The sequence below is a fragment of the Amphiprion ocellaris genome, chromosome 22, assembly GCF_022539595.1.
Source record: "Amphiprion ocellaris isolate individual 3 ecotype Okinawa chromosome 22, ASM2253959v1, whole genome shotgun sequence".
Taxonomy (NCBI): Eukaryota; Metazoa; Chordata; class Actinopteri; family Pomacentridae; genus Amphiprion; species Amphiprion ocellaris.
The window spans coordinates 4,745,536-4,867,431 of NC_072787.1; the positions used below are offsets into that span (position 1 = coordinate 4,745,536).

A 121,896-nucleotide genomic window follows, 5' to 3' on the forward strand; every position below is an offset into this window, starting at 1 on the left:
TGCATATATTTCATGTGTGAGTGGAAATTAATGTGCGCATTGTGAACTTTTGGCAAGCAGGTGACCTCAGGCTGCCCTCTATCTAGTTGCTTCAAATTGGAATCTCTTTGTGTTCCAGACACTACTTCTGATATAGACTACTACTGTGGTATATTTTTCATTATTATTTTTTTTTCCTGATTTGGCTGAATAATTGTTGTTGCTGCATGTCTCCTCCTCACCCACTGTGATTCTTGCTCCATTCAGTAGCTTTTTAGTTTACTGGTCCTGCAGGACATTGCTGTTTTTGAACTGGAATTGCAATGAAAAAAAATTGGGAACAGCCAACACACAGTCTCACAAAAGACGTGACACTGATCCACAGCACAAAATGATTTATTGTCACAATAGGGGCTATAAAATTGTGACATTTTCTGTATTCTTATTGCAGGACTTGTCTCTATAGCAGTGTATGAACAATGTTTCCTAAACCAAACCAAATAATTTTGTAGCATAAAGAAAATCAAACAACTGAACAGTGAATGAAAAGGCACAAAATCGCAAGACCACATGCAACTCAAACTCCAATCTCCAGATTTTTTTTATTGATCATAAGCAGGTCTGTTTATTAACATATCAATAATCAGCTGTGTAAATGTAACTAGCCCTAGTTATCTGGAGAAAATGTGCATATTTGAAGCTGGTAAAACACTCTGAAAACACACATAAATGGAAGTAGGCCAAAAATGCATACACATCTGGTACTTAGAGGTGCCTGTAGGCTCCTTACAATCACTTGGACTGCTTTTTGTGTGACATTTTTGATTTAGTCTTTTGTCTTCCTTTTGCCTTATGCCATAATTTCTTTGCCTTCAATCACTCAAGCAACATTATAGTTTGTATTTGATTGTTGACTTTAAACATGTGCTGTGACAGTGGTGAAAAAATCCTGGCAGCCGCATCACGTCTGCCATATGTGCCCAGAAATAATCATGCTGTCACTTGGAAGCTCACATGGCTAGTCATTACCTTTCATTTCTGGTCATCTTCCAGGTGAAATAACCCAGAAATAGGCAAATCAGTCATCTGTGCGTTGATGGAAAATTGAAGACAATAACATCTTGTTTTTATGCAAATGCAGTGGTGCTAAAAAAAAACATCATGAACTCTTCGGATCACTGGGTTTTGGCAGTACATGTTACTGCAATTTGAACGGAACAATTGAAGCAAGTCTTGTGTGATAAAGGCTGAAAATGCACTGTACAGCATTTGTTACAACATATGAACCATACAGTGTGTTTATGTGAGTGTGTGTTCTCCCCGAGTGGCTGTGCAGCATTAATCAGAGGAATGCTGATAATTGTCAGGATGCATGGCTGTCCAGTTTGGGAGAGGAAGCTGAAACAGGAGAAGGGTGCTGAGCAGTGCGCCAGCATCCGGCCACTACAGCCACCTCTCCTGCCGTCTGTGCAATGCCAGCCATGGCATCCAGTGCTCAGCCTGCGGAAGACAAAGCTGGATGCTCACAGCTGAACCGCAACCAACCTCCGTTTTTCATTAGTCTTCATCTCATTACAATGTAGATCAATGGAAGTGGAGACATTCGTGCTGGCTTTCCCACTCCGACATTCATCTAAATCCTCTGCACAAATATGGAAAGCAGAAGTGGAGATGAGGGAGTGAGATGGGGAGAGAGAGCGAAGGATTCAGGATCACAGAAGTGTTTACAACTGCAAAATGCTGGAGACTAATCTTCACAGCATTGTTTGCACAGGCCCATGTGTTCAGTCATTGTATGTAAATGCACTCAGCAGAGCACACAGTCTGCACAGAGCTTTATTTTTTTGTCATCCAGGTTCTTCCTCTTCATGTCTAGAGATCTTATTGGAAATGAAATTAATCTGGAAGGTGTGCAGTTCTTCTCTTCTTATCTCCTATTGCTGCAGCACGTACTGTAAGAGCAGCCTCGCTGTTAATGTGATTACCAGCACTTTCTTCTTAGAGGTTTGCATTCATTTTCACATATTGGATATCTCACATTCCTGTCTCTGTCATGCAATCCACACATTTCTACATTAAAGGTAGAGCTCTCTATTTTATCACACCATCCTGCAGCAGTATATTGTTCTGCTATTAATTTTTTCATGTGTTTATTCTCCTCAAACAATATTTTTGCAGCTTGTTGCTTTTTGTTCTAACAGCACAACAGGGATCAATAAAAGCTTGTATCAGTCTAATTGGTTTTGCAGGTGCTCTCTGCTGCTTCACATTCATCCCTGGATGCTGCTTACTTTACTCTTATTTCGTAGCTCCAGTGTGTCAGTTTAATTGCCTTGCTCAAGAGCAACTTAACAATGACAGAGTATTACACATTCACAGCAAGATTCTGTGTTTATAGGCACAAGCTACGGGGCTATGTGATAATCTAGCATGTGGTAACGATGAAAAGGCTGCTTACACATTCTGTAATACCCCACATCATTTCCATTTCCATTACCGAGCAATTTAAAACATTTAATTTGATGCCTATAAGTCAAACCAGAGCAGTCAGCACACAGCACAATCTAAGGACACTTTCTTCATTTTAGTCACACAGGCAATAAAAGATAAAGCCAGCTTCAGTTAGACCATATATTGGCTCAGTCATGCCAATCATGCTCTCGGGGGTGTGATAAGCAGGTTCATGCATTTGCAAAATGAATGTGCAAGAAATGTTAGTGCTTCCCATTTATAAGAAATAGTATGTCTTAGCACATGTTTGACTCTTTCTTGAGGCGGTGTGAAAAAAACATTTACCTCATATCATAAAAGCAGATTTGTTTACTGTTATTACATCATGAATAATTGGCTTTATTCACTTTTTTGTTGGACTTCTTCTAGACAAAATTCTAAATGTCCATCCATCCATCCATCCATCCATCCATCCATCCATCCATCCATCCATCCATTATCTCTACACCGCTTAATCCTCATTAGGGTCGTGGGGGGCTGGAGTCTATCCCAGCTGACTTAGGGTGAAGGCAGGAGACCCACTGTACAAGTTCACACCTACAGACAATTTAGAATCATATACTAACCTCAGCATGTTTTTGGACTGTGGGAGGAAACAGGAGATCCCGGAGAAAACCCACGCATGCACAGGGAGAAGATGCAAAGTCCATACAGAAAGATCCCGGGAAGGTCGGGATCTTAACCAGGGATCTTCTAGCTGCAAGGTGACATTGTTAACCACCGATCTACTGTGCAGCCATACTCTAAATGTCACATTTGTATTTCTGTATGTCTATGATGCCATGTTAGTATGGAAGCACTAACAACAGAAGTAGTTATGCTTCCATTTTCCAAAACAGGAAACAGTGCAGTTAGTGGATTGAAACTGAAAATTATTTTAATAGACACACTATCAAATCAAATCAGCAAATCAGAAGAAATGACTTTAAAACAATCAGAATGCACAGCAGGAACAGAATTACAACTGCCATTTAGTGATTACATTTTTAACCTGCTTTATATAGCTACACATAAAGCATTGTTACAGTGCCTCTGTGTTGGTTTCACCTTGTGGATTAAACTCCTAAAAACTAATCTTTACTTATTAAAATTACGTATTTTAAAGTAGTCTTTTAACTTTATTTTTACTACAAACATGGTTAAATGTACATAGCAAACAACAAGGTCAGTGGGTCACAACTTAGATAGGAAAACAAAATAAAAATAAATATAATACATTCACTCATCCTCGTCTGTCTACCTATATGCATTTTCACACAGTATAGATGTGTCTGTATTTACACCTGCTTAAGCAGGTTTAAGCAGATAGCCTTTTTGAAGTTACTGGGCTAAGAAAAGGGTCCAGTTTTCCCAATATCCTACTGCTACGTCCTTTTGTAGCCTCAGATTATAAGGGATATGCTCCATATGATGTAACTGATTCACAATATTTATAAAGGTATCCAGAGAAGGGACATGTTCTTGAAGCCAGCATCTTGTGATAGTTTTCTTGCTGGCTGCCATAAAGATCTTTAGTAAGTATATGTCATTCTTGTTTAGATCCCCTGGGGGAAGTCCGAGGTACAGTGTGGGGAAGGACCTATTAACCTCAAAGCCTGGTGCCTTGGAGACTGGTTTGGACACTTCCTCCCAAAACAGCTTGATAAGGGGAGAAGACCAGAATATATGGGCGTGGTCCAGCATTATTCTACTGCACCTCCAGCATGGCAGTGGGGTCCTCATTTTTGTACATTTTTGTTTAAGGGTTATGAGATAGCGGGGAATGTTTTTCCAGCAGAAATCCCTCCAAGTTAGTGAGTTTGTGGAGGAGATTTGCATTTCTCATATTGTATTCCACATTTCCGCTGTTATTTCTAGTTTCATCTCTATTTTAAAATATTTTTTTTTAAATGAAAATCACCCCCTTGTCCTTAAAATGGTTTAGGCCTTGATTACACTCCCTTGTGGACGCACACAAACAGCTGCAGACGCCCACAGACATGTAGTTGTTGCTGTTACACTGCTTCTGTAGTCTGCAGGAGTTTACTTGGAAGAAAGTCTAACACCAAGCTTAGATGTAGCTCTACACTGCTGCTTCCTCTAGAACGTATGGATTCATGAACTACCTACTCCTCTCCAAGCACCTCTCCACACTGCTGCACCTCGAGCACACCAGCTCCTCTACAAGTCTGCTCAAACACTGTAAAACCACTCTACGCTGCACAATGGCAAGATGTAATACTGGAGTAAATACATGTTCGAACGGGAAACCAGACCTGAGGATGGATAATGAAACAGAAAGGTCCATCCTGCAACCTGGCAAGACTAGTTCTTTAGGTTATATGAAACCCCAGAAGTCTGAATTACTGTTTTTGACACTGTCATCAGGTTCAAGGTGGAATTGCCCAACCGTAGCAGTGACTGTCTATTTAGCTCACGCGGTGTCTTACAGCATATTAAAAAAAAAAACAAAAAACACCATATGGTCATGTTAACAAGGTAAAACATTTGATTTACACCGGAGGGAGTCTTTAACTCCAACATACCTCTTGGGGATGAAGTGTGTCTTTAGCATATTAAACATAAGTTGACAGTTTTGCAGGAGAGACACTGTTTCCTCCCCAAACTGACAATTCGCTCATGAAACTGAAAATGTTATGATCTCTGTGTAAAATGTACTTCATGCATCACTGAATAAGCAAGTTGCGGTTATATAAAATACAAAGCAACTATACACAAATGTAAGGTGTTAGTTTAATGAGTGTAGTTACATTTTATTATGTAATATATTAACAGAGAGGCATTGGTCAGAGGGTCTTCAACTCACTTTATGATATGAAATGAGGGTGCAATAAGAGATTCAGAAGCTTTATGAGTCATAAACCACGACCACAGCCAGCTTAAACATCATTATATTTAACAGAAAGAGACATGTAATAGTGTTTAAACGGATGAAAGAGGGTCTGTTTATCAGAGAGATAAACTCATGTGGCTTGTTTAATCATTTCTAGACCTGTCTTATCATTATAGCTGCTTTCTGTCCAAGCAGCAGGATTTGCATAGTTACTGGCTGCAAGAGTTAAATAAGATGTTAATTTCATTACAGTCCATGTTGCTTTCTGTTTCACTGAGTGTAAAGTGAGGTTATTCTGTGTACTGTCATTTCATACACTAGTATTGGAGGCAAGCGGAAGAGGTGAGGAACTGGGTGAGGGGGAGGGAAGAGAGACAGAGAGAGAGAGAGAGAGAGAGAGAGAGAGAGAGAGAGAGAGAGGAAGAGTGCAGGGTGCGCTCCATCCACAGCCTCACTACACCGGACTGTCATCCTCTGAGCGGCCGCCTGCATCTCCAGCTGCTCTCCGCAGAGCTCCACTGCCGTTTCACCGGGTTTTACGCTTCACGGATGTAGCATGGATCCTGTTTAAGGGCCAAACCGAACCGACAGCAATTTCGTTTCTTAAATTCTCTTAAAGCTCGTTCGGCTCAAGTCAGAATAATGATGGAGTACTGGAGGCAGTGCGCGCTGTGGCTGATCAACTGCAAGGTGCTCCCAGCGAGCCACCGGGTTACATGGGAGTCCGCTCAGGTGTTCGACTTGGCGCAGACCCTCCGGGATGGAGTCCTGCTTTGCCACCTGCTCAACAACCTGCGGCCCCAGTCCATCAACCTGAAGGAGATCAACCTCCGACCTCAAATGTCACAGGTAAGAAACGGTCTCTCCAGCTTCTGTTCCTCGCTGCGTCGCCAAACTTAGAGCCCCGATGGAGAGAGCGCAGCCAGACTCGGTGAGAGTTACGCTGGTTTAAAGCGTCACTCGTCCTAGGCAGAAATGGCACTTCTGGCAGAATACAACTGAATTGTATCTTAATCGAAGCCTCTTAATATAAGATTCGGCTTAATATAATCCACATATTGTGTAATATTTTCAGGAAAAATTCTACTTTTTAAATCTTGCTAACGGCGCTGTACTAGTCGGTGGCAGAAACAGTCCAAACACGAAGTCAACGAATCATATTAGCTGAAACTGTATTCATTCCAGTCTTTACTTGTCTGCGAAATGTACGCCGAAGGAAACGTGGGCTCTTTTTCATTGTGGGGAACTCAGAATTATTGTGTCATTACACAAATACTGTGACAATTAGCTACAGGACACAAAATTACAGAAAAAATAAACAGAGTTTGGTGGGCATTTACTAGGGGCGGATTTAGCGCTGTATAAAAGTTAATCTCTGAGAGAAAATGACAAAATTCGGACTTTTTCTGATTCTTTTACTTGAATTAGTTGCAAAAGTTACTTATAGTGACTATTAGACTGTGTTGGTAAACAGTAAATAGTGTGTGCAGACCTCTGGCTATCTGCCCTCTGTGGGTGATGTATATACTGGTGGATAAGCCTTAAGTGGTGACTGGGCTTTGTTGTGGACTGTACTAATGACATAAATCGGTTTACTTTAAAATATTTGCCAAACAGACAAATGATAAGGTGTTTCTTAAATTCAGAAATTGAGCAAATAAGGCATTTGTTTGTATTGTTTGGCAATCGGAGGAAACAAAGGCAATTATTATGATCCTTTGCGGTTTATGGTTTGTCCTTTAATAGATAGATAGATAGATAGATAGATAGACAGAGATCTGTGGCCACGTGGCTCCTGTTTGTCAGATACCATCTGTCTCAGTAACAGGACAGCCTGAGCCAGCACCAGATTAATATTCGCCTTCATAACACAGTGAATCTGGCTGTCTGGCCTGCTGACAGCACACAGTGAGGTAGACACTCACCTACAGAGTCTGCAGATCTACCATTGGAGTATTAGACTGTACCACACACAGACTACAGTATATTACCTGTAATGGATGCCCATCTAATGCAAACTAGGGGATTAGGTATGAATATGAGCACTATGATGTACTGACCATATAATGGAGAGCAGGATTATGCCTGTTTCCTGGAAAAAAAAAAGCACTCATGGTGACACAGTCAATATAATATGCATTTACTGTTCGTTCACAATCGAATTGGATGTCCGCTGTTCGATTTGAGCGCACAGGTCAAGTGGACAATTTGAAAAAGCATATAGGGTTTTAATGTCATCAGGGGGAATGAAAATCAGCCATGTAAGGATCCGTTTACCCGGAGATTTCAGTGAAAACTAGATTGGGCCTGTAAGAGGAGAATGTTGGTCCATTTGCTGCTAGAACCAATATCATTGCTAATACGGAGACAGTGATAGTTCAGAGTTTTCTGCCCACCGTGGCATATTGACATACAACAGAATCCCATGCGTAGAGGGTTGATGAACCATACTTACGTTCAGCACCTGGCCTAGCCTGGTCTGGCCCAGACTGGGTTATTTATAGGCAGACTTTGTTTTATGCATGGCTGAGTGGCTTACTCACACCATGCCAGTGATGAAGCTGCATTTAGAGGCATATTAGCATCAGTAGTAGGCAGGATCCCACACATTTACAAAATGCATTTGTAAGTTTGTGTGTATGTGACCACAGACTGCACTCAAGTACTGCTTTTGCTGCTGATGGCTTGTTACTGTCGTGTTTTAAAACAGTTTTTTGGAGCTGAAGGTTTTGAGGTGGTGTCTGATCAACCAGCGTGACTGTATCGGTCATTTGTTTATTGCAAAGAAGCAAAATGCATAAATTCTTGTCGGCCAAACGATCTCTAAAGATAAAAACCCACCAAACAATGCATATTACAGCAATTATGACCTGCTTAATTGTTAATTTCCTGTTAAAATAAGTGGTAAAATGTTGTTAGAATGCGAGGATCACTCTGAATATTGTACATTTGTTCTGAAACTTAACTCGTACTTTAGATGTGTGTCAGTAGATCATGACTCGCAGCTTTCCCTTTCACACACATTCACACTCTGTGCTGCTGGATACAAGCTCCTCGATGTGCACATCACTACTAAAGAAATGGGCGTCGGGACCCCCCCAGCAACTTTGCTCCCTCTGTCTCCTCCAAGTTAAATTTACATAACTGAGGGTGGAGTTGCTTCCCTTTCTTCCTGCATAATTCATGAGGACCGTGGCAGCTACTTTATCATTGGCCAATAATAACACATGGGACGCCGCTGTGGCCTCACCCGTGGGACCTATGAGATGGAGAGACAAAGGCGCTGAAAGGACAGAGCTACAAAGAGTCTGTTTTGCCTCCATAGAGGCATCTCAGAGGACATAAAGGGACCTGCAGGGATAACCCGCTGTGCTGGGGTTGGCTGCTTAATTAAAGTACAATGCATCAGAAGCTCTGGAGAGTTCACATGTGTGATGTTGGCATGAGGACGGGCTGCTTCTCGTTCTGCAACATTAATTGTATTTGGATGATTCGTATGGGCTGGAGGGAGCCAGTTATGTTGAGAAATGGATCATGCGAGGGCAGCAAAGAGAGTGAAAACTACTTACATGCTGTAAAATGATGAGGTGAAGTAGGTGGGATCCATCTATTTACTGATGAAATGACCTGATCTGTGCTGTAGCCTTTTCTCAAGCAGAAGATAAAGAATGATGTCAGTGCTATGAGCAAATATTGGATGATTGGACTGTGTGTGTTTGCAAGGTTTGCTATGACAATTAAAACAAAGAACTTAAATTTCTAGTTATGGCCTTAGGATCAGTGTCTAGCAAAATTTTCACCCTCTTTGATCGGAGATTTACAGGGCGGTAATGAACTAATTACACAGTCTAGACACAGCCCGACCACAGCAAATGCAGCATTTTGCTTTCCTACCAGAGAAAACACCACATAATCAGCAGTTGTTTTTGGTCTTGCACAGTGGAAATCAGGGGTTTAACTTGAAGAGGAACTATGGATCGCTTGTCATGGTGCAATGAGCAGACCGTGCGGTCAAACATGCAGTCTTTTTATCCATCTGTGTCTTGAAATGTTTGGGTTGGTGTTCTGCTGAATCCGTTTCTGCCAATAAAACTGAAAATGTCTTCCAAACCATGCTTGGGTAAGTTGGTGGTTGCGGCATTCGGATGCTTGTACGGGTACTTTTTCTGTTCAAATGCGGCTATAAAATGTGCTAAAAACAAACTAATGTGACAGGATGCCTATTGGGGCAAAGGGCAGCCAGCGAGTCACATAAACAGCTCCATAAATGCATAAAAACAAACTTGTTGGGGGGGTTTCAAAGTATATAATTATATAATTTGATTGAAATTGAAATCTTAAAGTCTGCCCCAGCGCCCCTAACTTGTTAAGCCTACTGTTGCCTTGTTTTCCGTGACACAGGATTATGGGCTGCGGATTGAGAGTGAGAACATAGCTGTGAACCGACCAGCTGCCGAGAGCCTCTCGCACAGACCAGCCGAGAGCCTCGACATGCACAGGAAATCAGGAAACGGAATAGAGGAAGGAAGTGAAACTAAACATGCCCTCGATCGAGCTCAGACCAAAGCTGTGTAGATGTCAGACGCAATGAACAGAAAAGCCGCTTCTCTCTTTGCACAGCCAAAAAAAATGCCCCACTTTGCTCTTCACAGAGTCGACTTCAAAGATTTCGAGGCCTGTTCTTCATTTGTGAAAAATGAAAGTGCAAGAAAGACGTGCTGTGAGTAAGTCGGGTCTAATTTTAACGAGGATCAAACGGCAACACATCAGTACACAGAAAATCAAGATTCCCAACCAACAAATAGGTGCCATGAAGGCTTTATTGACTCATTTATGAATTAGTTATCCCTTTATATCATGGTGATGCAAAACACCGTAGTGTCAGGCTACATATAACAAGCCGTAGAAGTGAAAATCTGTCAAAAGATTCAACATTTTTTGATACCCAATAAATTAAAGTCCACTTTTTGACAGGTAAGCAGCCAGCGTGACATTCCAGATGACCTGACTCTAGAAGACCTTGACAGCTGTATTACATTTGTACTCACAATATACTTAGAGAATACTATTATACATTATACATGGTACATATGTATATTTTATCAAACTGAGACCAAAGTTCTGTGATGTTAAACAAAGGAGAGAAAAGCCGGTTTCACACAGTGAGCACTCCATGCAGCAGCCTTCAAAGACTCGCTCGTCACTCGCTGAGACTAAAGTTAGATAGAGGTAGTGTGGAAGAATGAGGCAGACAGAACGTCTTAATTTTATTTTTGGTAAAGCAGTTCATATAGTTTGAGGAAACGGGAGCCTGTGAGTCTGTTTAAAAATGTAAAATAAAATGTCCCAAATATGAGCATGTAAAGTAAGTTTGAGAACTTTGGGGTTCATATCAGGTTTTACAGTGTAATTATAGAGGAATAAAGCTTAGTGGGGGATTGTTACTGAAATGGAAATACAAGGTAGTTGATAATAGACTAGAGGGGTGAACCACATAAAGCAAAGCGGTTAAAGTGAATACTAATACTTGTTCATCACAGATTCATATCACAGACTTTTTGTTTCTATTTCTTCCTAATCTACAGTTAGACTCTTGAACATGAGTGGACTCTATAACTTTTTCAGACATCGACAAAGAGACACACATTTCCATTTGGTTGGACCAAGTAACATCTATATATCACACACTTTTAATAATCTATGTATCACACACTATTAATAATTAGTGATTTGGCAAAACCCTTTTCCACATTACAGCACCAATAATGCTCCAAAAACTTTCCCCTACAGTTATAGACTCATCAAAATAAGAATGTTGACAAAAATGCGACCTTATTGTGATGAAGACAGCGATTGTAATGAGTCAGATAAAAGAGACTCACCAACAATATAATCTGCATTTTGACAAACATTAACAGGAGGTGAAGTTCTGTTTGTTGCTTCCAGTTGTTTGTAGGAGTTTTTTAAACTTATTAAATACCTGCAGCATCAGACACCAGCAGGAACAACTGAAGTAACTTAATAAATTGCCTATGATTATAAATTGTCCTTAACACGGAGGCAGAATCTATCAGATCTAACAGACGTTCACACTGCACACTTTCTTCACCACAGCCGCAAGTTGATTCCTGAACTCCATCACAGTGGCCGGAATAGTATCCATCCATTATCTATACACCACTAAAGCCTCATTAGGATTGTGGTGGGGTTAGAGTCTATCCCAGCTGACTTAGGGTGAGTGCAGGGGACACTCTGGACAGGTCACCAGTCTATCACAGAGCTATAATTACAGAGAAACAAGCACACTCATATTCACACCTACGGACAATTTAGAGTCACCAATTAACCCCAACATGTTTTTGGACTGTGGGAGGAAGCCGGAGTACCCAGAGAAACCCCACGCATGCACAGGGAGAACACGCAAACTCCATGCAGACAGATCCCAGACCCAGGCCGGGATCTGTCTAGCTGCAAGGCGACAGTGCTAACCACCGAGCCACCGTGCAGCCTGAATAGTACTGTAATAGTTACAGCAGACCTGGGCATCCTACGGCCCGCAGGCCACATCCTGCCCGCCGGACGACCCTGACTGGCCCGTATGAGGTCATTGGAAAATATTAAAAGTCAGTGCAAATATATATCATCACAATACATGCAAGCAATATGCCTGCACTGCTTTTATTTTGAAAGGTCTGCTAAGTTAACGTTTTTTCGCGCGTGCTTTCCGTACTTAACATAAGGTTTATGCGCTGATTGGTTTGTTGGTCAGCTTCAGCCCGGGAAGATGTCAGCTAACGGCAAAGAAAGAAAGATTGATTCCGAATGCAGAGTTTTTAACAAGGCATGGACTTCCAAGTATTTCTTCACTGAAGTCAGAGGTAAAGCTTTGTGTCTAGTTTGTGGCGAACAGATCGCGGTGCTCAAGGATTATAATCTGAATCGACATTACGAGACCAAACATGGCGGAGAAGTACAAACATTTGACTGATGCAGAGCGGGGAGGATGTCTGAAGGTTTGCTAGCTAAACTGCTAAAGCAGCAATGACTTTGTTTTACCAAAGCTCATATCAAGGGATGCAGCAGTCAAGACGAGTTTTCTAATATCCTACAAAATCGCCAAAAGCAGTAAACCATTCTCTGATGGAGAGTTTATAAAAGAAAGTCTGGTGGACTCTGCAGCGTTTATATGCCCGGAGAAGAAAGGAGCGTTCGTTAATGTGCCCCTTTGGAGGCGAACCGTAACGAGGCGGGTGGAGAGCAGCGCCGAAAATCTGGAGCTTCAGCTGCACAACAAAGTGGACGATTTTGACGTTTTCTCCTTGGCTCTGGACGAGAGCTGTGATGTCCGTGACACAGCCCAGTTACCCATCTTTGTACGTGGACTAACAAAAAAACCTTTGAGATGACGGAGGAGCTGGCAGCTGTGCAGCCAATGAAGGAACCACGACGGTGAGTGATTTGTTCACTGAGGTAAATACACGCATGAACAAGCTGGGACTAAAATGGGAGAATTTGGTTGGTGTTACAACTGATGGCTGTCCAAATTTGACAGGGAAAAATGTTGGACTTTTGAAACGGATGCAAGATAAAGTGACTGAAATAAACCCAGAACAGAAACTGATATTTTTGCATTGTATTATACATCAGGAGGTGCTGTGTAAGTCAGTGCTAAAAATCAACCACGTGACTGATGTTGTAGCTAAAGTAGTTAACTTCATCAGGGCAAGAGCATTGAATTACAGACAGTTTGTTGTCTTTGTGGAGGAGATGATAGTGAACATGGTGACCTTGGTTACCAGACAGCTGTCAGATGGATCAGCCTGGACAAGGTGCTTAAATGGGCTTGGAATCTGAGAGCAGAGATTCAAGAGTTTGGCATTGTACATCATTGTGTTGTGTAATTTACTGTTTATATTGATATATATTGAACATTGCTGTAAGTGTAGTGGGGAGCTGTTCTTTCTTTATGCTTCACAGTCATCTTAATGTAGATTTAGAAAAACTGACAACACCTCATAGCGTTCATGATGAACAAAAACTGACATGATAAGGCGAGTTTCAAATCTCTGCCAGCTGATGGTCATATTGTTTCAGAATAAATTCTGAGTGGTGGCTTACTTACTTCGTTTGTAATAACAGTGACTGCTGAAAAGTAATTAAAGCACTTGGAAAATCAGTTTCACATTTTAAGTACGTCTTTATGACAGTAAATATCTACAACTCAATAGGCAGCAATCATAGTTTGAATGAAAAAACAAAATCTTTCATTAAATAGTTGTGTTCTGTGTTCCACATTTTCATTATATCATTGTATTGTTTCATTTATTGTTTTTATTGAGATATATATTGAGCAGAGCTTTTAAGTGTACTGGTCCGGCCCTTAACAACCGTCAAAGTTTTTCATGTGGCCCCGTATGAAAATTAATTGCCCACCCCTGAGTTACAAAATCATCACACATTGACAAAACTACACTTAGTTTTTTGGACACTTTGATAAACTGCTTTCAGATTAGAGTTAGTCTTTTGTTTATCAGTGGAATATTATGAATCACACATCACTTGATGTACTGTCCAGTCTTGAATGTTTGACAGACATCGTGGATGTGCTGAGGCTTTCTCTGTCACTGTGGTGGTTTTGTCTACACAAAGCCATGACTGACATTAATCTAGGAGTGACATATGTATACGTTACTTTAGCATATTGATGTAGCCCACAATGTTATGTATCCAATGTCTGAAAAGGGCTCATTTTTACCTTATAAATATGTTTTTAATGGATGTAATGCTGCAAGACGGTTTACATTGTAGGTGTCAAAAGAAATGCTTTGATTACATCACAGTGCAAAAAACAGATCTGTTCTAACTCCAACTTTTAGATGCATACCACCAACTTCTGAAAAGATTTATGCAGTAGTTGCTCTGTGTGTTTATTTTCAGTGCTGAATTGTTGATGTTACACCACATGCGATGCAAGTTGTCATTGTTGATTTACTATTCATCGGCTTGGAATGGCCTCTTGTCCACTTACTCATTCAGCCTCTATAGGGTGTTTACAGAACACTCACTAGGGGACAAGGCCATGCTGTAGATACTTGAATGTAACACTGCTACGTAGTTATGTATCATATATTCATAATTCTATCATTTACACAGGAGACACCAGCACATCTGCACCACATTTGATGATACAGACAATACAAAGTTGCTACTTCTGGCTATGTTATAATTGACACATTAAAATACAACTTTAAACACACAAATCTGTGCACATATAACTTCAAATACAACATATGTTTCCTTTGTTGTATTATGTACACAAGCATGTAGAGGACAGCAGCTGTTAATTATGGCATTATTGATAATCTTCAATGTAATAATTGTGAATTGCTACCCATTTAAAGCATTCAAGTACATTAAAATAACAATTTCAAGCGGCAGTAGTCCCACAGTTGCTACAGCAGATATTTCAAAGTGAGCTACTTAACAGCATCTCGCTAACATATTTACAGTTCAGACTGAGCAACTAAAGTCTCAAGTATGGTTCCTGTAGATGTTTTAATGATAACTGCTGCTGCTGAGGAGGAAGAGGAGACAAGCTACTGCACGGTTTAGACATCTGAGGAGTGTTGTGCTCACCCCAACGGGTAGAAAAATTACACTAGCAATCAGCTAACGTTTCTTCTTCTTGCAACAGAGAGACAGGCTGCGGTGTGTGATGCTGATGTGGTGTACAGCTTCTGTTGCTGCACTACAGTTTGGTAGGCCTTGTGATGGTTTTTTAGTTAAACATATAGTGCATGAAACAGAGTAGATATTACAGTGGGTCCTTATTTTGATTACTTGGTGGAGTTATGTGACGATTGGCGTTGGCTTGTCTGTCTGTCTGTCTGTCTGTTAGCAACATTATTCAAAAACAGACTAACGGATTTGGATGAAATTTTCAGGGAAGGTCAGAAATGACACAAGGACCAAGTGATTAGATTTTAGCAGTGATGCAGCTTATAGTCTGGATCCACAGATTTGTTAAAGATTTCTCTATCGTTGTGAGATAGTGGCATGGCGTCACTGTAACTATGACAACAAGTGAACACTACATCAGCTGCCTGCTGATGATCACATGATTGCGATCCTACTACAAATCCACTGCTGTGGACTTATTGGGAAAAGATACAAGGAACAATTGATTAAATTGTAGGTTGTAGGTCACATGATTCAGTATCCGTACATAATGTACACATGCATAACACATGCCTGTGCTCAGCGCAAGGTCATTTTGTTTGTGGGTACATCTATATTAGATGGCCACATTCTATGTTGCTGTGATTTCTGATCATCAAATATTATTTTAAAAAATGCTGCATTTCTAAAAAAAAAAAAATGCTGCATTTCTGAAGATGCCATATGGGGGAATGAACAGCCTTGGCAGAGTACTGCGCTCTCTGAGTGCTTTTCTTGTTTCTAATATGTACATTGGCTGCTGTCATTTTTTATTTCCTGAGATTAGATATGATGAATTCTAAGTGCAGTGAGAATGGACCTTTAGTCCTTGATATCAGTAGTTAGTTTTTTATAATAGCAGCTGTAGGTAGAACTTCCAGCCCACTTCAGCTCTTTAACTGCACTAATTTTATTGCTATTATCTGTGCTTTTCCTGGCCTGACAAGCCACAAGGTTGCCAATACAAGAGATAGTATTAGCTATACAGTGCATAGTCATGCACGTAATTCTTGTGTAGCCTAGCTATTATGTCACAGAGCTGATATGTGAAATCTTCTTAATTTGTTCTACTGTACAGCTTTTAACTCTTTGCCACATATCTAAGTGAAGTCTATGGAGCATTCTTTGTACAATGAGACATTTTGATTTCCTTTGTAAGTGGATGTGACCCTCTTAGCCCAAAAGAAGCTTTCTAATTTAGCCATTTTCCTTTAAGAAATCACATTTCATAAAATTGTTAAACATTTGCACTACAACATACATTTGATGCTGCTCAGCCTCCCTTCTAGTCCCTAATCTTGTGTAGAAACTGTCTTAAGATTTGTTTGTATGGGAACAATAAGGCATAATAACAATTATTGGTGCGATTTCATTGACTTAACACAATTCTCATCTATATTTAATACATGCTCACACCTTTAACCTACTAAATCTGCATACTAATATTGCACATGCTACAAATTGCGTGCCATTAGTATGCAGTATGCTTGTGAGTCCCATGATGACTACCCCTGAGTTGCTGGAGCTTGGCTGCCCTTGTTGATTCATTTTGAAGGAAAGATTGCACCTGTCACAGTGTAAACACCACATTACTGCAGCCATGCATGCCACGTCAGAGCAAGACTCCGCAGCCTCGCGTTTACGATTCCAGTGCAGCGTAATGCAGTCGCTCTGGTTTGTTCTGCCGTGTCTACACGATACGAGCATGTTCATATGTGGCTTTATGTCCACTGACATGGACGCAGATATTTGCAAAGACAACACTGTGCTGCACGTGCACAGAGCTGACTGACCTTTCATTCCATCACCAAGGTAACAAGCCTGAACCACAGCCAACCAGTAAAGACAGCTCCACTACACATTAAAGTATAGATAATGTATATCCTGATTTTATTAGGAGATATTCAGTGGTGGAGAATGTACTTGCAATCAATGTTTATTCTGTTATTCAGTCCTGGCATTGGATACTTCGGTTAATCACTGTTGAGTGCTCTGAAAGCCTTGAGAAAGTCAATACTGTCTTTTGTCTTTACCGGCAAACAATCATCATTATCATAAGTGACATTTGGTTGTCAGGAGCTTCCTCACATCAGAGGAGACCCTCGGCGTACACTGTAATTTTGAGCATTCAAAGAGCAACATTAATAAATGATAAATGCACTCGTGCCCTCTTTTTTAGCTTGATGGAAATGTCAAGATGCAATCAGAAAGACAGAGAGCAGTCAGGAGTTTTATATTTATATATAGATGATACTAAGCTACAACCACCAACCTCAGTTATAGCCAGCAGCAGTGTGTCTGCAGCCTTTTACCATCAGGATTCACTGTAGTGGAAACCTGGAGCCAGGAGAGATGTGTAGTACTGTATCAAGCTCTGCAGAAAGCTAATATTAGGACTCACTGCAACCTGCACAGAATACCGACTAAATACAAATGAGTGGAGCTGCATATTTCTTTTTTGTAGATGACATATACATGTTTGTACAAGAATGTGGATGCAAAATGGATATAGATAACGTCTGCTGCAGTTCAGGAGACTATTGAGCCCGTGTCTTTTCCAGCAGTGACAGGTCTGTAGAAGACGTCCTGAGCTGGAAGTGATGGATGGCTGCTGTCTGTTGGAAAGTCCGTATTTGTGTAATGGAGACAGAGAAGGAAATAGCAAAAACCCCTGCAGAAGGTATAGCTGTGACTCCATATTGGACCGAACAGTATGCATAAAAAAAAACAAAAAACAAAAAACAGTGCGATTATTTTGATTGACAGACATGTTTCCTTATGTCTGGAGAATATAATGTGTAGGCTGGGATATCTCAGTAGCACCAGAGTGCTTCATTTATAATGGTAAGCTGTGACACATTTTACTTTAATTGCAGCTCCTGTGATTTGGAGAATATTTTGATGAATTGCTCAGCTCCAGCTACATACATGTCTGTTGCAGTACATTCACTGGATGAGGACAAAGGATAGGATCATATATAAGCTTATATGTTGTATATAGAATTTTACAGTTTCTTGGAAAAGCTCTAACTTATCAAGCATGAACATTTTTTAGAAAGATTGAATATGTTTTCGTGAAAAAACATTCAGTTCCATCAAAAATGTGTGTTTTTAATTTTTTTTTACAGTGTACATATAAAAATAGCACCTTCACAAACCCACATCACTCTAACTACACACCTGAATGGGCATCGACACACACACACACACACACACACACACACACACACACACACACACACACACACACACACACACACACACACACGGGTCGGACAGCTGTTGACCGGGCAACACAGCAGAGCGTTGTTCACACTTTCTTAACACAATCTTCCAAGAAGTAACAAATCAGGTAGTGGAGGAGGAGGAGGAGGAGGAGGAGGAGGAGGAGGAGGAGAAGCAGGAGGAGGAGGAGGAGGAGGAGGAGGAGGAGGAGGAGGAGGAGGAGGAGGGATGCTGTCTGCTCACCATTCACGCTTCAGTGTTTGCTCATTCAGGGTGTACATGTTATTTAGTGCTCGGCACAGTTTATAGGACATTCAGCTTCCCGCTCTCCACAACCCTTTGCTCCTTTTAATCCTTCTTTTGAGTCATTCACACACTGTTGAGCTGAATCTACTTGACCTGTGTTGCCGTCGCCAAGAGGGTTCATATCTCACGCAGTAGCCCTAATTCAATTCCCTTATCTAGTGGGGGATGGAGTAAACGTCGTGTATATGTAGGGGTCACTGGGGTTAAAACCAGGATTTAATGGAAAATGGTTTCTGAGACACGTTCTGGTGTTGTGGGGGAGGTACAGGGTTTCCCCTGATTGCCTTATTGTCATTATATGAACAAAACAGAAAAGCATTTTTGGTGTTTGTCAGACGTCTTCAGAATGAAAATCAGGTCTCGTAGCGTGGACGGGGAAATCAAAGCTTGCCAAAATGATGTGCAGCTGAAATGTCAAGAGGAAGAGGACAGCTTTCTGTCACTGTCAGTTCTTCCTGTGATTCATTTTAAACGACAGTAGAGCTGATCATGCAGTTTGGGTGTTATTAACCTTTAGGTATGGTAATGCGGTGAGATGACTTTGTGAACAAAACCTGCTGTTGGGTTTCAATGTCAACAGAGATTCTTTCAGAAGTGTGCTTGGAGAACATGACAAACAACTTTTGAGGTATTTTCAGTAATTCTGGCATTTGTAAGAAGATCGAGCATCTAGTCTGCTGTAACAGAAAGAATAACTTTTTGAAAATTACCTTTGTGGACATTCAGCCATAATTATTTATCTGGAATTTAAAAACATACTTTGGTATGTAGAGAAATGGGCTTATTTGCTTTCTGGCAGAGATTTAGATGACAGAAATAACACCACTCTCATATCTGAACGATAAACATAATCCTTCAGCTGGCATGGCTGTAAGCAGCACCTCTAAACTTCATGAATTAACACAATACATTTTTTCATGCATGTCGCCCAACATTCCCAACATGAAAGCAGCTCTTCTTTTTTTGGACCTCCTGGAGTCTCTGTTGATTGTGTCGCCTCAAGTCCACAAACTTAGGAAATAACAGTTTATTGTCTCATCCAATGATTGAATCTAATATTCAATATTTTTCCAAATATCGGTATTATTTTTTTAAACTAGTTCTCAATAAAGCTGTCTCTCTCTACCTGTAGTCACTCTGTGATCTTCAGCATTGTCCCGCCCACAATGCCATCTGATTGGTTACACATCATGAGTAATAGCCTATCAACACTAGAGTTTAAAATGCTGAAATAGTATCTATTAATTAAAAACACAAACATGCTTCAACAAAATTTTAATTTTGAATTTGAAATTAAATTTTTTAAAATCAAGTTCTAAGTCTCCTTGATTAATAGTAATCAATACCATTATTGACCCTGAAAAGACATCTAGGGCCAACCTCTACCAGAAAGTCAGGTGACTCTTGTTTGGGGATTTGGTTCAGTGACATCATTTCCTTTACAATTGGGATTACAATTGGGATTTGACCATCCAGCAGTTTTAAACCAATATTAACTTCTTTTTTTCCCCACTAACTCCTGAGACAAACATCTCACTATTTAGCTGCTAGAGGCTCCAGTATGTTCAGCAGCTAGTTACTTGCTTTGTACACAGTGGTCTTCTCAGAGCATCTGTGCCAAAAACAGCCTCCTGCTGCATCTGGAATTTAGGTTGATGAGAGAAGTGAACCAAACAGGAATACTGCAGACCGTAAAACCAAAACAACTAGCTGCAAGACGCTAAAATGCTCCATAAAGCTTTGAGGAGCTGCAGAGTAAGGACACAACTCTCCGTGGGTTCGCCACCACGAGTTACCCCTTTCACATTACACGCAGTAATGTTTTCCATTGCTAATATGAAATGAGAAGTGAAGCTGTAACTTGTTCTGGGGGGGGGGGGGGGGGGGGGGATCTCATTTTGTCTCTCTCTGATACCACAATGCTTGTCGCCCACACTTACCGCACATGCTGAATGGAAGGAGGATTAGCAGGAGCCCCAAACACAGCTGCAGTATCTCCTGGACACACAGATGACTTCCATGCCAATCCCCTCCTCACCTAAAACGGGTGGTGACCAATGAGCCGAACTCCTGAAAAAACAAAACAGTCACTTACCGGAAATGTGATCAGATAAAGAGGTGACAAAGAGGTTGTCACTAACTAGCAGAGGATATTCACAGTCATGAGTGACTGGAAAAAGTGACTGGAAAGACCATCTGCATGCAACATAGAGTCTGTGGGTTTTTACTTAACACTTTAGCACACTGTAAACCGGAGAGGAGGAACTATAAAATCTGTTACCACAGTGTATTACTGGAATGAAAAGCTGCTGATGGCGTCTTTTTAACAATATTCTATAAAGATAAGTGAGATAATGAGCGTGTGGCCACTGTCTACACAGTCTGGACGGGGAGGGAGCAGCACTTTCGTCAGCGTCAGCAGACCTTCGCCTCCCTTTCCACCTCCCATTTCCTGGTTACACAGCTGCCGAAAGCTCCAACATGACATGGATGTGACCTGATGGCTCGGATTGTGATATGCCACCCACGGGTTATAACTTAAGAGTCTTCACAGAAGAGCCCCACAGATGACATCACGTCATTCACACCGGATACACTATCTCAGTGATGTAAAACAAGTGGTTGACCATGACAGACATTAATATATCACCTATACATTTCACATTTCACAGTTCCCTCTTAGTAATTTCTTTCTTTTTGTTCTCACGCTGCTGTCAGTGAGGACACAAAATAGACAAGCTGATGGAGAACTTTTAACCAGATTTAATTCTTTGCACACAGGCCTTGATGCCCTCTGCTCAAAATGCATCCGTTTTATTGCCATTAATTGATGCTCAACAAGGTTTAAGCAGTGAGATGGCCACACTCTGTCTGGCTGCGTACTTCTAGAATAGGATTTCATTAAGCACCACAATACACACAGGGGCCATAAAAGGCTCCAGCTTGTTGCTATGGAGCTTTGACTCGTATCAAGGAATACATAAGCAGAGGCTGGATACTTGTTTAGGATACAGAGCATGACCTGGTTCATATCAAAACCACAGCAGTGAGATAGCTTGTCTTACAGGAATTTTTTATATTCCAATTGGTTGGCCTTCGAAATGAAGCACACTGGTGGGATTTGTATAAACTATGCATTTTCATCCAAACTGAGTGTGTTTGGAGCCTCCTGCGGAGATGTCACAGCTTAATCTGTCCTTAATTCCTTATTCTGTACAATGAAGTTGTTTGCTGAATTCATTGGATGACAGAAATAGGTGCACTCATGCGCTGTTGGTTGTATTCGCCTCGGATGTGGAACAGTTCAGAACATTTTTGAATAACAGGTTTATAAATAGAACCCAATAGATAGTGTTTTTTTTGAGACAGATGCTATTTTTTGCCATCAACACAGAACATAAGCAAGTTTGATAAGGACTGCAATAATGTGTTTTTCTAAAGAGTTATGATCAAGATATGCACTGAGCAGGGCAATGTTCGTCAAGGGTGTCGTATATTTAGGAGACACAGTTCATCATTGTATTATCATTAAAAGTTTGCATTCATTATACAAATTTATTTACGAGACTAGATCTGTAGGCGTGAATATTTCCATTCCATTTATAGAATCTGATTTAATCTAGATGTAATGGATAAAAAAGTTTAAAAGGTTCCAAAAACCCCATAAACACTGTGTCAAGACTTATTTCAGAGCTGTAGTGTTTTTCTTTTCATACTGTTTTCATGGCATGATCCAAGATAGTGTTACTTAACCTAACATTGAAGTAATGCATTAAACACATAAGCTTGATTTAACATATAAACATGACCTGCCAATCACAAGATAGCCACACCCCAAATCAGTCCCCAGCTTTGTTGTAATTTTCACTCTTAATGGGACCTTCACTTAGAAACTGAACATCATGCTGTACTGACTTGAATCTAGTGATGAAGACCATAAACACACAAAGAAAATGTTCACAAATCACATGAGAAGTGAAGTAATTTTCTTACAGATTTCTACACAATCTGACATCATTTTGCAACTAGAGGAGTCGCCTCCTGCTGGGCATTAGAAACAATGCAGGTTTAGTTCAGTTCTGCATTAATCTGACTTACCGGATGCCGACTTTGGGTAAAAACTTGCTATTTCTGCTTTCCCTCTTCCATTCTCTGGGTGTTCCCGTTTTCAAAATCCCTTTTGGTACGGGAAAGACAACACCCTTTGAGTTAGCAGCGTACATGCTGAAAAGTTTTGCTGAGCCTTTGGATCATGCGATAATGCAGGTTGGTTTATGTGTATCAGTAAGAAAAGAAAAAGTATGAACATACAGAAAAGTACCTTATTTTGGCTTAATCTTATTAGTGAGGCTAATTAATGTAGCTATAAATGTGAAGACGTGTGGACAAACTAGCCACATGGTTTGTTAATTACTTAAAGCATATTTTTGTCATTTCAGGACCTCTTCGTCATATGTTAAATTAACTTGCTATGCTAAATGCTAAAAATGCTATTGGCTGCACCCTGCTAGCTTAGCTTACTGTAAAAACAACATTTTGTCGATGAAGGGTAGTTTTCAGTTGGGCTATTTCTTGGCCAACTGTGTTCATTTGGATTTGGTTCATTTGTGAACTTTAAAGTAGCAGCTAGCTAAATTTTAGCTCCTTACAGTTCTCATGCTAAGCTAACTGGCTGCTTGTTGCCTCTTTTAACTCTCAAGAAGGCGATTAAGCATATTATGCTAAATGACACATTATTCCACGATAATATAAACGCTATTAATCGCGGAATAATTTCAAAGCTGAGGAGTCAACATAATATATTCACATGGATTATGTGACAATTTACATACATCTCCACATTAATCTTAGTTCACCATATTGACTTGGTTTGGACACAGTGCATACAAATGTCGCACACACACACACACACACACACACACACACACACACACACACATACACATATTAGGCCATCCGCTTCCAGAGCCCCAGAGAGTCACCAATGCTGAAGAAAAGCTGCCAGTGGAACAGTTAGCAGTTGCTTCATGCTGCTACACTCTTGTTAATACAATTCCCCCTCTACTGTCTTCGACTCAGTGCAGCAGAGACACAGTCTTTCATATGTGCTCTGTGAAGCTGCTTCCCTCAGATAATATACCGAGGTCCTCTGGGACTCTCCAGAGACTCCAGGCAGACAAGATGTGCTTGTCTGATAAAAGAAAGTGATGTGTACAAGTGTAAACATTCAATATTATTCACTCAGTGTTCGCTGGCTGCTTTACTCTTATCTGGAGCTGGCTGGCTGGGGGCTCGCTCTCTCTGTGAAGCCATCTGTAAAGCCTAATTCAATTGGACTGGAGAGGCATTTTATATTTGATGCATGGACATGCGCCGTGCAGACAAATCTGATTTTTGCTCTGTACTGCGAGGCCGAAGGTGTGTAATGCATAACAGAATGAGCTCGGTTGTTTTGCTTGTTCTCCTGAGCTCTTTGTTTTCTGAGATGACACTGAGTGAATTATTTTCTCACAAGGTGTCAAACATGATTATGGTTCTGAGTGCAGACACACATTAACAGCACGGTGTAGCACGTGCTCACTTTAAGAAACGGGAAATGGTTAATGAAATCCGTTTCCTGTGAACCGGTTACCCAAGAAGAGAAAGAAGAAAAAGAAGAAGACGAGAATGACGAGTCATTGTGATATGGAAACTCATCTCTGGAGAATTTTAAATAATGGTTAAATAGGAAGCTTAAGAAGCACTTATTGCCATTTTGAGTATTAGAGAGTGGGCAAAATGACAAAAAACACATAACTACAGACAGAATTTTACCTTTCCAATTCATGCCTGCAACTAAACCTTACATAATTGGTGTTTTCCAAGAGTCAAATAATTTTCATATTTTTCATACATTTTTCAAAGCTGACACTAATACCTGATGGGCGTTCTAATTAGTGAATCTTCCTTCTGTAGCTGCCAATTTCTCCTGATTTCTTAGTTTTTTCTTTTACTTTACACAGTTATTTTGTCCTCCTCTGTATGAATAACAATGCGGCATTTTCAGTTGTCTTTCTTCATTTTTAATGCTGGTTTCACATACTGGTGCAGCCATAATGCCTCACTGCTTAAATGTGCAAGCCATGACCACACAGTTGCTCTTGCAGTGTGTGTATGTGTCTCTGTACCCTTCATGTCAATACTGATATGCTGATAAATCCATCGCGAAAACGTCATTTTGCCACATTATGATCTGCCTGTGACAGATGCACGGCTTCTAATGCTCTACACTTCCGAGACATCACATGATACCAAAAATTTATTTGTTGTTACCAGTACCACTGAAATTTTACAATTCTCCACATCATTTCCAGTACTGCAGCAAAAAATAGTCCAATTAAATGAATACATTTCATCATCAACATAATTTTTTCATGGGGGCCGCAAATAATAAATAGTCTATGTCTTAAAAAGAATCTGAAAAAAATATGATAATGACAAAAAACTGTGGAATACAGCCTTGAAGTGTTTAAAACAAACAGTATTTTGTTATATAATTCACTCCAGTTTCCTTGTGAGGACTTAATGTTTTGTCATATTTTTTGTGCCTCTGAAAAGCTTCAGATATGGTTCTGTGTGTCTATTGCTCGACTTAACATCCTCTCCGTGCTGTGAAAAAACCATTAGGAAAACCACAGAAGCTGCTACACACGCACACGCACACGCACACGCACACACACACACACACACACACACACACACACACACACACACACACACACACACACACGCTCACATGCACACACACACTCACACGCACACTCACACACAAACGTTTTGACACTAAGAGTTTTATTTTTACTGCAAATATATATTGGTTTTCACATATCAGCTATCGACGTCATTGCTGTTAGCCTTAATTACTGATAATTGGTTATCGGTATTACCCTAGTATGTAAATCACATCATGATCTCGTGTTATAAACTAGTTCTACATTCACCTCAGCAAGCTAAATTAGTCTTCGTGAACTGTGTGCAGCATTGCTACAACAGATGCAACTGTCACACTTGTTAATATAAAGTAACAACTGAGTCTCGGTTGGAAATAAGTGAGCAGACCTGGGTGTCTGTCTTAGAGCTGCTGAGACTAGTTTTTTTCTGTTGAATGACTTGGTGACACTGTTTACTGTCTGACTTTTAGTTATTTGTAATAGACGCCAATGCTAAATGGTTCTATACGGGACTTTTGAAATGCCTTTTTTTTTGGCTTTTTTTTAAAATTAGGCTCACCAAACCTATGGACACCATGAATTCGTAGAATTTACATCTCCAGCTGCTTACCTATGACAGCTGGGGTACGTTCGGTACCTCTGGCAGTAGGGAAGCAAATTTTGGACTATTTTTTAAATTAATAATCGGCAGCATTATCAATCAGTAATTAATTGATGAAATCAATTGAGTACAGTAGACTTTATTCCAATTGATGGTATCGCTGACATGTCAATGGACAGGTGACTGCAAAAGTGGGTTGTCATATATACACTACCATTTGAAAGTTTGGGGTCACTTAAAAATGTCCATTTTTTTTTAAAGAAGAGCAGTTTTTTTTAAAAGTGAAGATAACATTAAATTAATTAGAAATACAGTCTAGACATTGTTAATGTGGTAAATGACTATTCTAGGTGGAAACGGCTGATTTTTAATGGAATATCTCCATAGGGGTACAGAGGAACATTTCCAGCAACCATCACTCCTGTGTTCTAATGCTACATTGTGTTAGCTAATGGTGTTGAAAGGCTCATTGATGATTAGAAAACCCTTGTGCAGTTATGTTAGCACATGAATAAAAGTGTGAATTTTCATGGAAAACATAAAATTGTCTGGCTGACCCCAAACTTTTGAATGGTAGTGTATATGCCACCAGCACTAGATCTCAGCTCATCTTAGATACATGAGCTCTGGCTGGAATCTATTAAGTGTCACAGAAGTCTTTGTCATGGTGCCCGTTGCTAGCTAAATCCTGACTACGCTCTCTGGTTGGTAACATGGAACTGCCAGTAGTCGGATAATCATTAACATCCCTATTTGATACCATTGAAAATATGTACCATCACGTTTTCATAGTTTTGGTATTGACTAGTGCTATAACAGTTAATTGTTGTAAATGCTATAATCAGTTAGTTGTAAACTATTAAATTAATTTTCAACTGTTTTGATATTCGGTTAACTGTATGATTATTTTTGAGAAAAAGTTATTCTCTTTTACTCCAGTGTCTTAAATGTTCAGTAAACTAAATGTCTTTGGGTTTAGGACAAAGTAAGACATTTGAGGACATTCTGTTTGTTTTTTGGGAAACACTGATCGACAGTTTTAACCATTTTCTGACATTTTATAGACAAAACAACTAATAGCGCCAGTTAGCACTATTAACTGACAGATTCATTAAGAATGAAAATAACCATTAGTCGCAGTATTAACTTGGTGCCAAAGTATGGGCTCATGTCATCTCTATTTCAAACCACTGTAGAAAAACTAAAAATCCAAACAAAGACAGTTTATAGTGAAACATTAATGCAGTCAAAAGCACTCTTCCAGATTAGATCATTGGTTAAACCCAGTTGCAGCACTGTGGTGCACAGTGATGTGGCCAAAAGCATTACTTCATCAAACACCTCTTTCATCAGCCTCCTGTCTTTTGCTCCATCTTGTCTCAGCTACAGGAAGGCTCAGTCACAGAGGCTTCATGTTGGCTAACTACACTATGTTGACACCTTCCCCTTCACTCTCCTCCTGCAGTTCTGCACTCTTCACGAAGAGCGTTAACCACCTCAGAAAGCCTTACTAAACACTATGGCTTTACTGTCTCTTTCGCTCGGTTTCATTGATGTTCCTGAGCTGCATTCAGTGGTGCCGCATAATTTAGATAAATAGTTTCTGGGTTGGGCCCCATTAGGATCATTAGTGCAAGATTTAGGTTGCAGATGAGGCAAAAACACTTGCATCCTGAGTAAATGACCTTGTTTATTATTAGTAGAGTTACTTATTGATCGTTTGATTCAACTTTCACGTCTCAAGGTGCACCTTCAGCTATAATTAAGCACACAGGGTATAGAAATTAGCTTAGAAAGAACCTCCAGGCCCCTTTGCGTCATGTTCCTCAGTGCACCTGCATTATACAACTTAATTACTACCACTAGTAGCATTGTTAACACCTATGGAAGATATACCACAACTCAGTATTTTAGTGGGATATCGTGGGAATAAATATTTCTTTCATTAAGTGAGGGGTACCAACAATTTTGTCCACGTGTGTGTGTGTGTGTGTGTGTGTGTGTGTGTGTGTGTGTGTGTTGTGTGTGTGTATATATATATATATATATATATATATATATATATAAAAAATATATAAAATGTATATATATTCATTCACAGAACGATAAAGATAATTTCTTTTCTAAAGCAGTCAGATATTTGCTTTTTGATTATGGTATTTTAATAGTGACATCTACTCTATCAATAGGAGTAAAAACATCTCTGCCTTTCTCTCCCAGCTGCTCAATTATCTTTCCCTAATTTCCTTCCACTCCACTGCCCTATTTCAGCAGGAACATCATAATAATGAAACAAGATGCCCTCGTGGTGCCTATAAACACTGATTCATGTATCTTTTAGAGCTGTGGTCCTCCAGTGTTCTCCACTGCATGGCCTAATTAGACAGCCAGAGTGAACACAGAATAGAAAAGCAGCCGTATGCGAATCCATTCATACGTCAGTAAAGACACACGGGTATTTCTTTAGAGAGGAAAATGAAGGATAATAACAGGTCATATCATTCGTGTATGTAATGCATTTATTGGTGGCTCACTCACACATGAACCCTCTCTGTCTTTCTCAATGCAGTTCCTTTGCCTGAAGAATATCAGGACTTTCCTGACGGCGTGCAGCGAGATGTTCGGCATGAAGAAAAGCGAGCTGTTCGAGGCCTTTGACCTTTTTGACGTCAGGGACTTTGGAAAGGTAAGGCAGGATTAGTCAGTGGCATAGAAAGAGATAGAGGTTTGGTTATTGGGAATGACAGCCTGCATCCACCCTCGCTGTGTAGGCCAGCTGTCCCCAAAGACTCCAATACTGTACTGAATTAGTCAAATGCACTTTTAAGCCCACTATTGCCTTTGTGTGGAAGTTATGGAACTTTGTCAAAATTATTTATAAGTCAAAGACCTCTTTTTTATTCAACTTGGATGTTAAATTATAATGAGTCTTGCTACAGATTCCAATGTTTGTGCTTTCTTCTCATACAAGCCGTGGCTTTTGATATTGGCAGCCACATTTTGGATTATCTTAGATGTTCAGACAGGACAGTTGCCTCTGGGTGTTATCTGCAGTATCATTAGCTGATGTGCATCCTGTCATTACAGGTGCTAATAAACACAGTCTGAGGCCTCGTTGCAGCTTTCTTTACACATCAGAACTCTTAAGCTGAAGCTGAAGTCAGCAACGTGACCCTGCAGTTTAATCGCTTCCTCTCATTAAAGTGAAAATGCCTCAGTGTGCAGAGTTTATGACGGGTTAAAAGTCTGGCCTCGGGTTCATTACTTTGATAGGGCTCTCAGTCTTTGCTTGCAGGGCTGTGAAAGTGTCTGCGGCTCTCTGACAGCCCTGCTGCTGCTCTCAAGAAGTCCCCAGGAGGTTTAATTAGAAATCGCAGCCTTGAGCAGAGAGAGGGTGCTGCTGGGTGCTGATGCACATGATGGGCTTATGAGATGACATGGTCATCTGTCCATGGATTAAAATGTGTCTGTGTGTGGCAGAGAGAGAAACACAGACAGACAAAGACACAAACTAATGGGAATGGGAAAAAAAACCCACTCTGTCTTAAAACTTCCCTCTTTAAAGTTAACCCACGTGTCAGGTGACAGCAATCTTCCAAAAAAAAAGTTTATGAAAGACAGCAGCTTGTGAAATGAAGGCCTGTGAAACTGTAGCGTTGTCCTGCGACAATCACAACACTGAGAGACTAAGTTTTGTTGAAACAGCTTCCTTTTCCTTCCAAGTAGAACTGTCTATTTGTTGAAACTGAACTTTTCAGCTGATCTGTTTTGGTTTTGATTTGAACATAATTACAAAAATTATCTCAACTCAGTAATGGTTGACTGTACACTGTAAAAAAAAACAAAAACACTATTAAACTGTTTACTGTGAACTAATTTTTTTTAAACAACTTACCATTATTTTATAGATTTCCCTGTTTTTGTAAATTACAAGTAATAGGGATTAAAACCATGGAAAGAAGATATTGATTTTCATGTTAACCGTAAAAAAAAAAGATCAAAACTGTAAAACATTTTTGTAATAATTTGTTCCTTTAACACATCTGGCTGTAAAATTACACTATTTTAAAAATTCAAAATATATCAAAAATATTAATAAATGTAAAATCATTATTTGACAGAAAAAAAAATATTTTCAGGATTTAAGAATTGTAGATTTTAAAAAAAATATGTATGAAAAAAATCCTTGTTTTGTTCAATTAAAGTTAATATCTATTAAAATCACAGAAAAAAGTATTAATTTACATAGACTGTGGACTGTTAAACCACAGGTCAAAATTTTAAAAATGTTTAAAGAAAACTGCACTTTTACAAGTGATAATTTGTTCTTTTTTATTGTGTGACCATAAAGTTTACTATATTGATATCTGCTGAAATGTAATTATTTTACAGATAGTTGCTGTTATTTTCATCGGTTTTGTAGTTTTTTTTATGTTTTAAAAGTATTTTTTGGCATCTTAGCTGCAAAATGTTCACTCTTTGTTTGTTTTTCAATTACAGAATTAGTTTTTATAGTGTAAGATGACTAACTGGGTGACATCAAACAAAAACATTTTTTAAATGGAGTCTTGGATTTACAAAAGATGTACTAATACCGTAACCTCTGTATGAACTGTTAATGATGCAGCATGTAGAGATCTTTAAAAAAATCCCCAAGAATGGAGAAAGAAAAATGAGAAAAGGCTTTAGATATAATCAGCAGCACTTTTTTCTCTTTATCTCTGCCTGAATGTTCATTTTTACTTGTGTGGAGCTGCATTAAGTAGGTGAGAGAATTAAGTCATCTAGTCATTAAGTCACTTATAATTAAAACACACTTGGACCGCTGGCAAGTTTCTTTCTTTATGCTGGGAGGGAAATATTTTCACAGAAAATCTGCAGTGACTTGGCGAATGAGGCTATGCAAATACAAATCCTTGCTTCTGAGCAACAGAGAAAGTGGTACAGTTGAGGGCTTTATGGATTTACTCATGCTTGTGATCTTGCATTCTTATGCTTTTGAAGTTTCAACCCCCATATGCTGCTTTCTTATTGTGAAGATCAATACCAATCTCATGGTTTGGAGATTATTTAGAAAAGGGTTATTGGAGACCCTTTGTTTGCCGGACTGTTTTGTTTGGAATAATTAAATTAGATTCAATGTATTATGCAGAAGCGCTGGCAGGTCGATTTTGTGACAGAATTCATGCTATATTAGCTAACTAGCTGTAGCAGACAGAGACGAAGGTCATCCATGTCAAACCTTTTGGATGCCCACCTGTGTGACCCAAAGGAAAAATCCATCAAATCCATAGAAAATCACTTGCAATTCTGTACTGAAATTTGTCAGTTCCACCTCTTTCAGTGCTTGTTATTTTTAAATTCAGATTAGAGTGCTACATAGGGTTTAAAAACCAAACCATCCCAGATGCATCCCAAGGTTCCCATCTTTATAACAAATGCCAAAGTGCTAAAGCCTCCCTTATTCATATCTAAAAGTAATGTCTCAGTCTTTCACACTTAATCTCATTCAGATTGGTTCCAAATCCTGTTTTTGTTCTGTTTGGGTTTGGATTTTTAATTTTTTTTTAGAATATGTAGCGTCTATAAATGGAAGAAAAATGTATCAGTTGTTAAGCGTTCATTAAAAAATCTGCAAAAAAATGATTAAATGTGGTATTGTACTGGCAAAACAAACCCTGTGTGTGAGACTTTAGGATAGCAGCATTCAGTTTGTAGGAAAAGGAACATTTAAAATCCAAACTGCACCAGAAGACCATACTGTATATCAAAGGGAGAATCGGCGACAGATGGGCAACTTCATAGACCAACACAGTCTGCTAACGGCTGTCGTGAAGCTCTTGACTGAACTGAAAATGTGCTGTTTTCTTGAAATTAATTCATATGATTTCATGTGTACATCCGTATTAATTTAGGTATGGGAAATGGACATTCCATTTAAGTTCAGAAGTAAGCTCATATAACTCACCAGCTTTGTATAATGTCCATCAGCTACTTCAGTATATTACGTTATGTCCAAGTTTTTAAGCACAAAATTGAATTAGGAGCTGAAGCAACAAATGCTCAGTCCTCTTTTCAGTAGCTCTGCTCACTATTTGTCACTAAATGACCGAATGTTGCACTGTTGCCACTTGGGAAATGTTAAATACTACCAGATAGCAGAGGCTTAACATGATCATATTGTGAGGAAAATTATTGCACACAATTCATAACCAAGAGAAGAAATAGGTGTAAATAATTCATTTGAGAAAACACGTATTGGAGATGAACAACTTTGTGAAAATACCACCTACAGATATGGCTGCATTGCTACAAACCGAAATAAAGACATGCTGACAGTTATATTGTTGCAACCCAAGTGGGACTGAAAGTGAATATTTGTAGAGGCAAAACCATTTGACTAACATGTTATGCATGTTCTGTCATGCTGCATTGTTTTTTGTTTGTTCTATCATGTTTACTTGACCATGTTGTGCTTTATTTACCTTTGTGATTATTGAGGATGAGTGCAGTGAGTGATGATGATCACTGTGTTCGTACAGATACAGTTCTCTCTGTTCAGATTGATGCTCAGGCTGTGGTTAAAAAATAGAGAACTGTGACAAGACTATCATTGTGTCACTTATACTAATCAGAAGCCCGTCACTGTTAGCCAAAGTATAAAGGAACACTGGGGCGTATTCACATGGAAATATCTAAACATTGAAATCTGAAGCACAGCTGTTCAATCAACTAATGGTTAAAATGGGAAAAACATGAAGACATGTGTTGGAGCTTATTCAGATTTAATGGTAATCAAATAGCTTAGAGTGATTAGAACTGCTAAGTACTTGTATGTGTAACAAAATGATTAAATTATCATACATTATAGGGTTTTCGGCGTCATTGATTCTGCATCATACAAAGAAGGGGACTGTCATACATCTGGCGATGCGGATATTAGATGGACCGGAGTGAATTTCTCAGTCCAGCTTTCCCTGACCAGCTTCAGAAGAGACCATAAACTCTTTCCAGGCACAGATTAATTCTCAGCATTTGTGATGCCTGGTTTCACTTGGCTCAGGTGGAAGACTTTGATGGCTCTTGAGTGACTCTAACATCTCTGAAATTAGACTGCAAGCCGGGTTGGTAATCCTCGCTCGGCTGGCTCTGTAGAGGCTAATGGAGTGAGGAGGGGAGGGAACGGGCAGAGCTGCCATTCGCCTGCCCTCCCAACACTTTTTGTTCTCTGTGTGTTTCAAAAATAGCTGCTGGACTCCTCCTGAATAAAATATCAGCCGTCCCTGTTTATTTTAGAGTTTGTGTGATCGCGCCTGTGTGAAGAAACAAATCTCTCTCAGGGCTTCAGGAGTTGTGCTGTGTAATCTTAAGGTATTAAAGTCCTTGACTGCTCCACCTTCCAAGCTGGGAAAGAGCAAGAAAACTGAGTGCTTAGAAGGCAGACTCAGAACTTTAAAGAAAACTTGATTTAGAATTTATACCAGAAATGCATCTGACTGACAGCTTTTGGATTGCTGGTAATTCACACTGTGGCTGCAGAGCACTAGTACTAGGAAAACAGAGAGCAGTGCAACAGGTCTGTCTCCTCAGTGCAAGAACATCTGGTTTGCACATCTGTCTTGTAGACACATGAGGGGATGTGGGCTCTGTAGGGAGAAGAGAAATTTGGCTGCACAGGTCATGCACACACATTGATACACACCTGGCAGAGAGAGGGGAAGGGCGAGCGAGCACCAGAGCTAATGGTGTCAAATATTTAGAGAACAGAGAGCCACAGCATCCACGTGTTTCATTTTATTTGTAAGTTTTTAATCTGTGAAAGTATCTGGTATCAAAGACAAGTAAGCTGGAAACTGTATTTTCACCATTGCATTATGTTTTAGAAGTGTTTTTCAAAACTAGACTTTCCCCTTTTCGTTCTCAAAAAAATCTCTTGTGAAAATGCAAAAACACAATTTGAAGCTCTGTCAAAAGCATGCCAAACCAACAGCCAGTGACATAACCCTAACCCAGAAGCCATGTTGGCTAATAGAAGCTTTAAAAAAAAAAAAAAGGATATATGTGGTGTTGGTAGGCCACCAACAATGTCACATCGAAGAAGGAGGAAATTATGTGTGAACTGATTCTGTTTTTTATGCTCCTCAATGCAGTGGAAGAGCAGCTGTATATTTATGTGTAAACATGTGTCCAGTCCTGTTATCAAGGTTACCACTAGCACTATATTGGCCTCATCTTCTGTTGCACAAAATCGCTTCATGTAAACAGAGGAGATAATGGAGTTTATTATCACAAGAAGGAAATTCACTTTGCTCTGTCTGCACATCTACCCTGCAAACAGAGTTTCTGAATATCTTCAGTCTAAAATTAGTTTCCCAAAAGTTCTTTTTTCAGTCACCTAATACTGTGTTTGTGTGCGGATGAAAGGCCAGAATGCAGAGATAAAGCTACATTTTAAGTAGCTGCACTGTCACTCAACATGACTTGACACAAGTGACTCAACAGTGAAACAGTAAAAATTTTCTGTGACCTGTTTGGTAACTACAAACATGGCTGCCATGACCCCACAGAGAATTAAAGAGCCCATTGTATGTATGTCTACAAGTTCATCACTTTTTTGACAGGGGTCTAGTGGAATATCTCTACATACTTGAATGTCCAAAATATATTAATTTTGTCATGTCTGAGGCACTCTGTTTTAGCTCTGTCACGTCTTTCTGAGGACCCCTCCTGAAAAACACAATCTGCTCTGATTGGTCAGCTGGCCCAATTAAAGGGAGGCAACGCTGGTTACTGCCAGGACCCATAATCTCTGAATATAGGGGTGTGGACCTATCAGAAGAGGCTCCGGTGAGGCAATAATGGCTGACTGCAAGGACGCTGCACATTTTTTGTTTGAGGGCAAAATGAGGCAGGCGTTTTACAGAAGTGTGACATAGTGATGTAGATAAGTAGCCGAAGAATGTCCTGGACTTCAAACAAGGCAGTTCAGGCAGGCAAGGAGCAGTGTTTTGTGATTTTGTAGACCTCTTCCATGCACAAAAAGCTACAACATACTAAAGTTAAAGGAAAAACACCCCAAAAGGCATAATGTGGACTCTTTTAATTCTTTTAATTTTTTTCTCTCAAAGATTGTGTTAAAAATACCACGATGTACTTACAGTGTGCTGCAGAGACCATATTGAAATGCAACATGCAACTAGTAGTGGTTGAAAAGCTGCCCCCTAGTGATTTCATGTAAAAAGCCTGACATATCCGTGGTTGTGACATGAATGCAGAGAGATGCTGCCATCATCATCCCTGACAGTGAATGACTAACTGTCCCACTTCTATTTTACTGCTAATTCCAGCAGGTTTCAAAATAGAATCAAAGTGCTGACGGGAGCTTTCCATACTCAGTCACATGATGGACAGTTTCTTAGTACTTGGGGAAAAAATGAGTTATCCTTTCTTCAATCCAGTATTTACAGATCAAGCAAGAAAGATACAAAATGTAAATAAGTGAGCTTAAGACGTGCTTTTGACAAAGTCATCATTTCCAGTAATTCTATCCTCTACACAGAACAAAGCTAATCATGTATTGTCTGTAGTTTCATCTAGTACTGACATTTTGTAACTGGCAAGAATGCATGTAAGCATTTTTTATCACATTCAGTTGTTCTATGAGGATATGTGTAGAGACACAACACCCATCTGGATGATTGATGAATGCCGTGGTTTTTATGTGGACCAGTTCCTGTATTGTAAAGTAACCTCACATCATCTGTATATTCCATTCTGTAGAAAATGCAAATTCGTGCTGCGCTGTGGCTTCCTTCAGATGAACCAGAAGATGCCACATCTGCATGTGTTTAGCCGTATAAAATGTAAATAATCTGGTATTAAGAGAGTAATGTTGCATGCCGTTGCCTTTGCAGCTGCATCCAAGTCATCCATCTGCAACGAAATCACCACACGTGTAATGTAGATATGAGACAGTTTCAATAATCAGACGAGAGTTTCTGGGGCTCCATCCACACTAATGTTTTCATTTAAAAAGTTTTAACCTGAACATGGTCTCTGTCTAGATTAGGTCTGAATTAACTTGAAATCAAACTTCTATTTAATATTTACTATGAAACAGATTGAAATTCACCATCAAAACACCATCAAAAGTGTGAAAGTTTGAATTTGCTTGAATTAAAAACAGTTGAACTACAACATTCATTTCATTATATATCCTAAATTGCAGCTTTTGCGATTTACTAATAATTTTGGTTTGAAATCGATTATTTGCTCTGATTTAGTCCACAAGAGTGTTTCAGAAATAATGTCTGTTCATACCAACACGCATAAAACCAGGTATTACATAAACATGTGTTGGTATAAACAGGGAGCTGACGGTTGGTTGCTTAGTTTTAAGGATGAAGTTGCTCAAATAACAGGTTTCCTCCTGCATGTGTAGGCAGTAGTAGCATGGGAAAATGCAGAATTCAGCTGCACAACAGCTGTTAGCAAAGACAACAAGACCAACAACATCTGTAGTTTGTCATCCATGTTGAATTGAGGACTGGTAGTCGAGACTGATGTCATTTTTTTCTTCCAAAAAAGGAGTCATGTGATAGGAGCGGAAGGAAACAGAGAAGGACATGTAGTGACTAAAAAGATCCAATCAAGAAGCGAACGTGGGTGTCTGTGTTTGTCTCACTTTCTGCCCAACCAGACTAAAATATAATCCTGCAGTTTCCAGACTAAAACAGGGTCAGCAGCTTTTCCAAAAGTCTCCGTTTCAAGGCAGAGTAGTGTGGACATGCACTTGTAAATGGAGCAGAAGTTATGCGTCTTACAACCAAAATGTATCACTGTGGATCTAGGTTTCTAGAGTCCCACCACCGCTTTATTTATTCATTCGTCCTCGCACAGTAAAATCTTTCTTTAAACACTAAATCAGTGTATGAGCAAGACATGTTTGAAAGCCTCTCACGTGATTTGAAGAGGTTAAATCGGAACAATCCAGTCTGATCTCATTGCCGGTTGTATCTACAAGACTTCTATCTCTTCCACTGACTCTCCAGCATTTATAGCTTGATGAAGAGGATGATTACATGTATTTTTTGTTTGTGTTTGGACTTTTTTTTCAGATAAGGTGTGGAAACTGATAGACGGGGAAAGCAAAGATAGGAATGAGGAGGGAGACAGACAGAGAGGGGTTATTGATCGGTTTCTTCCTCCTCAGTTGACTGTGATAAATTTAACTGTGGAAACCCACTAAAGGCTGATGCATCTCCTGACCAGCCCCCCTCATCATTTTTCCCCCTCTGTCTCTTTCCTTTGTCCTTCAGCTGTGCTCTCTCCAGCAGATCTGTGTGGTCAGATATCAGATGTCTGCTATGTGCTAATGGATACTTGGAGTGTATCTCTGTATCGCAAGGCTAAGCTGCTGGAACGGTGGACCACAACTGCTTTGGAGACACGTTCCAATGACTGACATTAGGGTCAGATCAGTGCACCAGCTCGCCAATGTATTTTACTGATATTTGTCTCTTATTTTAAAAAATAATCAGTGCCCACCCCACCTTCAAGAGGATAGAGGTTCGTCCCAGAGTGGAGTAATCTCCACAGCCCGATGTAGGAGGTTTTACTTTAGAGCTTTGTAGGTGTCAGTCGGTTAAACCTGCAATTAAACTGTCAGCCTTATGGAGCTGTGAACCCACCTACAACAGATTAATTAGTCTGGCTTTTAAAGCGTAGCCTTACTTTCCTGTCATGGTGTAAAGGCTTTTCTATCCTGAGACAACACAACAAAAGAATGCGAAAATGTTTTAAAAAGACCTGACATTATGTAAGTGTGCAGTGTTTTCATCACTAAAATGTGTCCGTGAGAAAGCCAAGTCAGTCTAAATCTCTGCAGAAGCAATTAGTTCGATTTTATTGGAGGACAGCTATAGACTTGTCAAATGCAGGTGGAAGCATTAACTTTAAAAATGACTACATTCCAGTTGCATTGTGCATGCAGGTTCTCTGACATTTAATGGCGCGATAAGGATCATTGTTTGACATGAGAAAGGTCTGTGTAGGTGGTCTCAGAAATACAAAAGTGTGATCTACAAACATGTCCACCTTGACTGAGGGCACGACAATATGCATGTGAATCGTTCGGGATTTTTATCATCCCACTGGTTGTCTAGTGTCCACCCTAGCTTGTAATAACATAAAACAAGAGGTAAAAACGTTAGAAAAAGTAAAATTAAAAGACCATTATGATTTTGGCGTCTCACAATTAAATACACATAATTGACAGCGATGCTGCTATTTAAAATGTGTTCTCTGCTCTTAAAAATCTTTTTCCATGTAGATATAATCACTTCGTTTAAGCTTTGGTAAATCTGACATTAGAATGTCTTATGTTCTACACCTGACTGAGTTTCTCTATAGCAGTAACTGAATGGAGACTAGAGGCTTCCTTGTGCACAGCTGCCTAGCTAGCTTCTATTGTAGCCTGCATGTGAGGCATTTAGAGAAATACCAGTGTCTATTGATAAGCAGATATTCAGCAAGTTAGATATTTTGGGTCGAATTTTATTCATTTTTTTCCCTCTAGGAGATGCATTAAATACACGTGAAGAAGATTTCAAAGCAAACATTTGTACATTAGCAGGAATGTATCGAAACATGGAAGTGAAATCAATGATCTGTTTATTTAAATGTGAAAGTGCACAAGATTGTCCTTAAAATCAAAAATAATGATCTTTACATTGATCAAAATAATCATGATTAGCCATAGGTTGGCCATAGTCATGTATAAGTCAAAGCTTGAGATCAAATCTGTGTCCTTCTTGTTATATTTCCACATGATTTCATACAGCACTTGAGTTCTGTTGGTACTGTAGTGAAATCGCCACGGTCTGGTTACTGTAGAAATGTTTGCACTTATATCACGCTGTTCAGGGGTGGTCATTTACTGAAGCTGAGTGTGAAAACGCGATGATGCTTCACTTGCAATGCATTTGGACTGAAAGTCATTTCCAAAACAGTTTGACAGAACCTACTGTAAAGATGCTTTTGCTGAAAGCTCTGTGGATAATTCATGGACTCCCAGTGTCTGACTGCATGGCAGCTGCTTCCACTGGAATCACACTTCTCATGTCATACTGGCTTTCTTCAGGCACGAATGCCTGCACATATGCAAACACACACACACGCACACGCACACACACACACACACACACACACACACACACACACACACACACACACACACACACACGCACACACGCACACAAACACCCAGCAGGCCCAATCATGGCTTGCTGAAGATCACTCGACCACAGAGCTCCCTGCTTCTCTGCTTGCCAGCTGCAGAAAATGGATCATCTCTCTTTGATTGTTTCAGAGTGTCAGAGAAAAAACTCCTTTGATGATTGCGGACATCTGTTTGATCCCTGTGCGAACTCATTGGATGTCTTAGCAGTGGCAACCATCACCTTGCTCTGTGTACATGCACACACATTAAAAGCAGAAAGTAGGCTTGTCATAGGGAGCAGTTGAGCAGTTTGAGTATGAATATAAAAGCTGCCGATAAAATGTGTTTTGAAGGCTTTTGACAGACATCTGCACTGCTCACCATGAGTCTAAACTCTCCCGACAATCTTTTTTAACTTTCTTACAGCACGCAGGTTATACAGCAAAGGTTGTATCCATCAAGGTTTCTCTGATCTGCATTTCACCTTCTTGTGGAGCCAAAACAACAGATTCACCTTTTTTTTCACCTTTGTTGCTCTGTTGTGTTGGTACTGAAGGACCTAAAGCTTTTATTTCTACATAAACAGAATCAGAATCTTTGTCAGTCATCAGAAAACTAAACATTTAAGTAACACTTCTATGTTTAGTTCTGAAAAATTGGCAGTTTAACCCTTTAAACCCTACAACAAGCCAGTAGGTTTAAAAGGCATGTTGCCTTTTTGAAAAATCGCCAAAATGACACAATTTATGAGAGCCAGAAACTGAAAGATGGAAATAATTGGCAGATTTTCAACATTCTGACTTTCTTAAGCTACTCAGCTGTGATGTGCGGTTCCATCAGGAAACTTGACGAAATCTCAGCTTAAAATTGTAATATTTCATCAAATTTACTTCATTCTACATATTGTTTAAAATATTGTCAAAAATATATATGTGGGCTGCTCTTACCAGATTCTCTAAAAGACTAAAATCTGTGTGCTTGCCAGTACAGCTAGGATGTCATAAAGGACTCAGCTGCTTTCAACAGGTATTTGACGAAAATTCTGGGACTTTTTGGTTGAACTGGGCTGAACTGCAGGTTTTACTTCCATAGAGCAAATAGGAGGCAACTTTGGAAACAAATGAAAAATGTACGTGGTAAAATATCTGTGATATGTCGAGTCATCATTTCTTTTCTTCCAGTATTTGTAACACTTATGAACACTTAGAAAAATGTACATACTAATACCTGGTTTTAAAGATTTTTGTCAAAGAAGAAATGAAAGAAAAACAGCAATGTTTTTTTCCTTTTTTTAAAGCAATATATGGCATTATAACTGTCTCATTGTTCTCTCTACTTCTAGCCTTAGTTGTGCTGTTTCTATAGAGGTGCAGGACTTTATGTCATAGAGAAAAATTAGTTAATTAGTACATTACATTTATAAAATTAGAACACTGTTACCAAGTAATATTCAGTTATATTGTAGCGTTTGAATCTAACCTAGCTTTACAATCTGACAGCACATGTGAATGTTTTTCCAGTACGTCTCTCTGTCCACAGACTGACCTCAAGTGATTTCAGATCACCTGGATAATTTCTTTGTTACACTCAGGTTTGTGAATGTTCATATTACTGGCATTTAAACAAATCGTGCAGATCCAAACCAGTATGAAAGCACTTGTTTTTGTGATGCCACATAGATGACAGAAAGATGGGAAAACCGATTAAGATAAGAATGGAAGCATTTGGAAGCCACTTCTTGGTGACCTACTGTAATAGTATTTATGGAACATTAGCTGAAATCGGAGGAACGCTGGCACCAGCATGGCTGGACTGTGACAGAGGCCACTGACTCTCGTCTCCATCAGGTTTTTCAAGTCTTCATACAAAGGTAATTCTTGTGACAACGATTCTCTGACATTTAAAATGCCACACGGACCTTTTAAATGCGAATGATGGGATAAGATGGTTGCATATGAGAGTGTGTGTGTGTGTGTGTGTGTGTGTGTGTGTGTGTGTGTGTGTGTGTGTGTGTGTGTGTGTGTGTGTGTGTGTGTGTGTGTGTGTGTGTGTGTGTGTGTGTGTGTGTGTGTGTGCTAGTGCTAGTGTTTGCTTACTAGTGTGTGTGTGCATGCTGAAGTGGCTCCCCTGAGGACTGACTCATCTCAAGTCTCCGCTAGCAGCAGGAAACAGGACGAGGAAGCGGTCACCACAGAACCCCCTCTGGAGTTGTTTCTTTTTGTGTGTGTGGATATATTCAAATTCTACTTGAGGTGTAACGGTGCATTTGCACAGTGTGTGCTGCGTTCTGCTCATGCTGTCAACATCACAACTATTGACTGCTCTGGTGTGTTGTATTTTTCCCAATGGCCTCATAGGGACAACAAGACTGTCAAGACCTATATTTTGTATGTGTGTGTGTGTGCGTGTGCATGACTGAGACAATTGGACTTCCCCTAAATTTCTCTGTCAGAGGCTCTAAAAAGTAGACACTCTTCCTGTGCCCGGGCTTCTGGAAGTGGAAGCGTGGTTGTGAATGTGAGAGAGTTTATGGCACATGGAGTAAAAAAAATTAAGAGGCCAAAGCATGCTCCGACTGGAAAAATTACATTTTATATGCCTGCCACTTTTGACCTGCTGTGGTGAGTGTGTGCATGAAGGGAGTGTGTTGTACATCTTTGCTCCAGACCAGTTCAAAGGGAGCCTCCCATTGAGTGAGCAACACATAAACCCTGCAGGTAGTCCTGCAGTGGAAAGACTAAAAAGGGTCTTAGTTATTCTAAAATCTTAAAATCCATTTTCCAAATGCAACAAATGTTCTATTGTAGTTACTCAGCATAATATTTGATAGGAATACAGTAAATAGGTGTATTTAATCTAACTCTTTGTATTTGCTTCCTGACATTACTTAGTATGAAGTTAACAGTCACTCAGCTTACAGTGATATTAGTATGAGGGCTTTGCGTCTCAGAGTGCTGCTGAGTATTGAGGTTACCTGGCTGCGCAGACATGCCATGTATTTATAGGCCACCGCTGAGTGTGGGCCAGCTACAGAGCATGTGAAGCTAAGTCACCGTGGTCAGGATCAAAGATGACAAAGACTGAAGTGCAGGTCTACAAACCAGCCCTCCTCCCCTCGCTGTCCTACATTCTGACAGCTTTTTTCCCCCCTTAGCTGCAATACTGATGGTCTCTCTACCTGGAAACACAGCAGAGAGACCTACATCTCACTGTGGCTGAATGCTACAGAATAAGGTTGGACTGATAGATTTGCTTGCAAGGTCTGTTGTCAAAATCTGGTGTAGCTGTTGTTTGACAGATATGCTGTGACTGTACAGTACAGCTACAAATATTTGAGTTTCTTTCTTATGGAATGCTGGTTTACATCAATATAGTGTAGGTTTACTGTCAATGTTATTTTTAGTGGTATTGTATTGTAGGGGTGTATTGTCTTCTGTGGTTCACATTGCTTTAGAATCTTTTCCACCCTGACAAGAAAATAACATTGTGGCTTTCCAAAGCTTCAGACTAGCAGCTAAATATTTGTTTCCAGCAGCTTCAATCAAAGCCCTGATGTCGAACCAAACACGTATCACAGTCCTGTATGGATGCTTCTTAGATGTTATAGTTGGAGATGCACTCTTAATGTCCATCTTAGGGCATTGATTTTACCCCTAAAAACTCATCTTCATGGATCAAAATTACACATTTAGATTTTTTTTCTCCATACAATGCCATCTTCCTGCCTTAAAATTGCTTAGATGTAATGCTATGGTATTTCCTAAACCAAAATGGCCACCCATCCTGTCACTGCTTGCTGCAGCTCAAGCACACCAGCTCACCTATGACCGCTGAACCACGGTTAAACTACTCTACACTACACAATGGCACACTGTAAAACTGGACTAATACAGCCATATTTGAGTCGAAAATTACCTCTGAAGGAGAACAATGATACAGAAAACCCTAAAATGTCACAGGATTAGTTCCTTAGATTTGTTACATATCAGATCCTGCTTGTCTGAATCTGTGTTTTTGAGACTGTCTTTGGTACATTGTTGTTTCAAGATGTATATAGCCAGCCAAGGCGTTTACTGTTTATTTCACTAGTCTATTAAAAAGACCATATGGACAAGTTGATGAGGTAAAAAACTTGATTTTCGGGGTCTTTCAGGAGATGATTGTGCATACACACTCGATAGTGGGAAATTGTCTGTAACTGGCTGTAGAGACAGCAATAGAAAAGTCTCTGACATAAAAGTCAGTACACGTGTGTAAAAATAACACGTTGTGCTGTTTGTGGAATTAAATGCTTGAGTGACTATTTCTTGGCCTGGGGCAGGGATTTCTTGAAATCTCACTGTTGTCATGCTGCAGTTGTCAGGCAACCAGTGGAGACTCCAGTAGACTACACCTGGCCAAGGAAAAGCTTGGGAAAACACCTCAGACCACTGCAATGTGCCATTTTTGCAGTTTGTTTTTTGTACAAGCTATAAAAAAGCAAGATGCATCATAGCAGTTAGTGAGCCTTAGAGGTGGTGCTTTACAGATGTTGTTACTTTTGGACAGAACCAGGCTGTAGCTGTTTCCCTGTTTCCAGTCTATGTGCAAAACTACACATATTGCACAATCAAACTTAGCAAGCAACAAACTTTCAAACTATTTCATTTCTCTAGTGGAAAAAATAATGTTTGTTATGTCAGGGTCACTTAATGTTGGTGTTTCCCAGTTCTAGTGAGTCACTAAGAAGAGGTGTGGTGAGTTTGTATGTTCAACCTTTGTCTAGTAAAATGTTTTATGAGCAGATCTGTGATATGTAGGACTGGATTGGGGCTACTTCAATCCAGAAGCAACAGCTTCTAAAATGTCACTAAAGTTCATTTTTTCAACCTGCTGACAATAATAAATCAGATATCTCCACACAGACTTCAGTCACAACTATTGGATTTCAAAACCACAGCGTTCAGCCTCCACTGTGAGGTTCAGACATCAGAGTCGAGCTGTAAAACTTTGATCCTGCTCACAGATGACTGTATGAGGGGAGTTTATTCAGAACATGAATTGCCCGTGGTCAGCATTCTCTTCCAGATGGGCAACCATGCGCTGAAGTAATGTGTAGATTCTGCATGTTTATCTCACTCGAGTCAATCCACTTTCTTCCACCGTGCAACCGGTTTCCCTGGGGCACCTGCTGGCTTCATCTGAAAGAAGACGAAATGAGGGAGATTTATATTTTCAACAAGTGCAATCCCTGTCAAACACATCTTGAAAAACTTACTCCTAAAATCTTTCATGAGGCGCCGGAGGCAACATCTATCATCTCTGTATCTGAGCTAACGGCAACGAATGAGATTTCACAGAGACGTTTATGGTTTTCTGATCTATCTGAGATGTTCTTCTGCAATGTAAAGATTCTGCAGAAACCATGCAGAGGACTGTGTGTGTATGTCAACGAGGCTTTTTCCAGATGCTCAAGGCTCTGGCTTTGAGGGGGGTTGGGGTCTTTCACTCTCTGTATTGCTTCCCAGAGGTGGAGGTGGAGTGGGCGGATGCGCTGTCATTCAAAGTGAGGGCGATTCTAAAAGCTAATCTCCATCCTCCACACTCTTCAAATGTTATCTCGCTCCACAATATAGCAACTGTTCCGATGTTATATAATACCCAAAAAGAGGCAGTTTTACTGAAATAACATGGGGAGAAAAAAAAAGTTAGAATTCATGCAGTAGATGAAATAATGCATGGAGGCAGCCTTGTGATTCATCTTACATGAAAAGCTGTGGATTGGTTTCTTGTTCTCTGGGCGAATACAGGAAACATTCTGATGGGGATTACAGCAATACAGTATTCATCACTGTGTAGTTATTTGATGGGAATTAATCCACAAGTGGTCGCTGTATATTCAAATGAGAGAAAAAATGAGAGCAGTCTGTTTCCTATCCAAGTGTTGACATGGATATGTGAGGAATAAAATAAGATTCATTTCAGCGGCAGGGGAGAGCATTCTTCTGAGAAACCTGGTCAATGACAAAATATATCCTGTGTAGCATTATCACCAAACAATAATATTAATGCCATTGATGGACACTGCTAATTGAACCATTAATAACAGCACAGGGCAGAAAGCTTAGTGAACCTTATGAAATGACTCCTGATGTCTCTCTTAAGACACAATCTATAATTGAAGGTAATGTGTATGATCCATTATGGCTCATGTCCACAGGGAGCTGATAATCAATAAAAATCTCTTCAGTCAGTGTGACGTGTGAACCAGTTAAAAGCACCGCTCCTTGCTGCTACACAGGTATGCTCATGTTTATGCTCACCTTTTATGGAAAGTTTTAAATGAACAAGAAAAGCACTCAGAGACCACAGTACTCCTCCAAGGCTGTCGTTGTATCATTCCCGACGAATGAAACTGTCTATTAAGTAGTTTAAACTCTCTCCACTTGCAGCTACTACAGAAACATGCTGCTGACACACTGATGCTTCGCTATTAATATCTAATGGTGTCCTATATATAGTATCAGTCTTAAGAACTAAGCTAACTTCATGTATTATTATTTATCCAACCAATTACAATATCTCACCAAATGGATACATCCTCATGAAGAATATAACTCCTGGCTGGAACAGTTAGATTGTAACCAGATCAAAATCTCTGACCTTCCCTTTATCACTTCTGCCCTTAAACATCACTCCTGCTTCAAGAACCCTATGATCGCTTCCACCTTGTCTGCTTGGTGGAAAGCACTGGAAACCACAGGCTCCCAATTAAAACCCAGTATACTCTCCCCAATCTGGCACAACCCTGATTTTGCAAACAACAAAATAGCTCTTTATTTCAGCACATGGGCAGAGAGAGGAGTCACTCACCTCCATCACCTTCTGGATGATAACACATTTAGGACATATATAAACTTATTCCAAACATTTGAAATAAGAAATGGAAATTTTCTTCAGTACCTACAGGTAAAGAAGACTATTACAAGTAGAATTCCATCGCTTCAGACTACTTTACAGCCAACGGATTTACAGCCACCTGAATTTGTCGACTACATTGTGAAACTCTCTCCAAGAAATAAGAAGAATCTCTCAAAAATTTATGGTTTACTCTCAAAGACACACTCTATACACCTACCAACTCAAAAATGGGAAAAAGACGTATCCAAATCTTTTGACTCTGATTTTTGGACCCAAATCTGTGAAAACACATTTAAAATGACTAAAAACACCAACTTACAATTGATCCAATTTAAGGTGCTTCACAGAACGCATATAACGCAATATAAACTGTATAAAATGGGCTTCTCACGCTCAGACACATGTACGCAATGCACCCAAAACATGACTGACACTTACTTTCACGCTCTGTGGCTTTGTACACCCGTCTATCAATTCTGGGTAACAATCACGCAGAAACTCTCCAATATTTTGGACTGCGGGATTCCACATTCCCCGAACGTTTGCCTAATTGGTGATCTAACGCAAACAGCCCTTCCAGACATTCATATCCAACCCACACTTGCAGCTATCGCCATTGCCAAAAAGACAATTTTAGTTAACTGGAAAGATAAGAAAGCCCTCAACATCACCCATTGGCTGAACCTCCTCACAGAACACATTTCACTAGAGAGAATATCTGCTATCAGAAAAAACCATTTGGACTCCTTCAAAGAAAAATGGTCTCCATTTATTAAATCAATAAATATTAATCTATAGCCTCCGCTTGTATGTGGGCGTATGCCATTTCCCTCATAAAATTGTAATTATTATTCTGTCTGTGTGTATGGTCTGACTTCTCTCTGCTTTATTTCAGCTTATTAACCCTCTACCTTTTTAAGTAGGATGGCACCATGGACTTCAAGGCTGTGTGCATACACTGGTGGTGTCCCTTCCCTATTGCTCTTGGGGTTGCTCTCTGGCTCTGCGGGGCCTGCGTGGCTCGGGCCCCTCTGCCTGGGGGTGGGTGTCCCCGGTGTCTCTCCCTTTGAGTCCTGGGTCTGCTGGGTTTGTGCGCTCTCCTGGGGCCTTGGGGGGTGGCGGCGGCTGGTCTCTTCTGGGGCGCCCTGGCTGGCCCTGGGGTTTGGGGTGGGTCGGCCCTCCGGTCGCTCCCCTGTCCCTTCCTGCTCTGCTTCCCTCCTCCTCCCTCCTCTCCTGCCTGGCCGCTCGTCCTCGTCCCTCTCCCTCCCCTGGGGGGGCTGGGGGCCCTCCGCTGCCTGGGGGTCTGGCATGGGGGCCGGGTGGTCTCTCTGGGGGGGTGGCTCTGGCTCATCCGGGCACAGGCCTTGGTACTTGCCTGTGTGCCGCCACTGGAGATAAATTTCTGCTGGCTGGGGGCTTCTGTCCGGGCCCGGTGCTGTCCTGGGGAGTGGTGGGGTGGGTGGGGTCTCGGTGGTGCTGCGGAGTGGGCGCCCTGCATCCTGGACGTGCCGGCTCCGGGGTGGGCGTGGGGGCTCATGGCCCTTGCTTCCTAGTGGTGCGGCCTGGTCCTCCCTCCGGGGCGGGGTGCTGCATGCGGCTGGCCCGTGGTGGGGCTGTGGCGCCTACCGGGGCGCTGCTCTAGCGCTGCGACTTCTGGGGGTTTCAGTGCTGGCCGGGCCGGTCGGGTTCGTGTGGGCTCACCTTGGCCTCTTGCCTCTGGGCTCTGGGGGCCCTCTGCATCAGTACCGGTGGTCTTACTACCTGTCTCCCCCGCTGCTCTCTCCTCATGGGCCGGATCCACACCAGACTGCCTCTTACTGTGCACTTCACACACTCCACACGTCACTGTATATAGTTAGTCTTAGGCACATATAGGGACACAACAGCTAGGGCCCCGAGAGCAGGTGGGGGCAGGAATGATGGGCTCTGTGGTGGGGCGGATGGCAGGGCTCTACGGCCTTGTCTCTTCCCCATCACCCTCTTGCTTGCCTCCCCTGCTCTCTAATTTCTTTTTAATGCACCACATACACTCACACCTTGGGGGTAGGTCTGGGACGGCTCGGGGAACTTGGGCCAGGGTAGGCTGCAGAGTAGCCATCCTCTGTGGTCCTCTGGCCCGCCCCCTGGACGCCTCGCCCAGCCTCCCCACTTTTAATGCACCACATGACACTCAGGGTTACACTATCACGGTGCAGGGATAATGTCTCCAGTCTGGGATCGGGAGACATATTAACAGGGAGTAATGGGGGGATCTCACTAATATGGCCTCACTGGTGGGACCCGGCCCCCTTATAGCTATGGTGTGGCGGGGGTGGACCATCATCCGTGTTGCTGTGGCTGGGGGGTCCCCGGGACCTGGGGGCTGTGGTCGGGGGGGGGTTCTCCTGCGTGCCCGACGGGTCCGGGCAGGTGCGATGGCTCTTGGTGGGCTGCGGGGGCTGGATTGGCCGTCCTGGTGGGCGCTGTGGCTGTACTGCGGGCTGGTGGCATGTGGTGGCTCTGTCCTGGTGGGTTGTCAGGGCGCATTGCGGGGAGTGGGGGCCCTGGGTGTACTGCGCTCACCTGGGGCCTGGTGCGGGGGGTATGCGGGGTGCCTCCCTGTCGGCGTCGCCGGGCCCCACCACACTGTCCATTTTTACCCTCTGGACTCACATCGGGTCCCGGCTCCGATTTCCTCTGGCCAGCTCCCGGTGGTGGCCTGCCTTGTGATGGGCTGGTTGCCATCCCTTCGGTGGGCCGCTCGGCCCCTGTGTCTGGCTTCCTGGCTGTGTGGGGCCGTTGGCCCCCTCGAGGGAGGGAGGGGGGGTGGGGGTGGGGGTGGGCGGGTCGGGTGGTGGGGTGGGGGGTTTGGTGGGGACTGGGGTGGGCGGGGTTAGGGTTTGGGTGGCGGGTGGGTCCTCGTGCCCCGGGCCACCTGGGTCGGTCTGGGCGCGCAGGGGGTGTCAGTAGCTGCTCCCTCTTGTTCTCTGGGTTCGCGTCGTTCACGGTGGCCCCGGTGGCTCTCTGGGGGTGCCGCCCTGTGGCTCCTACGGCCCGGGGGGAGGGATGCCCTGTTGACTTGGCCCTGCCTTGCCGTGATTGCTGTTCTGGGCTTCGGGGTTCTTCACACTTGCATGTTTGATCAGGTCTTGCCAGCTACTGCCGAGTCCCATTTCAGCGATTGATGGGTCCCGCCAGAATGTGCTGAGAATTTCTCCAGTCTCTACCCTAAACTCATTCTCTCTCGCACTAGTATCCTCTTCTGGCCTATTCTATTCTATTCTATACTATCAAGACACCCACAATTATGGTGCTCAGTACCATTTGTTCATTTATTATTGAATCTCTTTTTCTTTTGTGTTGGTTTGGTTTTCTTTTCTTTTTTCAAATTTTTATTTATTTATTTATTTTTTTTTATTGATGGGCAATTAGTAGTTGGGCATAACACACCACCTTACAATCTTTAATTGCAATAGCAACGCCTGTTATTTTCTATCCCTGTTCATCCTGTTCGTCCTGTTCGTCCTGTCCAGTCTTTGTTTCCCCCACACATCACTGAGGTGTAGCACTGCCCTCCCTGGCTCATAATAGGGAATTCTAATAAAGAATATCTGCTTAGCTTTCAGGGAGGGCCGGTGATGGTCACACACATGCACTAAATATTAAAATATTTGGCTGCAAGACTAAAATATGCATCAATCTCATAAAATGTTGACTCCCCTTTTGTGGAGTTAAACAATGAGAACAAATGCAGACAAAAAAAAGAAAAAAAAAAAAAAAAAAAAGAACTAAGCTATTACTTTTACTTCAACACTTCAGCTATTTTTACTCCCTCCATACATAGGACTACAGAGGATTTTCATGCAAGATTTTTAGTAAAGATTCTTGTAATGGAGTGTTTTTACATTACTGTCTCTAAATGCTTCTTCCACCACTGTCCACACTCTTACCTTCTACCTTACTATATACTAGTAGTAGAGAAATAAAGAAGATCCCTTGGAGTGAAATGTTTGAAGTCCATGCAAGCAACAGAAATCCTGCAAATTTTACCTTAAATTTGGAAGGTTGGGGTGTTTTTTTGGGTAACAGCATCTGTAAATGCACTTGTTTTGTCTTAAGTTACGTTAAGCATTTCTAATGGGTAGATAAGTGTGATAGTTTACCTTGTGGCATTCAGTTATTCAAGCACAAGTAAAATGGCATTACAAGATTGCACACAGCTGCATGACTCGTGTGTGGAATCTGCACAGCGAGATTGAAACAGTACGTCTTTAAGTCCTCATTATTAGAATGGGAACTCCTCAGGGTATGCTAAATGATGCTAACCCACTTATGCCATATAGATATGACAAGCTGACTCTTTGTAGCCAGAGCTTTAGCAGCGCACATCCAGAAGTGGGAGCATATTTGATGCATTGCAGGGGAACTGAATACATTTGGCTATTTTGGCATTTTTTTGCTGCCATTTCAGAGCCAGTTTGGGATTTCATCACTTGGTTTGATGTGTCATGTTATGTTCATCAAGGAGATCTCCTACATTACCATAACTTACATCAGAATTTTACTTGGGCAGAAGAACATCAGTGACTGGAAGCTCTTCTCTGTTGCAGCTCTACTGTTTCATCGAGAGTGATTAGATGAGCAGCTTTGTATTTATTAATCCTACCTGTTGCATCCTGGGTATATGACACCAGATAATAAAATGACCAATAAAAGCCAGTGACGATGACATGCTGGTGTTGAATCTAAAAACAATATACCAGACTGCTAGAAATGATTTACTGCCTTGGGATTTGGGAATTCTTCAATTCCCTTCCAGGCTTTGACTGTCTTGAGCCAATATTCGGGATGTCATTATGTTTACCTTGTTCCTTGGAGATTTGGATTTATGACACCATCTCAGACAGGATTTGCCTGTTAGGACTCTGGTCAACACTGTAATCCAGCATCGACGAAGGAGGCGATAAAATACCTGACATGTAAACTACCATGATGAATAGCACTGCAAGGTGCAACAAGATGGATAACCCTGCCTCAGCCTTTGTTTACCTACACCCAGTATGGTTATAAATCAGGAAAAAGCATAGCGAAAGATGTGTCTTCTGTTGGCCAGAAAACCACTATATCTGATTTGCTGGAGCTCGTAAATGGTGAGGCACTAGTCGGATTGGTCGAGATCTTTTTCTTTGTCCTTTAATGTATATAAAAAGCCACCAGTGCTGTGTTTCTTCTCTGAACTAGAAACAATTTCCCCTTTGAGTGCTACACTGTGTTCGCTCTCTGCAGCACCACAGATCTACTGGCTTTTCTCACCTTTCAGTAGTTTAACTACATTCACCTGGTGTCCCAGGTGTAATTCAGTTCCTGATTAGGTGACTGCAGGAGGAGAGCTTTGAGTTATGAATTCAGGTTGCTTTAGCCAGTATTGCTGGGGAAAAACATTCATTTAACTGCTTAGATGGGAAGGGAGCTTATCCAAATACAGGACAATGTAACAAATTTTACATGATCTTGCTGCCATAATGTTACGGCTATGTAGAATTTACCCTCAGTGACAGACTCCTGTCGAAACCCCAACATATTCAGTTTACATTTATACATGCCAATTTTGCTTGAAAAATGGTAAAATCTTTGCTTTTCATGATAGCTGGATCACTGACTGAACTACTACAATAGAATGTTCAGTCAGACAGCTGTTTGCTGCCCCACATTATGAAAATGAAAGGAATTTTTTAACCTAAGCTGTTTGTAAATGTCACATAGGTGGGCACAAATTTTGTTGAAGATGTCTGGTAGGGTGTTCCCTGAAATGTAGTGTCAACAGAGTGTACTGGGGTTCCACAAGCTCTAAAAGACAGTTAAACCCTGTATTCTCTGCATCCATCCATCCGTCCATTATCTATACACCGCTTAATCCTCATTAGGGGGGGGGGGGGGGGGGGGGGGTCTAACCCAGCTGACTTAGGGTGAAGGCAGGGGACACCTGGACAGGTCACCAGTCTATCACAGGGCTACATATACAGACAAACAATCACACTCACATTCACACTTATGGACCATTTAGAGTCACCAATTATCCTTAGCATGTTTTTGGACTGTGGGTGGAAACCAGAGAACCCAGAGGAAACCCACACATGCACAGCGAGAACATGCAAACTCTATGCAGAGGATCGGGACCCAAACCAGGGATCTACTAGCTGCAAGGCGAAAGTGGTAATTGCCGAGTCACTGTACAGCCCTATTCTCTACATGAATGTCAGAAAATGTATTGTAGATTAGCTGTAGTACTTGGTGGTGTCACCAGGTGGAGCCTCTTACCATTTAATACTGTAGTGACCTGAGGAGGTACTCACTTGGACGATGGGCAGCGTTGGGAAGCAGAAAGCATTGTAGGGGTTTAGCTAGCAATGGGCATCATGACAAAGATTCCTGTCATGCTTAATGATGTCTGACCAGAGCTGATGTCTTTAGAACAAACTGAGATTGACTACGACAGCATCTTTATAATCTAATGGTATGTATAACAGAGTTGCTTTTCCAACCTGTGTCATGTGTCTGTTACACATTCAGATTATGCTATTGATTAATCTAGCCAATTATTGATTTAGCCAGGTATTCACAATTTGCATCCATCGTGTCTTGCTACACCTGTGACAGCGGACATAAAACAAAGGATCAGGCTTAGATTTGTGTTGATATCGATGAGTTAGAAAATGCCTTGATGAGTCCCAATTCCAGTCTTTCAGATTGAATCAGGAAATCCTTAACTGTCATCATCTGTTTTTGCAGTTGGTGCACAAGAAACAAACATACGTTACAGTTGTGAAACAGAAAATGAGACTATATATCTATATATGCTCTAACAAACATCAGTTGAAGTGTGACTGGGGAAAACCACTGTCACAAAGAGACATCAAAGCTTGCTTAGTAAGTAATTTAGCCATAGCTTCAGTATTTTCATTTTCTGATGCTACGCTGTAGAGAGATGAATCTCATCGACAGACTTCAGCACTTGTCTCCTCTTCTGGGTCACAGGGTCCTGTCGGGTGAGACAGAGCTGACTAAAACTCAAGCGTAGGGCTCCATAACTGACACAGCAGGATCAAAGGCTCCAAATGGGGGAAAAAAAATCTGAGGAATGCCCATATGGATTTTCACTGACTGCCTTGGGACATCGTTTACAGCACAGATGACCCACTCAAAGTTGTTCTTACACTTTGTTACGGTTCTGCCGACTCTTTCAAGTCTTGGCTCTCCAAATGAGCCTTCAAGGATCTGAAATGTGCAGTTTCTAAACAGCGTCCTGGTAGCTTCTCTGCAGTGCTGTTTGAAGGGCTCTTATAAACAGAGTTCATATTTTCGAGTGAAGGGCTCCTTGGGGACGCTGCTTTCATCTGTTTGCTTCATTTCATCTTCAGTTAACTGCGAGATAGTATTTCAGCGGCGAGGGAATGAGATCGTCATGTCAGCGTGATGAAACAATGGCGATTGTGTTGTAGATTAGTTTAGGAGTGGGTGGAGAGATGAGGTTATGTCTTTAGCGCGACTGCCACAGTGGAGTCAATGATAATAGCAGCAGTGAACACAATAGCACGGAGCTCTGTGATGTGTTGCGCTATCTTTGAGTAGGGGATTCTCTTTGAAAAAATTAATCTTCAAGTGTACAGTCTCAAATATTATTCTGCGCTGATTTTGGGATGCTGAGATTCTTTTAAAAGCCACATCCACAGATGGGTTCTGCAGCCTCACGGTGTGTTTTGAATTTGCAAACAGCTGCTTTTCAATATGTGAGCAGTTTTCATTAAAGGAAAAAGATCCAAGGCAGGCCTCTGGCAAAAAGTAAAAAAAAAAAAAAAAAAGGCTTCTTTGGATGGCTATTTCATGATGAAATTGTTGTACATATTTGAACAAACAGTCTTCGTCAAGGTACCACTATGTTTGTGCTGGGTTGTAACTAAGCTCTAAAGCAAAAATATTGTTCTTGAGTTTTTTTTCTTTAGTTGTCTCAATAAAACTTGTCGACTCTTTGCCAGATAAGTGCCTTGGATGTTTTTTCCCCTGCCAAAGAACACCTTCTTTATACCTGTTGGAACATCCAAGTACTCGATATTATTTTACCTAAAAACTTGAATATGGATTGAAGTAAATGGGAAAAAATTAAAATTGGGCTGGAAGTACCATTATCTGCCATTTACTCTCTTCCTAAAAGCATCTGCTGTACTTGCAGTTCAACAACCTTCTTAAAGAAAAAAGCAGGTTGAAAGTCATCTTAATTTGATTTACTTAAAGGGACCCGCCACTGATTTTATAAAGATCAGACTACTGGGCACAAAGCGTACTATTCCTATGCCTCTGAAAACACTGCTGTTAATGTTTTCTTTAGCTCGACTGAGAAAACAACCCTGATGATATCATCACAACCCTGAAAGCATCTCCTTGGACTGCTACAGATGTGCACGGACTTTGAAACATGTATAAAAGATTTTCTTTTAATTTAAGCTAACACGTTTTTATTATTGCTTAATCTGCTTTTTAGCTTCTTGATTGATCATTTGGTCGATAAAATCAGAAAATTGTAAAATATTGAGGATAATAAAAGTGCCAAAAAAGTTAAAAACCTAGAAATGTCAGCTTAATCTCAATTATGACAAAGACAGAAATGTGAATTTTAAATGATTTGATTTTCCATCCATTCGTTATCTATACACTGCTTAATCCTCGTTAGGGTCACGGGAGGGCTGGAGTCTATCCCAGCTGACTGAGGGTGAAGGTAGGGGACATCTTGGACAGGTTGTCAGTCTGTTGCAGGGCCACACATAGAGACAAACAATCACACTCACATTCACACCTATTTGCAATTTAGAATAATCAATTAACCGCAACATATTTTTGGACTGTGGGAGGAAGCTGGAGAACCCGGAGAAAACCCACACATGCACAGCAAGAACATGCAAACTCCATGCAGAAAGAATGAATTTGACTTCAGTTATTTATTCATGTAATGTCACAATCATATGATCTATGGTAGCAACATACATTTTTAGTGTGAAAATGACTGTATGGTTATTTGCCTTAGGTGTGGCGTTTTTTTTTTAAATTGACAACAATAATAGACTAAACAATAAAGAAAACATCCACGGTAGTTAAATGTCACACTACTGTATTTATGTCACGTTCGTTTATGAGATTTTCTCGTCTGCACAGTGTGTGTGTGTTTTGCGTTGACTGTGTGTTGCTGGTCAGCTGTGAGCAGCCTGCTGATTCAGACAGTGTGAAATTCAGCTGGAGTTGAATCACCTGTCAGCAAAGTGAGGATTTGGCAGCTGGGATGTGTGCCTGGGAACATCAGTATGCTTGTTGTGTGTTTGTGTGCCTGTCTGTGTGTGAAAACCATGCAAATGTGCCATCTCATGGATAATATGCTCCCCTATTAATTTGAACAAAGTGCACAGGCAGGGTAGGAGTGAGGGGTTTTGAGGATCTGCTTGGAAGGGTGTGAATACAGGCGTGAGTGTGTGCATGTGTGTGTCGTGAGCAGCTGTGTTTGATGTGATTTACCTGGACAGCAAGGATGACCTTAGTTTTGACCTAACGCTGTTGAGATGGAGTCATGAGGCGGGAGAGAGATACGGGTAATACGCAAAGCATATTTTTTCTTTTTTCTCCTCGAGTAGCTCATAAACTGAACTATAATCAGCTTAAGATCAAGAGACGGAGTAGGAGTGTGAGTTAGAGGAGGCTGGGAGTATCTTCAGCTTCTGTTTCTGTGCTGGAACAACAGTTTCTAAAACCCTCGGTAGCTTGATCATGAAGTGTTTAATCATTGATCAATGATTGACAGCACTTTTAAAACTCGCATCTTATTTTGGGGGCTGCACAGTGGTGGTTAGCACTGTTTCCTTGCAGCTAGAAAGTCCTTGGTTTGTGTCCCGGCCTGGGATCTTTCTACATGGAATTTGCATGTTGTACATGCTGAGATTAATGATAATTAATAATGAGGTTCGTGATAATTCTAAATTGTCTGTAGGTGTGAATGTGAGTGTGATTGTTTGTCTGTATATGTAGTCCTGTGATAGACTGATGACCTGTCCAGGGTGTCCTCTGTCTGTCCTCTGTCTTTGCCCTAAGTCAGCTGGGATAGACTCCAGCCCCCCCATGACCCTGATGAGGATTAAGTGGTGTATAGATAATGGATGGATTGATCTTATTTTGATTATTTTGTGTTGTTCAATCCAGTTATCAGTAGACAGTTTGCTATGCATTCGATTTCATACCTTATTAATTACTCCGCCAAGGAACACGGCGGAGTTATGTGACAATCGCCATACGTTTGTCTGTCTGTCTGTTTGCAACATTACTCAAAAACGGACCAACGGATTTGGATGAAATTATCAGGGAAGGTCAGAAATGACACAAGGAACAAGTGATTAGATTTTGGCAGTGATGTGGCTTATAGTCTGGATCCACGGATTTGTTAAATATTTCTGTATCATTGCAAGATAGCAACACAGCGTTACTGTAACTATGACAACAAGTGAACGCTACGTCAGCTGCCTGCTGATGATCACATGATTGCGATCCTACTTCAAATCCACCGCTGCGGACTTATCGGGACTTATCCATTGGAAAGCATACAGAGACTACCTGATTCAATCGTGGAGATGTTTCCAAGTCAATTCCTGCCGCCCGCTACGTATTGAAGTTGAGCGATTCAGGATCCATGTATACATATCGTACACATGCATAACACACACCTGTGCTCAGTGCGAGGTCATTTTTTATTAAAGATTTCATCCTTCGGAAATGATACTATGACTGAGCAGCCTTGGCGGAGTACTGCGCTCTCTGAGTGCTTTTCTTGTTCAATACGGGTCGGCACTGATCATGAGCACAAAGTCCTCATAGTTGCATTCATCCCTGACACATGAAACAAAATTTTAGAATGTTGTCAGACAGATGTCAGGCTAGAAGCATCTAACAGAGACGATTTAAGGGAGACTCACCACTTCAAGAATCCAAAATAGAAATTTATGGGAGAATTCCATAATGTCAAATTGTCTGCTTTGTAAGAGCCAAACCAGGGAACATCCAGGGAGTTGTGTTGTTTTACTGACACAATTGCAGAAACTGTGGCCAACTCGCTAAACTTTAAAAAAAAATAAAAATCAGATTTGATGATTCTTTACAAGCAGTTACAACCATTTACATTAGAGTTGTTACACTTGCAAGCCTGAGCGATAGTGTTACCAAGATGGTTGTCCAGTGGCGAGACTTGCTCTAGAATAACTTTGCATCTAATCATCTAATTGTACGGCAGACTAAGCACAAAATCACAGTTTACATTAACATCAGATTCCAGATGAATTAGTGGCATCTGGGTCTGAACATTTGATTGGAATTGACAAGTTGAATCATTGGAGTGAGAGAATTGCAAATGCTGCATTTTAAAAATGTATGAAGTGTGATTAATAAATATTGACACTAATGTTTTCATTTGATTATATTTCATTTAAGCAGTTTTAAACTTGCAGGGGTTATTTATGCTGTCTATTGAACATGGTATACTATGTGGTTCAGACATGCACGCTGTGGCTCAGTGAACAGAAGTCTGGTCTTGTTATTTCACAGCCAAACGTGTACATTCTGAGAGGGTCTGACCCTGAGTTTAAACTGTCAGTGGTTTTACAAATTCATGCCGTCCTCCATGTGTGACAGTCACGCTTCTGACGGTGTCTCATATGGTAATTCTCTGTCGCATGCTTTAACCCTCTGAACCTCAAGTACATTCAGGGTATGTTTTGCTCCCCTCACAATTTTGACTTGCTGCCAACTATTTTTCACTGCAAAATAAACTCCTGCACCTCTATGGAAACAGCACGAATATGGCGAGAAGGAAACTTAAAAAAAGTCCCCCCAAAAATTGATTTGGTGGAATATAACAAAGTTATGATGCTATAAATCATAATAAAAGAAATATAGTTGCATTTCTTTGATTATTGATAATTGACAAGTCCAACGTTTTTGTCAGCATCCCTAGAAAAACATGGTGGCTCTACATATTCTAGATATTTTTCGAGGCACATTTTTCAATTTTTGTCTCCATACTAGTCTTCTATCTGCTCTGTGTATACACAGCCTGCAGTTCAACCCAGCTCTGTCAAAAAGTCCAAGATTTTTTGTCACGTCTGTTGGTCACATTTTTTGTTGCTGTTGTTGTTTTTCAGGATCTGGTTACTGCAAACAGTTTATATTTCACAAGTTTTTACATGATGCTTGTAGAGTGAAATGATTTTGATAAAATATCATGATTTTGAGCTTAGATTTGTTTAAGATTTCCTACAAAACTAAAAGGCACACACGATGAGTTCAAGGACCATCGGAAAGTTAAAAATCTACTGCTTCTCTCTGTTTTTTTTAAATTGTTTTTTTGTTTGTTTATTATCGTTTTTGTCTTTTTAAATAGTATGCCTTTTAAATCCTCTGGTGGGTTTTGGGGTTCAGAGGGTTAAATGTGTTACACAGTAATTACTGAACATAAATTTCATTTTAAAAAATCGCATTGCTCTATCCATCCATCCATTATCTATACACCACTTAATCCTCATTAGGGGCTGGAGTCTATCCCATCTGACTTAGGGCAAAGGAGGGGACACCCTGGACAGGTCACCAGTCTATCACAGGGCTATGCATAGAGACAAACAAGCACACTCACATTCACACCTATGGACAGTTTAGAATTCAGCATGTTTTTGGACTGTGGGAGGAAGCTGGAGAACCCGGAGAAAACTCACACATGCACAGGGAAAACATGAAAACTCCATGCAGAAAGATCGTGGGAAGGCAGGGGCGCAAACCGAGGATCTTCTAGCTGCAAGGTGAAAGTGCTAACCACCGAGCTACTGTGCAGCTCAAATTGCTGTATCTATCAGAAAAATTTCATTTAGACATTTTTTCCCAAAATTGTTCAAACTCTAGTAGTTTCTATTTTTTACATACCTTGTTTATTATTATATATTTTAAAAAATATTTCTGGTACCTTCTGAAATCTAAAATTGTTCTGTTCTCTTTTCCTTTTCACACACCAGCCAACTAGTTATCACAATTCATCCTGCTTTGTGACTTTATTTAAGTAAAGTCTGGCAGGCTTGGCAACAAGCCTGGTCCATCCCAGTCTAAGAAAATGTTACTTAATTCTAAACAAGAAAAGCACTCAGAGAGCGCAGTACTCCACCTAGGCTGCTTAGTCGTATCATTTCCGACGGATGAAATCTTTAATAAAAAAATGACCTTGCGGTGAGCACAGGTGTGTGTTATGCATGTGCATGTTATGTACGGATACCAAATCACGTAACCTAAACATGTAACAGGCGGCGGGAATTGACTCAGAAACACCCCGACAATTTAATCAGTTGTTCCTTGTATCATTTCAGAGGATAAGTCCTGATAAGTCTGTGGTGGATTTGTAGTAGGATCATAATCATGTGATCGTCAGCAGACAGCTGACGTAGCGTTCACTTGTTGTCATAGTTACAGTGACGCCGTGCCGCTATCTCTCAATGATACAGAAATCTTTAACAAATCCATGCATCCAGACTTTAAGCCGCATCACTGCCAGAATCTAATCACTTGGTCCTTGTGTCATTTCTGACCTTCCCTGAAAATTTCATCCAAATCTGTTAGTCCGTTTTTGAGTAGCAAATGTACATATCGTCACATAACTCCGCCGTGTTCCTTGGCGGAGTAATCATTATTTTGCAGCAACAAGTCTTGCTAACTACAGCTACTTCTTGTACAGTATCTTTTGCAGCTATGCAGCTTTAGACATCAGGAATATGCAGAATTAGATGATCTTTCAGCCTGCAGCTTGGATTTTAGGCTACACATGCTGCATTTCTACTTGACGGGTCAGAGCACCTCCAGATGTGCTTCGGTTGATCTGATTATTCTGCCACGTTGCTTTAACGTGTTTTTACTTATTCAGGACATCCAGATCATAATCTAAATATGTATGTGCACTCTCAGTATGGACGTGTGAACAGTGTGTCTTGTTGTTCTCACTTGATTGTTTGACAACATCAAGTAGTGCCGTGTGGAAGTATTTATAGATTTGGCTGACTTAGTGCATTTTCTAGCAAGCTGTCTTCTCCATGACTGTAGAGTGAATGCAAAGCAGGGTTTGATGAGGAGAGTGGTGGACTAAATGATGCAGGCAATAAAGACAGAGGAGAAACGACCAACGTGTGCTGCATTTCAATCAGCTATACGTGTATCCAAACACACTAATTATGTATTATGGGTCGTAATGAGCCGCGGCACTGATTGTCAAACATTTGCTAGTCTGTCTCTCTGAGCCAATTACATTTTTGTTGGCTCCTCTCTATGTGGATTGAATTTAATGCACTGGCTGCGTCCGTTTGACAGTCGTGCTCGCACGTTCGTGTATGGATATGCGGTGAAAAAACAATAATCAATCTCGCATGCGACGGCGTGCACGAAAATGGATCTCACGTGCAACAGCATACACCCAACACTGGAAACTAGGTGAAATCAGTTAGTCCCAGTAACACATGTACTACGTCCCTCCCTCCCTCTCCATCACACCCACACACATCATCAACTAACATGCATTGTACTTACGCTCTCTATTGTGTATTTTTATGTAAATTCTTTTAGTATTTCAGTAGAGGTTGTTAATATTCACATGTCCTTTATCTCCCAACTGTTACAACAGCAAAAAGTCTGATGGAAAAAATATGGGATGGAAGAGCCTTCTGGTTTTCACCCTGGAAATACAAACAGGATTTTACTGGCGTACTGAAAGCTTCCTGCTTTTCATTAATGTTTTATCAAGCATGGCCTGCAAACACAGAAGCAGGAGCATTAAAAGGTTTGGGAACACTTAAAAAAATAAAACTTGCTGATTGATATACATTTGTGATGAAAAAAGACATTTACAGACGAGCCTAACAAAAACTTTAGAGGTTTTTTCTAGACTTACATGTGTTTTTTTTTTTTTTTTACTTCAGCAGAACAGTTTTTTTTTTTTTTTAAAGGAAAAGCCACTTTGAAGCTTTTGGTTTCTTCACTTCAGAACATTCAGATCATCGTTGAGTGTTACATCACCAAACTCATCCTCTTACAGTGTTAGGCCTTTGTGCAGAAAACAAAAGCACTTCCACACACTGGATGTTAAGTGTGAGACACTTCAAGACGGCGATGGAGGTATAAAGCAGTCAGAGAGGGATGCAGCTGATACTGATGTCTTCTGAAGGTGTTTTTGCACCTGCTGGTTCGGTGTGGTCAGATCAGCCCCTCGAGTGTTTCCCTCCTGGTTTAGATCATATATGTGGTGAGAAAACCCTGAAGGCAGTGTCTGTCAAGCAGCTGATCCCTGGTCAGGCACAGTTACATAGTTGCTGGCACTTTTATGTGAAAGCAGTTTGGACAAAATGTTTGAGAGAAGCAGCAATACACTGACAAATACACTTTTGTGAAACATGATAGGCAACATCTGTCTGTGTTTGTAGTTTCTAAAACAGCCACCTACTTTATTGGGATGATTTAGAAGCTGTGACTTTTTCTTTTTCGTGTTTTATTATGTGTAGCCTCTCATACGTGGACTCTCAGGAGACATAGCGTTGATTGATTATACATTCAGAAACTGCGCTATAAACGGAAACTGTCAGTCAAGCAATGATTTTTGCTGTTGCTGAGCTTCTTAATTGTAGGTGACACCATAAAGCTGATGGTAGTGGCTGAATAGTGTTTTGTTTTTTTGCTGAGGAAGGTTCCAAACTGAGTATGATGGACCAGAGGTATCTAAATGGCAGCCATGATAGGAGGTGGTCAGATTTTCCAAATTAAGGAAGTTCATGATCAATTTATTAATTTAACCAAAACAATAAGATGGAAGATGGACCACGTGTGTGTCAAAAAATGTATTGTAGAACAGTTTTTATGTTTAAAATGGCACAGCTGAATGCTGACCTGCAGTGTGACCTGGCAACAAAATAGTCTTTTGGGGTGACTTTTGGTTGCAGCTTTAATAAAAATGTTTGAAAATGGAAGATCAGTCAGAACTGACTGGCGGTCGTGCTTTTAATTTACGATTCTCTGTCAGTCTGATTACTGTCTAGCGCTGATTTCAAACTCTTTTAAGTGACCTCAATCGCAAACTGGAAAGAAATATTTGTCTCGGTTTCTTAAGCAAAGTCTTTATGCAAAACGTATAATATGACCAACTGTATGTGTTCCAGTGGATTACCTAACAGATCTCTATTTTTAGCTGGTAATCAGTAATTTAGAAGAAAAAAGAGGGGAAAGAAAATAAAAGCAGCCACAGAAAGGAGGAGCAAAAGCAGCGAACTGAAAACTGGGACAGCACGCCGGCTTGTGTGTGAAACCAGTAGAAATGTTGACACGTTACACATTTGAAATGCATCACCAATGTTCTTTAGATCTAAGGATATATCTGCAGAAATAAAGAAATGATGATAAGCAAATATCGAAAATTGGTTTTGCTTCATGCCGTAGACAGATACATGGGGTTGCTATTGATTTTTTGTGTAGCCTCACTTTAACATCCAATCAGTGGAATCATGGTGTGATAATGATTAATTACAAGTTTAATTATGAGTAAACATCTGATTTCAATAAAGTATAATTACAGAATTACACTCGTCAAGTATAAAATTATGAAGCAGAGTTTAGATTTGAATGTTTTAATATGAACATTGTGTATATATGAGTGCTTCCGAGCATGCACGTATACATCCAGCTACCCACTCACACATGCTGTGTACTCGTCTCCCTTTCTTCTGTGCAGACACATCCCTCATCCTGCTTTAAGTGGTCTGGTGTGAATCACTTGATCGGCCGGTGCAGCCGTGGTCAGACAGAGCAGGTTTATTAGCCTCCATCAAAGGGCCAGTCAGCCTCCATCATCTGCAGTACAGTACATGACTGCTGCTCAGCCTTTCACCTCTGATTTATGTTCAAACAATTTACTGCGTGATCTCAGAGTTGTTTTCTTAGCTCATGTCTGCTTATTGCTGTTTCTGCATTGTGATGTATTTTTAACTCCTAGCAATAAGAACATAGTAATCATGTGTATTTTTGCCTTGCTGACTAACGAAGTTTCATACTAAAATTGTCTATTTGCGTCTTGGAATTATAAACCTCTCATTTCCTTTGTGGTCATTTTCTCGATGTTCTATTATTAGAGGTATGACTGCTGATGGTTGTCTTTAAACAGTCTTCCTGGCTGCATGCAGATGGTCAGTTTTGTGTACGGATGCATGTGACTCGTGCTCAGTGAAGCCAGAAAGCACAACGTTTCACGATTCGTCCCCTTAAATTTCGCCTGCCAGCTACAACTGGAAAGCTTCCAAAACTCACTGTTCAACACGCAGTGGATCCTCAGCTTTTGGACATGTTGTACCTGCCAACCGGCCTCCGGATGTCATGCCCTTCATTCATTACTGGAGAGAACGCACCAACGGATCTGTTTGATAACTGTGTGAGGATTAATAAGTGGAAGGAGGAAGATTTTCCTGACGTAGATGTGCAGTCCAATTTTTTAACAACGTGTGCTCATGAGTACATACGGTGTGTTTGAGGAGATTTTTAATACAACGTTTACGTTATCTAATTGCTGCATTAATGAAGTGCAAAGAGATGCTATACACACATCATAAATAGTTGCAGAATCTTGCCTGAAGTCTCAATCTGTTTTTCCCGTCCCTCTTTGCTTGCTGAAGGGCTCAGTGATAGCAGAAGTTGTCTAAGCTCCAGGCACCTCCTTCAGGGCTTCAGTGTGTCATGGATGATAGTTTGACAGCTCTGAATAAGTTCTATACAGTATGTGCCAGATTTGGGTGTTGTTTCTAATTCGGCTTGCAGTAAAAAAAAGCTCCATGCTGCACTTAGCATCCTGGACAATCATTCTGAACAGCACCGTGTTTCCTTCGATAATGGAATCGATTTAAAGAGTACATGCAAATGAGTGGGATTGATTTTCTTGTTCCAGTTAAAGCTAAAAAATAAACTGCACTTGAACTGGAAACCTTATTTCATGGGCATATTTCATAGTAAATGGGAGAACACTTCAAAAGCCTAATTTTTGTCGTCCTCGCTTTAAATATTTTAGGTTGATTTTACTACTAACACACTCCTTCTCATGTCCACCCACCACAGATGAGAGAACGTCTGATAAATATGTGTCAGTGTCGCCTTCAAATATGTCAATGCATTCAATGTTGTAAGCTTAAGATGCCAAGTGTGTGGCTCTCTCTTTTTTGCTCCTGGATTTTGTCTCTCAGGCTACAAACAGGCTGTCATAGCTAATCTGTTGGGGTTGTGTGGCTCTAAGGAACACCTGCAGACATTACTCAGTGGCGACAGCAGCACAGTTTATTTGTGTACATGTTAAGCAAGTGGAAAAAAGGAACAAAATACGATGAGTGTTTTATTTGCTATTATAGATAGCACAGTAACCCGTTTAATCCTTACTTGTTAATTGCTACGTTGATTTAAATGTATACAAATGCACGATTGAAGCACTTTTACACCTCCTCTCATGATGTGTAAACTCCCACTGCTGCAGAGCCGAGTGCAGCCACAGACACGCTACATCCTCCCACTGTTCAGCTGCTCACGACTAACATTTCCCTTTGATCACCAGCTACAACTAATGAACTCGGCTCTTATTTGTGTGTCACCGTGTCGTTAATGTACTGCAGCCTCCGAAGCGTCTCGTATCTGTGATGATTAAACACCTTGCCACATGCAGGATCTGACAGATTTATGAAGCTTGAACTGTCAGTCACTGTCATCCACATCTGGTGTGATGGACGTGATGCAGTTTGGTTACAACTGATCAACACTAGTATGCTTATCCATTAGAGATCCTTCTGGGTAAAAATGCTGATGCACTGACAGCTATAGTTTTAGTTTGTCACTCATGTTTCTGTGGCTCTCTGTCCTTCGTGGTGCCACTGTCTGTTTACTGGAGGGGGAAGGGAAAGGGCCAGTTGTTTGATCAGTATTGATCTTTGAGAGCTTTTGCTCCAGGGCAGATGTATCTACGTTTCATCTGTGATGTGTTGGCGCGAGCGTGCACACACGAGAAGAGGTTTGTGGAAAACATGAATGAAAACAGCTTTGAGCTTTGATAATACAGCTGTATTCACCAGGTGAGTTCAGAAGTGATTAGTCAAGCAGGTCACACACACACACACACACACACACACACACACACACACACACACACACATGCACATAGAGGAGGTCAAGGGCACTGGCAGGACTGAGCACAGTAGCGTGAAATTACATGTTATACTAATAGCAATCATGTCAGCCTACGAGGACACACGGTTACCTTCACAGCACGATCAATTACTGATCAGGTCATGTGACGCTGTCTTGCTGTTACTGTGCTGCTAACTGTTGACTGCGTGTCAAATGAGTGATTTTGCTGTGGAGGAGCCTTGTTCATTTGTCTGCTCCCTCTCATCATATTGGACAACACTCTGTGTTACTATTTTAAATTCATTCCAAAATATGGGGACATTAAAGCATATCTAATTGATGTAGTGTTCTAAATATATATGTACATACCAACATTTGATTAAAGTTGCTGTGTCCACCTTCATTAGCTCCAATGACATCCACTGTCTGTTTTTTCAAACAAGCTACGAGAGAAATCTTTGAAAATGCTGCCCTCATGTGTCTCTTCTTAGAAATGCAACACCAACACCCATACAAAAAAAACTCGGTGGGTCACACTCTTCCTTCTCACGCTTTTTTAAATTTAAAATAATATAAAGAATATTTCTAAAATGACATATGTCTTCCTCTTCCAGGTTATGGACACACTATCTAAACTCTCTCACACAGTGATTGCACAACAAACTGGAATCAGGTATGCCAAAGAGAAATGATGTAATGCAAAACAATGCAATTGTATATATTCTTAAAGGTATAAAATGATGTGATTATGCCTTGTGATGTTGTTTTATGCAAGCGAACACATCATTAAATGTACCACATAACAATATATATGAGATTTTAGGTCTACCACAGACTCCTCTCTGTTTGCTTTTACAGGCCTTTTCCTACAGAAGAGAGTGTTGAAGATGAGGACATCTACAACCACCTGGAGGACCTCATAGAGTATGTTTCCTCCCCTCCCTCTCACCCATAGTCTTAACAGGCTTTTAAGATGGATAATTATACCGTTCTCTCCTACATACCTGTGAACATTTTCACAAGAATTTCATTTTAGAAAGTCAGCTGTTATCTTCGTTTCCCTGCCATTTGAAAATGTACACAACGTTGTAGATCAAGGCGCCATTTGTTCCCTGGGTTTTGACTGGAAGGCAGCACCTCCTCCGAGTCTTTCAGCATGAGCTCGCCCCTCTCTTTTCTTAGTTAACCACAAGTTGTGTAGGACTGTGAATTAATCATCTGTTAGTCAAGCCCTACTCTGCAAAGCTTTGCATATTTAAATGGCAGATTTTTGTATTTAGAAATAAAGTTCATAAAGGGTTGTTTGAACTTCAGTTAATTATTGACAGATGTGAACTAAACCAACCAGACTGGTATCGGCATAAACCACAGCCTGATCCTTTGTTTACATCCGCTCTCATGTAGGTGTTGTAAAGGTAGAGCACAATTTGTGGTAGGACATAAGTGATGCAAACTGGACAACAGACACGTGATACAGGCCAAAAAGGTGGCTCTATTATGCATGTCAAGGGGATGTAGAATTGCTCTGGTTATTACAAGTTGGTCTCAAGAAAATTAACTCTGGTCAGAGGTCATTAGATGTCACAGAGGACTTTGTCATGGTGGCCATTTGCTAGTCAAACCCCAGCAATGCTTTCTGCTTGCCAACATGGAACTGCCTGTAGTCTGAGTGCCTGCCTCCTACAGCATTAAACAATAAGCATATCCAGTTAGTACAGCTAATCTACAATACTTAAAACTGAGTATTCAGATACTAAATAATAAGTAGCACAGATCAGAACAAGGGCATATAAATTTGTTCAGGCTATCCTCAATATGAACTGATGAATAGATTTGAACGTGCAGCTTTAGAAGACCTTAACTAAACATATGACAACAATAACTGAAACTCATACGACTGCCATTATCAAAATTCATTTGAAAGTAACAAAGATTGCATTTTTTTCCACTGAAAGCAAAAAATCAATAAAATAATAAGATTACACAGTCCCCCTCTGCTGCAAGCAGGACTTTTGGCACAATTCCATGCAAAGCCCTTTTTAAATGCAGTGAAGCAGTTAAAAAAAAAAGTTGACTAGTGTGTTTAATATGGATTTTTTGAATGGACTATTCTTGTGTCAGTTGCCAATTTATGCAGATGTTCTTGCCAATACTTTACCATTGTCTTGCTTAACATTGCGTTGAAATGAATGGCTCATAACACAGTGTAGTTGCCTGTTTATTAATAAAGCTTATATTAGTCTATTGTTGAGCCAGATTCAAATGTAACTGCCTGAATCTGAGCAGAAACCATTACTAATATGTGGGATACCGTGACTTGTGTGGTAAGTGAAGTCAGTGGAGGGAGACGATCCCACAGTAAAACCGCTGTTTAAAAGCCTCACACTGACACTGTGGTCTGGTCTATGTTTAGTGCTGACAACTCCTAGCGTAGGAAACAGCCCACTACTGGTAGTAACAGAGGATAGCAGCGGCCTGACAGCAGCCAGCAGAGTATGGAAGGTTTGATATGTCAGTGTGGATCTCACTGAACTCCCATCTGTTCAGTGTTTAACTGCCATCAAATGGACAACATATACTGAAACATACCATTGCACACAACAGGAGATCGAGCTTTCGGTTTATCGTCTTCTTCACCATTTAGAGCCATCTGTCAGCAGCTGACCAAAATAAATCTTCATGTCTGGCAAGTGAAAGTTTTGAGGATCATTATGTGTTTGAGACTGAATTAGAGTAAGCGCTAATTCTGTACATCTCGTGACTTTTTCGGGCCATCATTAGTTCAACTTAGTTTAATGCAAAAGATCTTTGTTCCGTGTGAAAATCAAATCATTTAATTTGATTCTCCAAGAAAGGCTGCCAGTGTGTGGCTGGAATAGGGAGTTTTATTAAATGTGGAGATGTCACTAAATAAGACAGACGTGCCATCTCACTCTTTGTGGAAGCTACTCTGGTTGTGTGTTTTGTGTTGAGATTTGAAGACCCATCTAATGAAAATCAAGGCTTTAATCATGTTCAGATGCCTGTCTGATGTTTTCATTTGCTTAAAGACATATCATGAGCAAAATAAGCAGTGAATTTCTGCCTTAAAACTACAAAGTACTAATGGCAGTTTCAAAAACACAAACATTCGGAAACAGAGATTTCAGCTATGAATATGTGAATAATTAAAATGAAATAAAAACACAAACACAGTTGCATTTCTTTAAATTGTCAGTTAAGAATTATCAGTGTCTATTGTGTTTGGATTGTCATTTTTTTGGGTTGTTCTAGTGCAGAGTTGGATGTGTGAGGGTTAAAAATATCATACTTTAACATTGAAGTATGATACCTATTAAATCTCAGGATATATTACCTTTAAGAACGTACTTTGTTCTATAGCTCCTTGTCAAATAAGAGATAAGGTGTCAAAAATATTTGGTCGTTTTACAGGGAGATGTCTGAATTTTATAGGAAGATCATTATTTTTTTGGGATAGACATTGTCATATGAAGAATTAACTGTGCAATTAGTAGTGGGACTCGTGACTGGAAAATGTTTTATTTTTCTGTGTCATTCATCATTTCAAAAATATTATCAAATGCCATTGGCTTGGGTTATTTCTCCAGACAGTGAGTGCAGTTACCTGCTGAAATGCACAGTTATGATGCAGTGAGTGGTAGATTTTGAATATTTTCGATGTTCATAATTCACTGTCATGCCACAAATTGACAGTTTCTTAGTTAACAGGTTTTTTACTGGGAACATATGGATTATTATTCTGGCAGTACACCAGAACTTTGGGTGCTAATTATGCATTCTGCCAGGCTTCACATGAGGCTGTCAGTACCAAAGTTTTTTTTCTAAAAATCTTTAAATGTTCTCCAGTAGCCAAAACTGTCAATGCTTAATCCTTGATTTGAGGGGGAATGATGTGGTCTATCATCCCCCTTGTTAACCAGCCATTTCCCCCTGTCCATCCTATAGTATCAGAGAGAGTGCAGGGGCAGAGAGGTGGTTTATTTGAAGTTGTTAGTCCAGCCTGCCTGACTCATTGATCCTTTATCCAGAGTTGCCAACTTTCAGGCTTTCAGGCTCTGACTCACACTCACACTGCATGAGAAAAAGCCTCAAAGCCCTACTTCATGAAAACAGAGTTGTATTTGTCTAGACATGAAGGTTTTTTTTTTCACATTTCAGCACTAATGTTGCACAGGAAGCACAGAAAAATGCCATTCATTGGCTTTTAGCTGTCAGAGGTACAAACACAAATCTCTCCAAAATCACAAAACTCCTTCTGTGTATGTTACCTCATTTTTTTTAGTCCATTAAAAAAAGCTTTATTTTGACTAAAACAAGTCTGCAACAGGTCAGAATAATTCAGCTCAATCAGTCATCAATTATAAATGTAATCTATATTTTTACAAAATGTGAACAAGAGCTTAAGTTGAGTTTGTTGCTTCCAGCTATTTGTAGGACCTTTTTTACTCTGAATTTATGAAATACCTGCAAGCATTTGGACACCTGAGGGTCTCCAAAGTTAGAGAGTTGTGTGCATTTATGCACATGGCACAATAGTGGTAACTTTATTTTTTGGACTGTTTTTTGGCTAATTATAAATTATCCTTGGCATGGGGAAAAGATTGATCACAATCTAATGGCAAACAATAATTCATATATGTTTTTTTGACTTCAGATTAGTAAAGTCAGAGTTTAAAAGCTATAGTTAAATATGTTAATCCTTATGGTCCCATAAAACTCCCACATGGAGCCCTGAGCTTGGTCAGAGCTGTCGGAAAAGTCTGATCTGTTTACTCAAGTCTACTTAAGTGTGAAAAGAGGCATTTCTGTAACTACATATAGAGCATAGCCACTTTAATGATTAAAATAACGACAAGTCTGTGTCAATGAAAACACACTGTACTGAGGCCTGCCATTAGTTGTTGTGGTTATTTAAGTTATCAGTAGGCAGGGCGCCTGTATAGCTCAACGCGTTGAGCAGGCGACCCATGTACAGGGGCTGGTCCCCGACGCAGCGGCCCGGGTTCGATTCCCGCTCGCGGCCCTTTGCTGCATGTCTTCTCCTGACTCTTCTCCCCCGTTTCCTGTTTCTCTCTCTCTGCGCCTATCTAATAAAGCTGACAAAAAGGCCAAAAAAAAAGAAACTTTAAAAAGTTATCAGTAGGCTATAGTTTGCTTAGAAATATATTTCGCCTAATGGCTATTCAAATTGAAATTACAATTGCAGTTATACTATCAGATCACCTACTGCACCTCACATGTTTATTCTTCCCGACAATAAACCTGCACATGTAGAAGTCCTTATCCATACCCTCCTGTGCAGATGTGCCTTTTTAAGAGTTTTCTCCTCATGTGACATCTCTTTTGAGAACATCTGGTTCTGAAGTACATGCATAGAAAGTAGAAGAACACACTTCCACACACACTGAGTCACTTGCTAAGGTACAGTAATTGGCTCTGATGTGAGCAGTCAGAACAAGCCTGTAGTGTCACACATAAAAATCTTTTCTTGCGTGCGGGTTCCTGAGCCACTTTCACAGCCATGGATTAAGTGTTGTCCCCAGCTAACAAGATTTGTAGTAAAGTATTAAAATCCACGTCTGTAAAAGCGGAGCCGTGTGTGTGTTTCTTTGTGACCCTTCCATGTGGTTGTCATGAAGAGTAAAAACCATTACCCACTCACTGTGAAACTCAGGATCAAACAGCAGCGTGATGTAATGTAATGTCACTACCATATACTGTCATTTGTGCCGCAGTGAGAACGGAGTGGAGGACGAGGAGGATCTGTATGACTGCGTGTACGATGATGAAGATGGTGGGGAAATCTATGAGGATCTGATGAAGACAGAAGCCATCCCTCCTCCGGTTAGTTCGCCTCTCACTGCCATGAGTTGGCCCAGAGTAGCACACAGCCCACTGTATGAACACATATTAAAGAAATACTGTAGCTTGACATTATGACATATATGCATATTCTCTTGTGGTGAAAAAATGGACAAATCAAGCCTCTATGATGTAGGTATGCTGATTAGCCTAGCCTAACCTAGCATAGCATAAAGGCTGGAAGCTGGCGTCAATGAATTTTAAATAAATAAATCTGCGGGTCAGCATCTCTACTACTCAAAAATTAACACTATCTCAACAACACTCTTTGGTTTTTGTTCTGGGTTAAAAAAAAAAGAGATAAAAGTGTAATAATTTGTGGCTTTACAGGTCACATAGCTTGCTACCTGTTTTGTGCTGCTCCTGCTATTTATGTGAAGCTAAGCTAAAGGGCTGGTCAAGTGAAATCATGGTCATTTATGTAGCACCTACACTACCGTTCAAAAGTTTGGGGCCACCCAGACAATTTCATGATTTCCATGAAAACTCACACTTATAATCAAGGGTTTTCTAATCATCATTTAGCCTTTCAACACCATTAGCTAACACAATGTAGCATTAGAACACAGGAGTGATGGTTGCTGGAAATGTTCCTCTGTACCCCTATGGAGATATTCCATTAAAAATCAGCCATTTCCAGCTAGAATAGTCATTTACCACATTAACAATGTCTAGACTATATTTCTGATTCATTTAATGTTATCTTCATTGAAAAATATATGCTTTTCTTTCAAAAACAAGGACATTTCTAAGTGAACAGTAGTGTTTGTGGCAATAGTCCTTAAGCCAAGTGTTTTCCAATCGAATAAAAAAAAATTAATAGAAATTATATAAATATAATTTTTTTTTACACATTTTAACAAGTTTGAAGGTTAAGACTAACGTCCTATAATATTATTTACTGAGTAAGTTTACCTGAGTGATGTAAATTTCACAATTAAGACATAGGATACAAATTTGCTTGGCTAAATTAAATATTAAGGTAAAGATCTTAAAATATTAGCGAAATGTAATTCAAATTAACCCCAAAAAATGAAATGCTATGGTTAAGAACCTACAATAAAACATTATCTTAACAAACTACTTGACTTATTTGAAAATTAATGTTTAGACCTTACAAAATTTTAGATTGAACCACAAAAAAATCCGATTCCCACTGAGCAAATGTATTAGCAACAATGGAGAGGAAAAACCTTCCTTTACCAGCCAGAGACTTCCAGCAGAACCAGGCTCAAGGAGGGCAGCCATTGGCCTTGATCAGTTTAGGTGAGGGTGAAGGAGAAAAGAGACAATAGAGACAGAAAACCAACAAGAGATCATAAACACTGGACAGATTGGTTGGACCTGTAGGTACAGATCAGACCCATGCAGCTCCAGTCTACCTTTGCAAATTGTTTAGAACCAACTATTACATTTTTCAGAACTGATCTAATATTTGTATGTATTTACCTGTTCTGATTGGTATCTTTTGCTCTGTTTTACCCTCTATCTGTTACAGTAGATGTGACTTGTAAATCATGGTCTTTTCTAGCCCTTTAAATCTGCAGATACCAAAGAGCTAATTTTGTAGCTTTGTTAGTTAGATTTTTGCCTACATCATTAACGCTTTGTTCAGTGAAAATCCCCCATGTTCTCTCATAATTGGCAAACAGCTTAGCAAGCATGTGTGACCATCTGACCTTGCTCAAAGCGTTGGATTGACTACATCTGGTTGAGGACTCAACAGTTTGTCAGCCCACAGAGCTGACACATAGTAACGGGCCCCTGTGTGTGTCTGTGTGTGTTTGTGTGTGTTTGTGTAGGCGTTCCAGAAGCAGGCGGAGATTGACATCAGGAGTTGCTGTTTAACAGAGATCAAGCAGACAGAGGAGAAATACACTGAGACCCTGGAGTCTATAGAGAAGGTAACAGATGGTTGTCATTGTGAAGACGTCATCCCGGTGCTTTACACTGACTGAAATTTGAAGCACTTCTTGTGAGTGAGTGTGCTGTGGTCAGAGGCAGCACTATGCAAAAGCGTGAAACCTGCTTTCCTGTCGAACAGAATGAGGACCAAGTGCTACTTTGAATACTTTCAAAACTATTGAACATGCACTGTAGGGGTTGAATGATTTTTCAGGGGAAACAGGGGGACTGAGAACAGATATTTGGAAGTGATATACTTTACAGCAAAAAAATTAAATCTAGGTGTCCGTAAGTTTAATTTTAAGAGAACTTTTCAACATTTATCCATTGTGCTGGTAGGCTATTACTTGTGGTGTGTAACCAATGACAGACAAAGAGAAGCAGAGTCGAATTAGTAATTTATTTTACCTGGGTTTGCTGAGGCATTATATTTAGAGGTTGTCTATTCATACATCCTATTCTCCTGAGCACTACATCTTGAGAACACCTTCAGACAGTTTCTTCAAATTTAGAGACAAATGTGAACTCCAGGATGACCTGATTAGATTTAGGTGGTCAGAGGTTAAGGTCACTGTGACATCCCATCTGTCTCGTTCTTGTGAACATCATGTAACAGAAATGCCTGGAGGCAATTTCAATACATCTGGCACAAACGTCCACTTTGACACAAAGATGAAGTGATTAGAATTTGGAAGTCGAAGGTCACTGTAACCTCACAAAACACATTTTTAGCCATAATGGGAGAATTTATAGTAATAATTGCTAATTATAACTAAATTCAACACAGATTTTAATAGGATATAATAATGAAGTCATGATATTTTAAATCTAAAAGGTCAAGGCTGGACAGAAATGGAGAAAAACTCATTAGTAAAGATGTAGAACAGGGTTTCTACTTTGTCAGATTGACTTGGCAGAGTTGGCTGTAGCTAATTTTAGTGTCAGAGATTATGTAAACAGGTGCAACAATGAAAATCATTAGTCTACTATTCTGATACCATTAGTTGTCAACTAGTTGGATAGTCGGGTTTCTTTTCTGTGTTTTTGGTAGTTGTGAAGGATGAGAAGTTCATCCACTGTTTCTGGGTCCAGACTTTATCCCATTAAAATCCATTACTGTATCAGTTTTCAGCCACAGTTTATTTCGTCCAAATGTTTTACGCTTAAATTGTAAGTCTAGTTTTCCCACCAATGATTAAAAAGTCACAAACTTTCTTTGGGTGCAAACGGTCTCACTCGGTTTGTTTTTATAAACAAAATGACAAAACACCGAATCAATTTGGCCTCGTTATCACCTGTAATATGAGAAATTGTGAAACTGACTCACTGTAATGACCCATTCTAGGGTATAATGGAAATAATAATGAGTAGTGTAACAATACTCCCAGAGAGAAATGAGTTAAAGCATGTATTTTTATTTTTGAAAGTAGTAGTGGGTAAAGAGTAATCCCAGCACACCTTACAACAAACTGCCCTTAAAGAGCAAAACTCTGAGAAAAGCCCTTTTCTTGGGGAGTTTTCCACCTTACCCTGCACTTTCACAGGACTGTAGGAGGCCTGCCATCTCTGAGTCTCCAGCCACAGCTACTTGTCTTCTCCCTCTTGTGTACGTTCACGTCTGTAAAAAGACCTTGCCTGATTTCCCAGTGGAGTGTCTCAGTAGATGACTTTCGATATGAAGTGGATGGTGGAATTTAGTTTGTGCTCGGCCGCTCCTTTGAGATGTAGAGGTGACTATGCGGTGGGAGTTTTCTGAGAGGAAATCATTAAATTGCAAACTCTGAAAATGAGATTATTGTCGTGACCCAGACAGTCCCCCTTGTTTTTGCTGACTGCAGCTCTTTGCAGCTTGGCCCCATAATATAATAGCGTCTCACGCAAAATGACTTTCCCACTCTTACTCTAGAGGAACGAGTTTCATTCCCTTGCATCCTCTCTCTCCGCCTCTCTCTCCTGCAGCACTTTATGACGCCCCTCACCATGTTTTTTACCGCCGCTGAGTTGGAGAAGGTGTTTGTGAATATTCCGGTAAGTCATCATGTTTCACTGTGGTCAACTTGGGGTCACAAAACTCTTCTTTTGACTTTTTCACTGAGGATAGTTTGACAAATCACACTAAGGGGAGCACAGATGTAAACAGTGAAAAAGCTGATGGCTTATTTTCACATTCTAGTGTCACAAAGACTGATTTAATTTTTTTAAAAAAAAAGAGAACACAGTGGTTCACACTTTAAATGAGTTTTAAATCCAGTGAAACTGTAACACAACAGAGTCTAACTACAGTCATTGTAGGCTGTCAAGAAGCACTGCAGTGCTTTGAGCTAAAGGCTAACACGACAATGGCAATGCTAACATGCAGGTTGCTGGGAAGCAGGGTGAGAGTTTCTGTGTTTACTGTTAGTTTTGTGTTAACATACTAACATTTGCTAATTAGTACAACAGATTTTTTGACAATGATAATTTTGATAATGTTTGCCTGTTATAAGAAGTACTTACAAGTTAATGTTGAAAAATACACACAAATTGAATTCAAAGAGACATTTTAATGTCATTTTAAACGCAGATGCTCAATTTATTTCTGGATAGACAGAAAATAATAGTCAGCTATTTTGATAGTACCAATTTCCTAACTTTGTGTTATGCGATTAGAAACTACACAAAATTCAACATTTGATGGTACTAACTCAGGCTTTAAGGAGCTCTGATGAACATTTTCCATTATTTTCTTGCACATATTGACCAAACTCTTATTATTCGTTTAGTTGAGAAAATGATCTTTCGATTAATTGACAAGGAAACAAATTGTTATCAACATTGTTTGCTGTTGTTTTTCAGGACTTGGTTAAAGTTCACAAGTGTTTACTTCTGGAAATCCAAGACTCAGTCCACCATAGAAGTGCCCAAAACCTTTACCAGATCTTCATCACTTTCAAAGAGAGGTACACAATGAACTTTATAACATGTCACATTTCTGTATTTTTCCTAGTGTCCCCATATGCCCTTAACATTTCTGTAAAGCTCTGTACAAATAATTTATCATACTGTCATGATATCTTAAGCCTAATAGTTTTAAGTCACCATGCAGTGACAGGTTTCTTTGTATCGTGCGCGACCAACTTAGAAACAATTTGTCTGTCAGCTTTGTTATGAAGTCGGTCTTAACCCAATCTTACACACTATTTTCAGAAAAGTGTAGGCACTCAATTCCTCTCTCTAATCTTCTTACTGTCTTTCATGTGTTCAATATATTTTAGATTGTTGATCTATGGAAAATACTGCAGCCATGTAGAGACAGCCATTGCCACCCTGGATGACATCTGCAAAAACAGAGAGGATGTGCGCATGAAGCTAGAGGTAAGTGGGTTTTTTTTTTTTAATGCTTTTTATTAAATGATCAATGAAAGCTTATTTACAGCTGCACCGACCAGTGTTCATTTCTCAGAGTGGTCAGAGAATGCCCTCAAGTGTGTTCCCGAGGCATTGCAGGCGATGTCACTGCAGCTGACAACATAAATTACTGTAAAGCTTTTATTAAGCCTGAACACGATCCTGCTTTCACTGCACGTGTTTCTACAAAGTGAAAAATGTAAAACTAAACCTTTTTTTATTGAGAGCCAGTGGAAATGGTATCCTCTATAGGGTCTATACATAATGTATACACTATTGGTTCTCTTTCTGTGTCTTTGTACAGGAATGTTCAAAGAGAGCCAACTACGGCAAATTCACACTGAGGGATCTGCTAGTGGTCCCAATGCAGCGGGTTTTGAAGTATCACCTCCTCCTGCAGGTAAAGTACTCCAAACTACCGATCATGTTTCTGTTCTGAGCAGTCACAAAGTTGGTGTTTCATCTTTTTGTAAGGTTGTAGCCTTCCAGGTAATGCTGGGAATGTTGGCAAACCTAGGATGACTGCATTTTTATCAACAAATGGGTTACACCCTCTACAGTTTGTCCATTCATGGGTGAATACACTGAGCGTATCACATTTATTGTAACATAACTTTACTAATATATCATGTAGAGTTGAAAGTGCTGATATTGATCTTGTTTATATCTGACAGTCTCAAAATGTATTTTTTGTGTGTGAAAAGTGAAATGGTATGGCATTTTGAGTGATAATCCCTAAAGATTTAACTCTTTTTATGTTGTGAATGAATCATTTTATTGTTATGTTGGATCCCTGTATAATAAGATTTATCATTTTGTCTGTAAAGATGTCATGCTTAGTATTGTCCTGATGACCAAAGATACTACAAATGACACTAAAATACACCAATGAATGCATAGAAAGTTGACAAAAATGAACCAAATTGAACCACACTCCAGATTGATAACGTTTGTACGTATGTTGATCTGATCATTTCCTGGTTTAGCTTCATGTTCTTAGTGAAAACATGACGCTTGAGCATGTGTGTCACCTATACTACCTTCATATTTGTATTAAATCAAGCATCTACGGAGTGCATTATTAGTAGCCGAGAGTGACTGATTAGATTCACTGATGCATTGTACCTCAGGGTTACTTTTATCTGGAAATAGTGGTTACTAGTTACTCTGCTGGTTTATGAATATAATCACAATTAACTGCACATCGACCAGCTGCAACATTAAAATACTGATTACATGTCACTGCATTTTAAAAATAGCAATAAATGTAAATTTAAAGCCTTTTGAAAAAGGGTGACTGGGCATTATAAAGATTTGAATTCTTGATATTACAGGTATAATTCATTGATAGACTAAGCTGCAAGACTTCTATTAAAAACTGTGTATTTTATACTGTCATATCACAGCTTTTGCCTCACTAAAAGATATCAGAATTTCTCCCACCACTGTGCATAACCAGCTGTGTAATTAAGCTGTCCATATTTATCCATCATCCTATATTTCCATCCCATATTTCACACTGCACAGCTGTATAAGATGTCACTTACTGCTATTGTAGATGACACTGTAAATCACAGTGACTTCATTGACTTTATGGATGACTCTTAGCGAATGGCAGAACCCCATCAGGGACTTTTTGATTCATCAAAGGCTCCATCAATGCCAATCAGTCTTTATGAGCAAGAGGACTCACTGTCACTGCTCTGTTCATCCACCGGAGGCAGCCTTGACCACGTTTCACTCCCCTCCCCCTGCCTTCGTCCTTCAGGCTCCTCTCGTCTATTTCTGTAGCTTCTTGGTGTCTGTGACTCTGAAATGAGCCGCTCATAATCTGATCGAGACAATCAAGGAGGAGGTGAGAGAAAATAGACAAAGTGAAGCAGGACTGAATTTGATGTGGTGAGAAAACCTGAGTGTAGAAACTAAGGATAAAGACAGTGAGAAGTTACTAGTGTGTCACTGAAGATGGAAACATTTCATATGTCAACATTCAATGTCTCAGAGAACCCCTTCTTCTGTAAAGCATTTTGAATTGAATGCATATAACGCCCTGTTATGTTTATTTAAATTTTAGTAAGTCTGACATGCATTTTTGATACAGTAGCAGATTTAAATTGTAAAATAGGGCAAAGACCAAATGCTTAATTGAGCTAAATCAATGTTGTGAGTATGTGACAAGAGCAGCTCTGCCTCCTTGCATCTGCTGTAAAGGTCCTCCATAGGGAGGGCCTATGGTCTGGCTGCTTCTTTTATTTTACTATGTTATTCTTACATTATGTATATGCTAATGTGAAACCTAGGAGGTGCAATGAGTGCAGGGTGGTCTGATGTGCAGTAGGAGGCTTTTTACAGAAGCAAATGAGCTGATTACTTAAAGTTCAAATGTTAATCTTTGAAATATTTTACTGCGAGAACCATCTGTCTGAATTCATGTGGTTTCCCTTCATCTAATTTCCAGCAGGCAATTTTAATTTGTACATGAGTGGTATTCAGTTTAGGGTTCACAAATTCAGACAAAACAAAAATGTCCAAAACAGAATTCTGTTCGTCTGTCATTTTCAGATTAAAACAAAAAAAAAAAAAAAAAATCAAAATGAAAACTTACAATTGAATGAACATATCACCCTTTGCATAACCGAGGATGGGCAATAATTTCTTTGGATGAAAGAATGAAAATCATGGACATTACATTTTTTATACTGTATTTGTGTCTGTTGAAAATGGTGGAATTTAAAATGACCTGTTGGAAATTTTCAAGACTTGGATGCAGACCACATTTCACATGTTTCAAAGTCCATTTCTGTTCTCCTAGTAACATTTCAATGCTGAGGAATTGTAAGTAGTCAAGTTATTTTCAGTCCTAAACCAAAAAAAGACTTTTCTTTGCTTTCATAGCTATAACCTAGCAAGTGAAGCATGATAGAAGCATTACTAATGCCATTCAGGTTGTGTCCACAACAGGGTTAATACACCAGTATTCCTCTATGTGGAAGCCATGCATGCTTTGCTCTTTCAATTCAAATTGCTCATTTACTTGTTTTCCTCGGGCAGAAATGTGCCGATTCCAGGAGGTTTCCATAAAACGTCCCAAATTAGGCTCTCTGAAACCTCTGAAAGCGTCTGATCTCATCACTCTCATGTTTGCATGCAACACAAATGTAACACCAAAAGTAAAAAAGGAAAAATATCTGTAGGAACAAAGTGATTCTGTTGTGTCAACATGGGCCGGGATCCCTGTGGAACAGCCGGGTAATAGCAAGCTGCACCGAATAAAGCATCCGCTGGGTTACTTTCCCACATGGTGACAACCCGAATCTGTACAACTAATGTCTTGTCACTTCCCCTCGCTCCCCGAGTACCTCTCTTTTGCTGTTTCTTTCTCTCCTTTTTTGTCATCAATCTCTCGCTCTTTCTTCCTTGCTGCCTCTGCTCATCATTTCTCTTCCCCCCGAACGTGCAGCAACACGATTCCCTCAATGAGTCCATCATGTATGGTCCCTGCTATCAGTGTGACCACTCCCTTCCCCTGTATCTCTGTGGATGTGTGGAGGTGGGAGCAAGCCTTGATAAATAGGCCTCTGTCGTCTTGCTAGTGATAATAATGCCCAGGTTGAGCTTGACTGACACCAGGGATTTGAGCAGTGCCAAGCAGACATATATATCTCCCTTAGCGGCTCAGTGTGTATCTGTGTGGACACAGTGTTTGTGTGCCTGTATGAAGGACATGCATGGCATCCTTCCTTATCCTCCACTGCTGAGGTCTAGATGTCTTGTTTACGCTGCAACTAGGCACTGGCAAGCAATTTCAGATACACACTGCGCACACACACACACCTGCAATAGATGAGTGCACACACATACACACTATCTGATTTATTTCAGGACGAGGTTCTTTTTGCAGCAAACCTTTTTCATTTCATATCTAGAGGCAAAGCCGCACATTCATGTGTGGCATGTGGCGGTACTGTATGCGTGCAGGATAACAGTGTTCATGAATATTACATGTATCTTTATTTTGTGATTGACAGACAACTTTTCCTTCATTTTTACATTTTCTGGGGTTTTTTTGTGTGTGGTTTGTTTTTGCCCAATAGGAGCTGGTGAAGCACACTCATGATGCCACTGACAAGAGTAATCTACGGACGGCTTTAGATGCCATGAAGGTACGCCATCAGCTTGTCCAGTTTGTCGTCTTTCACAGTCTTATCCCAGTGTGCATTGAGCGAAAGGCCCACCACAGCGTCAGCATCACTTTAATCAAGCAGTAAACAGTAAATAATTCATGTGAAGTGCACTAGGAGGAACACGCATACGTAAAACTACGAGATGTGCGATACACAGCTCTGCTTCAGGCTTCATGCTGTTCTTCAACTCAACATTTGGTGGCAGTAACATGCCAAGAAATGTCGAAATGCACCAACAAAAACTGTGAAAAAGAAGAGTGCAAGTTCGCAAATATAGATATAAACTATGCAGGATTTAAAGTAGTTTGAAAAATTGCTTATTTTTGTTGGACTTCCAGAATACACACAATGATATTTAAATATATCTTGTCTTTGTTTATGGCACCTTTAACGGTAATAATGTCATGGAAGCTTATTGTGGTTTCCTAAATAATGTGTTATCTGTTAAAGAAAGAACAACTTTGTGGAAAGTGACCATCAGAAAACTGCACTTCATTGCAAGTCATACATAAATTAAATTCATTTTAATACAGCTTTTCATGGTGATTTTGTAACCCTGTAAAGCTGCTCAGTAAAACTGAAAGCTGAAAGTCAAGTCACTCTCTATTTGTAAAGCAGAATATCATACATGGTCTCTTGGAGTTTACAAGCCTGTGTGGTGAAGTGAAAACTGTGCAAAGGGTGTTACATACAGTGCAGCATGTCCAGCTGCACTGTGTGTAACTAAATTAAAAGAGATGTTTTATTGTTTCCTGATGTGTGTGCAGGACTTGGCTCAGTATGTTAATGAAGTCAAGAGAGACAATGAGACGCTGCGAGAAATAGATCAGTATCAGAAGTCCATCGAAAACCTGGTAAGCCACATGTTTTGTCCAAATAATGAGATGCTGGTATCGTTTACACAGGGCTTTGGAAAAAGGCTGTTATTCCTGCCAGATCACAGCCCAACTTTGTCTTTTCTCTTCTGCTGTAGAATCAGCCTCTGAGTAACTACGGGAGACCCAAAGGTGACGGGGAGGTACGGGTGGCCTCGGTGGACAAACGAGCTAAACAGGACAGGTGAGATGTCAGGTTGATATGTTGGTTGACTAAATAACTGAAGTTGAACTGGAATCAGGTGCTGTGGTTGGAAACCTGCCAGACTATGCATTAGTTTAAGCCACTAAACCTGTGTGTTTTGTACAACATAAAGTCAATACTCGTGAATTACATACACAGTACAAGTCATGTTTTTGGAATTTAGCTGATGCCCCAGTCATGTATGATCTACAATAATAAAAACGAAACTGCATTTGCAGACGTTAAGTGTATGCATGAATACTGGGCTTCCACAGGAATGCACACTGCAGTTTTTCCATCAGACAGATGTTGTATTGTTAGTCTTATTGTCAAGGATTATCTTTGTCAAAACACAGGTCACCTGACATGATGAACTGCCTCCTTTGCCTTAGAACAACAGCTCGCTTGAGTATCTACGTAAGCAGACAGAAAAATGTGTAAAGCCTCGTTTAAAGTTCCTTTTTAAAAATGTGGTTGTGATCACACAGTTCAGGACAAGTGATAATATAGAATCAATCAGATGCACGCCTGATACTGCAAGTCACATGACTACCCAAAATACAATGGACAAAAAATAATAAATTATCAACCACTGAGTAAAGTTTTTTCAATGATTCTGACATCTTTGAACTGCAGGCACATCTTCCTGTTCGATGCAGCCGTCATTGTCTGTAAGCGGCGAGGAGACAACTATGAAATGAAAGAAGTGATTGACCTGCACCTCTTCAAGATCACCAACAACCCCACATCAGACAAGGAGAACCGAAAGGTATGCACACACACAAGCATTTTTAGAGTATTTGATTCATAGTTTGGTGTAAAATGTCTGTAAGCTGGGCCTCTAATGGTCGAAATGTCATTATGGTGAGACTTTTTAGCCTGACAAGGAAAGGAAATCAACCAAAACCCAAGTGTAATATTAATAATGATGAATGTATGAGAATCTTTATGGATGTTGTTCCATAGACTGTTAAGGTGAATATTAATTATTGTTATGAGCATAAACTGCAGTGTTCATTGCAATAAACGCCCTGCTGTTTGAAGGAGTTTCAGGAGTGTTTTTCCACACATAGTTTTTAAGGGCTATGGTGTTTCCAGAGTGTTGTAGAAGTCTGACAGGTGTACACCAGGCAATTTAATGTCAGATCTGGGAAACTGAGGGAATATATAAAAGAATTTTACAGATGTAACACATCACAGAAATAGATAACATTGCAGTACTCATCCAGAAAAACAAAAGTAATACAGAAAATACAGTGTAGGATCAGTGTTGAGTAGGAGTGCTTGGATTCTATCATGGTAAGTCATGGGAAATTCATTGTATTGTACAACATGGTCTGGTTTGGATTCCCCAACACTGTGCATGAGTAGGCCTCCCAGGTGATTTCAACCTCCAACATGTACCTGCCAAGGTACATGTTTTTCAACTTTCAGATCTGGCTCTCACCTTGGAAAAGATATTGGCACATCCCTCAGTCATTTCACCTTTTCTTTATTTTTCTCTTCTTTTCTGTTTTTTGGAGGCAGCACATCTCTAGTGAACATTTCATTTTCGGTTCCAAGAGAGTAACTCGATTCCACTTTTGGCAAGGCCACAGTGATGATGTTTTACCTCAGACTTGTGGAAACATTAGCCTCAATTAAATCGAGTTAATGTCAAAAACAAACAAAACTGGAAATTTTTCTTGCCTGCCTTGCAGACTACATACAGTATATTGCTCTCAAGTGCTCAAAACTGTCAAGACACATTTCTACCTTTTGTATTATACAGAAATGGAGAACTTTAAACAGTGAAAACAAGGGCGTTGAATTTAAATCCAAAGAAAACAGCTTATTACAACAGTTAACAGTGTGATTCACGCTTGTAACATTTTCCTAACTTTTATTTTTACCTATAATAAAGAAACCTATTGTCTTGACTGATGGTTGGAGTAACTTTGAATCCACAGTGATTCAGCTCATTAACTGACAAAGAAAATATGTCTTTAACATTTAGCTTTTAATTTTATGGTGTGTTATCATTTTCAAAAAGCAATAACCCACTTAAAGCTGTGATTTACAGTGATTTTATAAGAGCTAAAAGAGCTTTGGATGACATTTAATTTCACCCAGGGCTGTATGCCATGTAGTCCATCCTCTTAGGACAAAGTAGGGAGTTTATTCCGCATGAGGGTGAACTTCACTGTTGTTCTAATAAACAGCTTGTAGAACTGATAAAACAGTAACAAAACTTGCTTATTAATGTGCTGTGAAATAAAAAGAACAAAACAAGCATCTCATATAACAACCAGTCAGCTATAATGGAGGCAAGTCTTGCACTGTTGAGCCCATTATTGCCTCTTTATGAGTGAGTCAGCAAAGCTCCAAAACCATGTTGGACTCCTGACAAACCAATTAACAGTGCTACTTCTGCCTAATGAGCAGCCATAACAATTCATCAGATAAATGCAGGTTCATAAAATTGAAAGAAAATTGAGTCAACTTGCTTCTTGACAGGATTTTATAAGCACCTGGAACAACCTCTCCGCCCCACCGCTGCCTTTTGTGCTCTCAATCCCCCAATGTGCTGCTGAAAGGAGTCACATGCAAAAGTCATTCCTAACACAAACAATATCAAACTAATCAACAGAAAAGACTCTTAAATAATTTGGTACATGCTTGTTCCAGCACATGTTTTACAGCGTCTTGTTCATTTACCAGCATCATACGGAAACAGTGTCAGACTAGAACAGTCTGCCTCCTCCCAGATGGTGTTATCATTAAACCTCGCTTTGGGCCTGACTACACACGTACACACAGTGAATACTAAGTGCCAAGTGGGGAAAAATATTGCCAATCATAATGAGGAATGATATCTAAGGCGTGCCAGGAAACAATGATTTGGGTAATAACGATGCTGTAAATAGCAGACATTAGTAGGCTTAGACCCATATGGGTTTATATGGATGTATTTTATGACAGTTGCAGCCAACTCAGTGTCATTCACATTTGACATGATGGATAAAATGCAGTTTGTTTGATTACATATTTAGGTTAGAGATGTTGGAAATGAGTGTCTGAGCAAAACAGTAAGCAGAACCTTTATCGCATTTATATGCAAGTCATCTAGAGTTAATGGTCTCAAAGTCTAATCTTTGAGACGATGCAAGCAGGGAAGTTTGTCCAGTTGCTGTCATTTGTATTGAAACCATTTTTTCATTTTTTTTCGCTAAAGTCAATGGTTTGAATGTTTACAACAAATAACAGGTGGAGGGTGTTGCTCATAGACAAACAGCAGAAAACTGTTAGTGTCTTTTCGTACATTGTTTTGGTTTTACAGCTTAACTGCTTTAGCTAACTGTCACTGCTCTCATAGCGTCTTTTTAGGCCACAGTTGGCACCTGTTTCCATCTATGTACACTACCGTTCAAAAGTTTGTGGTCTCCCAGGCAATTTAATGTTTTCCATGAAAACTCACATTTTTATTGATGTGCTAACATTATTGGACAAGGGTTTCCTAATCATCAATTAGCCTTTCAACGCAATTAGCTAACACACTGAACCATTAGAACACAGGAGTGATGGTTGCTGGAAATGTTCCTCTGTACCCCTATGGAGATATTCCATTAAAAACCAGAATAGTCATTTGCCACATTAGCAATGTCTAGACTGTATTTCTGATTAATTTAATGTTATCTTCATTGAAAAAAATATGCTTTTCTTTCTTTTCTAAGTGATGTCAAAGTTTTGAAGGGTAGCGTATCCATTAACTGTACCTACTTTATGCTGTAGAGGGTTTCTCAGCTGATTTTAGGCCAGAGGTCCATCGCAAGGCAAACTCAGAGACAGACGATCATGAACAATCAGTCCTAGGGCCAATTTAGAATCACCAATTAGATGACCATGCATGTCTTTGCACTTTGAGGTGAAACCTGATCACCCAAGCAGGCACAGAAGAACATGCAAACCCCCCACAGAAAGGATCAAACCATGCAATCTTCTTACAGTAAGACAACAGTGCTAACCCCTGCAGCACCACACCAGCACATCTGTTTCCAGACAAGTGCAAAAAAAGTTCATGTGTATTTTGGGAATTTCCATAAAAACTTACATTACATGATCTTCCTGGGAGTGTAACCCTTTTAAATGCGAGAGATAAACCCAGTAAAAAGATAAAAACTGACAGAAGGACAGACAAACACCTCCTCCTCTTTACAAATTGGTAGCTAGATGATATCTTTGCTGAGCACAAGTCTTGGTGTCCACTGGGAATGTCTCTGTAGAGCACTGCTTTCCTTTTCTCTTTTCATTCAGTGGAAAAGATGAGCCGCTGTGCCTCCCTGACAGCACTGTGAGCTTGGCGTGTTTTTAGCCTTCAGCGCTGAGAGCTAGAAGTTCAAAACCACAACAAGGAGCCATAAAAAGTGCATCTCACAAGCATCTGTTTAGTGAGGCTATCTAAAAAACACATGCCTGTGTTGACGCAGAGGCTAATGGACTAATGTTTAGCCTTTGAAGTGGATAATGGTAGCTGATTACAGGCCCACTCACTACTTGGGTCTGTGCATGCTGTCTGATGCCCAGCAGTTATATGGCATAGCTACCTCACACTCCTCTCCTCTCCTTCACGCTTCCTCTATGTTTGTCTCAGTCTGTCAGTTCTTCCACCCTCCAACCCTTCAGTCTTTGTGTTCGCTCTCCCCGAGGCATCCCTCTTTCATTTTGCATCTCTTTGTCTCCATCTGTCTCCCTGCATCCTGTTTCGTTCAGCTCCTGCTCCCTCCTGCTCTGTTTGTCTTTCACTCAAACCCTCCATTTATTTATTCGCCGTTGTTGTATTTTCTGTTTCAAATGCATCTTTTTCTGTCCTGTTGCAGTGGTCCTACGGATTCTACCTCACGCACAACCAGGGCCAGAGCGGCTTTGAGTTCTTCTTCAAGACCAAAGAGATGAAAAAAAAGTGGCAGGACCAGTTTGGCATGGCCATGTGAGTGTGTACTTTCTGTGTGTGTGTGTGTGTGTGTGTGTGTGTGTATGCGTCTGTCTAGCCTGACGCTGTGATAAGAGTGTTTGTGTCTCGTTGTCCCAGTTGCATTTTGTCACAGCATCAAAACAACAGAAGTTGCTCATCCTGTTATTCAAGAAAGGCCACTTGATGATTTGTAAGGCACACGACACTGTGACACAAAGATGAGCAGATAATGACAAGCACTGACACTAAACTTTTTAAAGAGACAGCACATGTGACTAAATTTAATGAAAGCATCAGGTGTATGTTGTCAAACTGCATCAACCAGTTTTCATCCTGAACTGGATCCAAATTCACCCAAAGTGACTGTCAAAGTAGTTCCAAGAGGGACAAATGGAACTGTAGAAGAATAACTCTACCAACCATGCTGTCTCTCACAATGGTGACACATGGTGTACAGGGCAGCACTTAATTAATATAACTACAGTAGATTTCTAATCAAGTATTTGTGTATTATTAAACTTACAGCGCTAGTGAAATAAAACCACAAATGAAAAGACGCTGTAAAATGAAGGTTTGTTCGGAGTTATGTGAGTATTGCTCATGTATGAATCCTGTTCCATCTCCAGTAAGGTGCCTAGAGTCAAGTAGGACTTAATTCCCTAATTTCAAACCATGAAATGAAACTGTGATTCCGTTAAATTAGGACAACCATCATTTTGATCATCAAGGCAAAGGAAAACCTGAGAATATGTCTCATTAGAGCGGCAAAGAAAAACATTGAAAGCGTGTGCAAGAAGGGAGAATTGTAAAGCTTACAAATAGTACAACTGATGTAGTAAAAGTAAGTTGAAGACTGACTTCAATTTTGTTCGTTGTTTGTTGCACTCACACACACTCAGACACACACACACACAAGTAGTTAATACATGCCTGAAGCTAAATATATAATAATTTTAACTGTATATGAAATATGGACGTAGCTTTCAGGTCTGAAAAGTAAAGCCAGTACAAAACTGAACTGAGGCTGCATTTTTTCTAACAGCAAACAGGATTTTTAGATTGTAAAAGCTTTTTAAAAAATGTGAAAAACAAGGAATACTTAATTTCAGGATAATGCTGCAGGATAACATTTGTTGGCATCGATGAATCTGTTCAAGGTTTCTTTACATCCCTATATAAATAATCAGTGTATAATTACATTTCTCAATAAAAATCTCATTGGACAAACAAGATTATATCTTTATACATGAGACATGGATGATCATAAATAGATTTCCAATAAAAACTGAGATGTACTCCAATTTCCATGAAGTCCATAAAATGTGTGTGATTTCAGTCTCTCTGCTATCAGGGAAATAGTGTTGTCCAAGCACAACCCCTTTTCATGATCCGTGTTGGTTTTGCTGTTTTAGTCCTGAAACCTTTACTGCATAATTTCTAAAAATACCACAGGCCAAACCTAAATCCTCCTAGTCCCCCTGGATCTTCTCTGGTTAGAGCTGAGGTAAGTGTTATTGGATTAGATTATTGTTACACTGACTGCCATTGGAAGCAGCAGCAGTGAGGTGAGAGCAGTGAGGCTTTTTAGGAAGTGCAATTTCAGTTCAAATATAGAAATTAAAAAGAAAAAAATTCAGGCAGCAAGAAAAGCAACAGGCCTTAACAAGAAGTGAAAGACGAGGATTAAGAAGATGAAGTGTTGTGTGATGTGAGACTTGAGAAAACAGGAGCTTTGGTTGATTAACTTTTGGGGCTGAATTAACGAGCTGAGAGAATAGAGAGGCGTTGCCAAACAATCACATGCTCCCACAGCGATGCTTAATAGCTGATCTGTGAACAGTTGTTCTCTCGTGTGCTGCCTATATTTTCAAACCACCCACCTTTTGCTGCCTGACTAAAATTCAGCAACCATGAGGGGTGGGTATCACATCTCTTCACATGGAAACTCAAGATGAACTGTTGCTAAAAGACCACAGAGTGAGCAATTTATCCTTGAAAGAAAAGGACTCTGAATGAAGCTATATTGTATTACTATGATTTTAGTCCTTTAAATTCAAGTGGCTTTCTCTCAGTGCAAGCGTAGGCTGTACAAACAGCTTGCATTGGAAAAGGAACAAGGGAAGCCATTTCTAGCTAATAACAGTATTTACTTACAAGTGTATACCTTGGCTGACCTCAGGACACAAGAGAGGACGACCCTGAAGTTCTCTTTTTACCAAACATCCTTCTTCTTTAAAACGTTCTTCCATCTCAGCTTTATTTGTCCAACTTTCCATAAAACATGTTGTATCCCTTCAGTTTGACTAATTCTTGGAGTTCAAGGAGAAGCACATGTGTATGTGACGCAGAAAGACGAATATATGTAAACATTGTCAGCATGGCTTGCAATTGGAGCAGTGAAATCAAAGGAAGCACCCCCTTGAATTTGAATATATGGGCAAACACTGACAATTTCTTTCTTTCCTTCTTTGCCTCCTTCTATCTTTCTTTCTCACCTTCCTCCACACACATGCAACCATGTCCCAAGGGGCCAAGAGCACCTCTTGTGTTCATTTCAAGCAGACCTCGCCTGTCTGCTTGCAATTCTCTTCTTCCCACTTCAAAGAAGCATATCAGTGAAATGTTACTGTAGCCATGGAAGAGTTTGTTGGCTGCAATTATGAGTGAAAAAAATACTTCTTTTTGCTTTGAAAATTGACGTTTTCATCAAAGAGCACAGCTGTTTGAAAAGTGTATCAAATTGGGCAACAAGCATGATTTCATTTTCATTCAATAATTCGGTGAAAATAACTTGTAGTACGACTGACAACAGTGGACATTGTTTATTGTAGTACATGTGGGTGTGTTAGGCAAAAGCTTTGAGCCATCAGTATTCCCTCATAATTTATTCTGTTAACCACATTTTAGGTTCCTCATTTCCCATTCTGTACCTTGAAAATTGCTCTGTAAAACTTGGCATGCACTACCTATAATTCATATGTTATTGCTGTATGATACTTCCAGGTTCCACATTATTAGGTTTTCCTTATTTGCTTGGATCTTCTCAGTTTAGAAAAGCATTTCAGAGCTAATTCATTGCCTGAACTTTCTCATTTACATGCTTCAAACTGAGATTTTTCAGGAGTCTAATGTTTGTTGTGTTTTCCATCTTGTTTAGATCAAACATTCATCCTGAGAATGCGAATAACAACTTCCACGAGTTTCGCATGCACACCTTCGAAAGAATCACCTCCTGCAACTCTTGCCACATGCTGCTGAGGTAAGAGGCTAGTTATTATTCATGCAAACACACAAACGCTCGCAGAGTAGAAGCAGCACAAAAACTCTTCAAGGCTATCGTCAAACGTAAAGACTGAGGATGAGATGTAGACCCTTTCCCTTCAAACAACTGTCAGGACTCCTTTGAAAGGCCTCCGCTCTTCGTATTCCTCTCCAGTGTACCCTAAAAATCTATTCGTCACTTTGCCTTTACTCCTCTCTTCCTCTGCACATGTGCCTTAGTTACACAAAGTTCCTTTTGAATTTGCTGAATGGTATCGGCACCCAAAGGACTGCGCCTCATGGTCTTTCTCACAGCGGGAACGACTGAGTGGTTTCACCTACCGAAGACGGTGAAGAAAAATGTCTGTCACACTTCAGCACTCGTTCAAGGCGATGGATGGGGAAGGGGGACAAGATTATTGCTCTGTGAATATACAGAGCCAGGCAGTGGATTCACCAACATTTTCTGAGGATAAAATAAGTGAAAAACAAGAATAAAGAAGTGTCTGAAGAGCAGCTTTTCTTTTTGAGGACATCACATTGCATTTTTAAAAATGATTTCTGAAGTTTTTCTTTACATAGTCATTCCTCCTTTGGACTATTGTATTCGGGATGTTCTCCGAGAGCTCTTGGTTTCAGAGCTGTCAGAGTGTGTTTTATTTGAATGACAAAGAAACAGGAATTCAGTTCTTAATTAAAAGTTACTAATACAGTCAAATGAAACAAATGTATTCTGTAATTGTACGATATACATGTCATGATGTTATAAAACGTGATTGCATTTCTCGGAAGAAAGTTTTCTATCAGCTCTGTAGACACTTGCATGTAGGAATACACATTTTAGCTTTGATGTGGTCATAAAATTTCCCAGATGCACCCAAGGAGAATATTCATTAAACCTTGTTAAACTTCCTGACATGTGATTTCGTATGAAAGATGAAGATTCATTATGGTAATGGTTTAAATTCACTGTTTAAATGTATGACAATTAGCCAGAGATTAGCCTTTGCTTTCTTGTCATTTTAATAAGTGCCCTGAGATGGTTATGCAAACAAAAGCAGAGCAACACACTCTTGCATTCACGTGTGTGCAAATGTTTAGCTCTGAGATATAGTGTAGCATTTCATTTTGCTTTTCAGTATCTTTAATGTAGATGTACACCAACCAGCCACAACATTAAAACCCCCTGCCTGACATTGTGTTGGCCCCCGTGTACTGCTAAAACAGCTCTGAACTGTCAGGCCGTGGACCTGCAGGGGTGTCCTGTGGTGTCTGGCACCTGCATGTTGGCAGTGGATTATTTGGGTCTTATGGGTTGTGGCTCACCAGTGGATCAGGCTTGTTCTGGTGCATCTCATGGATGTCAAACCACATTAGGATCTGGAACAATGTTTATAGATGGTTGGTATATGCCAGAGTAACAGCCACATGAATTCCAGGACCCAAAGGTTTTCCCAGCAGAAGTCTGAATTGTCCTGGTCAGTGGTTTTAATGATGTGGCTAGTTGCTGTAAGCTGATGTAACTACATCATCTTCATTAGTTTCATTAGTTTGAAGTTAAAAGTTGTAGAATTACCCTCTGTTTAAGCTGGCATCTTGGTTGGCCGAGGTGGTACATCATGGATTTGAATTCAACCTAAGATGTGGATGACTTCAAGAGCTATACTTAAAAGAATAAAACAAAGAAAGAACAACAAGGAAAAAGAATAGGTGCACTAAATTTAATGACAATCCATCCAATGGTTGTTGAGATATTTTACCCAACACCACAGATGTCAGTGTCATAGTGATGCAACAAGTAGGAGACTTAAGTAAGCAGTAGAAGTTGGAGGATCACCAAGTTAATAGTGTACACTGTGAAATATGGCAATCATGCTAGCATGGTAATCTGAAGCAGAACACTGCACCTTCAGACACCATAAATTACCTGTACATGCTGCACTGCACGTACAAACTGCACGTCCTGTTAACCCTGACAGAAAATGTACTTAACCTGTTCTGCACAACACTAAACCTTTTAACTGCCTCTGGACATGCAACTTAAATCCATTGTTTTCCATAAGTGTTACAGCAATTTTGCTATTCTTTGCATTGTTTGCACTGTTATGACTGTGCTTTCTGTGTCATGAATTCTCCTGTTCTTGTGTCTACAGGGGCGTCTTTAACCAGGGCTATTTGTGCTCCAAGTGTGGTTTAGGTGCTCATAAAGAATGCCTGGGTCGCTTTGGCTGCTGTGGAAAAACAGGTAACTTTATTGCTCAACCTCATATCAGTCACATCTTGTCTACAACAGGTCTGCACTTAACAACGTGTCAGTGAACAAAATGTTTTTAAAGAGACCTTCAGTCTAGTCGTACAAACAGAGCTGCGCTTTTATAGCAGTATGAACATGATGACGGATGACACGCAATGCTACATAAACCTGATGTATGAGTGTCTTGTGACAAATTATGGGTATGGATGAGATTTGTTGTAGTGGGGTTTTAAATAAAAGCTACACAATGACATTTTAAAAAGGATGTAGAAAAACAAAGGGGCAATGTGGGAATTAAGGGTTTGCTCTAAATAAATAAGTACTTTATAGACTTTGTGTCCTTATTTCTCAAAACCAAGGTCATCCAAGTATTCGATCAGTATTGCAGATATGTGTTCAAAAGCTCCCCTGCTTCCCTTGGTGGTTTTGACACTTCAGAGCACCTTAAAGGCAATGTCACTGTGTATCGTTGCGCATATCCCCAAAGCCTAATAGTAGTTTTACTGAAGAGTTTTAAGAAACTCCAGACTTTTTTATTATGCCCCTGTTGTGTCTCTGTCACTCAGCTCCCTGTGCAGAAGCACTGACAGCTCTGAGAGAGATGGAGGGAACACTTCAGACATGTGGAACGGAAAAAAAATACATTCACACTTTTTGTTTGTGAAAGTTTTTTTAGGTCTTGAAAGTGCATGATCGTGCTCTCACAACACTAAAACTCTGCACAATATTTTTACACCCAAGCAAGCGAGGGGGTTGAACTGTTACAGCCAGCACACACTGTACCAGCAATACAGCTCGTCGCGGATTGCATGAGTGTGTGTTTGTATTCCCCGTGGCAAGCTGCCAGCTCCTGTTGGACCTGGCATCTGTCATGGTGCTATCAGGTCGCAGAGGCAATAACGCCACTGCCAGGCCCACCTGGGCACAGTGTGTACCTGAGTAGATTGGGGCGACACTGGTGGCAGGAGAGCACGGAGCTGTGAAGGCTGGGATGTTGGTTTGAATTTGCCCTCTCATTACTCCACGCAGTACTCACCCTCTGCTGGTGCAGGAAAATGTGTAAGGGTGTGGACGGACGGCCAGCAATGTACTTGCATCAAAGTATTTTTAGAGATCTGGAACTTTTCTTGCAAAGAAAAACTGAAACTCCAAGTGCATTAAAGCTGCACAATCACAGTGATGGTAGATATTTGAATTTTTTACTGCCTTCTTTGTTGCCCAACTCTTTGCTGATGTTCAAATGGCCCCAGCATTGACCTTTATTCACTCTGCAGCTCATAAAGCCACCACAATAAACAGATTTTGTCAATACACCAGCAGGGCTTCGCTGGATGCACAAACACACAATCACAGCAGCAAAGTAAAGAACTGTGTGCATGTGTTTGTGTGTGTATAAGAGACACAGATAAGCCATTGTTTACCTGCATTTGTCTCTGTTATCAGCTGCCTTGCCGTGTGTTTGCGTAACAGGTCAAAGTTCACTTTAGGAACAACAGGCCTGCTGTGAGAGGTGTGTGTGTGTGTGTGTGTGTGTGTGTGTGTGTGTGTGTGTGTGTGTGTGTGTGTGTGTACAGGTACTGCAGGTACAATGCATATATTTGTGGCTTTCTGCCAGCTAGCGTGTGTGTGTGGAGATATGTGTGTGTTTATGTAAGTGCTCTGTTTGCACAGGTACAGAAGTGTGTGTTTGTGTGTGCATAGGCGTGTGTGTCTACGGGGGTGTAACCCATCCCTCAGGGAGCCAATGAAAGAAACTGGTGGAGCAAAAACCACAGGTCTGCACCCCCCCCCCCCTCTCCACCCCCCCCCCTCTCCACCCCACCCCCCACCCCCCCCACCCCCCCCCCGCCTCGTTACCTCCTCTATCCCGGCTGTCAAGTAGTGGCAGCACAGCAAAACAAAGCGAACCACGGTCAGACACGAGCGTCCGCCTTCTCCACTAATGAGGGAGTGTTGCCTTGTACCGATGAGTGTGTGCAAGTGTTTGCGTGCACCCGCTAACCCGCCATTCACTATGCCTGTTCTCAAACTTCTTTCAGATTCCGGCTCCGTCAGAACTCAGGTGAGCTGCTGCTGTGCGTGTGTGTCCGTGTTGATGTGTATACTGTCTCTCTCTGTCTGCTGTTCGCCTTGAAGACTGCTCTCTCCTGCAGCTATTTGCCAAGGAGACCCCAATTGACTTTAATTGCTGCAGCCCTACCTGACGCCAGAAACTAGGATGTTTTTGGAGATTTATCCTAAGTTGTCTCTGCTGCTTCTTAAACTGCCGTGTGCTTTACTGCTACAATGCTCACAAGTAACCCCAAGCAGGACATTAGACCGGGCTTACAGCAAACTCACATGAGTGTTATGGCTGTAATTGTGGTTAAACATGCACCATGCACTGTAGGTAAGATCTTATGCAAAAAAACTGGGGGTAATTGAGTGGTGTTCCTTTGCCCTCTTTCCCTGAGTGTAATTCTGATGCCAGGTACTACATAGAAACTAATGAGAAGTGCATACAAAACAGCAAAATGGCAACAAACATGTTCCGATGCAATCCACACACAAGTATACGTGATGCGTACACTAGGCTGTATTATTACAGATCAACAGCACTAGTGTTACCGATACTGTCTGGTATGAGAATACCTGAGATCGAATACATGCAATTTTCTATCGTAACTAACTTTTTAAACAACAAAAACTGTCAGACACAAGAAAGTTTTTCATTTATTTAAATAATTTGTGAATCATTTAAGGACAGAACATTAGTATACATGAAAATAGCATATTTTCTCATAAGAAATCCAATATGCTGCTCTCTGCAACTTTGAAATATTCCTGCTGCAAAGTGGGACAGAGTTTGCTCATGTCAGTGTATGTGATATGAATACATGCAGGGTTTGCTGCATGTGGCCTGCATGTGGATAGCAGGCCAGGTTAAAATATTAATTGTGTGTGTGCAGCAGTAAGCGTGCAGCCAATAATTGATTTAGTAGGTTTTAAGCTTTTAGAAATGGATGGCGGCTGCTCTGATTTGGTGCATTAGCTTGTCTAGACCATGGCAGAAAATAGTGTGTGCTTCTGATTTAGAAATTGTTGAATAAGATTTGATCAAAACTACAATTTGCACCAAAAAAAAAACACCTGGTGTGTACTATATGTGCATATCTGTGTGTGCGTTTGTGTCTTTTTACGAGTGTATCTACCTTTGTGTGTTTTTGCAGGGCAAAGATCGAGATCCAGGTGAGAAATTCAGAACACAGCACACTTTCAGACATCCTCCCACCTCGCACACATCTTTCTCTTTCCTTTTTATAAGCTGGTTTTTCTCACTAGTAATGTTTATGTACACAGAGACTGCAGCTCCTAAGACAAATTATCTGATTTTGGCATGCAATCCAGACTACTATCGAGACGCACAAATACTGTCTGGGCTTATGCTTTATAGCCATGCAAGCTTCAAAAACACGGCTTTTTTTTGTAGAAAATGTCCAGTGTTACTTTTTGTGATATTCTCTGACAATTGTCAGTTAATACCACTGTGAAAGTACAAAACAGGATATGTGTTCTGAATAAAATCCTTAAAAAATACTTAAATAATATTGCACTTACTTTTGTAGAAATCATTTTATTGTTGCATATGACAGCTTTGTGATAAATTGGAAAAACATCAGTCTCACATTCAGATAGGCAAAGATGACATCTTCATAGTGCTTATATTATTGATAAAACGGAGAATAGCAATAAATCTATTCGAATAAAAGACATTTCCTTTCATCTTTACACCTTTTACAAATTGCTTTACAGGTTGCTATCAAAACCATTTCTTGTTATAGCACAATATCGTCTGCGATTCACTTTTTCCCTTTTGGTTTTTATATTTTATTGGCTCAGAAGAAAACTATACATTATTGTACAATATCAAGTAGTTTGTCAGGGCAGGCAATAGTTTTACATGAATTCCTGCTCTCATGGCGTCATATTGTTATTTTTTTGCTTTTTCTCTTTCAAGGTAGTAGCAGTAACCTTGCTCACTCAGAGAAGGAGGTGTAGCTGGTAGCTATTAACTGGCTTTGCTGCTGCAGCTGAGTCTTAATCTGTGACTACAAAAGGCTCATTTAATTCAATAAAACCAAAGCCAGAGTGACTAAAACGGCATGCTAAGTTGCTCTGGTCTTGTCCAGTAAATGTAACTACTCCATTTATGGCTGTCTTCCTGAAAAAGAACACAACTAACATACAGTGTCCTTTCAAAATCTGCGTGCACGTATGTGTGCGGCTGCACTGCACAGAGGGCCTTTAATCTCTTATAAAACTGGCTTCAACACTCATTTTTCCACCCCTCCATCCATTATGCTGCAGAAAATCATTTCTGACTGAAGACGCATTAAAATCAATAGGCATTTGATTGCCCCAGCTCATGGCGTTTCATAATATTTCAACGCTGCTCTCTTTGTCTATTTTCAAAGGTGCACTAACACGTGGCTTGTCCTTGTGTGGATAGGAATGCAATGCATGCCCCCGAGACTCAATTCTCCATGGCCCTGTGTCTTTAGAAGTCCTATTCAGGCAAGATCGCACATGTCAGGCTGCCAGCCACAGTGCTACAGCACTGGAACAGATCCTGAAAGAGAAGCAGGGCAGATATAGATGTATTGGCTTTCAATACAATGTTGACTCTTCTGTTATTTGCCTTTTGCTTTTACCTCCTTCTTCATGCTGTCACTTGAATTTTTTTCTCATATTGTATTAGTGAACAACACTATCTCCACACAGTGCAAAGAAAGATATGTGCTGTTCTTTTTTTTTTTATTCTTGTGCATATGAGATATGAACTTGGGATTTGTTTGTTTGGCATGGCTGGGTGAGTCATAATGACATATTATAAATCAGTTTCAGTGATTTCTTGGTGAATAATGGGATCAAAGTTGGCCATTGTTTAAAATCAAATACTGCTGACTGAGGATGTTCCTGCAAGTAAATTCAGCTTGATTAGAATGTGCCCCTTTTAGTGCATGCGTAAACCCTAATTACAATGGAATACATTACCTGTGACGAAGCATACCTCAATTAGTCCCTGGATTTGGAAGAAAAGCTATGCATACTATGTGCTTTAATGGCGCCAAGACAAAGGAGGGAAATGGTGAGAAGCAGGTGACACGGTGAACACAACAACAGCAAACAGCATTCTCAATTCTCAGCAGTATAAACAGAAACAGCAGAATTGTTTCTCTATTATGCTTTATTGGAAATATAATCATGACTACTTTTCATTTAATCTATCTAATGGAACAAAATATGTATGACTTTAATTGAATTATACTTAAAATGGCCCAGCTGGAGGCCAGAACACATTGTTACGCAGTAAACAGTGCTCACCCCTGATTATCTTTTATCTAAGAGCCTGATAACCAGCCATGCACCAGGGTGCACTGTCGCTTATCTGTAATATGATAATGAATAATGGCTCTGGATGATTTGCAAGGGCAGTACGCTGCTGACAAGGGGTGTGTTTGAGTGTGTGTGTGCAGATGTATAGTCCCTCTCATTACCACCTGTAATGGGGCCATGCATAGTTTAGTAGAGGAAAGATGCAGCTTTAGAATGACAAACATGCCCTTTTAGACCTGAGGTCGGACACACATGCTTGTACGCACACGCAAATGGTCACGCATGCGGATAGGAATTCATGATTGAGCGACTCAAGCTGAAGAAGTCGAGGAGAAGGGCTGAAATTTCTTTCTCCTCCTGGTTGGGTTGGTGTCAGTGTGGATGTTAAACACTAGTAAAACCTTTCAATTAACTTCCATAATTGCAGCCATTAAAATCAAATAATTTCTTCATATTGTGTAAAACTATTAGCATGAGATCTTGTTTTAAAACATTTCATTAATGTGGATTTCTTTGTAGTAATATTTTATCCTACAGGATTATGTAAAATAAAGTAATGATAGTTATATAGATAAAGGAAAAAATACATTTTTTGTCTGGTGATCTTTCAAATAATGTTTCTTGTGCAGCTCAATTAATACCGAGGTCATCTTATTTTTTCAAATTCAGGTCTAATCAACATTGACTATACTTCTTGATGGCAGAGTAAAACGTTCAGGCTTTTTAGTGGCTCAGACACTAAATATTACCAGTCTTTTACACTAACATCTACACGTACAGTATATCTACTTCAAGTTGTTATTTCACACTCTTAATGTACTTAATTGGTGTTTATATGAAGTCCTTTTGCACATAGCATGCAGGCATTGATGCTTTCCATCTTGCAGGTCTGCCCAAGATGCTGGTAATCAGGAACTACTTTGGTGTGCCGAGCCCCACTTCTGGCCCAGCGCTCAGCATCCAGACGGGTGACATCATTGAATTAATCTGCGCCGACATTCACAGCCCCTGGTGGCAGGTCAGAGTTCACACTGTCTCTTTATCGCATATTTTACAAGGCTAAAGAATGGACCTGCTGTATTTAAATCTCTAATATCCCCAACTGTCAGTCCATCTCACCTTTATCCCATCTAATATTTGATAAGGTTTAGAATGACGTATCGGTGTAGTCATCTCACGTTTTCAGAAATTTGCAGCACTATCCTATGTATCAAATTCCTCATTAGTTTAATATATGTTTGTGTAGATTTCATAAAGTAAATTGGTAAAATTTTATATCTTTTATACCTTCACGTCTTATGAAGAAATTCCAGGAAGCTTAGTTTAGTTAAACAGTTTTTGCTAACAAGCTGCATAGAAAGACAAAATTCTTAGCAACAATTAGACACAATACAGCACTTCTCACAAGGAAGTAAAACTCCCACTCACTGGAAATGTTTGTTTTATGCAGGCAGTTACTGTTATGTGATGTAACACATGATTTAAATTTCACCAGAGGACAAAAGATAATCTGCTTCCTAGAAATTTGGTGCATTGTTGCGTAGTAGTCGCTTACTGCATGCTTGAAAGTCATCATAATAATAATTATATGAGATCTAAGATTTTACCTTAGGCCTCAAAAAGGCATCTTATTGACATGAACTGCTGCTGCATTATAATCATACGTGTAATGAGGAACCCAACAAATCTCACTTCACTTCATACAAAACACATGAAATAGATAAAGAATTCAATTAACCGTGTATAAAAGCTTTACTGGAGGCACCTACAGCCCCACAGTCAGCAAACATTCAATATCCATCACCTTTGTAGCCAACAGACCATAATCATTTCTGTTCTGGGGGTGTGTGACAAATAGAATCGATCACTGTAATTTCATTTCATTCAACAGCAACCATCTGTTTACTCTGTCAATGTTCCCAGCTATAATCATTATCAAACTCTAAGCAAGGATGCAGCAGAAAGCAGGGCCTTACACAAGGACTTCTACAATGTCCTGAGGTAGCAGGGATGTGACAGGCGATGACCAGAACATTGACAAAATAGGCTTAGCTGGTAGTGTGCCTCTGAGAGCGTAGCTGTGGCTGAAATGTCTCATAAAAGACACTTGTTCCCAGAATACAAAACACAGGCCGTCTCAGACCCCCTGAAGATCACCTAGAAACCCCAAAGCATCATTTGCTGTCGAGTAGTCCCAAAAAAAATGATGTCTTTTTCTAAACACTTTTCCTTGACCTCGATGGAAAATGTGATGAGGTCAGAGAAAGACGTGAAGGAGAATTCATGAGTACATAGGAACAGACAAGTGCAGCGCCGGGAGAATCTGACCTCACTTACACTCGACTACGTAATCATGTGAGGGTGGAAGTTGTGTATCTGCCGTGGATAATGCAGCGCTTTGAATGCTGCTGCGGCAAGAAATTATGTGCCATCATTATCGCCTTTCTATTTGTAAAGAATGAACTTGTGAATCCTGTGCTGAAGGAAGCAATGAAGCACCTTTATTTAGCATTTACTGAATTCAACCAGCTCTTATCATGACTGCTTTGTAGGGACTTATTTGACTCGAAGGCTATTTGACTGAAACCCTAATGGTGCCGCAGCTGGTTACATGATTATTGTTCTGCAGTCTCTACAGTTAATACAATTTATGTCTTTGTGCTATGTATAAACAAGTCAGTGTGCAAAAGAATAATCCTTAACTTATCAAGAACCCAAAATCTTGAAATACCCCAAATGGATTTTCAAACTTGAATTTCCTTACATATCATTGCAGTTTCTTAGGTGTGCCAGTACAGGTTTTACCTACCAGCTCGCAGTGAGCCTGCATAGTTAGCTTCATGAGCCCTGTATTAATGGGTCAGGTCAGGTAATGTCTGAAATTGATTCAGAGCCTGATTGCTGACTGAGTTACTGCTATTTTTCCAGTGCTGAGCAGGGCAGGTCTGCAAAACTAGACTCAGACAGTGAATAGAAGAGAAAAAAAAATCCCGTTTTAAAAATTTGCTTCAATAACAATTCTTACTTTTGCTGTTTCACCTTTAAAACTTCAGAATATGCCTCTAGTAAAGCCTTGTTGCGATTGTTATGATGACTTTTATTCAGCCTCTGTGTCACATGCACATGTGAGTAATGCTCAACATTGCAGGCCTTTTTTTCTCTCTTTTTTTTTTGCACACTCGCCTCAAGTACATGCCACTCTTCATTTCACTGCACACACCGAGTGAGCATGTGACAAATAAACCCTTTGAATCTTGCATGCCACTTTTAACCGTATGTTGAGTCTGTTCATTTAGGTCATATGTGTGCATTAAAGGTGTGCATTTCCATGCCCTGTGGAATTGCTCTTGATGAAAACACTTATTTTAAAAAAAAAAAAAATTCTCCCTCAAGCTAATTATATGGCAAAAATAATTAATTTACATGAATGTTACAGCATTTTCCATGAAGTCATTTCTGTTTATGGAGCTTAGGAGCCATCATTTCTTTCTAGCTATGGAATCCATGAATGAGTTATTGTACCGAATGAATCAAATATTTTGTCAGTGCACAGAACAAATACAGCATCATCAACCCATTGTCCGAGGGAGAAAACGGCACTGCAGCCTCCAGGAAACTCCTATTTATATGGACTGTATCTCCCCAGTGTTGATAAATCAAGGCTCTGAGCTTTAAGAGTCATCACCATGGGAGGAATAAGGAACTCATCCTCTTCCTCTCTTCCTGCCAGGAATTATTTCAACAATAGTTAACTGTTGCTGTAAATTTGCGCTGCTGTGTTGCCAGCTAATTGTTCCTGAATTATGGAGACACATAGTCAGCCACATGTACGTAACGCAATTATCTCTCTGCGGTTTCAGGGCAAAATCCTGTCGACGAAAGAGGTTGGCTTCTTTCCAAGCGACGCTGTGAAGCCTTGCCCATGTGTAAGCAGTTCCTTCTAGTCCTTCAGCACATTAGGGCTACTAGCAGCTCACATTTGGTTACATAAATTTACCAGTGACAGGGGGATTGTGGGGAATTTCTGAGGGAAGGTAAGATATTTTACCTGGTAGAGAAAGAAAATCAGTCCAGGGGTTTTTATGTTCTGAGCACAAGGAACTTGGCTGGCTTTGTGAGATAAAGGTGTTTTGCAGTTTAATTTGTTTAACAATAAGAAGCAAAGACAAAATGATGTTCTGAAGGTGCAAGCGATACTACAAACTGTGCAAAATAACCTGAAAAACTGGGAGTGAGAAGTGAACTGTGTATCAGTTTGCTTGTTTTGTTCCCCCACTGCTGGATTGTCATGTTCCATTTGATAAAATGAAATTCAGACTCTGTCCAGCTGCTTCAGGAATACGAGGCTTCCAGTAGATAACAAACTATTATCACCATGCCCCACTGTTGTAAAGATAAGGAGGGCATTTAGCTGTTTTATTGGGGTCATACAATCTAAAAGCATCTGTTTTATACAAGAGTTACAATCAGCTTAGAAACAGTCCTGTGGAACTGGCGCCGAGCACATGGTTTTATTGTTGGGGCTTATGTTGCAACGATGTCAAAAGTTTCCCGAAAATAACAACCACCCATGTCTACTTTTGGTCTTTGCTCCAGGTCCCGAAGCCTGTCGATTACTCCACTCAATCATGGTACGTTCACAAAACGGCTATCTGACTTTGGACATACATATATCAGAAAAAGAGTCTTTGCAGAGTTTTGCTGGATGCAGCAAAACACAGACAATACAAATGTAAATGTATCCAGCATGTACTCAAAATTAGACCAAACACGCTTTTCCCAAGGCTGATAAGAGCATTTTTTTGGCCTGAGTAATCACACAATGTGCATTTATTAGATTTTTAAACACGGTATCTACAGATAGCCATTTAACTGTGCAGGTCTACCCTGGAAGTGAAGGTAAATGTAGCAGTCATCACACAGGAAAAAGGTCACCTACGGTCCTGTAGACGACATGAGTCCTGTGTCATTAATGTATGTAATGACTCGGTCAGCTTGGCTCTTTTTTTTCTCTTTCCTCTTTAACTGTGACTTTTTGCTGTTGCAGGTTTGCGGGTCCTATGGAGAGGCTCCAGGCAGAGGCAGAACTCATCAACAGGGTCAACAGCACCTACCTGGTCCGCCATCGCAGCAGAGAGTACACCGAGTACGCCATCAGCATAAAGTAAGTACGCTGCCAAGATCCTACCTCGGATCCAGAGCAGAGACCGGCACCTGCTTTGATTCATTTCTTGGTTTTAACCGATTTGAATTAAATATCATCATTTATTAAAGTGTCTCTTACATACTGATACACAATTTGTGCTCGCAGCGGGAGTTCTCTTTAATGTGGCCCCTTAGTGAGCATATGCTGCAAATGAGTAATTTCTGTAAATCGGAAGTAGGAAACAAAAGCAGGGAAGCAACTGTAAGAAAATATTTTTGTCATATTTTTTAACATCTAAAAGGTTGATTTAAAATAAGCATGTTAAATAGTCAGTACTCATAGTGTAGAATTATGGGCCCTATGGGGTTGTCTTCTGGTCCAGCTGTTGACAGCCATCAGATTTTATTGTTTCTCTTTCACATTACAATTTGTCTGCCTCACTGTGGCTACACTGTCTACTAGATTTATCAGCCAAACCACAGTATTGACCAGATGTAACTCCCATCTTTACTATATAACTTTAAAGACCGATTTGTCGTTTATAGTAGAAGGGTGATGTGCTTGTTCTCTGAGGCTCAGACTGTGGTTAACCACAGTGAAGTGTGAGATTCTGACCAGACCAGATGCTGATCATGAAGCAGGGTCTCAGTTAAGGCACACATAACACCATTCATTATGGTTTGACCTAAAACCCACAAAAACAGTCGTAATGGTTTATAATTAGAATCATGCAGGCATTTTAATCTTGGTAATGAGGTATTAACAAAGCGTATTTCAGAACCTTGGGGGGCTACTGACCCTCCCAATCTATGTAACTTATCTTTGAGCTGTGAAAAGAGAGCCGTCATCTCTTACTGCTGAGTCTCTGAGCTGGAACACTTGCCTTAACGAGGAGTAAGCAGGCTTCTCTGTAAGCAACGGAAGCATTTCTTTAAAGCTCATTTAACTTTCTTTCTCGCAGAAAAGACCACTTGCAGTGCCTTCATGTTCCTTCTGCGCTGAAGTCTTAATTGCATGTGTGCACACAGACTTTGAGCCCTGAATAGAGCAGAAAATGAATGTAAAACTGTTCAAGGTTATTAAAACCTCCCCATGAAAGAGGGAAGCGGGATAGAAAGAGACATACGTAGCTGTGGGAGTGACATTTGAAAAGTATTACTCACAGATGGAAATGCCCTCTACTACATTCTCTGTTCGTCATAGCAGAGCTGGCAGAGGATTTTTGATGATTTTGTCCAAATAGCCAAGAGGCCCCAGTTCTGTATGAATTAAGCTTTAGCCTTTTAACTTACTGTATTCCCCAAAAGCAAAGGCAGCCACACACATAGTTCTGGCCACAGAGTCGGGAGTATATTCAGCTTTTTAAATCTCAAAAAAAGCCTGATATTCCCTAACTTTTAAAGTCCTAAAAAAGTTTCTGAAAGTATATTTTTAACCTAAAATACTAGCTTAGGATTTAGAACTTTTAGATGCTCTAGTGTGTTACATTTAATTTCAGAAGATTGTTTGAGTTTATTCATGTAAAGCTGAAAATCAGTGCTTTGAGAAATACTTTTTGTTGCTGTGTTGCTGAGAATGAGATAGGAGGACAGGCGCCACTCTGACCTTATGCTAAATATGAAGCTACGGCCAGGAGATGGTTAGCCTAGCTTAGCATAGGTTGGCCTAAGCTGTATACAGAGACTGGAAACAGTCTGGCTTTGTAAAGGTTTGAAAAAATCTATCTAGAAATACCTCTGAAGCTTAGGAATTAACATAATAGGGTTTTATATAGCTGTCACTGTTCCAACCAAAACATAGCCAGATATATAACCCAACCCCCAAACAAAACTTTGGATTTAGAGTATTTTAAAGAAACAAGGCATTACTTGTCAATTACTGAGGTCTAGAAATGCTAATATAGTGTGCATTGTTTTACCTTTGGACAGACTCTTTAGAGAGTCCCCATTTCCAGTCTTTTTCCTAAGCTAAGCTAACAAGTTTCTGGATGTACCTTTATGTTTAATGAACATATATGAGAGTTGTATTGAGGCTGACTCTCAGCACATAAGCCAAAAAGCATGTTTTTCAAAATGTAAGACTACTTCTTTAATACTGTAATATGCGACCCCTAGCATTAAGAATTTTAGTTTTCAGGAAGCTAGATTTCTTCAAGTTCTGTCCAGTACTCAGTAACCAAAACTCGTAAGAGGGCTGAGTGTCCAAATTTTGTTAATTTCATTGTGAATGGAAAAAGGAGAGTTGGAACTGTCAAGTGCAAGAAAAGTTGTGTGCGTTGTTGCTCTTTTTGACTATTCCCTTTCTACTTGGGTCAGTTTGGAACTACAACAAATTGTACTCAGTTCCAGTTATCCTGATTGTTCAGGTTCTCCACAAGTACATCAGTATATGATTAAAGTCATGTGAACTACCAGTCAAAAGTTTGGACACACCTTCTCATTCAGTGGTTGTTATTTAATTATTTTATGCATTGTAGATTAATACTATGACACCAAAACTGTAAAAGAATGCATATGGAATTATGTCATAAACAAAAACGTATTAATCTTTAGTATTAATGAAATCACCACATCTGAAGACACCAACAGTGTGATCGCCAGGAAGAACCTGCTGGAGGTGGAGTTCTCCTGTCAGTACCCCAAACGTGGCAACGTGCCGCAGAGTTTCTCGGTTCACAGGAATATAATAATTCATCAAAATAAATAAAAAGCACTGAATGAGAAGGTGTGTCCAAACTTTTGACTGGTAGTGTATGTCAAAGATATGTCCAAGTTTGGTTTTAGTACTAAAAAAGACCCTACGTCAATATAGGGTGCAAGTCATGAAACACTGAAAGATTTGTATAGGCTGCACAAATTTTCACCTGGGTTGTCACATTTTTCCATTAAATTGCATGACAGAACAACACAAAGCATATTGTTGCAGTGGTATTGCTAACAAAGCAGCACTCTGAAGGGCAGGCAGCCTTGTTTTGTGCGAACCCTGACCAAAGTTTTCATTCCTGCCGCCTCAGAACCCCATCAGCCTCCTTGTTAATGCAAAAGCAAACATGTGGCCTGCACAAGCGGTTACACACGTGTGTGCATTCACTCCTGACCACCCATCATTCACGTGTCACAAACCTTTGGGACCCTATGCATTACTGCGACGGCCTCACTCTCCACAGGGGCCAGGGGCCGGCCACCGATCGATGGCGGTGATCAGAGAGGGAAATTACACTCATAACTTATTCAATGGCCCACAGGTACAACAACGACGTGAAGCACATAAAGATCCTGACCAAGGAGGGCTGCTTCCACATTGCAGAGAACAAGAAGTTCAGGAGCATATTAGTGAGTCTTTTCTGCCTGTTTTATTTTTTAAATTCCACCACTGCAATTCATAAATAAATCATTCTGTTCGCTTAATGAAGTGTCAAAACCTGAATTTTATTTTAGCAATGTGCACAAAAATAGCCATGATTAAAGCCATGTTTATACTGGCCCGAGGGCTTTGGCATTATAGTCCATAAGTTCAATGCATTTTGGGAAAGGTTCCCTATTTTTTCATGGCAGGATTGCGTTTTCTTTACTCAGACTGTCTGTATAATATGAGGATACTGCTGTGCGCCAAACTACATTTTAATAGCATTTAATTTTGAAGTCAGAAAACATGATCAAAAGGAGACTAAAAGCAGTGGGCACTGTTGTAATAATTAGATTCAGTTTTCCTGCAGACTCTCCATGACATGACGGTTGTATTCATGAAACATCTGTGTCATTAACATACCTGTCAAGAGGAATAAAGCAAACATTTACAAATATGTCATTTCTGTGCTTTTACAAATTGATTATCAAAAGAAAAGTGACATATGGTAAAAACAAATGCAAATGATTGTATATGTTTGATTGATTTGTTTGTCGGTGTTCAGGAGTTGATTGAGTACTACAAACACCACTCCCTGAGGGAAGGTTTTAGGAGTCTGGACACCACACTGCAGTTTCCTTACCGGGAACCGGAGAACGCTGCTATGCATCGCCTCAACCGATCAGGGGGAAACAGTGAGTAAACTAAGAATTACTTAAAATTAACACAATCAAATAAACAACCCTACTAAAATAACATAACTCCTTCATATTAAGATACTACACCAGGACTCTAATACTTCCTTGATATTGGAGTCAGAGATGATTGAAATTGGGTTACTGGTTATTGTTGTAGGAGTTAGTAAAATAATTCTGTATACAAACTGTTGTCTCAGTTGCTTCTGATAACGCACCTCAGTTTAGGTTTAGATCTCTATGCCCATTTCATTAAAGGTGATCGGTGGAGTTTTCGACCACTAGGAGCACTGTGGAGTAATGTTTTACTGAGAACTTCACACTATTTTTATAAGCTGCTTTTGCTTACAACAAAACTTGGGGTACCTTTTAGTTTCCGGGATCATCCATCCATCCACCATCTATACACCACTTAATCCTCATTAGTGCCTTGCTGAAGCTGGAATCTCTTCCAGCTGACTTATGGTGAAGACAGGGGACACCCTGGACAGGTCACCAGTCTATCACAGCACTACATATAGAGACAAACAGTCACACTCACATTCACACCTACTGCGTGAATTATCAGTTAATCTCAGCATGTTTTTGGACTGTGGGAGGAAGCTGGAGAACCTGGAGAAAACCCACACATGCACAGGGAGAACATGCAAACTCCATGCAGAAAGATCCCAGGAAGGCTGGGATGCGAACCGGGGATCTTCTAGCTGCAAGATGAAAGTGCTAACCACTAAGCCACTGTGCAGCCCATAATTCACGAAGAAAAAATACGTATTTTTCAAAATGTTGACCATAATTTTCCAGAAAGCAAAATTTACACCCCTATAAATCATAGAACAACAGAATCATTACGTTTAAAAGCTGGAACCGATCCCAATCAATATCTATTTTTTATTTGAATTTGATCTAAACGGTTAACGATCAAAATAGTTCCCAGTTGAGTTTCTGTTTGACTAGACATTTCTGGTCTATCCATGACATACATACGTATATACATATACTGTCAGCTTACCAGCTTCAGTGAACTCTCATATTCAACTCAGTCAGTCCTTCTTTCATTAATAGTCTTAATGATGCCGTTACTGCTTCTGCTAATTTCTCCCACCATCACTGCTTCTGCTTTCTGTTCGGTTTCCTCATCTTTTCCAGCTCTGGCGCACATTAATTCATAGAGAAGCATCTTCACTGCCTTAACAGAGTGTGATAGTTATTTGTTGTTAAAAACAGTCCAGTCTCCTCTGACAGTAATTGTTTTTGACTCAACTGTCAAACGGTGGATGGCGAATCCACCGAGCATGTTATTAGATTTGATAACACTCTCTGGCCGATTACTGGAGATCAAATCAAAGTGAGCTTCAGGCGAGCAACGTAATCTGGTAGAACCTTTAACAAGTTAATATTTACAGTAGGACTTGAAGTGTAAATAATTCAAATGAAAGTCTCATTCGTTGGTAGTTATTAGTTGTTATTAATTTGGACACTTATTATTTCATTTTTATAAATGTATATATGTTTATATGTATAATTTAGTATATAATGACAGTAGTTATCACCTGAAGATCTGTCATAGCAATGATAATAATGCAGCAGTATTGAAATGTCAAGTGTTACATGAGTGTAGTTTGTGATGTCAATAACTGAAGCTCACCAGCAGAATATTGTCATTTTTCATTAGTCAGCTCACCTTTGTCCACAAGCATCATCAGACAGCATGTCCCTCAGACAGCATGAAATCTTCCAGTCACAGTGTGCTGTCTATCAGTCATTGGGGTGAAGATTTAAACAGCGTTACTTTCTTTTCTACCTGTTTAAGAATGAGCTGTTTGTTCTGTTGTGAACAAACCTGCAACACCTCAAGAAAAAAAACGAAACAGGTGGCGTCACCAACACTTCTGATGGGTAGAGGTGGCACTCTGGTGATTATTTATGCATGCAGCTGCTGTTCCTGCTTAACTCTGCGACTTTGTCAGTCATTACCATTACTAACCTGATTCCTCTCAGCATTCAGCTGTTATTTATCAGGGCTGGATGAAAAAGAACATAATATCCTATGAGATGTTTTTTTACCTTTTTGATTTGGAAGTTAACAGGTGTGGGGTATAAAACTTTGAATTGCGCTTTTAGTGAGAGGATGTTTTGAAGTAAAGCAACAGATAAAACAGCAGAGCATTGTCAAAACTGCCAACTCGGGAGTGACTATAGGCATTTCTGTGACAAGAAAACTGGTGGTAGATCATTTTGTGGGAAAACGATCGGTGTAAATCACGCTGATTCTTAGTTTCCTTGGCTTAGCTGATTATGTCAGATGGGAATAAAGTTGAAAAACTCCAAAGCTGAATGAGAAAGTGCTGTTTGCCTTACAAAACATACATGTTCAACCCACACACTGATTGTTTCAGGCAATGCCAGAAGAAGTGGTTTAAAACCCAGTGTGTGAGCCAAGCAAAGCAACATTGCCCATCAGTTGGTTAATGGAAAATTTATGACTTATCACAATCAGTGGTGAAATGAGATTCATTTGAAGGCTGCATGCCACTGCGTGCCGTGGAAAAGAAAAGTCCCTGGCTCACTGACGGTCACGTTTCAAGCAGGAGAAATGTGAACAGATTGTACGGAGCTGTTTGCTTGTTCTAAAGCGGGGCCTTTTGTTCAAACTCAGCTTCAAAACACAAGTCGAGACAGCTCCAGTCCAAATTAGTTTTGTTCTGGTGAGGTCTTCTGTCTTGTAGGCAGCCTGCTCCTGGTGTGCAGACTTCATTTTCTCTCTTTCACTTTTAAATGACTCTTGTTTTGATTTCCATCTTCTCAGAGCACTGCTGGAAAACTCCTAATTAATGCTTATGCTTTGTTTTCTGTTTGGGTTTTTTTGGACAGCTTTGTGGATGGCAAAACTGGCCTTTTACCAATAACTACAAAAGCAACACCAGCACTGTTAATCCAGAACACAAATGAATTTGCGTCAGATGACCGTATGAGTGGGACACTGGGTTGCTGATTGGATTCTAACGCTGTGAAACGCAGCGCTTGTGTGTGTGTGCGTGCGTGCGTACGTACGTGCGTGCGTGCGTGCGTGCGTGTGTGTGTGCTCTCTGTCTTGTCTGTTAGTCAGGCAGCTCACATTGTGCATTCCAGTGTGGTCCACAAATCAGATTTTGCAAAAATGAAGCATGTAAAATGCAGCTGGTGTTTCGCTGGCTGTTTGAAGTGGAGGGCGATCCCTCTTCATATTGCTCGTACCTAGACACCATTAGGGGTTGCTGAGCTGTCTCTCAGTGCGCTGATTAGTATTCATTTTAAAAACCACTGGAGCTCTGTTCCCCTTACAGCATATCAATAACCCAGGCCAGTTAACTTGCCAGCAGTATTGTTAGGAGCAACACATTTTTCATAAAGTTTGGGCATTTATCTGCCATTGTGGGGATTAGATTTTCTATTCCCAGTGGCTGAAACGTGGGCTTCTGTGCAGCGGTGGGTTTTAAATGAATGGGGGCTATTGGGTGGCACTGTTTTAAAGAAAGGAGGCACATTTGAAAAATGAGTAGAAATGTGTCACCACTCAAATTTAAATTCCTGCTTCTGTGCGATAATGGATTATACATTGTTAGACGGCACAATCAATAATAAATGAATTCTAAATAAATGCCGCCAGATATTTTGATGTCAAATAATAAATAATTTCTGTATTTAACTTTGCATAGCCTATGATCGTGGACAGATTGTGGATTCAGACATATAAAGAAAACCCTCACAGTGTTTGTGTCTCTTTGGGTTTTCCCTGTAGGCCTTTTACATCTTTTTGCACTCATTGAGAGTCTTTTTGTGATCATTTTGTGTCTCTTTGTATCTGTCTCTACAACGTATTTTCTGAGTTGTTCTTTTCTTTCCATTGTCCAGATAAGACTGTTAATTACAACACTAGTTTTTCATTGGTTTTGCTCACCTCAGTTAAACTCTTCTGGATAAAATTATTCTTTGGCATCCATTCACAGCCAGCTACCTTTATTGAATTTATTCTCTTTCTACTTCTGAGCAAAACCTTTTAAGCATAAGTTTTTTTTTGTCCTGATTGTACTTGTGCCAAAGCTTCTATGTTCTGTAGTTACATTCCAAAATAACCCAGCGGACTCAAATGTATCCACAGAAACTGAGGTACTAATACTTTCAGGGTTAGAGGTTCTATTCCCCAGAGCAAGGCACTGACACTGCCAACTCTTAGACATTGTTGGAATCGGATCAATGCCTGTAGCTTCTTTCTCTGCCAGTAGAAATATTGGAAGACAGATAGAAATACAAATGCAATGAATCTCCAGTGGGCTTTTTTTTTTTTTTTTTTTTAAAGCTGTATGACAGATAAAGACAGTTTTTTAAAGTAGAGAAATGTGTGGGCATTGTTGGCTTCAGAAACACTACATATAAAGCAGTTAGGAGAGTAGTGTAATAACAGAATGGAAATTAAAGCAACCTAACTGGTGTCTGATAAGTTATTGACTTAAGCAGTTGTGGAGATATTACACAGGATGATTGTCTTCATAAATATGCAGATGGAAATCTATTCCCTGTGCTGTAATTGTGAGTACACTGCATGTTCTTCTCAATTAAACGACTAAGTGAAGATGTCATACTCCATTAATGATGCAGACATCATTTTGGCCAACTGGAAATAAGATGTGTCATCAGTTAATGTTTCAACAGGATCGTTGTGGTGTGGATTTCTATGGACCTGCAGTATTTGACCTTTAACTCAGTGAGGATGATTTTTTACTTTGCCACATTTTATGGGATCATAAAGATACTTCAACATGCCTGAGTGTATTGTGTACATTTACAGCTGCTTTTCTAGCTTGTTGCTGTGTTTATATTCCATTTCAGCTGATTGTAGGAGTTTGTAAAAGTAAAAGGCTTTCAGTATTTAAAGTTCCAACCAAGACATCAAGAAATGACTGTAGGTTTTGAGAAAGTTTAGGGTTTGATCCATCGTGTTTGAGTTCAAAATTACATTTTCTAATTATAGCACCCGCATTAGGCCAAACTGTGTAAATACTTCCAAAGGCGCTGAGCATCAATGAAAGAGCTGCTACCAGTGGCGGTGGAGATGAAGCTAGCTTCTCTTGTGCCTGTCGTCATTTATTTTTTATCAAACTGAGACTGTGTTCTTTATTGCTTTGAAAAAAAAAAGAAGGAAAGATCAAAATTGGAATTTTTAAAAACATGTTTTATTTTCTCTCCTGTGCCTCTCTCTCCTTCTACCATCCCTCCCCATCCCTGCCCTCTCCCCTCTCGCATCTCTCCGCTCCCTGCCTGGCCTGCCCTGCCATAGCCCCATTGCTCTGCGGCCTCTCTCTTGTAACTCCTGCCGGCTACAGCTTTGTACCTCCTTCCTCTGCTCCCTTCTGGTCAGGTACAGGTATCGCTTCTCTCTCTGTCTGTCTCTCTTAACACTCTTTCTTCCTGTCTTTCCTTTCATGTTTAAGGCTGCTTTGCATGCTGGCTGTAGCTCAGTGCATCCACATCATCACATGAATCTCGGCCATTACGTCTTTCATCTGGCTCCACATTGCACCATTTCACCTCGTACATGGTTGCGTGCACGTACATGCCATCCTGTGTGGAGAATAGGGACTGTTTGTTTTCATGCATGTGTGTATGGTATGTGAGTTTCTGTGTGTTTGCATGGAAATAGCAGCGTGTGAAGCGGAAAGCGGTGTTGAGAAAGGAGTGGCGTGTGAGTTGTTTTCTGAGGTTTATGCGGCTGAGTGTGCTGTGTGCTTGTGTGTGTCTGTCCGTCAAAGTAAAGGTGGAAGTGTTCAAATACACAGAGCTCCTCTATATTAGATATTCTATCCCAACGGCCAGGTTGTAGAGGTCTGACATTCCATTTCCACCTGTCAGCTTAGCCCAGTCCGACCCACCAGTCAGTGTCTGGAAAGGAAGAAAGCCGGCAGGGTGGGATGGAGCAGTGGTAACTAGCTAACCTGCTCCACATCTGTCTCTCAGACCGCTGTCTCCTCGACAGGAGACACCTAATCTCGCACACACTGCTGTCAGAACACTCTAGCTGGACTACTTCAACAGAACCCATGGACTACACAAGTATAGCGCATTAAGTCAGTGAGCTATACCTCTCTTTTGATGCTAGAGGATGTGAAAATAAACCCTGCACTGGCAGTAAAGAGTTTGTTAAGACTTCCAGTAGATTAGCAGTGCATGCCTATGGTCAGATTACCTGTTAAATGATGGTCAGCAAAACAATCCCTGTCTTTTAATCTGTAGTTTAAACCCTTGATGCCAGAATTTATTTACAATTATATAAAAAAAAAAAAATCATTATTTGTGTTTTTGCTTTCCAGCTGATGCTAAATTAAGTGGAGATTGTTAATTTATCTATAACACATAGAATAGATACATAATAATAATAATAATAATAATAATAATAATAACAGATATATGATAGTGTAGGTCCCACCCTGACCGGTTATATGAGAAACCAGTGCATGCAAAAGGTTCCTAGGTGCATATTGAATATGCACAAAGTGGCACTGGGGGAATGCATACACTATTTTGGCTGAAGTCTAAATGGAAGCGCTATGATGCGAATTCGCAATGATCAGCATTAAAGGGTTAAAATTACCTTTAGGCCTATAACAACTAGTTGTACATCCATTAGTAAAAACCTAAAGTCTTCACTAACTACTGTGTAGTTTAAAACTGGTGATTATGTAAATCTGGTTGCAGCATTAAAACTTTTTCCTGATATTTACTTTTTGTTGAATGCTTCAGATGAGATCATCTGAGGTGCTTCATTGAAGCTTTGGTGGGGAATCATTGTAGTGTTGTGTATGTTTGGACATATTTTTCCTCTGATTTTGTTTTAAAAACAAAATTTCTTACAAAATGGAATTGTCTTATTTGCAGGTAGTTAAGGCATAGATAATGTATGCATCGTTTTCTATCAAATATCCGTAGCGTTTTTTAATCAAAAGCAATCAAAGAAGTAGTCAATGTAGCATCGTAAGCTTTACCGAGACTTAAAAGCGAGCTTTAGTAATTACAATATCTGCAAGGTTATTACCCTCTCCATCTCTGTGTATACATGTGTGTATATAAGTGTGACTGTGTACATGTTTAAATGGATTGAATGGTTTTTAAGTCCATAAACTGTGTATGATCAAAATCTCTGTTTTTTACCCCCTCTCCCAACTTTTCTTTCTCTAGTGTTTACCCCCAAAGTGATCGGTGTGGCGATAGCGAGGTACGACTTCAGTTCACGTGACACTCGGGAGCTGTCGCTGCAGGAGGGAGACGTGGTTAAGATCTACACCAAGTCAGGAGCCAATGGCTGGTGGAGGGGTGAGGTCAACGGCAGGGTGAGTGACAGCCTTATGGTGCTGAATGGAAATGGTGGCGGGGGGGAAGTAATTTCGTCTCATTCTGGCTTCCAGATTATCAGCTTTCTCTCAAGAAACAATATTCTAAATGCCATTTTTTAAACCAGCTACAGTAATTAAACTGTGATTCAGCTTGATATTGCAGTCGTGTTCACATTCAGTGATATTTGTTCAAGACACAGAAGTTTCAGAACTTTCATTAGCTGTATTTACTCAAAAATAATTCTGGTTGTTAAGTTCCTAAATCCTAAATTGTAGGTAGCACTAAAAGCAGGCATTTTGTAGAAGAAACATTTGACAGATATTTTTGTCTCCAAATACTTGGAAGGAACTGTTGAGATTTTTTCATTAGTCTGTCATCTACTACTTATCTTTTTCCACATATCATCTTTTGGAAGGGTTCATTTGCTGCTCTTCTACCACTTAAATGCATAAATTTTCCTTGCCAATGCCAAAAGCGCTCTATAACCAGGCATACAATGCTGAGAGGATCCAAGTTCTAAATGCAGGAAAATATATGTACTGACTCCCACTCGCATGCACTGCATTTTAGCTTGGCTCAGAGACTAAGTGTGCACTTGTATAAGTAAGTAACGTGTCTGTGCTGCGAGTGTGTTTTGTGAGCAGCTGTGTTAAATGAAGAAGCTTTTCTCTTTTACTAAGCCTGATGTGTGTGTTGATGCTGCTCTTGTGAGTAAGCAGAGTGAGTAAAGTCTGTGGAGAGCTGTTAGTCTCTCTTTAGGGCCGTCAGCCAGTAAACACAATTGGTGCTCCTTGCTGGGAAAATAGCTGGCTCTGTCTGTTGAAAAGGACTTTTCTGGGATTATATCATCACATCAGATCGATAGCATTTCTAGAAATAATGAAACCTGATCAAATTAAAAGATAGTCATATTGACAACATATATTAGAGCTACAGCATTTCCTTAAAATTAGATTTTTATGTGTTCTTCATTTCTAGTTATGCCATTTTTTACTTTCATTGAGGTTTTTGAGATGTCTCTAAAATCTACAAATTTGTTATTATTCTACTAAAAAATATTGCCAAAGAACGTATCATATTTACTATCAAGATTGTCATTGACAGTCATTTTGTTCAAGTATAATTACAATGACTAGCTTAATTACATTTAGCGCAATATTTAATCAAGCTTAATCCGTGTTATTAAAAGGTTTTGGCAGTGCATCACTAACATTTATTTTTCAGCTCAGGTACCGTGCATGAGGATTTGTGACAGATACAAGTAAATTATTAAGCGTCTGCCAAAAACATTTCATTAGTGTTTAAAAAGTAGCTATTGACGATGAAAAGAGCCACATGAAATATTTTGTTTCATTTTAATGACAGGAAAATTAAAACAGCAATACACAAGAAAAGCACTCAGAGAGTGAAGTATTTTGCCAAGGCTGCTCAGTCGTATCATTTCTGACAGATGAAATATTGAAAAAATTTGTGGCAGAAATCACAGCACTATAGAATGCGGCCATTAAATATAGACGTACCCACAAACAAAATGACCTTGCGCTGACGTTATGTACGGATGTACTGAATCACATGACCTAAATGTGTAGCGGGCAGCAGGAATTGATGGGACTCGGAAACGCCCCCACAATTTAATCAAATGTTCCTTGTATCATTTCCGACGGATAAGTCTTGATAAGTCCACAATGGTCGATTTGTAGTAGGATCACAATCATGTGATCTTCAGCAGGCAACTGATGTAGTGTTCAGTTGTCATAGTTACAGTGACGCTGTGCAGCTATCTCACAATGATACAGAAATCTTTAACAAATCCTTGGATCCAGACTATAAGCCGCATCACTGTCAAAATGTAATGAGGTGGTCTTTGTGTCATTTATGACCTTCCTTGAAAATTTCATCCAAATCCGTTAGTCCGTTTTTGAGTAATGTTGCGAACAGACAGACAGACAAACCAACCAACACCGATCGTCACATAACTCCGCCGAGGCTCCGCCTCCTTGGCGAGGTAATTGCAGATGAGTGGGAAATTACAGGAAAAATCTGAATCTTTGACCCCAACAATGAGGAGGTGTGGTGGCTCTGCTGGGCTGTCTGCAGTGTTTTGCTGCCGTGGTGTTGGTCCATTTGTCCATTTAGAAGGAGTCACTGCAAATCAATACTAAGTTGTTCTTTGTTTTATAAAGTGTGAGTTAGTAAGGCCAACCTTGCTAACTCACACTTTATGAATGTTTTTCTTTCAGTTTGTCATGTCTGTGTATGTTCAGGCTGTCTTGTTTAGGATACCATTCAGGAATAATGCTCATTGCTGCCAGTGGCAGCTTGTGTAATATCTCTTTATCTAATGAATGGATTGGCACAGATTGTGATCGACATTAATGTTGCATGGATCCCTGCGTCTGTGGGGCTTTTCATGTAGTGCCACCAGCTGATTAGTGTTGACTTTGCCCAGTTTTGTACATATTTAGTCACAAACTAATGACGTCTTAATTTTCCTCTGCTGTGCTGGACTGTGTTTAGGCCTAATTAGCAATTGTTAGCATGAAATAAGAATGTATCTGTGGTGAACATTACACCTGCTCAGTATCAGCATGTTAGAAATATCACAGTGTCAAAATCTCAATCTCACAGAGCATCTAGCATGGCAATAAATGCTTAGCCGTGTTTGTTGTGTATTATAAATGATTTTCATGCAAATTTTCTCTCCTTCTCAAACATCATTCAGTTCTTTTCTGTGCCAGATCTGGTAAATGCAGAAAATCAGTCTCTGAAGTAGAGTGAGCTAAATTACATGAAGAGGGAAGTGGTTTCAACATAAACTGCAACTCTGCATCACCAAAACAGCTCAAGTCATCACACTGTAGTGCTGTCAGTCAACCCTTTACTGATTTCCTATTTCTATTTCTTCGCCCCTCAGGTCGGCTGGTTTCCATCCACATACGTTGAAGAGGGTGAGGAGTGAAAGGTCCGATATGGGAAGAAGAGTAAGATGAAAGAAGAACGGCAGTGGAGGAGTAAGCAAACTGAGCGCCTAACAGTGACAAACAGAGTGAGCTTCTGCACCGCTGCTCGCTCCAGTGTTACTTTTCAGAGCAAAGCAGATGGATTCACTCTCCTCCATGGTGCCCTGTTGCCTAAAACCATCCTGGAGGCCTTTGGGAGAGAAAAGGGCTATAGTACATTGCAGATGCAAAGATGCCCAATCATTTCTGGTTGACTCTGTGTGGCTAAGCGACTCCACCAACTAGCAGCTTGCCTGTCAGCGGGGCACAAGCCCTCGCCAGACACCCCCACCCTCTCCTTCCTTACTTCGTCCACCCATCCATAATTCATCCTTCGCTCCCTTCCTGTCTGCCCCAGCCAGCCGCAGACCCCCAACTCCCACCTGTTTCCACCTGCCAAGTCGGCCGTCGCCAAAACTGTCAGAAGCAGATACTCAAACGCTGCTCTTCCATTCATGCGCTCATCCGTCCATCCATTCATCCATCCGTCCTCCCCGCCACTCCATGTGGGAATAGAGTCATGTGACAGCTGGAGGAGACCTACACTGTAAAGTTCTTTTTTCTTTCATTCCCCGCTCACTCTGAAGGAATTTCAGTCAGTTTTGACCTTGCCTGTGTGTTTGTTCCACTAATGCAGGTGGTTATTGATGACTTGATGACCCAGATTCATACACACACACACACCACCCACCTCTCCTCCCCCTCAGATTATCATCGCCACACACTCACTCTTACAAGAGATGTAAGAGAGGGATGGCGTCGGATAGCATCGCTGCACAGTGCCAGCAATTGATCGCTGTTGTTCCTATTTTCCTCCCACCTCCTACATTCTTTATCTCCAGCACAGCTTCTCATGTTTTCAGTTGTCTTGGCCGTTGGCGAATGGGGCTCTTGTTGACAGAGCTGCCGCCGATAAGAGCAGAGGATCGCTGAGAGTTTATCTTATTGGAGGCATTAGCAGCTTGTCGCTGAGTCTGGAAGCCACCTGCCCTCTGAACCTGTAACATAAGAGAAGCAGATGAAACACAGACACAGTCCAGCTTTCTTCTCCTTAGCTTGCAGTCTCCCTTTCTTAGTTTTTTTTCAGCATGCTTTGAATTGTTGTTTCAGTTTTATCATATATTGAAGGCTGTAAATCTAGATTTGTGCTTTTACAGCTTTTTCCACAAAAGAAATTTGCATCACCTTAATGAAGATTTTGTGTCTTGTAACTGTATATGCAGCTCCAGGGATATCTTTTCAAGACTACAATTTTGGTATTCAATTTAAAAATGTTAGTTTTTAAAAGCGTTTTAAGTATCAATCAGCTTTGAGACCTTTCTGTGCAGCTTATCTCCTGCTAACTGTCCTCCCTCTCACCTCCTCTCCCTTCTGCATTTTATCTTCACCTCTCATTTACTTGGTGCACAATGGCTCCTTAATCCACAGTGAAAGAGGATTTTCCCACATTTAAAGGAATAATACCTTTATAGGAAGACACGCTGCATGACACACTAGTAATGTCACATTGACTGGAAAAGGAGGCAAAGAACACAGATCCAAAGTAGTGATCAACTGAAGTCTGGAGCTGAGAACTCCTCAGCTTTGTGCAGCGATGTCGCTTTTCTCTTTCATCGAGAGACTTTCTTTGCTGTAAAGCAAACATCGTTGTTTTTTTGCATAATGGAAATTTTACTGAGTTGATGGTTAATGAGCCAATGGCAAGTGATGTTCACACTACATTACAAGTGACTAGTTCTCTACTGTCTTGAGTTTAAAGTTCTACATTTCCTGCTTTCCTCCTCAGTTACACCTATGCATGACATTTTTAAAATCATCCACGTCTTCATTTTTAAGTCATAATTTAACAAGCCGTGTACATATAATACAATTATATCTGCCACTGAAACATGCAATGGGGTTGTTTGTTATGGCACAGCATTTCCTAGGTCACAATTTAAGTGACTATATAGTGAAATTATGGTTAGACATTGGGTTTTACGGCTTGTATTAAAGTTTAATCACTTGACAAGATCAAAGAAGCCGTCATGTGGCTAACTAGAGGATCCTGCCTGGAAAGAGCCCTCTGAGCCGTCATTCCAGTCAAAGCTACTTCCCCTCCCCTGTCATGGTTTCCTTGTGTTGATGCCACTGGGTATTGTGCCGGAAATACATTTTGTGAATTTAAGTGAGACTTTATTGTAAAGATATGCTTTTGTATGCACTTAATGGAGCCATTATGTTTGAAAATCATTAATAACCCCCTGCCAGCCCTGTCACTCCATGCCTTTATGATATATGGCAAAGACTTTTTTGTTCTCGGTCACATTGTTTAACCACTGGACTGAAGAAATGTGTCAGAATGAGCTGTATTAATGCACTTTTGCCTTGTGTCGTGTCCCTTTCCCAGTTTTCATCTTGTCAACAGTGTCTTTAAGTGACCACTAGATGGAAGCATCCCAAACGCAGCACCTCTTCTCCGAGCACAAACCTTCAACTTGATGAAGTTTGGAGATGACATCATCTGATTAGGAGCTGAACATTGTTATTAAAAAGCAGCAAACCTCAGGCTTGTTGCTGAGTGTGAGAGAAAGAACACAACTAAATCATCAGAGTGCATGAGACTGAGGTTTTTCTAAAGCTGTCTCATCAGACTGTAAATATCTGTTGAAATGATATGGAATAATTTGTAGAATAAGGTGCAGTTATCACAATATCTGTACTGACTTTCACTTAAACTTCACATCTTCAGGAAACTTTGAGTCCGGTAAGAACTCTCAGAGTTTCTGCTTCCCAATATGTCTGCAGTGACTGAACAGTCAAAACTTTAACTTATGACATCTTTAGAAAATCTTAGAGAGAGCTATGCTGCAGAAAAGGCACAAATGTGATCCAACACAAGCCTCTCTTCCATCTTGGGAGAACTGGAGAGCCAGAGTGGGCTTCTTTAATCGCAGACTCTGTAATCCACTCCTTCTCTCCCTCCTCCGCCCAGATGAACTCTGACAGCGGAGCCATTTACAACTGCAGGCCGCCTTCTCCACCAAGTGCGCTTCCAGATTTTTTTGTGCGCAGGAGGGACGGGAGGAAGGCTCAAGGGTATCTGTGATCTAATCATTACACCATCTCCTCACCTCAGCGACCCCGCTGCATTCATCTCTCTGTCGGCTCCCCTCTCTCCGTGTCACTTCCCTCCTCTCTCTCTCTTTACTGCTCTCTTTCCCCATCTATCTTTCATCCAATCTCTGTCTTCTCGGTTTCTCTCTGTATTCTGTCCCTCACCCTGATGCTCTGTAGGCTGTAGCCGTCCCCGCTGTATGCTGGCGGAAGGAAAATGGAAGATCCAGTATTATTGGGAAAGGAAGGAGAGCGGTGCCCTGTATCTCTAGACAAGCACAGCAAAATGAGGACTGGTTTAATTTTACCACAAATTAATAGACTGGGAGAAATGATGCCAATTACAGAATGAAATACAATTTGCTCGCACCACTGTTATCTCCTCACGTACAGTGTGTGCACAGATTATGTCCGTGTGCGTAGGCACATCCTACCTACATGAGGAAAAGCATCTCGCCAGGATTCAGGGCTGCACTGAACAAACAGCAGTCACTCACACATGAAGGAAACATGCCATAATCATACACTCCTGTCATTTATTTTGCTGTCAGCGCTCCGTCTTGACTGAAGTTTGCATCCATGTCAGTGTTTTGTTATCCCAATGAAGCCAAAGATGTACGCTGTACTTACTGTACGCTCAGTGTTATATCTCATAACCACGGTACCCGACCGCTGTGGCCTAACTCTAAAACCGTGCAATCCTGACTGTGTAGCATAACCCTGTATTTTTGCTGTATCATACTGTAAATGATGTACATAGCACATAATAAACATATACACTGCTTCTTCTAATGTGTCGGTATTTCTTGTCATGTTTTATTGCCGATTGCAGAGAACACTATTTTGTATAGTTCCTTTGAAAGTAAGTGAGATTCAGGCAGTAGTTTGAGAGACATCATGAGTGAACGGTCACTAAAAATGCAGTGGTGTGACATGAGTATTATGTACCTATATAATTTAATTTAAGGATTTTTTTTTACTAAACTATACTTATATAACATTGATAGATACAAGTTACAGTAAAGATTAAAATTTTGAATACAAAATACACACCAATCTGCCACAACATTAAAACCACCTGCCTTATATTGTCTAGGTCCCAGACATCCGGGGGAAGTCCTGTGGTGTTTGTCATCAGAACATGGATCCTTTGGGTCTCTGGGGTTACAGGGTGGTTCAAGCTTGTTCTGGCAAATCCCACAGATGCCCAATTAAATTGGGTTCCAGTGAATTTGGAAGTTGGGTCAACACCTCCAGCTTTTTCCTTGAGCCATGAGAAAGTTTTGTGTGGAAGGATGCGTTGTCCTGCTGGGGAAGGCCTCTGCTATCAAGGAGTGTTGCTGCATGAGGGTTTGTTTAGTCTGAACATATGCTTAGATGTTAAAGTAACATCCACAGGAGTGATAGGCTAGAAGGATTCACACATCTACAGTTTCATATGTAACAAACCTGAGGAAGTAAACCTGGTAACTGGTAGTATGGAGCTGTTTGTATGATTATTCTTCTTTAGAATTAGGTTCTGGATTGAACACGTGACTGAGTTACTCCAGTATTACAACTTGTTATTGTGGAGCATAGAGTTGTTATGAAGCGTTTAAAACAGTAGTAGGTGAGCTGGTGTTCTCGACCTGCAATGTGCAGTGCTGCAAGGGCTGTCAATAGCCAGTTCATGGCATGAAGGGATTATTTTAATGGACAATACCTTCAAATATTTAACTTTGATAGCGGGCGATGAGTTTTTAGCAGGTTAATCCATTGTCGG

At 40.3% G+C, this 121,896-nt stretch overlaps 1 protein-coding gene across 2 annotated transcripts; it reads left to right on the top strand.

Annotated features, from left to right (window-relative positions):
• The first annotated feature begins 5,773 nt into the window (after window positions 1–5,773).
• On the top strand, window positions 5,774–120,926 carry LOC111575561 (guanine nucleotide exchange factor VAV3). 2 transcript variants are annotated; one of them, XM_055007070.1, is made up of 28 exons: window positions 5,774–6,172; window positions 28,452–28,568; window positions 65,843–65,901; window positions 66,087–66,152; window positions 70,985–71,093; window positions 72,914–73,015; window positions 74,976–75,044; window positions 75,852–75,955; window positions 76,271–76,370; window positions 76,708–76,803; window positions 80,498–80,566; window positions 81,355–81,441; window positions 81,561–81,646; window positions 82,283–82,415; window positions 86,503–86,612; window positions 89,755–89,856; window positions 92,012–92,103; window positions 94,152–94,174; window positions 95,322–95,340; window positions 98,376–98,506; window positions 101,349–101,414; window positions 102,085–102,119; window positions 102,536–102,652; window positions 105,879–105,966; window positions 106,545–106,674; window positions 111,989–112,069; window positions 113,884–114,035; window positions 116,954–120,926. In XM_055007070.1, the coding sequence occupies exons 1-28, from the start codon at window positions 5,966–5,968 to the stop codon at window positions 116,996–116,998; spliced, it is 2,595 nt and encodes an 864-aa protein (XP_054863045.1). In that variant the 5' UTR covers window positions 5,774–5,965; the 3' UTR covers window positions 116,999–120,926. The 2 variants fall into 2 exon arrangements, with proteins under 2 accessions (XP_054863045.1, XP_054863046.1); XM_055007071.1 differs by lacking the exon at window positions 111,989–112,069 and having other exon boundaries at window positions 5,777–6,172.
• The last annotated feature ends 970 nt before the right edge of the window (window positions 120,927–121,896 follow it).

Coding starts and splice junctions, on each gene's coding strand:
- LOC111575561 (XM_055007070.1), top strand. CDS start 5,966: ATGATGGAGTACTGGAGGCAGTGCGCGCTGTGGCTGATCAACTGCAAG. Junction 89,857..92,011: donor TCTTGCCACATGCTGCTGAG/GTAAGAGGCTAG, acceptor TTGTGTCTACAG/GGGCGTCTTTAACCAGGGCT. Junction 98,507..101,348: donor TTCACAGCCCCTGGTGGCAG/GTCAGAGTTCAC, acceptor CTGCGGTTTCAG/GGCAAAATCCTGTCGACGAA.